The sequence below is a fragment of the Lolium rigidum genome, chromosome 5 (genome assembly GCF_022539505.1).
Source record: "Lolium rigidum isolate FL_2022 chromosome 5, APGP_CSIRO_Lrig_0.1, whole genome shotgun sequence".
Classification (NCBI taxonomy): domain Eukaryota; kingdom Viridiplantae; phylum Streptophyta; class Magnoliopsida; order Poales; family Poaceae; genus Lolium; species Lolium rigidum.
The window spans coordinates 186116356-186224199 of record NC_061512.1 but is presented as its reverse complement, the minus strand read 5'-3'; the positions used below and the strand labels follow the sequence as shown (position 1 = coordinate 186224199).

General features: G+C 43.8%; 4 protein-coding genes across 6 annotated transcripts; 2 read left to right on the top strand and 2 right to left on the bottom strand.

Annotated features, from left to right (window-relative positions):
• Nucleotides 1–34211: 34211 nt before the first annotated feature.
• On the bottom strand, nt 34212–39151 carry LOC124651711 (annexin D5-like). Its single transcript, XM_047190753.1, has 7 exons — nt 38992–39151; nt 36801–36946; nt 36369–36587; nt 35844–36059; nt 35678–35767; nt 34671–34871; nt 34212–34566 (listed from the first exon to the last, which is right to left on the bottom strand). Exons 1-6 carry the CDS (start codon nt 39065–39067, stop codon nt 34671–34673), a joined length of 948 nt encoding a protein of 315 aa, XP_047046709.1. The 5' UTR covers nt 39068–39151; the 3' UTR covers nt 34212–34566.
• A 4353-nt stretch (nt 39152–43504) lies between these two features.
• On the top strand, nt 43505–48966 carry LOC124652901 (monoacylglycerol lipase-like). The gene is made up of 7 exons (XM_047191947.1): nt 43505–44043; nt 45582–45620; nt 45694–45764; nt 46339–46403; nt 46499–46591; nt 47493–47585; nt 48318–48966. The coding sequence occupies exons 1-7, from the start codon at nt 43631–43633 to the stop codon at nt 48735–48737; spliced, it is 1194 nt and encodes a 397-aa protein (XP_047047903.1). The 5' UTR covers nt 43505–43630; the 3' UTR covers nt 48738–48966.
• A 2528-nt stretch (nt 48967–51494) lies between these two features.
• LOC124653433 (type IV inositol polyphosphate 5-phosphatase 9-like) lies at nt 51495–55443 on the top strand. 2 transcript variants are annotated; one of them, XM_047192500.1, is made up of 8 exons: nt 51495–51932; nt 53187–53365; nt 53442–53549; nt 53642–53960; nt 54048–54232; nt 54594–54702; nt 54788–54939; nt 55038–55443. In XM_047192500.1, exons 2-8 carry the CDS (start codon nt 53238–53240, stop codon nt 55207–55209), a joined length of 1173 nt encoding a protein of 390 aa, XP_047048456.1. In that variant the 5' UTR covers nt 51495–51932; nt 53187–53237; the 3' UTR covers nt 55210–55443. The 2 variants fall into 2 exon arrangements, with proteins under 2 accessions (XP_047048456.1, XP_047048455.1); XM_047192499.1 differs by having other exon boundaries at nt 51495–53140; nt 53223–53365.
• A 3140-nt stretch (nt 55444–58583) lies between these two features.
• LOC124652468 (probable plastidic glucose transporter 1) lies at nt 58584–63374 on the bottom strand. 2 transcript variants are annotated; one of them, XM_047191484.1, is made up of 12 exons: nt 63290–63374; nt 63067–63184; nt 62340–62540; nt 62076–62175; nt 61839–61951; nt 61239–61332; nt 61014–61164; nt 59952–60098; nt 59802–59875; nt 59493–59581; nt 59147–59261; nt 58584–59059 (listed from the first exon to the last, which is right to left on the bottom strand). In XM_047191484.1, exons 2-12 carry the CDS (start codon nt 63096–63098, stop codon nt 58862–58864), a joined length of 1314 nt encoding a protein of 437 aa, XP_047047440.1. In that variant the 5' UTR covers nt 63099–63184; nt 63290–63374; the 3' UTR covers nt 58584–58861. The 2 variants fall into 2 exon arrangements, with proteins under 2 accessions (XP_047047440.1, XP_047047438.1); XM_047191482.1 differs by lacking the exons at nt 63067–63184; nt 63290–63374 and having other exon boundaries at nt 62076–62168; nt 62340–62456.
• Nucleotides 63375–107844: the final 44470 nt, after the last annotated feature.

Here is a 107844-nt window from a genome sequence, read left to right as displayed (position 1 = left end):
ATAGGTTAGTTCCGGAAAACGCATAAAATCATTATAAAGTGCGAGCAAAACATGTAGGTATTGTCATAAAACAAGCATGGAACATCAGAAATTATAGATACGTTGGAGACGTATCAAACCCCAAGAGGAAGGTGTGATGAGCACATCAGCAAGTTTTCCCTCAGTACGAAACCAAGGTTTAATCAACCAGTAGGAGAAAGGTGTGACTTCTGAAGGTGTTGCTGGCTGACTAGTGGAAAGGCGCACTACCGATGTTAGCAACAACGTGGAACCTGCACACAACACAACCAAAGTACTTTGCCCCAACTTACAGTGAGGTTGTCAATCTCACCAGTTTGCTGGACACAAAGGATTAGACGTATCGAATGGAAGGAGATGTTTGCAGAAAGTAAACAGAACAGGATTGCAGTTGAATTTATCATTAAAGGAAATAGGACCGGGGTCTGATGTCTACGGGTGCTTCTATTCTTGTAGACAGTGTTGGGCCTCCAAGAGCAGAGGTTTGTAGAACAGCAGCAAGTTTCCCTTAAGTGGATCACCCAAGGTTTATCGAACTCAGGGAGGAAGAGGTCAAAGATATCCCTCTCATGCAACCCTGCAACCACAAAGCAAGAAGTCTCTTGTGTCCCCAACACACCTAATAGGTGCACTAGTTCGGCGAAGAGATAGTGAAATACAGGTGGTATAAATAAGTATGAGCGAGTGGCAACGGCACCGGAAAAGTGCTTTGCCCGGGACGAGTAAACAAGCGATGAGTAACGCTAGCAGTAGTAACGCTAGATAAAACGAGTAAACAAGCAGCGATAGCGATATTTAGGAACAAGGACTAGGGATTAGACTTTCACTAGTGGACACTCTCAACATTGATCACATAACAGAATAGATAAATGCATACTCTACACTCTTGTTGGATGATGAACACATTGCGTAGGATTACACGAACCCTCAATGCCGGAGTTAACAAGCTCCACAATAATGCTCATATTTTAGTAACCTTTAGTGTAAGATAGATCAAAAGACTAAACCAAGTACTAGCATAGCATGCACACTTGTCACCTTCATGCATATGTAGGAGGAATAGATCACATCAATATTATCATAGCAATAGTTAACTTCGCAATCTACAAGAGATCATGATCATAGCATAAACCAAGTACTAACACGGTGCACACACTTGTCACCTTTGCACACATGTAGGAGGAATAAAACTACTTTAATAACATTGCTAGAGTAGCACATAGATAAATTGTGATACAAACACATTGCAATCATAAAGAGATATAAATAAGCACCTCACTATGCCATTCAACGGTGAATAAGTATTACGTGAAATATAGCCTAAGAGACCCACACGGTGCACACACTCGTCACCTTTACACACGTGGGACAAGGAGTCTCCGGAGATCACATAAGTAAAACTCACTTGACTAGCATAGTGACATCTAGATTACAAGCATCATCATATGAATCTCAATCATGTAAGGCAGCTCATGAGATTATTGTATTGAAGCACATAGGAGAGAGATGAACCACATAGCTACCGGTACAGCCCAGAGCCTCGATGGAGAACTACTCCCTCCTCATGGGAGCAGCATCGATGATGAAGATGGCGGTGGAGATGGCAGCGGTGTCGATGGAGAAGCCTTCCGGGGGCACTTCCCCGCTCCGGCAGGGGTGCCGGAACAGAGACTCCTGTCCCCCAGATCTTGGCTTCGCGATGGCGGCGGCTCTGGAAGGTTTTCCGTATCGTGGTTTTTCGCATCAGGGGTTTCGTGACGGAGGCTTTATATAGGCGAAGAGGCGGCGCAGGAGGGTCGAAGGGGTGGCCACACCATAGGGCGGCGCGGCCAGGGCCCAGGCCGCGCCACCCTATCATCTGGGGGCCCAGTGCCCCCGTCTGGTCCTTCCCGGGTGTTCTGGATGCTTCCGGTGAAAATAGGAACCTGGGTCTTGATTTCGTCCAATTCCGAGAATATTTCGTTACTAGGATTTCTGAAACCAAAAACAGCAGAAAACAGGAACTGGCACTTCGACATCTTGTTAATAGGTTAGTTCCAGAAAATGCACGAATATGACATAAAGTGTGCATAAAACATGTAGGTATCATCAATAATATGGCATAGAACATAAGAAATTATCGATACGTCGGAGACGTATCAAGCATCCCCAAGCTTAGTTACTGCTCGTCCCGAGCGAGTAAAACGATAACAAAGATAATTTCTGAAGTGATATGCCATCATAACCTTGATCATACTATTTGTAAACATATGTAATGAATGCAGCGATCAAAACAATGGTAATGACATGAGTAGACAAGTGAATCATAAAGCAAAGACTTTTCATGAATAGTACTTCAAGACAAGTATTAATAAGTCTTGCATAAGAGTTAACTCATAAAGCAATAAATCAAAGTAAAGGTATTGAAGCAACACAAAGGAAGATTAAGTTTCAGTGGTTGCTTTCAACTTGTAACATGTATATCTCATGGATAATTGTCAACATAGAGTAATATAACAAGTACAATATGCAAGTATGTAGGAATCAATGCACAGTTCACACAAGTGTTTGCTTCTTGAGGTGGAGAGAGATAGGTGAACTGACTCAACATAAAAGTAAAAAGAATGGTCCTTCAAAGAGGAAAGCATCGATTGCTATATTTGTGCTAGAGCTTTTATTTTGAAAACATGAAACAATTTTGTCAACGGTAGTAATAAAGCATATGAGTTATGTACATTATATCTTACAAGTTGCAAGTCTCATGCATAGTATACTAATAGTGCCCGCACCTTGTCCTAATTAACTTGGACTACCGGATCTTTGCAATGCACATGTTTTGACCAAGTGTCACAATGGGGTACCTCCATGCCGCCTGTACAAAGGTCTAAGGAGAAAGCTCGCATTTTGGATTTCTCGCTTTTGATTATTCTCAACTTAGACATCCATACCGGGACAACATGGACAACAGATAATGGACTCCTCTTTAATGCATAATCATGTGGCAACAATTATTATTCTCATATGAGATTGAGGATATATGTCCAAACTGAAACTTCCACCATGAATCATGGCTTTAGTTAGCGGCCCAAAGTTCTTCTCTAACAATATGCATGCTCCAACCATGAAGGTGGTAGATCTCTCTTACTTCAGACAAGACGGACATGCATAGAAACTCACATGATATCCAACAAAGAATAGTTGATGGCGTCCCCAGAAAACATGGTTATCGCACAACAAGCAACTTAATAAAAGATAAAGTGCATAAGTACATATTCAATACCACAATAGTTTTTAAGCTATTTGTCCCATGAGCTATATATTGCAAAGGTGAATGATGGAATTTTAAAGGTAGCACTCAAGCAATTTACTTTGGAATGGCGGAGAAATACCATGTAGTAGGTAGGTATGGTGGACACAAATGGCATAGTGGTTGGCTCAAGTATTTTGGATGCATGAGAAGTATTCCCTCTCGATACAAGGTTTAGGCTAGCAAGGTTATTTGAAACAAACACAAGGATGAACGGTACAGCAAAACTCACATAAAAGTCATATTGTAAACATTATAAGACTCTACACCGTCTTCCTTGTTGTTCAAAACTCAATACTAGATGTTATCTAAACTCTAGAGAAACCAAATATGCAAACCAAATTAGCAAGCTCTAAGTATTTCTTCATTAATGGGTGCAAAGTATATGATGCAAGAGCTTAAACATGAGCACAACAATTGCCAAGTATCAAATTATCCAAGACATTTTAGAGTTACTACATGTAGCATTTTCCAATTCCAACCATATAACAATTTAACGAAGAAGAAACTTCGCCATGAATACTAAAAGATAAAGCGAAGAACACATGTGTTCATATGAACCAGCGGAGCGTGTCTCTCTCCCACACAAGCATTTATTCAAACAAAAACAAAAACAAAAGCACACAGACGCTCCAAGTAAAGTACATAAGATGTGGCCGAATAAAAATATAGTTTCAAGAGAAAGAACCTGATAATTTGTCGATGAAGAAGGGGATGCCTTGGGCATCCCCAAGCTTAGACGCTTGAGTCTTCTTAGAATATGCAGGGGTGAACCACGGGGCATCCCCAAGCTTAGAGCTTTCACTCTCCTTGATCATAGTATATCATCCTCCTCTCTTGACCCTTGAAAACTTCCTCCACACCAAACTCGAAACAAACTCATTAGAGGGTTAGTGCATAATCAAAAACTCACATGTTCAGAGGTGACACAATCATTCTTAACACTTCTGGACATTGCTCAAAGCTACTGGAAGGTAATGGAACAAAGAAATCCACCCAACACAGCGAAAGAAGCAATGCGAAATAAAAGGCAGAATCTATCAAAACAGAACGAGTCCGTAAAGACGAATTTTAAAAGGGCACCAGACTTGCTCAAATGAAAATGCCCAAATTGAATGAAAGTTGCGTACATATCTGAGGATCACTCACGTAAATTGGCATAATTTTCTGAGTTACCTACAGAGAATTAGACCCAGATTCGTGACAGCAAAGAAATCGCAAGCTGCGCAGATAATCCAAATCTAGTATTTACTTTACTATCAAAGACTTTACTTGGCACAACAAAACATAAAACTAAGATAAGGAGATGTTGCTACAGTAGTAAACAACTTCCAAGACACAAATATAAAACAAAGTACTGTAGCAAAATAAACACATGGGTTATCTCCCAAGAAGTTCTTTCTTTATAGCCATTAAGATGGGCTCAGTAGTTTTAATGATGCGCTCGCAAGAAATAGTAGTTGAAGCAAAAGAGAGCATCAAGAGGCAAATTCAAAACACATTTAAGTCTAACATGCTTCCTATGCATAGGAATCTTGTAAATAAACAAGTTCATGAAGAGCAAAGTAACAAGCATAGGAAGATAAAACAAGTGTAGCATCAAAAATTTCAGCACATAGAGAGGTGTTTTAGTAACATGAAAATTTCTACAACCATATTTTCCTCTCTCATAATAACTTTCAGTAGCATCATGAGTAAACTCAACAATATAACTATCACATAAAGCATTCTTATCATGAGTCTCATGCATAAAATTATTACTCTCCACATAGGCATAGTCAATTTTATTAGTAATAGCGGGAGCAAATTCAACAAAGTAGCTATCATTATTATTCTCATCAAGTGTAGGAGGCATAGTATAATCACAACAAAATTTACTCTCCATAGTAGGTGGCACCAAAAGACCACTATCATTATAATCATCGAAATAGGAGGCAAAGTATCATCAAAGAAAATTTTCTCCTCAATGCTTGGGGGACTAAAAAGATCATGAAAACCAGCTTCCCCAAGCTTAGAACTTTCTATATTATTATCAACAATGGTGTTCAAAGCGTTCATACTAATATTACTACCAGACATGCAAATAAGATTTCATAGGTTTTTTAATTTTCGCATCAAACAATCCATGTTTTAAATCAGGAAATAGAATAAGAAGCTCATTGTTGTCCATTATGCCAAACTAGTGTAAACAAGAAACAAAAAGATGCAATTGCAGGATCTAAAGGAAATAGCTTCGAGCACACACACAACGGTAACAGGAAAGTACTTTACCTGAGACCGGAGTATGAGAGCCTTTTACCTTTCCTCCCCGACAACGGCGCCAGAAAAGTGCTTGATGTCTACGGGAGCTTCTATTCTTGTAGACGAGTGTTGGGCCTCCAAGAGCGAGAGGTTTGTAGAACGGCGAGCAAGTTTCCCTTAAGTGGATCACCCAAGGTTTATCGAACTCGGGGAGGAAGAGGTCAAAGATATCCCTCTCATGCAACCCTGCAACCACAAAGCAAGAAGTCTCTTGTGTCCCCAACACACCTAATAGGTGCACTAGTTCGGCGAAGAGATAGTGAAATACAGGTGGTATAAATAAGTATGAGCAGTGGCAACGGCACCGGAAAAGTGCTTTGCCCGGGACGAGTAAACAAGCGAGTAGTAACGCAGCGAGTAGTAACGCAGTAAAACGAGTAAACAAGCAGCGATAGCGATATTTAGGAACAAGGACTAGGGATTAGACTTTCACTAGTGGACACTCTCAACATTGATCACATAACAGAATAGATAAATGCATACTCCACACTCTTGTTGGATGATGAACACATTGCGTAGGATTACACGAACCCTCAATGCCGGAGTTAACAAGCTCCACAATAATGCTCATATTTTAGTAACCTTTAGTGTAAGATAGATCAAAAGACTAAACCAAGTACTAGCATAGCATGCACACTCGTCACCTTCATGCATATGTAGGAGGAATAGATCACATCAATATTATCATAGCAATAGTTAACTTCGCAATCTACAAGAGATCATGATCATAGCATAAACCAAGTACTAACACGGTGCACACACTCGTCACCTTTGCACACATGTAGGAGGAATAAAACTACTTTAATAACATTGCTAGAGTAGCACATAGATAAATTGTGATACAAACACATTGCAATCATAAAGAGATATAAATAAGCACCTCACTATGCCATTCAACGGTGAATAAGTATTACGTGAAATATAGCCTAAGAGACCCACACGGTGCACACACTTGTCACCTTTACACACGTGGGACAAGGAGTCTCCGGAGATCACATAAGTAAAACTCACTTGACTAGCATAGTGACATCTAGATTACAAGCATCATCATATGAATCTCAATCATGTAAGGCAGCTCATGAGATTATTGTATTGAAGCACATAGGAGAGAGATGAACCACATAGCTACCGGTACAGCCCCGAGCCTCGATGGAGAACTACTCCCTCCTCATGGGAGCAGCATCGATGATGAAGATGGCGGTGGAGATGGCAGCGGTGTCGATGGAGAAGCCTTCCGGGGGCACTTCCCCGCTCCGGCAGGGTGCCGGAACAGAGACTCCTGTCCCCCAGATCTTGGCTTCGCGATGGCGGCGGCTTTGGAAGGTTTTCCGTATCGTGGTTTTTCGCATCAGGGGTTTCGTGACGGAGGCTTTATATAGGCGAAGAGGCGGCGCAGGAGGGTCGAAGGGGTGGCCACACCATAGGCCGGCGCGGCCGGGGCCCGAGCCGCGCCACCCTATCATCCGGGGGCCCGGTGCCCCCTCCGGTCCTTCCCGGGTGTTCCGGATGCTTCCGGTGAAAATAGGAACCCGGGTCTTGATTTCGTCCAATTCCGAGAATATTTCGTTACTAGGATTTACGAAACCAAAAACAGCGAGAAAACGAGAACCGGCACTTCGGCATCTTGTTAATAGGTTAGTTCCAGAAAATGCACGAATATGACATAAAGTGTGCATAAAACATGTAGGTATCATCAATAATATGGCATAGACCATAAGAAATTATCGATACGTCGGAGACGTATCAGGGTCCACAAGTCACAAGAGGTGTCTCTCCATAAAGAAAATAGCATGTTGGGTGAACAAATTACAGCTGGGCAATTGATAGAATATCGATCGATACATGACAAGATGATTACAACATAATACATAGACCATAATCCAACTGCATCTATGACTAATAATCCACCTGCAGGTTAGCGTCCGCACCCCTTCCAGTATAAAGTAGCAAGCAACAGACTATCGCATTAAGCAATGTGTGTAAAGTAAACAATAGAATTACCCTCGGATAAAACATTGTTGTTTTCTCCCTAGTAGCACCAGCACATCTACAACCTTAGAAGTTATAAAGTCACTCTCCCAGGAAACTAGAGGCATGAACCTACTATCGAGCATAAATACCCCCTCTTGGAGTCACAAGTGTCCACTTGGCCAGAGTTTCTACTAGCAACGGAGAGCATGCAAGATCACAAAAAACATATGACATGAATATATAATCAACCTCAACATAGTATTCAACATTCATCGGATCACAACAAACCAAGGATTACATAAAGATGATCTTGATCATGTAGGGTAGCTCACAAGATCGATACATGAAGCACAGAGTGGAGAACACAGGCATCTAGCTACTGCTATGGACCCATAGTCCAGGGATGAACTACTCACGCATCACTTCGGAGGCGGGCATGGCGATGTAGATGCCTCCGGCGATGATTTCCCCCTCCGGCAAGGTGCCGGGAAGAGCTTCAGAACCCCCAAGATGGGTTCGGTGATGGCGGCCGCAACGGAACTTTTCGTGGATGGAGGCTCGGGTATCCAGGGTTTTCCCAAGAAGATGTATTAATAGGTGGAGGGTTCAGGTCGCTGGGGCACCTGTGGGCCCCACACCTACCCTAGGCGCGGGGCAAGCCTAGGCCGAGCCTAGTGGTTGTGTGGGCGCCCTGGTGTGCCTCTCCGTCCCCCCTTTGGACTCCGTCTTTATTTCGGTAAAATATTGACTTCGGCTTTTGTTTCGTCCAATTCTGAGAATATTTTCGGTACAACTTTTCTGAAATACAAAACAGAAGAAAACAGGGAACTAGCACTGTGGCATCTTGTTAATAGGTTAGTGCCGGAAATCATGTAAAAGTGCAACGAAATGTAAACAAAACATATATGAATTGGTGTAAAACAAGCATGGAGCATCGAAAATTATAGATACATTTGGGACGTATCAGCATCCCTAAGCTCAACTCCTGCTCGTCCTCGAGTAGGTAAATGATAACAAAATAATTTTTGAGGTGACATGAAGCGAACACAATCTTGGTCAAGGATGTAAAGCATTGTGAGTTGGGATCTAAGTACTCTAACATAAGCATGATAGATATAATTCAGTTAAACTTAGCAACTATGTTATAACACGAAGAGTAACTCAAACAAAGGATCATGAATAATAGTGCATTGAAAGCAACTGTGTGTTTATGATCATAGTGTAAACATAATAAAGTAGTACTCAACATGTCCTTATGGAATAGCAAAACATAAATGCAAGGACACCTTCAAAGTTCAAAGGGTGACTAGATACAAGTAATTTCAGAGCAAGCAATAGCACAATCATGAATCAATCAATAATAATTTTGGGACTATATATGCACATTGCACTAAGAATGACAACTATGCTCTCTTAATTGGTGCATAAAGTAGAAGGTGAAGACTCAACATGAAAGTAAAAGAAGATCCTTTGCAGAGGAAAGCATGGATTACCCATGTGCTAGAACTTTTTATTTTGAAAGCAATAGGATTGTTGAAAATATTTATTTTGAGAGGTGCTACTTATGTCAACGGTAGTGATAAATAGTATGGCTTATGCATAATTACTTCCTATAAGTTTGCTTGCCTCATGCATAATATACTAATAGTGCTCACACCTTGTCCTAATTAGCTTGGACTTCCAACGATTTTCATCACATACATATGTTTTAACCAAGTGTCACAAAGGGATACCTCCTTGCCTCATGTACAAAGGTCCTTGGGAGATGGATCTCATTTGATTTCTCAATTTTGATGAATCTCAACTTTTTTGGACATCCATACCGGGAAAGCAAGGACAACAGATATTTGGAATTTTTCCTAGCTGAAACTTCCACCATGTGAACATGGATTTAGTTGGCGGCCCAATGTTCCTCTCTAACAATATGCATACTCAAATCTTTGCAACTCATGGTAAATCTCCCTTACTTCAAGCAAGATGAGCATGCATAGTATTTCACATGATATTCAACAAAGGCATATTGATGGTGTTCCCCATGATAGCATGGTTATCACACAACAAGCAACTTATAAGAATAAAAAATGCATAGGACATAATACTTGCCACAATAGTTTTTAGACTACTTTCCCATGAGCTATAATTTACACAAAACATGTGATTATTTTTGAAGGTTTAAAGGTAGCACACAAGCAATTTACTTTGGAGTGGCGGTGGAATACCACATATAGGTAGATATGGTGGACACAATTGGCAACTTTGGTTTTTGGTGGTTGGATGCACGAGTAGAGCTCATACTCACTACAGATGAAGGCTAGCACAAAAAGACTGGAAGCGATCAACTAAGAGAGCAATAATGGCCATAATCATGCATAGAGACAAAACATTATCAATCAAATCACAAAGTGATATTACAAATAAAAAACTAAATGATCATAGAAGCTTTAGTTGACTGTTTATACTCATAACATGGTATAAGCATGCGCCAAGTTAACCCAATAAAGCATCAAAGGAGAACTATGCTTTTATGATAGAAACAACAGATGATTCTTTTAATGACACATTATGCACTCTCACCCATTTGAAACAAGGCATGCTAAAACAATAAATACTAAGCATATGACAAGAATAACATCCAACATGACATGCCAAAGTCTATGCCACAGTCTAGACAAGCTTCCATTTGCATCACTATAGTCATGAAATATTTTACTCGTATCCAACACCAATCAACTTATTCGAAATAACTCTCATAGATGAAATTCAATATGTACCAGAGAGATAATCATACATAAATAAATAATACTAACGTGCTCTGAACAAAATTCAAGTGAAAGAACAAGAGCTAAACGCAGTACCAGAAAACTAGAACACTCGCAGAACAATAACAGTGAAAACTAGAGTGTTCTATGCAATTAAAAAGGAGCGGGTCTTTCTCCAAAAAAATGTGCCGGGATCCAACATATGCTACAGAAAACAAAACTAAACTAAACTAAACTAAAAACAAAAATAAAGACGCTCCAAGAAAAACACATAGCGTATGAAGCAATAAAAATATAGCGTATAGAGAGATGACATGTTGCTTTGTTGATGAAGAGGAGATGCCTTGGGAATCCCCAAACTTTGACGCTTGTACCTCTTGAATATGCCTTGGGATGCAGGGGCATCCCCAAGCTTGATCTTTTGTCCATTCTACATCCCATCACATCATTCTTCTCTCCCTACACTTAAAAACTTCCTTCATACAAAAACTTCGCACAATTCTTCATTAGCAGCATTAGTACAATCAAAATAAACAAATCCACTTATGTTCAGTACTAACATATATAAAACATCTATTAAAGTATAAGATACTTTAGCAACCTTTCAAATAGTTCTCTAATCAAAAGAACTCAAAAACAAAGAGATTTAAGAGGCGAATGCAAATAATGCTGAAATCTGTCAAAACAGAACAACGGGAAAAAATCGAATTTTTGTAAAATCCTCTGTTGATTATATCGAAAAGTGGTCAACTAACGAAAGTTAGATAATAACCTGGGTCATATGCATAATAAATTACAGCTCAAAATTTTGCTCTGGCTATTTTTTAGAATGTTTATGGTAACATCACTGTTTTCATGACAACAACTTCCCCAAACATTACTTTCTTCCTATTAGAGGCTATTCTTGGCACAAAAATGAAATAAAAATGATAAGTAGAGTTCATTACAATAGTAATAACTTCCAAGACTCAACAAAAAGAAAATTATTATAAATAAACATGGGTTATCTCCCAAGAGTGCTTTTCTTTAATGCCTTTCAGCTAGCCGTAGTAGTTTGAGAAGATGCTCACATAAGAAATATGAATTGAAGTAAAAGAGATCATCAAGAAGAAAATATGAAACACATTTAAGTCTAAGCCACTGCCTATGCATATGAATCTTGTACACAAATAAATTCACAAAGAATAAAGTGACAAGCATAGGAAGATAAAACAAGAGCAACTTCAAAACTTTCAGCATATAGAGAGGTGTTTTAGTAACATGAAAACTTCTACAACCACATTTTCCTATCTCATAATAACTTTCAGTAGCATCATGAATAAACTCAACAATATAACTATCACATAAAACAATCTTATATTGAGCCACATGAATAAAATAATTATTACTCTCCACATAACCATAGTCATCCTCATTATTTGTAGTGGGAGCAAATTCAACAAAATAGCTATCTTTATTATTCTCATCACTATAATCATCAGATATAGGAGACATATTATAATCATAATTAATTTTCTCGACATTAGTAGGTGGACTGAAAATATCATATTCATCATTGTAATCATCATAGCAAATTTTCTCCTCTAAAGTGGGGAAAGTAAAAAGATCATAAAAACTAGCTTCCCCAAGCTTAGACTTTTCCATAGCATTAGCAATAATGGTATTCAAAGAATTCATACTAATCACATTTCCATCGGCATGCAAATAAAGTTCCATAGATTTTTAAATTTTCTCTTTGAACACTTCATGTCCTAACTCGAGATAAATACTATACAGCTCTCTAATTTTGTTGTTCTTTTCCATTAAGCCTAACTAGTGAAAATAAAAATAAAACAAGAAACATCGACATGGAAAGTGCGCATGGAATAAACAGAGCAATAGAAATAACAGCTATAATAGAAACTAATTTTTTGTGTTTTAGATATAAAGACAACTATAAAAGTAAACTAATTTTTTGTGTTTTTGATATAATAAATCAAATAAGAACAAAGTAAAGTAAACTAAGCAAACTATAACAAGATGAGAGACTCCCATTGCAGAAATACTCTTTCTCCCCGGCAACGGCCCCAGAAAAAGTGCTTGATGGTGTGTGCTCGTCGTATGCGAAGACGCTGCTGGGGAACCCCAAGAGGAAGGTGTGATGAGCACAGCAGCAAGTTTTCCCTCCGTAAAAAACCAAGGTTTAATCAACCAGTAGGAGAAAGGCGTGACTTCTGAAGGTATTGTTGGCTGACTAGTGGCAGGGTGCACTACCGGCATCAGCAACAACGTGGAACCTGTACATAACACAACCAAAGTACTTTGCCCCAACTTACAGTGAGGTTGTCAATCTTAGAGAAAGAGATGTTCGCCCCCACAACCAAAGGATTAGACATAATGAATAGAAGGAGATGTTTGCAGAAAGTAAACAGAACATGATTTGAGTTGAATTTATCAAGAAGGAAATAGGACTGGGGTCCACAGGTCACTAGAGGTGTCTCACCATAAAGAAAATAGCATGTTGGGTGAACAAATTATAGCTGAGTAATTGACAGAATATCGATCGATACATGACAAGATGATTACTATGATAATTTGATATTGGGCATTACAATATAATATATAGACCGTAATCCAACTGCGTCTATGACTAATAATCCACGTTCAGGTTAGCGTCCGCACCCCTTCCAGTATAAAGTTGCAAACAACAGACTATCGCATTAAGCAATGTGAGTAAAGTAAACAATAGAATTACCCTCGGATAAAACATTGTTATTTTCTCTCTAGTATCAACAGCACATCTACAACCTTAGAAGTTATAAAGTCACTCTCCCAGGAAACTAGAGGCATGAACCTACTTTCGAGCATAAATACGCCCTCTTGGAGTCACAAGTGTCCACTTGGCCAGAGTTTCTACTAGCAACAGAGAGCATGCAAGATCACAAATAATATATGACATGAATATATAATCAATCTCAACATATTATTCAACATTTATCGGATCCCAGCAAACTAAACATATAGGATTACATAAAGATGATCTTGATCATGTAGGGCAGCTCACAAGATCTATACATGAAGTACAGACTGGAGAAGACAACCATCTAGCTACTGGTATGGACCCATAGTCCAGGGATGAACTACTCACACATCACTTCGGAGGCGGGCATGGCGATGTAGATGCCTCTGGCGATGATTTCCGCTCCGGCAGGGTGCCGGGAAGAGCTTCAGAACCCCCCGAGATGGGTTCGGCGATGGCGGCCGCGATGGAACTTTTCATGGATGGAGGCTCGGGTATCCAGGGTTATCTCGAGAAGATGTATAAATAGGCTTAGGATTCTAGTCTGTGGGATGCCTGTGGTCCCCACACCTACCCTAGGCGCGGGCCAGGCCTAGGCCGCGCCTAGGGGTGATATCGTAGCCCGGGTGCGCCTCTCCATCCCCCCTCTGGACGTCGTCTTCGTTTTGGTAAAATATTGATTTCAGGTTTTGTTTCTTCCAATTCCGAGAATATTTCCTGTACAACTTTTCTGAAATACAAAAACAGCAAAAAACAGGAAACTGGCACTGTGGCATATTGTTAATAGTTTAGTGCCGGAAATCATGTAAAAGTTCAACGAAGTGTAAACAAAACATATGTGAATTGGTGTAAAAGAAGCATGGAGCATCAAAAAATTTAAATATGTTTGAGACGTATCAGTTGGCAAGTGGTATCGGGCTGTGATTGATCTCGTGTCGGCACGCATGGACCTCAATGAGGCCCTCGAAACCTTGCATGAGTCCAACACAGAAGTAATATACGCCTTGGGTTATATCAATGTGCTGCTAATGAGGATCAAGGACCTGCGCGGCCAGCTACCCGTAGAGGAGGATGTTGATGGTACTGTCGAGTAGATGAATTGCTTTTCTTATCAAGACTTCGGTTAGCCACCCCTTTTCTGGAACCTAATGTTCCCTTCTTTATACGTGATGGAAGGGCTCATTGAAGGTCTCATTTTAGTTGCCATGTGTCTTTTCTCGATAGTTATAGACGAATGTGTTGGCCAGTAGTTCCATAATTTAAACATTTACTATGCGCAATGTTTGTTATGTTGAGGTAGAAAGTTTTAAAAAATTATGTGCATTGTTGGAGTAAAGTTTGAAACACAGGATCTGCAGCATATATATAAAAGAACACCCAGTTCATTCGGATACCAAGTAATAGGTGATAGGCCTTTATCGGCCATTGAACACAAAAGTACATTCACTTTCTTCAGACAACAATCCCAACCCTGCCCAAGCAAAAGGTGACCCGTATTTCGCCGTAGTTCATTTGGGTCCAAGAATGAGGTGCCCGAGGCTAGAGGTGCCTAAATCAGCCATACTAATTTAGCAAAATAGGCCTTTGTTGTCTTCTATCCTGAAATTTGGAAACCAGATTTTTTTGTAGGTTCGGGCCACCAAGATGGGATATTTATTTCATCCCAGTCTGTTTGACATGTGTAAACTGACATATGGGATCCACCTTGGCGACAAGACGGGTGGTCTAGCTCTGAAATGCGGGGCCACGCGTTCAGAATTGACACATCTCCATGTGGGCCCGATGGGAATGGCACTTGGGACCCATGTAGGCCCGACAAATTATGTAGGCCCAGCAAGCTTTGACATGCAGTCCCACCAAGCTCTTACATACCAGGCCCACCAACCTCTAACATGCGGGCCCAACGAGTCTAACATGTCGGGCCTACCAAAGCTCTAACATGTGGGGCCATGCCACATCTCCATGTGGGCCCGGCGGGGATGGCTCCTGGGACTCACGTAGGCCCAACATATTATGTAGGCCCACCAAGCTCTGACCTGCGGGGCCATGCGTCCAGAATTGACGGCAGGCAGACAATTATGATTGCACGTGCAGAAAACAAATTGGCCTTGGGCCTTTAGTTAGCCAATCTGGCCCAAGGAAACCTCGACTTGTAGCTGACATGTGGGACACCTAGTGAATCCTGTAGGTCCCACTGCTACATGTGGGCCCGACGGGAACGAATCATGGGACCCCCCAAGCTCTGACATGCGGGCCCCACAAGGTCTGACACGTTGGGTCCATACTCTGACAGGTTGGCCCCACCAAACTCTAGCGTGCGGGACCCACCAGGTTCTGACACGCGGGTCCCATAGATCTCTGGCATGCCGGACCCACCAAAACTCTCACGCAAGGGTCCCACCAGGCTCTGACCTACGGGGCTTTGCGTCCAGAATTGACGGCAGGTGGACACTTCTGATCGCACGTGCGCCAAACAAATTGGCATGGGAACTGACATGTGGAGCTCTCATGTTGGTCGTACTGACAGGTCTGGTCCACTTCGCATGCCTGGAGGCTGTCGGAACGGGCGGGCCCACGCAGGAGGGTCGTGTCGGTACCTAACATGGAGCCCGAGTGCTGTAGGCCAGGTACATGTGTGCAGACAGTGGATGTCTCCCCTTACAAATATGGGTCCCAGTGATGCAGGCCTTGGACTGTTGTGCGGGCAGACAGAAAAGTACGTGAGCAGAAGCGTGCAGAGTGTGGGTCAGGTGTGTCCACCGGCCCAAAGCCCAGTTCTTGTGATGACCCCCCTGCCGACTCCGCAGTTCGGGCCGCCCACCTCCCGCGGCGCTCATTTCTGCACAATCGTTGACGTTTAGAGCTCGCCCGTCACTATATTTTGGGGCCGAGCGGCCCAAAACGCCACCTGCGACCCGAAAATGTCGTACCGTCATAGAAAAAGACAATCGCTGACGGATTTCTCAAACGTCAGCCCCATACCGTCATCGAAGCCCCAATTGTTTGGAGTGGCACTGACAGGAACTGGTGCAGCATCCACAAGACCAACAACATCACCGCCGCCACCAACCGAACTAATAGGGGAACGCACGCTTATTCCCCAACAATATAACTAACATCTACCACTATAGATCTAAAAATACATCTATGCATGTGGATCAACAACGAGATCGATGGGTACCATGATGGTGAGCGGGTAGGTGTACATTGCCGACCCGAATATGACGCAGAGGATGTCGTAGAACACCTAGAGCATGCAGTTGACCAGTGTCGCTAGGTACGGGTCCGACTTGAACTCCTCCACGTCCTTGTTCTTTATGATCCGCCAGAACGTCGGCATGCACATTTACAAACAAAAAAGCAAGCGCCCCCTCATCATAATCAAACCCTAATTACCAACCACCTTCCATAGAGAGTAGACTAGACTAGCGGACGAGGGGGATGGCGGCGGCGGCTTACACAGGGGAGAGGAAGAGGCCGAAGGAGATGACATTGCCGACGACGTTGCGGGCCGCGTCCGGGGAAATCATCTTGCTCGCCGCGAGCGGGTGGGGAACACACGAGTTGGGACTTGGGATTGGTTTGGATTGGACGGCGCACGCGGCGAAAGGGAGGGAGAGAGAGCCAAAGCAATTGAGATTTGGGAGTCGGTTGAGGTCGAGGGATTAGCTTATATAGATAGACGCGGCGGGGGCGCGGTGTTTATCCGGTCTCGTGTTAGATCCTATGATTTGGTTAGTTAGCCTACGAGAACAAGTAACAAGTTTTGTACTATGCATCCAGTTCGTTGCTATCTCTATCTTTATCTACATGGATATTAACACGCACTATTCTTGAGAGTCAAGACACCGTTTTGCTTTAAAGAGCAAAAGATAATTACTAATGCACCGTTGAGTACACAGATTCTTTTCCTGTTCGTACTGGAGTATAGTAAGGAAAAACTGCTTGACCGAATCAAGGTCAAGATAACTAGTGTGATTCCTACACTGGGAGAATCGTGGATATGTAGGGAATAGAGAAATTCCACCCGCCTAAGTAAAGAACTGTTACAAATAAAGAGGAAACTAATAAGGATAAGTAAGAAACAAGAAAAAAGAAACCATATTTGATACCGGAATATTCGGTTTGATAACCTGCAACTAATTCCCCCTCTGGGTAATCTTTCACATTCGGCCAAAGAAGAAATTCGAAAAACTAGAAAGCCTATAGGCTGACGCCAAAGATTCCATCCAAAAAAACCATATTTTGGCTGTGCTTCAACTATATCAACTGTACTTGAACTGTTAGATAATCATAGTCGATAATAACATCACAGCTCCCACCGCTATTGCAAAACTGTGTATAAAACGTTAGCTCCATACGGTTCCTCTATAATAAGAAAAAAAGGATTGTTTCAGTATTATCCCCCTGGGCGTAGATTGAATTACGTAAGATAAAGAAATAGATTGGAAAGTCCTAAATTAGACCAATTCAATTCAGTCTGCTAGAATAAGAAAAAAGTTCTTCCGAATTGATCTTATCCTTTACAATGATAATTTATCTTTGTTCAGTAATAACTTAATCTTGCAATAAAACACTCTTGCTTGGAAGGTATGGTAAAGGTAAACAGTTTCTATTTTTTGAGATAAAAAAGAGAGTGCTAAAGGAGTCATTCAGAAGTGAGTGAAGGGGCAAAAAAGCTCATTTCTTTCATTCAGGAATGGACACTGGACCAGAATGAAATGTGGTAATATCGGGATTGGCAGATTTGTTATATTGAAATAAGCCTCAACTCAACACGACTAGTGAATTCAAATTAGAGTCACTTGCGGATTTCTTCAAATTGTTGTAGTAAAGACCCCGACCTATAAATATTCACAACCCGGCTCATACGGGCGGACAATATTCACCCATAGCCCCGTTGCGGTCCATATTAGTGACTTCAAAAAAGTAGAAGCTTATAGAAAATAAAATAAAATATTGAGAATTGATTTTGTACACACACGCATGGGTGTCAGTGATTTCTTCATCGCTGGTTTATTCCTCGAGATTCCCGCTCGTAGTGGTAGATGGAAAAATAGATCTCTCTATCTCTCTCCTCCTTTTATCATAATTTCAATGCAGCATTTTTTTTTGTTGCAAAAATGGACATCTTCAGTAACTTTTCTAGAAGACTTTTTGTTTTGTAATATTTGACTCTCGCATTTGTTGGGTTATCATGCGTTTAAATCCACCACCAGATGTTATCTTCCCAGCAACTTGTCATTGTGCATGAGAAAAAATCAAGAAGTTTTTTACATTTGAGGAGCCAAGATTAATTTAGGCTTTGGGGTCGATTGGACAAAACTTACCCTTCCATAAAAAAAAATTCTAGGGGGGGGGGGGCAAGACAGGAAACAAAATGCCAGCATATATATTATATATGTCTTGGTGAGCCTTTTCTTTTGGATGTTTTTTATCTTTACCTAGGCGTTAATACTTCATTACTAAATGTGTTGTCCTTCCCTTGGACGGAGGCAAAGTTTCCGAAACATATATACAGCATGTAGACTTAGCTAAAAGGGCCAGGTAGGCAAGTCACAGACAAAACAGACTAGAGTAATTCCGATCACACAAGTACCCCCGACGCAGCATGCAAGCCCTGATGAGCATCGAGGACGACCATTCACCTCTGCAACAGTGCATGCAACTGATAAGTAATTAAGCTCCCGACATGATATGGCTAGCGAGATGAAGATGAGACATGCATCGACGATGCACAGAGGATCCACGCACACACGTACACTTGCATATACTACTGTGCAGCGGCCGGGGGCCAGGCCGGCCCTGTTCACAGATCAGTGACGGTGGACTATGCCAGTAAAGGGGCAGCAAGAACAGATGGGAAGGTTGGAAGAATTTAACTCCCCGCGGCCATGGTCTTTTCAGCAGCTCCATGGCCTCTCTCTTTCCGATGGAGGAAGGAGGGCCGAGGGCGTAGGGTAGGAGGAGGAAGCCAACAAGCAAAGAATGTCATCGTCTCATTCCCATCCCCTACTCCTTCTAGCGCGCCCGCCAATCCGCACCCTCCGCGTGGCTTGGCAGGACACGACCGGGCTTTCCGACGTATCTGAAGAAGACCAAGCCCTCGACGCCATAGTAGCTACTGCTAGGCGTAGCTAGCTAGATAGGGCTAAGCTTGGACACTTTGTGGCACATGCGCGAGGTATTGCGCTTTGGCCTTTCCTCCCTGATGGTGTGCAGCAGAAGATCACCGGCATTATTTGATACTACGATACTGCAGTGGTACTGCTAGTGTGTCAACAAAAATTGACGTAAAGTGAGACCAAAGCTAGGTTGCTAAGTTATTCCTCAAACGACACCTTTTCCCTTTTCGTAAAGAACAAAAGATTCGTCCCGTCGATCGATTGACGATAACATCACACGGGGAAAGTCAACAGTGAAGACCAATTGAACTCTAGCATATGCTCTCCTCCTACTAATGGCCAATTGACAGCTGATGAAAACTCCAGCCGCAAACCCTAGCATAGGCGGCTGGCGGTCGGCAACGGTGTTCGCCGGCGATCAGATGGGTGGCTGGCTGTGACCTTTGTGCGTGGGCTATGGTTTGGGGTCGTCAAGAGGGAAATAAGAGCATCTCCAGTCACGTTCCCGAAACAGCGCCGGATCGAGCGTTTGGGGGACGTGTTTTGTTCGTGCCGCGTTTGGGGGACATCGCTCCCCAGCCGCATCCCCAAAACAAAATTTCAGAAATTTCAAACTTGAGCGAGATTCGATTAAATTCATCCAAACTTGCTATATATTACATAGATTCGAACGAGATTCGATTAAATTAAACTAAACCCTAATCTAGAAGTACTTGCGGCGACCGGAGGCGTCGTAGTACTGGTGGAAGTTGTACATGTCGTCGGTGACGACGTCCTGCTTGACGCGCTCGCCGGGCTCGTCGACGGGCTCGTCCTTCACCGGGCCGCTTGGTCCTGCCTTGCCGTCGTCGGTGAGGTCCACGAGCGGCTTGCCGGTGTCGCAGATGGACATGATGATCGCCGTGTCGAGGTCGCCCCTCCAGGCGTCCTTGTCGTTTAGCGAAGCCAAGCACGCCGCTCACAGCCCTGGGCAGTACTCCGCCAGCAGCGCCGCCTTCACCGCTTCCTCGTCGTCCCGCTCCTCCTTCGTCGTGCCTTTGCTACTGCCGGCTCCCGCTGCCGCCGCGCCTCGGATTTACGGGTGTCGCTGGCTCCTCCTTCACCACGCGCTTGGGGATGGTGTACGGCGCGGAGCGGTGCGACGATGACGGCGTCGATCGGGCCGGCCCTAACGAGGAAGAGTTGGAGGAGGAGTATGTCCTACTCGGCTGCCAGCGTGCCGCGGGAGACGGTGGCGGTGAGGACGGCGCCTCCAACCTTGGAGCGCCGTTGTGGATGCCGTCGATGACGTTCTCCAGGGTGCGCCCCGGAGCGCCCCAGAACAGGAGGCGTCCGTCCCTGTTCCAGTTGTTCGACCCGCTGACAAGGCCGATGGTGTTGTGCATCTCCATGTCGTATTGCGCCTGGAAGTAGGCGATCCACCAGGCGTCATTGCCAGTCGGATCGGCCCGCTCTTCTGCGTCGAGTGCAGACCGTCGGGCCCTAATGGCGTCCCTCCAGCGCTCCGTACCCGGCGACAGCGGCAGCGGGCCGCCTATGCCGTTCACGGCCATCTTCCAGCCGCCGCTGCTTGGCAGGCGCATGTCCGGCGGGACAGAATATCCCGCGCGGTACAGCGCCCACGCCTCCTTCACGGTGAGGCTATCGCGGCCGAAGCCGTTCGCCGTGGCGATCTTGCGGGAGGACGACGACATTGGTTGGAGCGGCGAGGAGAAGATTTGGGGGCGGCGAGAGATTGGGATGAACCGCAGGGCCTCTTAATATACAGCGGCGGTAGGCGAAGCGGCAGCGGGTCGTTGGATGCAATAACGCCGGCGCGGACGGCCACGCGGCCATGCACGACGAGACGCGTCCCTGCGTCGCCTGGGAAAACTTGGACACCATTAACGTCGCTTGACCAAAGGTAGGCGACGGGGTTTTAGGCTTCCGAGCCGCTAACGCGTCGGTCCCGCCACGCCTCGCCTCGTTTTTCGTTGGGTCAGCGTGTCCGGAGCGTCCCCTGTGGGGCGGGGACGGGTTCGGGGCGCCGGACACCGTATCGGGCCGTGCCGGATAAAAAGCGGCTTTGGGGAACACGGCTGAAAACGTTTTTTTTGTCCGGCGCGCCTCAAATCCATTTCGGGACGGTTTTGGAGCGACTGGAGATGCTCTAAAGGACGAAAAGCTTGGGCTTGGGCTGGAACAGTAACAGCTGCATCCATCCACAGTAAAATAACGTTGCCCAAGGTCTGAAGGAAGCCACAGAGTTTTAGAGAGAGAGATAAACGGGAGGGAGGGAGGAGGAACGAGAGGGCATTGAAGCCGCTGTCAGCCACCCGCACAGAGTATTCTACTGCTTTCCTCGACTACGACTCCTCTTTGTCAGAGAGATTGCGAGGGGAGATTGATGAGAGCGGACAGAGACATTGTGCTAGAGAGAGAGAGAGGAGCGACCGACTGACTGACGGGCGAGAGGCAGCAGCAGGGGAGTAAAAGAGCAACATCCATCCCTGATATAAATACAGAGCGTGGGCGGTCAGAGAGTGAGCGCAGGTCATGATTTTGTAATCGATTGCTTTATGATTGAGAGCCCTGCCCCTGACTGCCACCGCTAGCCCAGCCAGCCTAGCTACCGCCAGCCTCCTTCCTTCTCTCTCTTTTGTTTTGACGCTGACACAAAAAGGGGTCATGATGGCCTTATGATGGAGCTGCATGCGCTATGACCACCTCTTTTCTCTTCCTGCGCCATGGCCATGGCTTTCTCTCTCTACTACTACTCGCGCTACTCGACCTTGTTTACTTTTCTTCTTATCGTATCATCACACGCACCGTTCTTGTTGGTCTTTTAGAAAGGACGGATCACGGCTGTGGGGCCCGTTTGCCAGTCCGATGTTTGTGAAACCCCTGCTGGTTTTTCTAGGGCAGGATGGGCCGCATGCTAGTGCTGCTTGCTCCCTTTCGTGATAACCCAGCCCGAGATCTGCAGGTTTTGGCCCATGGAGGTAGAACCGATCAAAACCATACAATTTACTTCCTCCGTTCAAAATTAAGTGTCTTTAATTTTTCTAGATACGGATGTATCGACAACTAAAATCAGATACATTCGTATCTAAGCAAAACTAAGACACTCATTTTAGAACGGAGAGAGTAGTTCCATCCAGCATAATAGATGCCCTTTTAAGCACTGGCGGAGCTCCTTTAGGGCCAAACTGGGCCATGGCCCGCCCATGTTTTTTGCACAAAAAAAGTTAACCCGTATGCATCTAATGATCTAAGCCTAAGACCCAGCCCACCAGCACAAGCACGCATTGTTTCCGTCAGCTCGCTGTACACTGCCTTTTCCTGTCACTCTTTTCGTTCCTCTCTCTCTCAGATAGGAGAGAAGCAATGGCGTGCGTCGCTACTCGCTAGGTCTAGCGATTAGGATTTGGGGTCAAGCAGAGGAGGCACATCAGCGACGCGCCGTCGCCAGTAGCCGGGGGATCGGCCAGCCGGCCAGGGAGTCGTCGCATCCCGCAGGCACGGCTGCACCGCATGGGCACGGGTCCGGCAGCCGACGGTGCGACCCAGTGGCTACTGTCCCCTTCTCTCATGTAGTTCCCCAGCCAAGATAATGTTCTCTCTTTCCCCAAATTCTTATTTCGTAATTTATAGCATATACTTCATTGAATTGAGAATTTGTTATTCAATTTTGCAAATTGCAACAGCCAATAGCAATGAGAAAGGCCCCTCAGAGAAAAAAAAATGATTGTCTTGAAAAGAAAAAGAGATGAGACAAGTAAAATTGAAAATCCTTTAGCAGCGACAAATGATTCTTTGCCCTTGCTTCAATTGGAACAGCAGCAACATAACCATGACGAAGGATTTCAGACAAATGAACCGGTCACTTTGTAGCCAATGGGAACAGAAGGATTTGATCAATGCTAATTTCTAGTGAAGTGGTGTGTTTGAGAACAATTATTTTAAGTTTCTTTTCGCTTGGCCCGCCCAAGAATTTTTTTCAAGCTCCGCCACTGCTTTTAAGGTAAAAAAAATGTCACATGCATGGAATCAGCCAGCTATGGCTACAACCGGTTTGACTTTTAAATGTATGGGTGCTCTCTAGGTCACTGTTGGAAAAAAAAACCCGACTATAACAAGTTTTTTCTATATATGTAGCATTTTTAGGAATGCCGCGTCGTTTTCCAACATTTCTCTAAGAATCTGTAGAAACTTGCGGCGTGTAGCAAAAAAAACTTTTGCGACAATTCTAGCATGCCCATGTAGCAAAAGAAAATACCATATGTACCAAATCCGCATTTGTTTGGAGCAAAATGAAAGGATCGTGTGACAGTATGCAACCTAAAAACCCAATACATTCAACATATTTTTCTAACTCATGGAACATATACTCAACATTGCATCAAAATCACTCTACCACACACATAAATCTTTCTAGCATTTTACCCGTGCTTAAACAACAAAAAGTGATGCACACATGTAGCAAATCGCGACACCGTATGTAGTATTTAAAAATTCCACATCAATTTGACCTTCAGAGTCGGCAGTGTAGGCATGGCCATGGCTGATTCAAGCTCGCTCGCAATGAATCTGCCACATCGAAGGTCGCCACGAAGAGCTATCGGACTCCCACCTACTTCTGGAGGTCGGGAAAACTGGTTGAGGGTGCGGGGAAAGGGGGGTACGTGAGACCAGAGCGGGCACCACCACCACCGGTGTGGCAGGCGGTGGTGGATGGTGGGCGCTTGTCGCTCACGGTGGTGAGCGGTGGGCAGTGGGCGTCTACCGCAGACGTGGTCTGACTGCTTCAACGCGAATAGGAAGCGCAAACGCCTACATGGAGACATGGACGCATCTTGCCTAGCATCGGAAACCGACTCTATGATATCTTAGCGGCGGGTTGCTTGTGATCAGATGGGCGAGAAAGTTGGATATCATGGAGGCTAACGTGGTGGTGGCCGGAGCTGGGTGGATGCAAAGGCTACGTTCCGCATCGCTTGGTGGGAGGAGGAGAAGGCACGAAGAAGGGAAAGAGACGCGTAGGTCAAGGGACGTAGCGAACGAGGAGTGCATGTGGTCGAACCGGCTGATGGATCACAAATAGAGTTTTGCTTGTTTTGTTCGTAACATGTGTTGTTTTCTCGATTCCGGTAAAGTCTTGTCGATCTGTGGTGCAAACTCACAAATAATTTTTTAAAATAATGATCTAAATTAGTTGCCACTGATTCAGTGAAGCTAGACATATTTAGGCAACATTTTTACTTAAATTTGCATCAATTAATTTGGCCCGGACGGAGTACTGCAAATATTTGACCAAATATTTGACCATTCTCAGTTTCCATGTGAACTGTCGAGGCTAAATATTAAATCTCCCTAGTGGTAGAATTTCTGTTAACATCCAGTCATCCACACCCAAGAATGGGCCGTCCAGCGTATTACATATGCGTAGATCTAAAGTGTCAAGTTGTGCCATGTAACTGAGAACTGAAAATTATAACTGTTAGTAATTACCGGGTGAGTAATCAAAGCAAAGTCAGAGACCTAGCAAGCACGCTGGTCACAAGATCTAGCCTCAACAACCACTAAAAACTGTACTTACTATATACTGCAGATGGTGCCATTTGACCGCTAGTGCGTACGTACAACGGCTTCCTCTTGGAGAGGGGAGGGGCCAGCGCACAGTCACACACTGTGCCCACACGTAAGTAACACCCAGCGCCCCTCATGCATGTAGATGTAGAGTACTACACCAGATGGCACTATGCATATCCCGGCAACTGAGATATAACGTCACCCCATTTCAGAAATCAAAATTATCTGAATCGGTCCGTTTTGCGGTGGGTCGTGAATAGATCAATGGCATGTCCATTTATGTGTGGCAGTGCACTCAACGACAGCCATCGCAAGAACACATAGGAGTCAAAAACATAATTTACATTACTAGGCCCCAAAAGTCCACATTACAAGTTTAAAAATAAAAATAAAAAGATGGATAACGGTCGCGGAGGTGGTGCTGCTGGCAGGTCCTAGTTCTCCTCGTCGATAACAATGAGAACCTGCGGCGGCGGCCAGACATTGGCTGCCGGAGGAGGAGGCGACGGCTCCTCTCGAGCTAGCGGCCACAGGCATTGGAGCCACCCGCCTAGTGGTCATTGCAGCCGGGGCAAAACCAGGGGTCTCCCTCCGCCATTGGAACTAGCGACAAGCTTCGGAGGTTTTGGACTAGCGTTTGGAGAAGCTTCGGAGGCAGTGGATTGGCGAGAGTGAAGGATGGGGCATCAAAAACAACAGGTCCCCATTAGAAGGACACATCGATGGATGAGACAAGTGAACCCGCGTCTATTCCCATCACACGGTCACTGACACACGGGACCGGGAAGACTAAGGGGGCACGCACGCGGGCGCGCGATGTCCGCGGCCACCGCAAAGCCATCCCAAATTTAGACTGAAAATAGGGGTCAAACAGATAAAATCGATCACGCGTTCCATTTCCGGATCTCTGCAGTTAGACCTCGCCATTAGATCCCGTGAACAAAAACGGGCAAAATATACCCGTTTACAGACCTCCGTTAAAGATGGCCTAAACAATGAGAAATCTCAGCGCGCGCACATGTACACCAGACGATTGATGGGGTTTTGGCCGGTGGCGCAACTACGCTGCTAGACAGTGGTCACTACGTAGCAGCGTCTTTCTGTCCGTCTGTCAAGCTACACGCACCTGCACGAACAGTTTGAGGCATAAATGTCACGTATAATTGGGTGTTGATTGGTTTATTCGGCCCATCACCGTATGCATAATGCCATCGCGTTCTTGTCTTTTCTTTTTGCCCGCTCGGGTATGCTGGGGAAGAAGTGAGATCGAAGCTAGGGGACCACCCGTACGTGACTCGCGAGCTGCAGAAGACTGATGAGGCGCGTTTCAGGAGAGGGATGGCCAGCAAATCGTCGATTGCATATGCTACGAGTTGTTTGAGAACGTACTACTGAATTTAAAAAGAACGTCGATACGATACACCATCAAATCATACACTACTCAGTGCACCGTGCACGCCTTGATCTGGTGTGAGGAGAGCGGGAGGTGAAATATATTGGCCTTGGTTTTCCATTGCCATACTGCTGGAAACAACTGAAAACAGCCCACGAGCGCATCCTGTAGGCCGGCCACGAGATAAGACAGACCGGCTTTAACAGTCTCTCACAACGGCCCATCAATCAGGCTACCACTACCAGGACCTTCGCTCGGTGAGGCTGGGCTGACACGGGCCGATTTGTCTACTCACTGAGAAATTAAGGGGGCATTTTACTAGAAAATATCACATGGTTAAATGGACATCTATTTGTAGGGCTAAAGAGAAAGGGGGATGGGCATTGAAAATCTAGACAAAATGAGTTACAAGTTTATTGTGTAAATGGTGGTGGAAATTAGAAAATGGTGAGGATTGGTGGCAAAAGTTAATTCAGGCTAAGTATGTTCATCATAGGCCCATTGCTTTTGTTTGAACATAGACATTTTGACTCTTCATGCTGGTATAATCTTTTGCAAGTTCAAAAAAATATTTGGACAATAGAAGTATGAGGATTTGATCAGGTGAAGAAACAAGTTTCTGGGATGATGCTTGGTGCATTACATATCCCATGAAAATTGCTTTTCAAGATTTATCTGAAATTTGCAATGAACTAAGAATTTATGTAAGAGAGCCTGCGAGAAGAAACTAGATTTCTCATATAGGAGGTGGCTAGATGCTGATGAACAGGAGCACCAGAGGAGAATGAGAGTTTCATTTTAATCGGTCCTCTGGATGAGGGCAGAATTTAAAAATCCATTGTCTTTTTATGAATAGAAGCTTAAAATATCTATGGAAAGCAAAAAATGGCTCCAAAAATAAAATAAAAATGGATGTGGATCATTTGGCACAATGTGCCACTGAAGATAATATACTGAAAAGATGGTGGCAAGGTGATTTTGAACGTAGATTTTCTGATGATTTGGAGAGTATCCCCCTTCTTTTTTCTCTCTTGCTCTGCTGCCATAGTATGTGGAGGTTATTAGTTTGGCTATAGGGGCAAGTGATAGGCCTAGGAATTTTATTCAATATTTTTGTTAGATTGCTAAAAAAATCCTAGGGGAACAAATCTGCATGTGGTTTATCTTGCAACATTTTGTTGGGAAATATAGAAACAAAGGAATAGAGATTGCTTTGAACTCAAATGGATTAGTTCCCCCGGAGATATTGTTTTCTATGCCTACGTCTTTTTAAGGTATTTGGCGGGACTTAAATTTGGTAATATTAAAATTGACATTTTCGCAGATGTTGATTGATACTTTACAAAATGTGGCTTTATCTCTTCAAGCTTCGGCGTCTAGAAAGAGGTCCCTGCAGGCTGCACATCAAGGATGACCCGGAAGCTTCAAAAGATGAAGAGACGTGACTAGGGAATTTTTTGAGGAAAAATAAAAAAATGGATGTTTCTGGCTCTCTTTGTCTAGAAAGTTTATTGTTAATTTGTAAATTTCTCCTTTAACATTACAATGTTGGTTTTATCTGTGGACCTGCAGTAGGCCTGTTATAGTGCTATAAACTTGATATATTTTAGTGGTTCTCCTGTTCTTTGTATCCGGAGGACTGGTAGCAAGGACGAAGATAGTAGGGGGCACGCTGGGGCCATGGCCTCCTATGGTAAAAAAAAATCCTAAAACATCCTTTAAAATTTGCATATTTTGGCCCCAAACTCGGTAAAAATTTAGCTATATGGCCCCTAAACTCGCTCCATCCCTCGACTGGTAGATGACTACTTCTTTTATTTCATTTTTGTTTCTGGTTTGTTGGAATCTTGGATCTCTCTCGTTTCGGTTATCTCAGGATAGTGGATTCCGGAGCCATGTGGCTCCATACGGAAAAAAAAAATCAGCGTACCGAGGGAATTTGGAGTACATTTGTTTCTTATGTTTGCGCTTGTAGATTCATTCAGATCTAGGAGGACGAAAACATGTTTCGAGGATTCTTTCAGATCCAGGAGGGCCCGTATCCGTTGTTTGTCTTTGATCGTGGTGGTGGCGTCTCACTTGTCTGATGGAGGTGACTGTCATCTTTGTCATGTTCGGCCTTTCTCCTGATCCTCTTCTCCGGCCGACTATCTGATTTTCGGATGGTGGCCACCGTTGTCTTCTTTTTTAAACATAAGGCCTTAGCCCTGCGTTAAATTAATAACGCCACAACGGCAGATACAACGTGCATATTACAAACAGCTTACAGCAGGTAGCACAAGAAAGCTAAGGATACACAAAAACACACAGCTTGAGCCACCTAGCACTATCCGACGCTGAGAGAGACCTTAGGGCTGCGTGGTCAAGAGAGAAGCAACCGGGGACGAGTCGTCGGCTACACCAACAAGCAACAGGCTCAAAGCTTCATCGACTTCACCTCCGGAAAGGACCCCTGTCCCTCGCCCTGGATCGAAAGGACGCCGTACCGTCGGGAGGCAAAGAAGTTCCCCCAAGAACACAATGAAGCAGGGAGCAAAGCAACCTAGGGCAGCCATCTGAGATGCCAGGGGGCTACGCCGAGAACACCACAACCAAAGGCACCACCGAAGCACCAGACGAAGCTGTCGGACGAAGACGCACCAACGAGAAGCGACCGGAGTCGCCAAGGCCACCTCCTAGTGTCACTGTTCGACCAACACCGCTGCAGGACCCCAGACGACGCCTTCAGGAAGGAGAGCGACATCGCAACGCCGCCCCAGTCATAACGGGGAACCAGGGGATTTCGCCCCATCAGAGGCGTGGTGGTGCGGAGAAGCAGGTACCTCAACCAGGCCTTCAGGAAGGGAAACGGCGCTGGCAGCATCTTCCTCGTCGTGGCCAGCAACGACCAAGGGTTTCCCCCGATACCATGTCCCCAACACCAACCCGCCTGCCCATCCACAGGATCCGGCGAGCAAGGCTGCCAAGCCCGAGATCGAGCAGGGGGTGAACAGATCAAGCAAGGAGAAGACTTCACCTTGGGATCTGGAGCCGGGGCCGGCGAGCAGCCCCCGCGCCGCCGCGACCTTCAACCGCCGCCTCCGCGCCGCCCGCACGGCCGGGAGGAGGAAGATACCACGCCACGGCTGCCGCCCGCCGCAGGGCCGACACCGTCCATGCCACCCGGGGCCGCCGCCCCGGAGAGCCTGGTCCCAACCAGGGCAGCCACCCACAGCGCCCCACCGCCTCCCACCACCACCCAACGCCGGCGAGGCCGAGCTGGAAAGGGGCACGGCGAGCGGAGAGCCGCCGGACAGCACCGGAGAGGACCAACCCCCCGCGGCCGCCTGCCTCAATACAACCACGGAGAGGTTCCGCGCGCGGATCCCCGCCGCCCCCATCCTAGGCGCTGCTGCTCTTCGCCAGCAGCCGCCTCAGGGGATGGCGAGGGAGGGGGGAGCAAGGCGGGGAGGCGGCGGTGGCGGGAGGTTAGGGTTTCGCCCCTCCTGTCGCCTTAGAGGAGACGACGCGAGGGGGGAGTTTTTTCGCCACCGTTGTCTTCTGGCATAGCCCAATGACTTCTCCGACGAGGATTCAAAGTTTTACTGTCTGCCGTGGTATTGCTGACTTCCAGTCGTGGCAATGAGCATAGCTCACAACGTGCACCTGTTTGTTATTTCTGTTTTCTTCTGGAACTGCATTGTGTGTTCAAGATTTCTAATCACTTATGTCCGACGTGCGGGCCAGACAACACTGATCCGTTGGATCGGTCTTGGTGCCAACAGGTTTTGCGCGCCAGCGTTTGACTCTCGCTCCCGATCACTCGACCACCGCCCGAGAGATCGATGGTACTCGACGCCCCGGACGGCGCCGCGCACACCAACGGCGAGGCCTCCTCTTCCTCCTCCCACTCGACATCCGGCGAGGAGCATCCTCTCCCGGCCGTGCTCGGCGGATTCGTCAACGGCGATCAGCCGCTGCCGCGGCGCCTCCTGGACTATGCCACGCGCGGCGGTGCGACGACATGGTGTCCGCGCCAGACGACCGAGAACGCCGCGCGCCGCCTGGTGGCCTGGACAAAGGAAGGCGGCGCCGTCCACGCGCTCCTCGTCGTATCGGTGAGCCTCCGATTTCCCTCTGGGCTTTGGCTCCGACTCGAATTCATCAGCCTAACGGACTCTTGATTTGGATCATGATCCCAACAACTAAAACATCATTCGCCCCTTGCAGGTTGGATCCGTGACGTCCTTAGCGCTGGCTGTGCTTCTCTTCTTCACGTTCTTCCTGGTGGCGGCGGCGACGGCGGGCATCGTCATTTCGATCCTCATGTCCCTGGGTGCAGCCGGAGGGTTCCTGGCCGTCATGTTCACTTTCGTGGCAGCGATGTACGTCGGGCTACTGTCGGTTGCCGTCGTTGTTATTTCAGCAACTACCGTGGCGACTGTCATTGGCATCACCCTTGCCACTGGTACGTCGTCTCATCTTCTTCCCACAAACAAATCCCACTCTTGCTTGCCATACTTTCTGAACGTGATGGTGTTTGAATGAAACCACACCATTCCCTTTGGAAGTATCACTTCCTGCATCATGTTAATCAAGCTTATTTCAACAATTAACTGGTCTGACTATGCCTCGTTGCAGGTTGGGCTGCGTTCTTCTGGATTCTTTGCTTTTCTGCTAAGAAATGCATGGACCTTTCTAAGCTCTGAGAGATCAACTGGCACCACAAGATGTGCGATCGATCTGGTCGAGCAAATTTCGTTTGCTTTCTAGGTACATGATCTACGGCTATCAGTATAGATAAATCATTGCAAGGATGTGCGCCATGTGAATCCAGTCTTGTAGCTAGCTCTGTGAACAATATCATACTCTTTTCTACAACAGCAGAAAATCAGGTAAAGTTCACCATAGCTAGTCTGGAACCGATCGAGGCCGGGGCTGCTTCTAAACCGGATTAAATTTCAGTTGTGCTACCAGGTTCTCTCATCGCAGAACTGCAAGCCTGCCTATATCTGTTTGTTACATTGTAATGGACAATCATTTACTTCCATGGACAACAGCGAGGAAGTAAAACCTATATGTGTCATTGCATTTTTTGCACAATTGCACGGCTATAGATGTGATTTATATAGGAAAGCGTTTTATACATCTCAAATGCCAAATAACAGGTGCGTCTCTTGCACAGAAAAAAGTCGGTACACAATTTGATGCTCAGCACCTACTTGATCACTACGTAAAGGTCAGTTCATCCTGTGGCATAATGTTTGCTACACTTCTCACACTAACACCAGACACCAGTCGATGGTATTACGCTCTAGACAAGGTACACCTTCCGGCAATTTACAGGCAGTGGCGGAGCTAGACCAAACTTATTCGGGGTGCACAACCTAGTAATATGAGCTGATTTGGCTCAATAGGGTGCACTAATCATGTATCAAGGTAAAATATTTTTTTACCCTGGAGCACGTGTATCCCCTTGGATACATGTAGCTCCGCCTCTGTTTACAGGCGCATCTTGCTGGTAAAAAATGGAGAACTGTGTAAAGCAATGCGTTTTGCTTAGGTGCTCAATAATTTCGGCTACTTTGGCCTTGCATTCCATGGAATCCATGCAGGGTGGAAGGCTTCCCCCCCACATACCTCAATCTGCCTTTGTCCTGCGAGAAGCTGAAAATGGTGCACTTCGTTCCGCTCATCGCAAAGATTGATAAGTTAGATAGAATCATCGTGGGACTAACATGATAACTAAGCTTAATCATCGGCCATTACAAAAAAAAATTGGGCCTCATTCTAAAATTAGACACACAAATCACAGGGACAAAGTGAGTGAACCTAGTTCATTGCTAACCATTACTATTAGTACTATGCACACGATTCACTTACTCTGTCCCTTGATTTGGATTACATTTGAATCATTGGCCTAAGAGAACTCAAAATTGCAGCCTCATATAGTATGAAGGTGAGTGGAGCTAGCGAAACAAGATAAATGCACAGTACTTACATGTCCACACACTTTGATTCGCTGCTACCATGCACCTTAGAGTCTAATCATTGCCTAATGAGATCGCAATGAACATCATAAGCATGGATAACAGTTAGCATCAACATAGCACAGACGGAGGGAGGAGATGATCCTACTGAACCGAGGACGTGATCAAATATGGTAAGCAAAGATGGCCACGCCACCTCCCACATCGCATCAGCTCTCCGTCCTAGCCTGGGCGTCTACCATGCCAGTGGCTACCTACCGGGAAAGTCTGGCAACTGCGAGAGAAGCAACGACCCAAACTGTTGCGAGGATGGTAAGACATCGAGCACCAAAGCCATCTTGACACTCAACAACTTTGAGAAGGGCAAGGATAGTGGTGGTCCCCCGGAATGTGACAACGCTTTCCACAACGATGAGGAGATGGTCGTTGCTCTCTCCACCGGCTGGTTCAAGAACATGGCCCGTTGTGGACACCACAACAAGATCACTGCCAACGGCAACTCCGTGTATGCAAAGGTGGTGGACGAGTGTGATTCCGTGTATGGTTGTGACGATGAACACAACTACGAGCCGCCCTGCCAAAACAACATCGTGGACGCCTCACCAACTGTTTGGAATGCATTGGGGCTTGATCAAAACGTTGGTGAACTGGCCATCACCTGGTCCGACAGCGATAACTAGTCAACATTGACATACAATCTTATATTACCATTCCTGCGCGATTTCACATCAACTATTGTCTTTGTACGAACCATTTGTAGGTATATAGTAATTACATGCTCATTCGGATGCTACATATGTCTGTTCCTACAATGGTTGTTATATGGTTTCAACAACATTTTTCCGTAACATTTGTCTTAAGTGAAGAATGTTCTAGTAGCTCAGTTGCATGCGTCTTACCTATCCAACAATGAAACCACTACTACTTCTCTCCTAGCATTCATTGTCATCGCTATTTTTGACGGTTAAATCTATAGTGGTTTGTGGCTTGGGGGTACAACCTTAGCCTTTTGAAAATTTACTATTGGCAACACATATGATTTGCCACTTTCTTAGCCATACGTTGTGCATGCCATAGGATCAATTGAAATTCTTGCAAAATCTGCCACACTCGTCATTTTGTTTGCAGGACATTTCGTGGCACCCACAATTCATCAAAGGTTAATTGTGCAAAATAGTCATAAACCAAATAAAAAGTCGCAATCCAAATATGCCATGTGTGCATACAAAGTACTCCACCTCAAAGAAAAAAAGAAGGTTAACTGAACAAAGTTAATCGTGACCCAAATATGCCATGTGTGCATTCATTGTACTCCACTTCAAAGAAAAAGAAAGCTAATTGTGCAGTTATTACCAAATATGCCATGTGTGCATGCAAAGTAATCCACCAAAATATGATTGCCTGTTACTTTGAACTGTCGGAGAGAACCAAAATATGATTGCCTGTGACTTTGAACTGTCGGAGAGAAGGCTATATAGGCAGCAGTCTAGGCGCAGAGAAGAGGTGGCGCCACTTGGCAACAAGCCGTCAACATTCCCGGCAAAAGGTTGGACCTCATCCTGTTCGAATCTAGCTAAGACTGCTCATAGTGGGAGTAACATAGCTAGTAACATCACATATCTCAAGGCATTTTGGTGACATGGCATGCTAATAAATGAAGAAAGAGAGTGAGGTGGTAACTAGCTATGTTACCATAACATCACACACCTCAAGGCAAGATGAGTCTACAACATAATAAATGATACATGCATGACACCACATATAAGTTACTACCCACTATGAAGGTAGTAACCTAGACTAGTAACATGGCATATGTTACTAGTAGTCTAAGTTACTCCCCACTATGAGCAGCCTAAGGGGTAGCAAAAGCAGTCGCTGTAGTTTTGCCAGCACCGCCCACCTGTGTGATTTCAACCCCGTAGAAGATGGTGTTTACAAGTAAACACCTTGCTTTTGCATCTGGACCTCGCGCACCTTATGGAGGGTGCAACTATTATAGCTTGAGCCCGGGTGTTAACTACTTTATATAATAACGTAAATAACACTACGAACTCCATCTTCACTCTTTTTTCAATGAAGAAAAATACAGTGCTCACTACAGTTAATAATAGCACAACCGAATACAATCACCAAACCAAGTAACAGTGAACCACCAACACCAGCAAGCAGCAACCGCACAAGGGTCCCCAGATACGAATCATATATACACACACTTTAGGCAAAGATAATAAATGAGAGCAAGCATAAATAGTTGTCAGCAAGAATAAACGAGAGCAAGCATAAATAGTTGTCAGCAAGACTCAGTACACCGTGAATCCATGATGATTGTCCGGGTAGAGTCGCTGCATTTAGGTAAAGTAATGCAAAGCAGCATGTCTGGCCGTAGAACATAGCCTGAGAAGTTCAATGAGCAGAAGATAAAACAAGAGGTCAGTATGAGCACTACCATCTTTATCTCTAACCTGGTGAAGGAAAGATAGTAGCATCACACAACATACCTAGTGGCTACCAACAAGCGAGAGCAGGAACGTCCGATAACTCCCTGATGTTTCAGAATGGATAGCATCACTTAACGGCTTTTTGTATTTCTTGTAGTATTCTGCCTTGATATACTGCATATCAATCTCAGTCCTCGTCACCACAATCCTTATAAGTGTCCTGTCGTCAGTACCTAGACCTTTCATGGACTTCCTTAATGCCTGTATTAACATTATTCACACAAAATACAAGATAAATACCAAAGCAAGAGAACAGAGATCAACACGCCCAAAAAAAGATGTCCTGAGAAGAGAATAATAAATATGACACAACTTTTAGGTATATCAGTCAGTTCTGGAGCACAACCACTGCATGGAAGATAATAGCATTCATGGAGGCAGTCTGTAGCATATTCCCGTATCAATCATACTGGTGGTGTTCAGCCTAGATAAATAATGCAGCTAGCGCAGTTACAGACAGTGGCGGATCTAGAACAAGCTATGTGAGTGCACAGGACCCTTGGTGGAAAAACAATTTTTTGTAAAATGCCATTTTCGCACCACATATGTACCCCTAAAAATGTTTTTTATTTGTTGATGCACCCTCTAGGCACCCTGGTTCCAAAAGTTGTAGCTCCACTACTGGTTATAGTAGAGTACAATGGGACGTTGGGCACCAAACATACCGAATCAATCTAGCCATGTGCCTACTTGAAAGTATTTGCACAACATATCTCATTGGGATTAACTAGATATTAACTGAAAGTAGGAAACACAGAAGAAGTAAAGAAAGAATACTCCAGAGTTGAACCCTGCAGGCTTCATACACAGTATATTACGGAACAAGTGATATTGATTCTCCAGATCTTGAAAAGTAATTTTGTAACATGAAAAGGTTGAATTATAATTCATGCAGCGTAAAAATCTTGACTTTATCAAACACAAGAACTAAAGAGTATGACTTGCCTCTGGCAATCAAACAAATTATATTTACATATTTTAATCTGAGGACAGCATGATTGAGATACCTTAGCAAAATACTTCGCTGGATTCTCAGCACATCTGAGGATAGTTATCAGTGCAACTTCAAAATTTCCAGATGTTTCATTCTTGACAACCTACCATCAGTAAAGGAAATTCGTTATTACACACCAGGAGAACACCAAAATGTAAATGGAAAGGCAGAAGTCTTACCTTCTCTAACGATCGATCATACATGTGGTGGTAAGCAGAAGCAACAGCTGCCATGTGTGCCCAGCTGCGTTCAGTGAAGATACGAATGAAGGTTTTCTCATCTGTGCCAAGCTTTTTCTCACCAGCTTTGTACAGGTCCTTTGCGTCATGTGTCACTATAGTGGGATCAACCTCAGGGCCTTCATAGCGTGGAATGCCCAAATAGGCTAGTAAGATCTGAAATATACATTACATCACTAATTAGCACAAAAGGTACAATTTGGACAGGTATACTTAATAAATATACCTGTCCAAATTGTAAGAAAGCCAGTGCACAGATCACATTGATATCAACATGTAAAGAGGAATTACAAAATGATATCAAGATAGCATTTAGTAACTGCAATATTCTCAAGAACGCATTAAATTCTGTGTTTCAAGAAATGATATGTATGAATACAAATATGAATAGGGAAGTAAACAATCTAAATGTCTTTCAACTTGTTTGCATCAGACGAAGAAGTTAAACAAGTTGAGAAATAAAACCTTCTGATGATCACCAGAAGTTTGCTGACCAATGTCATGCTCAAGATAGGTACCAAACTTGGCATAATATGTCTGTTTCATTATTTGCAGCTGTGATGGTGTCCTGGAACATATTATATCAGTAGCTGCTCTCAGATCAGGAGCTTCAACACTCAGAGCATCTCTCAAAACAGTTGCATCACGTCCAGCAGGATCAAGAATCCAGAGCAACATTGCTTTCTGAAATCATAACCACAAGGTTAGCCATATCGGAGTAAGTCAACCATACACACAACTGAAGAAACACAGCTTTGGCTAATACACCACGCAAATCAGTACTTCTACTAAGTGAATACGTAGTAATATCTAATTAAGCATACCACTTCAGCTAGTGTAATTGTGCAATGATTTGATTTATCATTCAATAATGATTAATTTTGTAGTTTCCAATACCTTGTGGTTTCCACTGAGTTCAGATGATATACGACGCGAAAGTTCCTCAGAATACATAGTCTTGAATTCATGTTGAATGTATCCACGTTGCATTGAGTCACGGTGAGCAAGTATATTTGAAACTGCTGTACTATCACACCCAAACCCTGTAAGACAGCAACCAAGTGAAAAATAAATCATAATCAGCATGACAGCACCTAAAGGATTACTTACTAATAAAGAAAACAGATAATGAAGATTGAATGAACTTTATCATTTTAAGTTAGAATGTTTAGTTTCTGCAGACCAGTAAATCGCTGAAGCAACTTTCTTCACTTCTGATTCTCACTTGATTACAGCAACCAGGCATTACTACAGCATATTTATTAACTCCTGACCTACCTGAAGAATAACGTAGTTTACAGACACAGTAACATTCATACAGGTGCCGTATAAAACAAACTTATGTTGTATTGATACCATAATAAACCATAATGGTCACTAACTGAAAATGGTACCTTTGGCCTCTCAAGTGGAAGTACTATCTTGCCATCTTAAATGGAACATTAACATGCACATGTTTTACACTAAATTGCAGATTACTACAGAGTTGCTGCTCAAGTATTGTTATATGTAATGTACCAGGGTTCACAACTCAAATACCATGGTCGTAATGAGTGCAAGTCGACTAGTCATGGTACTAACAGAGTAAGGGGCTACTTGAATGGTTACAACTACACTGCTCCGTAAACAACTATAGCACCATTATGTCATAGGTAGTAGGTGTCATCCATAACAAATAAATTCTTGAAAGCACCTTCATCGGATGCTGAGCCTTCTATGGGGGCCCTTAGCAGTTGAGAATTTTAATTCTGAGTTATTCTGAACACACGGGAACGGCTGGGATGATTAAGGGGAGGGGACACACAAATGGAAGGGACAAGAAGGAATTTGATAATAAAAGAAATGAAAATTCAAGAGGCAACAATATATATCAACTTGTGAACCAGAATATCAGTGATCACCAATATTTTACAGGACATCATTCCACAAATATTGCCCACAATCTAATTTTTATTTCTTCTAACCTTGATTAAAAAAAAATCCTAGCAATCCGGAAATATGAATTACTCGAGTTTTTTTTTTCGAGGAAACGCAAAGGACAATTTCATTGAAAAGGTAGAGTTTTGTTTACATCCTCCTAGGAGGCAAGATTACATGTTATTAAACCTATACATCAGTGCACATCCAAAGTGGATGGCAGAACCAGCCTTAACCCCTGGGCTCCTGCCTGAGCCCATAATCTGATCTCTTCCTTGATGTTATCTATCAGCAGCGGCATTGAAGGCTGAATTACTCCAGTAACCAGCAATTACTACATGGCTTTGCACTTTTGCAGGAAGAATGGTCTGCCTGAGACGGGACTCGTCCTTATTATCAGGCCACTTGACTCCAAATTCGAGCAGGTCAAGCTACATGTTCCCAGCGGGCACAGTACTGCAGTTACCATCACCGCACCCCTGAAAAATGTCCCAATCTCCGACTCACGGTCCATCCTAACATCTAGATATTTCAACCTCCGGCGCTCTAGCTCTTAACAACAAATCCACATCCAACAAGAACACTTCAATAGTACTAAGTCCATTCCAATGAATAAAGGCTTGTATTATTTTTGAAAAGTCAAACCATGTACAAGTTTGACCAAGTTTTAACAAAAAAATATCATTAACATGCAAAATATAAAATCAACATCATTAGATACATCATTAAATATATTTTCATATGATATCTACAGAATACCATATTTGTTGATAGAATTTCCTAAAAGTTTGGCCAAACTTTATTTGGCTTGACTTTTAGAAAAAAATTAAGCCTTATTCATTGGAACATACATTTTTACACGACAAAAATAAATCTAAGAGACCAACGTTCCTTTTGACCACTGAATTCAATCCACGCAGCCCCTGGTCTGGAACAGCAATTTCCACCTGGAACAAGTGCTCAACTCATGTGAAGACTATCCAGCACAACAAACTCATCCGAAGATGGGCAACTATTATTCGATATCGAACAAATCGCTTCGAACGAAACGGCAATCGTTGAAAACCCATATGGCATGACGCAAGCCTCCCGTGGCCGCGTTGACCCGAAATCGATCCTTATCCAAAAGCGCGATTGCGGCGGGGAAATCGGAGAGGGGGAAGGCACGGACCTTTGAAGGCCTTGTGGAGGTCGATGGCGTCCTGGCGGGGGTTGGGAGGCGCCGGCGGCAAGGTGAGGCTCGCCATTGCCGGCGGAGTTGGATGCGCTCTCCCGCTCCCGGCGATTCGATTCGATTTGCTTGGTCAAGGGAGCTGAGGGAGAATGATTTGCGGACGGATGGTTACGCGATTTCGGTTACCTTCTTCTTCTTTTTAGGTCTTCTTTGTAAGTGGGGAACGATGGACCAGGTCTAGCCATTCTTGGTGCCGGGTCACGGTCGACCTCCACGTCGCGTACGTGCTCGGACGGCCGATGGACAGGGAACCCGGCAGACCTCCACGCCTGAGAAATGCCAAATACGCGACGACAAAATGAACAACGAACCATTAAAAATATCAAAAAAATTAACTAAATTTTAATGTATTTATGCATTAAACAAAGTCTAAATATAGTATTTAAATTTAAATAAACTTGCAACCTTTTATGAAGAGAGGTAGTACAAACGGCTAGCAGGACGGCTCTGGCCCTAGACAACCATGGGCAATGCCCAAGGGCCCGGCACCGCATATTCTCTTCTACTTGTTACGCTAAACGAAATTCTTGAAAAGGCCCACCCGACGAGGGACGTAGCCATCAGGAAACGAAAGAAAGGCACCCAGGCTTCATAGGGGGGTGGGGGGACGCAGTCGACTCCATCTCCCTTCTCTTCTTCAAACGATTGAATCCCCGGTCCAATCGCCTCGCCTGTACTCCCACTCCCAATCGGCATAGAAGTGCGTAAGTGGAGATCGGCTCCGACCTCCCAGTACCACTTTTTCTTTAGTATGTAGATTCTTGTTAATTCTTAATTGTTTAGTGATCGGAATTGCATATGTATATGTATTGCTAAAACATCCGGAAACACACTCTCACCACTAGATAACCATGGTAAATTATACCACGGGGTAGACAATGGTGAAGTTTCTGTGTGTGTGTGTGTGTGAGAGAGGGGGGTGTTAATTGTTTAGCGATCGATTTTTTTGTTTCTATGTAAACATTGTGAGAGATGCATCTTATGTGATGCCAGTTAGCTAATTTCTTCATATTTATAGGTGTCACAGTGCTGAATTATAAGTCCGAGCTAAGAAAAGGAATGAAAGAAACGAGTAAATCAACTTATTGAATCATAAAGAGGTTCTTTAAATAGCTATTTTCCAGCAACAAGTAGAAGAGAAGATGCGGTTTTGTGACTTTGCATCCAGAAATGCTCAAAGGTTTTTTTTGTGAAGCACTGAAGCATTATTGTTGATGGAGTCATTGGAATTTAGTTTTATTTGAGGTAATAAAATTAGCACGGAATGCTACTTGTTTTATTTTGCTACTACATTTGTCTTTCTATTGTTATTTGACATTGCTTAAGTGCTTAACAGTTAGTTTATAGACATCTCAAACTACGAATGTATGGTTGAATATTAGTTTTTAATTAATATTTTCCAAGTAAAACAAGACATGAATTTTATTTTTAATACTTTCCAAGTAAAAAGACACATATATATCTATATTTATCTTGATACCGTACATGTATATTAGTCTTATGGGACCCTATCGTCACCTTGCCCTAGGGCCCAACAAAACATATAGCCGGCCCTGAAGACTAGGGGTGCATACAGATCGAATTGAAGAGGGGGAGAGGGAGAGGGAGGGAGAGGGAGAGGGAGAGGGAGAGAGAGGGAGAGGGAGAGGGAGAGGGGGAGAGAGAGAAAGAGAGAGAGAGATATTGGACTTTGCAATGGGAAAATACAATGAATTTATGTTCATGCAGAGAATTCTAAAAAAATTACACTCCATACCAAACGGAAGTCTTGCATTCCAAACTTTCCCTATATAAGAGCATATCCAATCATGTTTATATAGTGATAACATGTTTCAAGCAAGTTTTCATGAAGAATAAGAGCGAGTAAGTTTGTGTGAGTATGGATCAACTGACAACTGCCATATGCAGAAGCTCCAAGGATACACATACTAAAAGTACATGATAGTATACTATTGGTGAATGATATGGACAATCTATACGTGCAAGTAACCAACAAATTGTTAGATTTCTCTAAATGAACATTAAGAAGATTGTTGATGTGAAAAAGGTACTTTTTGCATGGTGCATATTTTCTTCGAAAAAACATGGGTGCCCCCATTTCAACACTTGAATGGGGCAAGTCGAAGATAAGTACCAAACAAAATGTAATGGTGCTGCCAAAATGCCGATGTTTTTTTGTGTAGGAAATACAAAATTAAGAAATTGCAAAAGATGATACTAGTAAGGGTAAACAACATTGATCAATCTCCTCTTATTCGGAAATATCATTTTTCTTTAGGCACAATCTTTCTTTGTTGCAACATACATCGATACGTTCTCAAATGCAAGTAATGCTATTATTTACTTAGATCCAACGAGTATAAGATAATTAAGATTTTTGCATGATGGAGAAATCTTAAGTTTGTTGACTAGCATGTGCTTCTCTTTGTGCGACTCTTGTCATTGTTTTGCTCCGTCACAACTCTTCTCTCCCCATCCTTCATTTAAAAAATGTTGGTAATGTGGAAGTAGGGACCTGACAAATATGACACCGATGAACATACGAGAAATGGCATATGAAAACTTTGACATGACAAAGAAAAGATAATTATGGGGTTGAACATGTAGATACATATGCTAGAGACACGTAGGCATATCTCTACATCCTACATCTTGTAACGGAGGAGGAAAAGTCGGTCACAATGAAGTAGAAGGGAGGTGATGAGAAAAGGAGGAACATAGACATGTGAAAGGCCAACATCATGAAGATAAGGAAGAGTGAATGCACATGGAGAGACCATAATGACAAAAATGTGTTTTAGGCATGTTTTTTTATTTATTTTGGTGGAGAAAAAGGTTCCAAGGAGAAAGGGGAAATGGAGAACAAAATGAGGCACCGACTACTAATGTGCTTCACCTCCAAAATTTTGTTTGTCTTAGGTGGCCTTAATTCCTCACTTCATTATTATCTTCATGAAAACCATAGTTTTATAAGATCAATTTATTTTTAGTGATATATCAACACCGTGATTAAAATGAATTGAATTATTAAACACTGCATAAGGGTCCAACCCATTATCAATCAGCAAAATATTGGTGGACACATGCAATCAATCAAAACTGATTGTTATTCATCAACGGAGAGTCAACCATGACGGATCAAAACTCAAATCAACCACGACCAAATCCTTTTGTGGTGGAACTCTTGGTTGGAAAGGGAGCACAAGAGAGGTGTCATGACATTGGGTCGGTGCATGCGCTGTGGAGTCTTCCTCGAGGAGCTTCGAGGGCAAGCGGACGGGAGGCTACATGAGATGGTTGGGATCAACGTTCGATGACTGGGTGCCAACTTGGAGGAGCTGCAGCGGTGGCGCCAAGTGGAGGGTGTGGAGCGGAGGAGCCGAAGAAGAGGCGGTGACAGAGCCTGCATGGAGGAGTAGGGGCGGGCTAGCAGCATAGACGGAGGAGCTCCCTTGGCGACACTAGCGAAGCGCCTTGGAGGCGAACCTGGGCTACTGCCCCCCTTGAAAAAGTTGTGCAAGTATTTTTCTATCCATATTCTTCATCGGCGTCTTCTTTTTCCTACATGTAATCAAGCAGAACGGAGCAAGGAGAAATAGACCGTGATGGTTCTCATCCCCCATTTGCTTCCACAACTCAGCGCATTGATTGATTGTTGTATACAGTGTTGGGTGTACAAATCGATCAAGTGTTGGCATGCAGGATGGGTCCTGCTGGGTAGTACAACACCTAGCAGTAGATTACAATTTGTTTTACTTGGGGCTTGGGCCATCAACTTATTCACTTGGGTCAGATTTCTTTTGTTATAAATAGAACTAGAAGTCTCTTACCGTACCAATTCCTACATGAATCAAGAAATTATCACTAGACCTTGGCCAAAAAAATTCCCTCACTTACTGCTAGGTCTATTCGTCGTAAATCAACAAATTAAGTGCATTTCAAGCTTGAAAATCATCTATAATTATATTAAATAGAACTTGAAATTACAGGATAATTTGGGTGCATAGTTAAAAAAAGTTCCCAAAAGGTACAATCTGCCCATGCTTTCTTTTTGTTCACGCTCCGCCACTGCTCGGCGGGTCAACGGAAAAGCGACGACACCGCCCAGCGAGAAAAATGTGTAGGACGCGTGTAAAAAAACCAGAAAGGAGAGATGCATAAGTTCTAGCCGGCCGCTGAATAAAGTTTTCCTTTAAACTCATTTTTTGTTTGCAAATTGGAGGAGACTTTTAACTCATTTTCATTGCTCCTGCACCCGGTCCAAGCCAGCTCGCCGTGCACCGCATACGTGCGGGTGCGCCTCCACGCGCTTCCACTGCCAGCGTGCATACCGTACGCTTCCAGCGCAGCACTCTCTGCGTTAGACCAAGTGCCACGATGAACGTAAAACTTCGCCTACCTTCGTACTCGCTAAATATAAAAATCGGGACGAAGAAGAGACCGAGAAAAAGATTTGACGACGGGATTTCTCCAGAAGCGACCGCGTCCATTGCCAGATCCCTCTCGCCCCGTCGTTCCATTCAAACCGACCGTTTCCGCCACCGGGTTCTCCTCCTCGGAGCGGCGCTCGGCCGACATGTGGCCCCCCGCGGCCTCGCCGGCGGGCAGGGCGCTCCCCTCCCTCCGTCCGCCGCCGCCGCCGCCGCCGCCGCGGTTGTCGGCAGCGGTGCGGTTCGTCGTCGCTCTGCCTGTCGCGGCGAGGGCGCGGGGCCAGCCGCCGCCGCCGCCGAGGCGGCTCTGCCTCGCTGCGCCGCGCGCGTCGGAGATGGCGGCCGCGGCCGAGAAGGGGGAGGAGGAGAGGAGGTGGTGGAGGGGCGCGGAGGAGATGGACGCCGCGGTGAGGCGGGAGATTGCGATCCGGAGGCTGCAGGAGGAGGCGGAGGAGGCGGGGACGGGGCGGAGCAGGAGGGAGTTCGCCGTGTTCGAGACGGCCAGGGGGGACACGCTCTTCACGCAGTCGTGGACTCCCGCCGCCGCCGACCCCCTCAGGTATCCGCGCGCCTCCTTAATATTCGTTATCTATCGTAAGATCGATTTTATTTGCCTAGCCGCGGCGCGCGCTTGCTGTTCGCTGCTTTGACGCTCTCGTGGCAATATGCGTGCATGTTTTTCCGTCGCTGGAGATGATTCGATCTGTGCCGCGCGCGCCCATGTTAATTTTGGCGCGATTTGATTTGATTTGATCTGTGTTGGTACCATCGAGTGATGCGTAATACCGGAGCATATTTTTGTCTTGGGGTTCCATCCGTTGTCTTATACTAGTAGGGAAGCATGTGAGAATCTCAGAATATTCTACTGAGAGTGTAAGCTTGTCTGTTCCTTGCACGCGTGTGGGATTGGACAGCGGGGAGATGGTGGATTGCATGGCAAATACTACTAGTATGTCGTTTACCAACCATAAGAGTAGCTAATGTTCAGGGATGGCCGGCTTGCTATACTAAACCAGGGCGTTGCTTGTGGTTGGACATTTTTATTGCTTTGGACAGCAATGTTTAGCATTGTTGGTGGTGCATCACTATTAGACCAGTACGACCTGTATTGCTCGATTCACGGAACTGGAACTGCAGATATTGACGAAAGCACTAGCTGATGATCTTTTTGAGTTTTAAATTTCTCAGAAGTATTGCTCACCAAGTTGCAAGGTGTAACTAACATTTTGTTGTTGCCTCAGATAAAAGTTTACATATATCTCCAAAAAAAACGAAGAAAAACTTCTATGGGAACTTAAAAAGTGAAAGTAGCAACCTGAACATAGCTATAACAACTGCTGTCCTAACTCCTGAATTTTGCCTTTTGGCCTTTTTCGGCCATTATCTCCCAGAGTAGAAGCATATTGTATCAGGGAAGAGACTACTTCATGATTGGTGACAACTTGCCCACTAATGCTACAATTTTTGTTCAGTGTTGGGGGTACTTGGACCTAGAACTCGTGATATATTAATGCAAATGTAAATTACTTGACAACAAAAATTCATTTGTAGCTCATAAAAACAGGAGAGCGCATATATCATATTTAGACAGTCAATACTGGTACTGCATGCTTTATATTTTTAACTACAATTTGCCGGTGGTGGCTAGCTAGTCAAGGCCTAAAGCAAGCATGCAGAACAAAGCTACCTCGTTTTGTAAACAAAAAGCCACATGCACGCGACATGCAAGGAAGCACGGCCTGGCCATAGGCTCTTTTCGTGCCCAGGCGATGAACAAAAACAAAACTGCCTGGCTAGACCAGTCCCAAAAAACCGGGCCTTAAGCAAAGTTTGAATCAGTTCAACCTGGAACTGTTTGGACCCATAACCAGCCAAACCCAACTGTTTACCTCACGAACCCAAACTGAACCCAACTGCCGACAGACTAGGCCCATTCCCACCGTAGTTAATCAAACCCATTATTAAAAACTAAACCATCCAACCCGGTTACACTGGAACCATTCTCAGGTTTAACTACTTGATCCACTGAATAATTTTCCATATAGTTTTCTTTAGACAATAATCTGGACTTTTTTTTTTGCTTTTCATATCTTGCAGGGGCGTAGTTGTTCTGCTACATGGTCTGAATGAGCATAGGTATCTACATACATCGATATGCCAAGATGGATTTCCCTAGTAAGTTTTGCTGACAGCAGTGAGTGTCCCGCAGTGGAAGATACAACCATTTTGCAAAGTTGTTGAATGATCAAGGGCTTAAAGTTTATGCAATGGACTGGATTGGTGAGTTTTGTTACTGTCATATGCTGGGGCTCAGATTTGACCTGCTTACTGCTTTTGGTGATTTGATAACGATTCCACAAATCATTCTTGTAATCTCTACAACTAGTACTAACTACAAAGTTCACTGTGGTTTAAGATTGCAAGATCTTCAAACTAGTACTCCCTCCGGCCATAAAAGGATTTGTGTAAAATGGGATAGTGTTGTAAGATCTTCAAACTAGATCAACAACACAATAGAAAGTGGAGCTCGTAATCTAGATGGCTATTGTATTGCTCAATTTTATCTACCGATGAACTTAGTAGTCGCAGGATACTTGCTGCCATGCCAGTTTTGTATGCGATTATCCAATATAAGTAAACCTAATTAATTTCATAAATGCATGCCACAGGATGGACCAATATGCAAAATGTTTCTTCTGTTTGATTTATGATTTTAATGAAATTTTCCTCCTATTGCTATTTTACTTTCATCTTGTAAATGAGCGAACTGGTTGTCATTCTCAGCCCTTTTCCTTCTCTGCATGCGTTCGGAGTCGATCTGATTTTGAAGTTGTATTTTTTCTGTTCTCCCAAGGACATGGCGGAAGTGATGGGGCGCACGGTTATGTTTCATCGCTTGATCATGCTGTTGGTGACTTGGTACTGTTTCTTGAAGCCCGTAGCTATAGACTTCAACTCATAGTTTCTTTTATATCTGGGCTTCCTTGAACTAATGAAAGTTTCTTTGTGCGCAGAAAGAATTCTTGGAGGATGTTGTGTTGGAAGAAAACCATGGTTTGCCATGCTTCTTATTTGGCCATTCCACAGGTGGAGCTATTGTTTTGAAGGTATGCAGTTAGAGCTTATTTGGTTGGCATCCTGGCTACTCCGTGCCTGGCCTGGGGCCTCCCTGAGATCTGCCTGAAGGTTGTTTGGTTGGTAACATGAAGAAATAGCTGGTGGCCTGGCCTGGATGACCTGGCAGCTTAGATAGCCTGGACCAGGCAATTGATTTGGAGTTCCTGGGTCCTGCACGGCATTCTGGGATTACAAATCCCACCCCATTAGGCAAGAGTAGCAACCCCATTCTTTCTTTCAGTAACACCCAGACTCCAGCTGCTGCCTTATTCTCGTTGCCCTGCCCTCTCCCTGTACTCAGGCCAATGTGAGGAGACTTTTCTGCCTGATGGCCGTTGACTGTTCTGTCCGCCATCGCGGCTGATCGTGGCTCTGTCCGCCATGGACTTGTGCAGCCCCAGGCCGCTGTGGGCTGTGGCTTTCAGCACCGGACAAGCCCTACCTCCCCACGGTCAATACAAGCCCCAATCTCTTCGTCCATCTACTTTTCTTCTCCATGGAGCTATCAGTTGGACTACCTGCTAGTTTTCTATATTTTTTTTTGTCTTTTCTCGTGAGTGTTTACGGTCGGTCTGTTAGTAATGGATATTGGGTTACTTTATGGAAAACGAAAGTGTACTACGGATTATACGTTTCTCAGGTAGAATACACTCCTTTCTCTTCTACACATTTACCCAGATCCAGGACTCGAGCCAAACACTATACTCACCTGGCCAGGCAAGGATCACTTGATTTCCAGGCAGCTTTCAGGCACCACTTTTTGCCAGGCAGGGATACCAGGGTACCAACCAAACAAGCCCCTAGATAAAATTGTTTGATTCTTATCATAACCGTAATACTAAGTTACTAACTCTGAATCTCTGATTCCTTTTGTTCACTGGTCATTCAAAGGCAGCACTAGATCCTTCTGTCGAAGTAAATATAGAAGGTTTGATCTTGACATCGCCAGCCATTCACGTACAGCCATCTCATCCGATTATCAAAGTAAGCACATGAATGTTTGCATTTCTTTATAGTGATTGCTGTGGGGTGTTGGGATCTTTGTTTTATGAGCAACATCTCTACATCCTGTAACCTTCGAACTCCCGGAATACTATCCTCGTATGTTTGACGTTAAATGAAATCAGTAGGGTGGTATGCAACACCGGGTAGATTTAGGTCTATATTTCAAATGATCTTATCATGTCAATGCATAGTGATATGCTTACATTGTGCTAAAACCCATTATTCATGTTAATTGCCGCCATTGTCTGCTTTAATATATGTTTCTTGAACATATTACTATGTAACAATGAACTGTAACAGTGACAACAATTGATGGAAGGTTCATTTTGTTATTCTTCTTTTATATATGGACAAATCCAGTGTAACAGGTTCTGCTATTATATCTTTTGTGTGGACCAGTGTGAATGCACATAATATTATTTTAATTCGTCAGACTGGCTACATAACTTTCGTGAAGTTTAAGCGGCAGTATTCTAACAAGAGTGTACCTTATTGAATTCCTGGAGGATTGAGTATCGCATTTCTATTTTGAAACAATCGCTGTATTCCTCTCCTATATTTACTCAGTAATTTTAATGTGTTATATATTTGTATGATTGGTAATTTCAGTGCAGGATACAACCATACCATTTTCTTATTAGTGGTCACAATATGAACTAAAAATGGATGTTGTTTCGAAATGCTTATATTTTTTGTTATTCTCAATGGCAGGTTGTTGCACCGATCTTCTCTGTGTTGGCTCCAAAATACCGAGTCAGTGCTTTGCATAGGAGAGGACCTCCTGTTTCCCGTGATCCAGAGGCTCTGAAGATCAAGTACACTGACCCACTTGTGTATACTGGACCAATTAGAGTTAGAACCGGCAATGAAATTCTCCGGATATCATCGTACTTGCAGAGAAACTTAAGCAGAGTTACTGTCCCCTTTCTAGTTCTTCACGGGACGGCTGACACGATAACTGACCCAAGAGCATCTCAACGACTCTACCAAGCATCAATGTCAACTCATAAATCTATAAAGCTATATGACGGATATTTACATGATCTTCTCTTTGAGCCTGAAAGGGATGATATAGCAAATGATATCATCAATTGGTTGAGCTCAAGACTTAATGCTCTCCACGGATGGTAAGATGAATCAGCTACGAGGTGCTTTCACTTGTAACATGCTATAGAAGAAGATAATTGTAATACGTGAGGTTTTTTGCTTGCTGCCTTTTCGTAGTTGTATTTGTGTAGTTACTTAATAAAGGGTATGACAGATGAGATGTAAGTATGCAAGAAATGATGTATTTATATTCTACGCAATTAGTTAATATTATTTTAAAAGAAAAGGAATGAATTCGTCGTTGGTTACTCAATTGCAGTCAGGTATTCTTGATTGTTTCTGGTTCATCTTGACCATCCATCTGATAGCACAGCTTATTAATTTAGACAGTAATGGTGTGGACCAAGAACCAGGAGATAATGCTGGTGTGTGCATTGTCGGATAATGTCTTGCAGGGTCTTCTATGTAATGACAATTATCTGTTCTTCGATGGGTTGCCACTTGCCAGTAATAGTCCAATCCCTATGACAGGTGAAAGCTACAATTGTGTAGCTCTGTCTCCATATATTACGAATCCAGTTCGTGGGTATACACTTTATTAGTCTCAAACTCACAACACCATGATCTTACTGTTGAGTATATTGCTAATATTGGTGAGGATTTTTTAAGTTATCCTTCTCTTTGTTTGCATTTTTTTCTATAGTGAGTAATTTTCATAATAGTACACTACAACATGCTTCATTATGCGGCATCCTTAGTTGAATTAACTTATTTCAGTTCTGTACTAGGTAAACTAATGCTACAGAATTTTTCACTTCTAACAAAGATTGTACTCTAACTCGCAACATGTGATGTACATAACATACTTGCAAATGCCATTTGTTCCTGTGTAAGATTCTAGAGTATGATGGATGCTTCTGAAACGAAAAGGTGACGTAGAATAGATAATGACACCGAAAGATGATACTATTTTCGCAATACCATGACTAATTATATGTGTACCATACTACTATCACTATTTGTCTGTACAACTTGTTTTATGATTATCTTTTTGTTCATCAGCATATGCTAAGCACTTGGCGACTGCTTAACTCGTGCTTGTGCACATATTCAGTATGACATGTGTTTATCTTTCTGTTTTTATATGTATTTGTGCTGTTGGAGACAAAGATGATATATTGCATTTTTTTTCCTGTTTGGCGTGTCAATTACGCCTGTGGTAATGTCCCAATTATTTTTTCAAGTCCCTCCTTTGTTACTTACTATGCTAGCATAGCTAAATCTTATATGATTTCTGCGAATTGGTGAAGATCCACATTTTTTTTATTGGTTGCAAATATGGCCTTCTCATGTATCGGTGTATGTGCTGTGACCATCGCTCATATCATGAATTCAGCCTTATTTCTTTGTGCATTTTGCAGGTAGTGTTGGACACAGTTTGTACTTAAAATCATTATCAGATGTCTGTACTAATTTTGAGGTACTCCCTCTATTCGACAACCGTATGTATTGTTTCATTGAAATTTTTGATTTTATACATCGTTTAACAGGTACTGTGAAATAGATGCAGTGCATGTTTGATGCCATTCAACTCTTCAATTTAACAATGATTTTGGCAAAATAATATACAAATTGCAACTTGAGAAAAAAAAGAACGGCTCAGTGTCCATGTCTTCGGCAATTATGCTTAACGAGTAAGAAGGCATATGAATTACAAATATCTGAACTGACCATTGCCAGTTGTGTTGATTGTCACACACTAACTTATGTGAAGTGGATATTGATGGTTGCATAATGCTGGGAAAACTTAGTATCCGAGGAAGTAAAGCATTATGCACATTTATTTTTTTGCATCTCATGGTATTAGTTTTCCGCTATCTCTCCATGCTGAGGTTTGTTGATATGATTGAGTGACAAGAGCGGATATTAGGCCCATGCAGTGAATCAACATTGCAGAAAATGCAACAATTATGAAGTCCTATTCGCTATCAACAGGAGGCAGCCATTCTTATTTGACACTGACCACAGAATCCCTGATCACTTTTGCATATATGTATGTAGAAAAACATATTGAGTTTCCTATCCTTTTTATGAAAGGTGTTCTAGTGCAGTAGAACAAGTTGTCATAGGAGTGAGAATGCCATGTATCCAGCAACACTCAGATGAGCGCTCATACTTCATCAGTTGAATAATATAAGTTATTATGGGATTATGAGATACCGTAATCACATAGATGCGAAAATTAAATGTTACTGGAGGTGTGCTAGGCAAATCATGTCTGTGAGCTGCACTGTAGCTAACCTCTGACTCGTGTGCATGTGTCCCTTCCATATTTATCATAACAGTCGTGTGCATATGTGACCGATATCAGACGATCATCATTGTCAAGCTCACGATGCAACTCAAGTGAGCTGGTACCAGTTTGTTCTTGTTAAGATCTCAGCATGGTTGTAGCTTGCACTATTGTTTACAGTACTACTGTTTCACTGGCTTATAGTATTGATATTGATATTTGATAAAAGTATAAGTAGTTTGTTTTTATCGGATATGTCTCCGAAGGAACAAAGTACTTCCTCCGTCTAAAAATATGCTAATGTGTTATGCCGCTATTCCACTGATAATATGGATATTAAAAAACTGACATTGCAAATGTTTATGCTGTTATATGCAAATTGAGTGATGTTTATTTCAGTTGAACTATTGATAGTGATGGTGGTTAACTCTTTTGTAATCATATTATTATTTACTTAACAGTACTCAACTATGTTTCTTATCACTATCAATAATGAAAGACTTCCAGGTTGTGTTTCGTAAGGGTAAGCATGACTTAGTATTATTATTATTATTATTACTATTTGTTCTTGTTATGCTATGCATACAATATTTTTCTAGAAACACAAGGGTTAGCTGTTTATACACTGTCTGCAATGTGCATCTAGGCATCTAGCCTTCTAGTATACTGAAGGTATGCAACTGGGGACCAACTAGAAGCCACCACCGTCCATTTACCAGGATCAGATGATGATACATGTAGGCATGTGGCTACAGACCTCATTTTAGATTCTCACAGCTGTGTGTGAACACATTCCATTGTGTAGTCAGGTCTATCACACAAATGAACGAACACAATTTTTCCTCTTTTGATTTGGGACCATCCTACTCCTGCCTTGGTTTCTCACGGTTCAAAAAGAACGTCGATGGTTTCAAGAGTGCCTTGTCAAATGAAGAAACATGGGACAAGCTAGAAGCCACCAAATTGGTTGTTCAGGAAAATGAACGGTGAGCACTACTCCTGCCTAGATGTGCTTAACTTTTTACACCCCTTCTTTTTATCCTTTAAATATTATTATTCTTGGATTGCTCTTTTGTCAAATCACCAACTTGTAGTGTCTTCATGACCCCTAAACAAAAACATAAAACAATATGAGTTTTTGTTCATTTTATCTCTAGTACCTTGCCAATGAATTCACCATTAGTAATATCTTTTCTCCTCTGAAAAGGAGCTCAACCTGATACCTATCAAGCTTAATATCCTTCATTTGGCATTCAGGCAGAGGTAAAGCCTAATATGACATTTATGTTAGAAGAAGCACATGATTGAGCGCATTAACACTCTACTATAATAAACTTTTGGTCTATGGGCCATATGGTACCTGCAGGATCTATCCATGCAGTTAACCATGGCACAAAACTGGTACAACCATGGGATCTTTTTTCTCCCTTCCCTTTTTTTCCTAGAGAAAAACAGAGTCTGGAGATCTTTTCAGATGGTACACATGCAAATAGGTATAAATGTCCAAATTCTAGCAAGATTCAAACAAGTTGCAGGGCTTTCTTGCCAAAACCCAAGGTAGCATCACAAGCAGATAATAATAACAATACATATTAGGTAAACAAGTTGCACAAGTGGGCCTTTGTATATTCCCAGCCAGCCATTCAAGAGAGAAGGGTTTCTTTCCCAGCCAATCAAGTATGACAGTGTAGCTCGCCTATCAGAGCACTTTGGACTGCACATTTACTTTATTTATTGCACCACTTGATTATTTATTTATTCTCCTGATGTTAATCGTAATATCTTTGTACTTTTTATTTTAGCATAGAGCCATCGACACAAGTGACGCCAAAAGTATAAACTAAAGCTGTTGTCTTTTGTTAAGATCAGAAGTTCAGAACCAGCAGTCAACCCATTGGTCTGCAGAAAGCTTAACATGTCTTAGGTCCAATATGTAGTGTACATATAAACGTTTTGAAGTTGGCGGAAATAATGAGAAGCTTCTTGACTTGCAACTCTGTCAACATCTTAGCTAAGCTTTCTCCCTTTCTGTTCCTGCCCATTTGCTCAGCTATATATTCTGAAACATTTGCAAGGTCTGTGATTACTTGCTCATGCATGTAAGCTTCTGCATGCCACTATTAGACAGCGAGACAGTCTCTTCCCTGTCATAGTTGGCTACCACGACATGGGAGAGAACCGGAAGTTTGGACAAGTGAGCAGACATGCATTTGTAACTATTCCTTTCTTCTCTGTTGCAGAATTGAAGCATATAACATCTGATGTTCTTCTTCTAGATCATCCTGCCAAGGATGGTGACAAGTAAGATACTGCACCACCAGGAGCTGTGTGCCCATCGATCCATGTCTGAGGTTTCAGGCATAGTGAATGAAACATTAGGAAAGAGGCCATTGGGTGGGCAGGATACTCTGAAATACAGGTGAATTTTTGTCATCCTTCGCATAGCAATTAAGTTCGTAATGTCTTGTTTCTGATAATTTCCTGTGCACATGAAGGGTGTTTGCTAGTACATGGAATGTTGGTGGCATAATACCATCAGATGATCTAAACTTAGAAGATTGGTTGGATACAAGGGCTAACTCCTACGATATATATGTCCTAGGGTGCGTATCAACCTGCTAAGTGCCAACTCATTTGTTGTTAAATAGTGCTGTTTAGTTCTAGCTGAATAATATTTGTGCTAATGGTGCTTTAGGTTCCAAGAAATAGTGCCACTCAATGCAATAAATGTCCTTGGTCCTAGCAAGAGATGCATATCTACAAAGTGGAACTCACTAATTGGGAAGGCACTGAACAAAAATAAGACGCAAGATGGGGAACAGTTGCATCATACAACTACAAATAACAGTGCAATAGAGAGTTTCACACAACAGGGATGCTTTAGATGCATCAGGAGCAAGCAGATGGTGGGCATATTTGCCTCAGTCTGGGTGAGAAGCAATCTTAGGCCATACATTCGCCATTTGAATGTGTCATGTGTTGGATCGGGTATCATGGGCTACCTAGGGAACAAGGTACACTTTACATCCATGTGTGCAATAAGACGTGCATATGTGCAATCTCAAGAGTGTTAACCGTGTACTTTGATATTTGGATTTCAGGGTTCAGTGTCAGTTCGATTCTTGTTGCACGAGATGAGCTTTTGCATTGTTTGTTGTCACCTGGCTTCAGGTGGCAAACAAGGGGATGTACTGCTGAGGAATTTTGATGCAGCGGACATACTTGCAAGGACGAAATTCCATGGCGATGGAAATAAAAATCTGCCAAAGAAGATCCTTGATCACGAGTAGGTTTACAGCATCCCAGCTCACTGACCTTATGTGTTTCTAAGTTTTTTGCTTTTGGTATTCCTCTTAGATCTCGTGAACAGGCAATCCCAAGGCATCTTTAAATTTTGTGTTCAGTATAAAACAACCTTAGATACTTATCCCTACAGATAGGATTAGCTTCTACTCTGTTACTCAAATGATTGTGTTCTTTAGTTCATAGTTGATGTGACATGAGGGTATCCCAGCTGAGAACTCAGAATTCAGCAAGATGCTAGATTGTATTATACATACATCACTCTGCACCACTTTTTTTCGTCTAATTTGTAGCAGTGGTTTGTTTATGACATTTATTTTGTGTTCTCTTTATCATCTGTGCAGTCAGGTACTTTTGCTTGGTGACTTGAATTATAGGATATCACTGGAAGAGACCGAGACAAGGTTGCTGGTGAAAGCTAAGAACTGGTCCACCTTGTTAGAGAACGATCAGGTATTCTTCGACGAGCTAACCTTAGACCTGAGTACCTGACCTACCATTCTAACAATGTTTTCTTTTCCTCCTGGTGCTATTGCAGCTAGTGTCTGAGTTCTCGACTGGTCGACTTTTCGAAGGCTTTCAAGAAGGGTCAGTCACCTTCTCTCCCACCTACAAGTACCAGCCAAACTCTGATCAGTACTACTGGTGCTTTGAGGCGGCGCGGGGCGAGAAGAAACGTGCTCCCGCATGGTGAGCTAGTTTGATGCCCAACTCAGAACGCTGTAGATGAGGTGAACCTTTTCAGGAACAAAATAATTGACGCTAGATTTGTAACTTTCTGTGTGCAGGTGCGATCGCATTCTTTGGCGTGGTAAGGACTTGAAACAAATCCAATACGAGACTTGCGACTACAAGTTATCGGACCACCGGCCCGTGAGAGCGGGTTTCTTTGTGGAATGCAAGATCAAGGGAGATGTGGGCTCTGTTGGTGGCTTCATGCCGAGTATGCCAGATGCCTGACAATTCTAGATGGAAATTTTGCACCGTTTAGCCCAAGTCACAGACCTTGAATGTAAAATATTAAACAATCACAGCCATAGCAAGCAAGAATATAGGATGAATTTTATGAGATCTCCAATGTTCAATGTCGACTGGAGCAGGTCTTAAGTTATTATTAGGTATATAAATGTTTGTTTTATGATCTACTTCTGTGTCAGCTTAGTTCTTCCATAAGTTGCCATTTTATTGAATGAACAAGTATTCTGTAAACATTATGGCTGAAGAAATCAGGTGTTCCTCAGTTTTTTTTTATGCCTATAGGTGGTACAGCTGTAGTATCTGAACTTGTGTACCAACTCGCACCACACTCACGCACACCCCTAGTACACATGCTAGACCTTACAACTACACACACAGAGCACGTGAGCTTTGAGATCTAAATATAGTGGTTCAATGTTTCCGCTTCTGATTCCTAATTGTCAAAGCATTGGCTTGAACAATTACACGAGCAACATTTCATACACCGGAAACTGCCACATAACCTGTTTCGAGATCATGGAGATTCTAATACTCCTTTCATATTCCTTGATGCTAAAATAAATATATCACATCTAACATAAAAGTATGATATCTATGATCTCCCTCCGTGTCGATTAAATCCGACCGGAGGGAGTAGGTGTCAAGTGGGATCCCACTTATAATACATTTTACTCTTTTTAGTGTAAATTTTAAACAAGAAAAAGCAAAATATATACATTGAAAGTGAAATGTCCATGCCCACTCTGGCCGTTGCAAAAGGTAGACACCACCATGGGTCCAACGCTGTCGTCCGTCATGAATGGGGAGGACAATCAAAAGGCTACTTGCCATTGCATGGACAAATGGAAAGCGTGACTTCCACTAGGTGGATACCTAGATTAGCATGAGTCAACCTAGAACGTTAGCTAGCGTCAATGTGTTGCAATAGGTAGCATCGAGTCGTGGACTGCCTCCGTTCCGTAAAACTAGTTTGGTCCAATTTATAGCCCAAATAATAAACATCTACAGTATTTAGCAAAACTAGTTTGGTCCAATTTATAGCCCAAATAATAAACATCTACAGTATTTAGCAAATACACCATGAAACGACATTCTATGGTGAATCTATTGATGTTTCTTTTGCGAAATTCCACCAACATATTGAAAATCATCAACGGAGAAGCTCAAAAGCAATAGAAATTACAAATAGATCTTTGGACCACCTCGACGAATACAATCACTAGCGCAAGCCAACATAATCCGCAAGCCGAATGGGCGCCACCGTCCTCGCTCCTCCATTACCTAAATCGGGCAAAACTTGTAGTGGTAGAGCTTGTTGTAACAGACAAACACGAAATCGTCAAGCTAAGGCCACAAAGGACAAACGCACCAGAGCAACAACCATCGCCATGAATGATAGCCGTATATTGAAAGAGACTGATATGAAAACACACCAACGAACACAAAAATCAGCTAGATCCTGCGAGATCTGCCGGACATATGACTCCAACATCCTCCGGTGACGCTAGATGCACCACCGGAGCGTGGATAGAGCGGGAAAGATCTTATTCTAACTTTAGGACAGACGTAGCCGCCGCCTCAACACCCCAAGAAGACATTGAAAAATGGACTAAAAGAAGAACGGAAAACCTCCCACCAGCGAGAGGCCATAGTTCGCCACACCTCCAAGCCTCAAGGCCACCAGAGGCGGAGCGGACCGTCGACGTCTTCGGCGAGAGGGACGGAATCCTAGATGGGTTTTGGCTGTCGCCTCCCGATCACCTACTCCTTGTTTGCTTCAGTGCCAGTTAAATAAGAAATTGACTTTTGACTAAACATATGCATACCTTGTTTTATGAAATGGAGGTAGTATCTATCTACGAGATGAGCATCGAAATATCTCCACTCTTCTGAACTTTCAACTCTGATGACTAGCACCTCATCGAAATATCTCCACACTACGTATGTTGTCGACCAGCTATCTTGAAGATGGAACACAGAAGTATCTCCACTCTTTTGAAATTTCAACGCTCACAATATCTCACCACGTCGTCCCCAATAAACAACGATGATTACGAATGGCTGGGACCCATTCCGCCATAGCTTTCGACGCATGGTTTTACCACCAGTATCCAATCGGAACGCCGGGGCTGATTAAATCAAGCGAAAGAAACCAAACGGTGTGAAAAATGGTGAAGTCATGCTTCATCACAGTCACAGCGACATAACCCCAAGAATGTTATCTTGAGGTGGGTGGGGGTGGGGTGGGCGGGGTTTGTCATCCATACGAGATACGGTACTACCATAGCTAAGCAATGGAGATACGGAGATAATATCAGCTCTGCAAACTTTTCTATGTGCAACCTTTCGAGTTAACTAAGGTAGTAGTGACTAGGAGTGGGTGGAAGCGTCTGTGTGCCCAGCTCTTAACAAATTCTAAACCTAGTAGGGGGCGGGGAGTGGGTTAAGCAACCTTGTTCATAGACTCGTAGTAAAAGAAAACAAACAAATCCGTGTCCTTTACAACTCTAAACGATTTCATTTGACCTGGGAGGTTTGGATGCTTTAGTTGGAGACCACAGGAACGCCGACGCCGGCCATAATATCTGGAGTTCTGGACGGCGCTCGGTTGCACACAGCGACAAAACGGTCAGACACTACGTAAGCACAATGTGTTTCTTTGCGTGTCTCTGTTGATAACACAGCACGAGCTCTCAGAAAGAGATGTGACCTTACAAAAAGTTCTCTGCAGATGTGTTCTGTTTGTGATGGGATGGTAAACCACAGAGCTACCAAAAGTTGTGTAATACTACTACTATAGAGTCCACTATCGTTCTTGAAAAGTTCGAACAAGTAGGAATTCAATGTACTTTGCAGAATACAGAAAAGACAGACGGCTGTGAACATTATATTTGTTAACACTACTCACATCAGAATTCTATTCTTTTTTTATCCCGATAAATACTTTGAATGTGGAGTTGAAATTTGCATGGATTTGAGAATGACCGGAGCGTCAGATGGTTAGCTCGAGTTGGTGGCTACCCCCCAACCCAGGTTTGAATTTCATCGGACGTGGGTTTGCGGCTCATTTAGCTTCTCCTATAAGAATATGTCCTGGGTGCTAGTGCCCATGGGTCTCGTTTTTTTAAAAAAATTTGCATGAATTTACAAGATATATCCTGCCGCAGCATACTTATTCCTTTATATTCTTTAAACTTTTTGACATTCATGAACTTGTAGAGTCTAGGAAACTGTCCATCTGCACAGGATATGTCCCCCTCAAGCCACGGCTACGTTATGACTACACAACTTCAGGAGTATGCAGGTAAGATTCATGTACAGAAAACAGAAAAATGCATATACACGAATGGTATTTCCTCACCAATAGCTAGCACTATTAACAACTGAGGAGTGTTTACTTCTTAACAATTCGATCTATTATATTCCCTGCAAAAAAGTGATCTATCATATACATAGGCGTAATCATAAAGTTAGGTGAAGCTATTTACGATCGTTGCTGCTAATGGCTACTGCTTATACATGACCCACAGGCAGGTTAGATCATTACTAGAGTGTGCGTACTTCCCGGTTCAAAAATTCCTCCAGGCTGTTGAAACTTTTGTTCATTCTGCAGAACTTAACATAGCAGTCTGTCTTACTTTGGTTCCCCAGGGGCAGCAGGGCTCAGAGACATCTCGATTTCCTCAAGAGAACGTCCTTTCGTCTCGACTATGAAATTGTAAGCGAAAAGTGCTGTCAACAAGGAGACCCCACCGAAGCCTGCATAGACTGCTCCAACGCCGAATAACTTCACAAGCTCCAGGAAATATAGTCCCACCACAAAATTACATATCTGACAAACAATCAACTCCATAAGCATAGAGGTAGACTGGACAGTACTGATAAACTACATCTCTTTGATCCGAAGTAGAGAGCATACCCAATGTACAGTGAAGCTGAACCCCATAACTTTTGAGCGTGTCCGAGCACTGCTAAGCTCAGGGATGATGATTCCAGTAACTGGCCCAGCACCAATAGCGAAAGTAAAAATGTACCTGAACATGAAAACTTAAGCTTTCTGTAAATATGGACAAGTGAGTGAGATACCTGACCAATTTCAACACAAATAGGATGCGTGAGGTCTCTAACCAAGATTCTGATAATTTGTCACAACTATCAATTGTCAGGTCATTGCAGTGTAATAAGGGTTTAGTCATCGCATTTTAAATTTCTGTGCAACATGGAATGCAGAATATCCTAGAGATAAAGAAGGTAAAAGTGCGTACAAAAGAGTTCCGGTAATTGACAGGGTGTGTCCAACGTCTTCATCAAGTGGAAAGCTGATGGAAAACACTATAAGAAACATAGCAAATGCCTGAAACAAGGCATATAGTGGCATTAGATTTTGTTAAGAACAGAGCAGTATTTGCATAAGAACCACACAAACATTGCAACTCTGAATGTCAGGATAATGATATTGGCATAAATGGTATATACTTGCCATAAACTCTCCAACAAAAGAAGAGATGCAGATAATTTTTCCCAACAATTGTGTAGAACTTCCTGAAAAGTTGAACACTAGAAATACTGCATACCATTCCAAGATAGCTCCCTATCAAAAGATTCTTCCGTCCTTGCTTGTCCATCAAATTTGAAGCAACAAGTGCTCCTGAAAACCCCAATACGTTCATGAGTTTATGAAAAAGGTACCACACAGAGAACATGAATAACCGAGTCTAACTAACCTCCAAAGTTGGTTATTCCAACATATAAGCTCGCCAAAATACCACTGGTAATACCAACATCACGGAATGTTAATGATGAAAAATATAGAACACCATTTATTCCAGCAAACTGTTGCAGAAAGAAAAGTGACCCTCCAATCAATGCAACTGCATATACATTACAAAATAATTTATTGATAGCATGAAGAAAAACACAATAATATAAAGTAACAAATATCTCCAGATAAGGACACATAACCACTCCTTTAGAAACGGAGGACGATGGATGTTTGTGTTCAAAGCTGTGCAAAGATGAGATGTAGAACCTTAAGACAACTTTTGTTGTTACATTAATATGTTAATAACCTCTACGCCAAAACACATGAATGGATGAGCAGTAATGGTAGAACCAGCGTGTCTACCCGGTCTAGGGCGGAGGTTGTAGGGGAAGGAAGGGGCGGTGTGCGTGCGGAGGCGAGGGCGCCGGCGGCAGGGCGCCGGCGCGCGGCTGAGGAGAGGCGGCGGCGCGAGGCGGAGACGGCGGCTAGGGTTTGGGGACTCCGACTCCTTGAGGAGTCGGCAACAAATATGTTTATTGCTTGATTGTTCTGTATCGATTACAACTCGTATATATAAGAGAAATCTGCTGATGGGCTAAGCCCCTAATCTGCTAATTGGGCTAAGCCCCTAACTAAGCCTGGCCGGTGGGCCCCCTCCGGTGGTAGACCAACCCGGTCATAACAAGTAATGACCATTGCAGAACTGTAGACATATTTAATGAAAACTTACAACAGGAAAAATTGCAAAGCATGAAATGGCAGTGAGAAAAATGGACGGCATACTTTTCCAGCCTTGGTCAATATAAAAGGGAAACCTCCAACTGGTGACTAGAAAAATTCATCGGGTATCAAAAACTGTTAAATGGATGCTAACGGTCGAAATGTGACAGCAGTGGGATAATAAGTATAAAAAACTTGACGGAATTTTCATAATAAGAAAAGCAACGGAAAAATTAGAATTCCAGGAGAAGCTAGTGGCATTGACATAATTTTCCCAAGAAAATATCATGGTAAGGGAAACAACCTCTATTGTGGGGTTCCGACAGAAGTTCTGACCAGCTAGCCTGTGAATCGTCGTTTACAACGACAGATTTCATTTCTTCCATGGCCTTCTCAGCTTCGGAAGCTCCCCAAATATCTTCTACCACTTTTCTGGCATCATCTAATCTCCCAACCTACACGATGGAGTATAAAGATAGAGAGAAGGGTCTTGATCAACTAAATGAAACTGTCAGCTAAGCCTAGGCACCTTGGCAAGCCACCGAGGGCTTTCGACGGCGAATTGCATTCCAGCAACAATGAGAAAACCAGGTACACATGCAGCATAAAGCATTGTTCGCCACCTATGCAAAGGAACCCCAAATTTTAGGCAACATTTTAAGAATCTATCAAATATTACAAGCATCTGGTTAAAAATTACTCCCTCCATCCCATAATATAATATGTTATGACAACCAATATACTCCTATATTCGTTGTAATAACCTCTTCTATTATGGGACGGAGGGAGTAGTTCACAAAGCTAAACAAAAAATGTGAAGTGTTTAAAATCGAAGTGCTCATTTTTAATGTGTCGAATCTCGAGGCTTGGTAGTTAAGATTAGACAACTGAGCTCCAGCAAGGCTGTAACAGACCAATATCCTTCACATGCTATGATTTATTTAAAAGAAATAATTGCGCCTTGGTTCTGTTCTTCTATACAATCAAGATATGTCAGACAAAGGTTAAGCATCTGCTTCATTAATATGTGTAATGAATCTGTTCGGTGATCATAAGCACTATAATAAATTTAAGCAAATGATGACTTACATCATTAACATAGCAGAAAAGCCAACAGAAGGTGCCTCACCAATGTGGATCACTTTCAGAAGGTATACCCAAGGAAAGTGCAGCAATTATTCCTAAACATGTTCCAATCTGACATAGAGTACCCAGAGAGCCTCTGTATTTTGTTGGAGCAACCTAGTATGTAGTAGCATGTACAAAGAGTTAATATTGATACATAGATAATGGAAATATTCAAAACATGAGAACTAAAGGTAGCATTACAACAGTGATGTTCAATTCACATATTTCTTAAGTGTACCTCAGAGATATATATTGGAACAAGCACGGTATTTACGCCAATTCCAATGCCAACAAGGAACCTTCCAAGGAGCATCTCATCCAATGAATGTGCCTGTGCACTGTTTAATTGTTTTAGAAGTAACAAAAGATAATTTATGAAATGGGCATGTTGTTTAGAGGAAATACTGGATTTGATGTTAACTTCTATACAACTATGTTATTACAGGGGGCAGAAGAAGAAACTCCATATACTTACGAACATAGAAACAGTGAAATTAAATACCTGATAAAAGCCCCAAGAATCAATGGAATACTATCGATCTGAAGAGTCCTTTTACAACCTAAATAATCAACTAGTGCAGACGAGCCTAGGCTCCCAAAAAATGCGCCCACAATGAATATGCTGACCACAAGACCTTGGAGAAACGGATTTCCTTGAAAACCAAGCTCTCGTGCAATATCCTCTATTGGGCCATTCATAACCCTGCAACCACAACATGTACTGAGACCTGTATAGAATGTTTTAATCTCTAACAGAGATATCAGTACAAGAAAACTGAAAATTACATTTCACGATGTAGCCCATTAAACAGTCAAATAAACATACTTCAGGGTACATTCCAAATTGAATGTTTCACATTTCAGTTGGCATTGATCAGGTAGTACTGCACTATAACTAGTATAGGACAGTTAACAATGTCATTTGAATTTTTGTTGAAGCCAGATGGATTTTGACGACTGCTCGCCATTTTCTGCTCCAAAGTTATGCAGTAATGATATTAGCACCATGCTACTTCACAAAAATTGATCTAGATTTCGAATCAAAGATGTTCATAAACAAGTTAGGATCTGTGTGTCTTCTCTACATTTTAAGCTTTAAACCCGGTTCATACAACAACACATGCATGTCACATCAGTTCAACACTCCTAAAAAAAGGATATCTAAACCCTGAAGTGGCCACCCCGGTCAGTGCACAGTAGACGACTAGAGAGGGGCAGGCTTTACGCACCCAATGTGGTAGCCAAAGAGAAAATTGGCCATGGACGCTGTGAGCACGTGCGGGAAAACCCGCACCCAGCCGAGATCAGCATCACCGCCTCCATCTCCACCACCGCCGCCTCCGAACCCTGCATACAATCCGATTAAGAACAAGGAACGCTCGCATCATTACTTACATCGACACCTGCACGAGGCACGAGAAACAAAGAGACAATACGAGAACGAAGCCAAACCTGAGGACTCCACACCAGGCTGAGGCGGCGACGCGGACGGCTGGCTGGAGGGAGGCCCGCTCTCGACGGCGGCGAGGCGTGGGGGCCAGAGCTCGAGGCGCCGCGGCAGGGCACGGAGCGCGGCCGCCCTGACGACCACGGTCCCGGACGGCGGGAGGCAGAGCCGCGGTCGCGGGGCTGGCGTCGCGGGAAGGACGAGCAGCGCGGCTAGGGGCGTCGGCGGCATCATCGCTCCGGTAACGGGACAGGCGATTCGTCGAGCAGCTGGCGGGCGCGGCGCAGAGGAGGAAACGGGTGAATGGGAAGGCGCGAGGCGGAACGACTGATCAGTCATGACAGACGTGACTAGTAATGACATAATCAGTCATGTGTGGCTTCGCCCACACGCTGCCAGTATACTTGGACCATGGGGGCCTGACCGAGACCCAGAATACTAGGAACGCATACTAGTTGGGCACGAGGCTAGTAAGCTGTGAGATTCATTTTATCTCCCCCTCCCTCACTAACCTAAGACAACTCACTATTTACATTCTTCACTCTGGCCGACCGCCACCCGACACAGATCTGTCCCTCGCGGCTCCGCCTCTCGCCCAACGCTACCACCGAAAAAACGCTACCGGCGACGGGCCTCGCTCCGCTAGTCAGAAGTTGGTCGCTTATGAATTTGAATCACAATATAACACACTAAAGCATGGCTCTTGGAACTTATTGGAACTATCATTCATACATAGCACAATAAACATATTCCATTACAAAAGAGTGAGGCCTCTCATGATTCAAGCATGTGTGTGCAACAGATTTACACATATTTAGAATGATCAAGTTTTAGTGTGTGGTAAACATGACAATAGGATGAACCCATAAGTAGGCGTGGGGGGCTGGCGCAATTTTTACATGAATGGAAGTTAACATCTTATTTATGTGCTTGCTCCTTCTATATAATCCCACACATGATTTTACTTTGGTTCCTGCCATATGAATGACTAATGAGATGAAACTCCCAATGAAAAAGTCTAGCGTTACTGTTGAGACGTTGGAGCAAACCAAAGCGAGCACTACACCGTATCTTGGGTACCCTGGTTCACACACGGAATGCAATAGATTATGGCTTGCAATCCATATATTTTCCCTTCTTGGGACCGACTGTAAGATCAATCAATATTGAACAGTTAGTCGAAGGCTCGTTGCGGGCGGCGGCAATGTGTACTTCGAGGGGTGCCCCGGTTGTCCAGTCGATCGGATGAAGGTGGAGAATCCTGGCGTCCCCTACATCAGCTACATCTTAGTCTGTGTTTCAGCCATCTAATCTGCACATGTTCGTATGTTAACACCACTCTACTCAGAGGAACCTATTACTCATGAACTGGGATTGCAAGTCATAGATTTAGGTCTTAGCCATTACAGACGAGGAGGAGAGGAACGAAGGAGGAAGACGAAGACGGAAAGCAGGATGCCGAAGCCGTCCAATTCCTAGCGAGTTGTCCGTAGTGCCTTTCCCTTGTATATGTAGTCGCTTCCTTCGTGTCTTCTATGCAGCCCAAGCCCAACAGGCATAACCCACGGTCCGGCCCATGTCAACGGTAGGAGGGTCGCTAACATTCCTCCCTCCTTAATTTTCGGCTTGACCCCAAGCCGATGACATGTGGAACCTCCTGGATCCCATTGTACTTGATGACGCAGGACTTTGCCAAGGTCGCCGTGGGTGTTGTAGTCAAGACAGACCTTGACAATGTTGAGGTAGCAAATGGCGCAAACAAGGGAGTGCTCGTGGCTGATGTGCCCTTCGTCACTGAAGATATTGATGTAGAAGGCTTGGTCAGCACAAACTTTGTCGAAGTAGTAAGCATGGTCGAGGAAGTGGATGCAACAATAGTCTGGAGCTGCAACATTCCTCCTTCGCGGGGCTTCAGCTTGTGTGAAGCATCTGAAGAAATAAAGAAGTGGCCAGATGCCAGGATCCCAGGGAGACAACAAGACAGGGTATGCCAGTGTTATGGTAAAAACTCGTTGCTTCAACTGGTCGATGACAACAAAGTACTTCAAGTTAAGGGACCATGCAATCTTCTATTGAATAGTCTCCAAACAACACGGAATAATATGCCTAGTTTTCAGCATCATCTCGTCCACAGCCCACACTTGGATATCTCCAAAAGCTCAAACATATGGAATGCAACGGACGGAGCACGCTTAGTTTGAAGTGTGGCCAAAACGTGATAGTAACAATCTCGCAGCATACACAAACTGATCTAGCTCCAGATGACCCCATTGCTGCACCAATAGAATGATAGAATATCGAGTCTGAAGTCTAGATGGAAAGAATTGAGAACTGAGATACCATGCAATTGTCCATTGAAAATTGTTGCAATTGTTCAAAGACATCCGTCCATCACTGTAATATTGGAGCCAGGACTTCACTGGTACCATGCTAACTATCCAGGGAATTTCCCGTTGCTCCAACACATAACAACAGAAGAGAATACTTCCCAGAATGCAAAACCCACATTTAGGCAGCAAATAAGACCATTCAATCAGCTCGGCATATATACAATTGATATGCCAAATGTGATGAGTAATCCATTTGCTGTGATCCGCATCAGTTAAGTTCCTTGGACAAGATAAAAGAAGATAAGAAACATGGCAGTACTGAGCGCAAATATGAAAGAGCCTTGCAATTCCTGGATCCCATTGCTGCATTGCTCCCTTCAATGTTGCGTTTTCACAAGCAAGCAGAAGTAATGTCGCATCTTCTGACCACAAGATGCATGAATGAAGCTCACATGTGCTCTGCTAGACCAAGACATTTCCCACGGCAGAGAAACTGAACCATAAGGAGAAACCATTCCAGCAGGTAGAAGTGCATAATAGTAAGGAATTGAACTTGTAGCCAGTGACAAGTATCCGGACTGTGCAGATACTGTGGATGAAGATTCTTCTGAACAGCACGAAAATATCCCAGCAGGAATTTCTCAAAATGCACTTGTTCTGGACATGTAGTAGCACAAGTAGTCAAACATTCCAAGTATTACTTACTGAATGGGCCAGCACAAACAAGCTGCTGGAGCAATTCCACATAGATGCCCTTAAAGGAACAATTGCCTATTGCATTCTGAATTTCTGACCGGAGCAGAACACGTGAATCGACCCATGAAAATATTTCCGAGTTTTTGCATACACAGACTTTGTTTTCTCTCCAGGGTCCCATGGCAACAAGGAAAAGGAATGAGACGTGGCATAACAATGATCAGAACATATACCACTGTATTTTGCATGAAGCTGATTCAGAGATTCTCCCATGCGACCATGGCTTGAGTGAATTGAGGTATGTAGTTTAGGTGACATGTTCTGCTCTTTGGTCTTGCACTGTGTAATCTCCATCAATTTGAGCGTCAAAATAACCTTGCTCTCGCTGGTGATTCTGCGATCATAGACACCGAGTGTAGCCTGCGTGAGTGGCACTGCAGATGGGTTGGTGACCAAGCTGTAATCATCCACACTCCTTGCAACAACAAACTTGAGTGGATGCTCCACACGCGAACAAGCCAGCAGCTCCTTGTCCTCAAGGTTATTGAGGTACCCCGCGGAGCTGGTCGTTGACAGCGCCATGAAGAGGTCGGGTTCAAGCGCGGCTGATGCCACCGGTTTGGTAGTTGCTGGTGACGGCGCTCCAGAACTCCGCTTCTGCGCGAGCCGCCGAGATTCCCAGTCCCCAGTGTGGATGTCGGAGTCGAGATTATGGTCGCTGGCTCGAGGTCAAGGACGCAGCGCTCGGGGGTGACGGCAACAGTTACCATGGATGGAGTTGATACTATGGCGGGGTGATCGTAGATACTGCTGATTTGGCAACGCGGCCTGGGCAATTCGTCAAACACATTGTGGGCGAGCGAGCGGCGAGGTTGTCATCGCGTGAGGCACATGCAGTGACAACGCAGGCGGCCACAAGAGAAGTGGAGGTTGTAATCGAGGCCGCGGCTGCTGGCTTGGGGTCGAAGTAGCAGTGCTCGGGGATGGAGTTGATGTTGATGCTGCCGTCCATGGTAGTGGAAACGCAGCATGATGCCTAGCCATCTTCTCTGCGTACATAGGGTCACGCCTCATCCTGTCCTCTGGACGCTCTCGATGCGACGCCTGCTCGCCTCACCGAATCAGATTGTGCGACGCCTTGCCGTCTCCTCCGCCGAGTCCTGAACAGAGCCATACCCCGATCTCTAGAGGGCTGCCTCGACGCCCGCCTTCACGGCCGCCTCAATTGAGGTGGCGAGCTCAGATTTCCAATCCATGAAACTCGGAGGAGATGGGTGGTGGAGATGGAAATTTTTAGGTGGAATTTTGGGGATTTTTCGAGGAGGAATCGAGTGGCTCTGAATAACAAATGTTAACACCACTCTAGTCAGAGGAATCTATTACTCATGAACTCGGATTGCAAGCCATATATTTTTTTTTTTTTGATCTGGAAGCTCACTTTCATTCAACCAGATAGCACAGCAAGATCGCTGGCTACAAACGAACGAACGAAGCCTGGAGCATCACCCGGCCATACGGCTTGGGGCAGATGGACCAACTTCGAACCATACGACGCTAAAGCGTTCGCAACAGAATTACAAGCCCTGGGGCAGTACTTAAAAACACAGGAATTAAAGTTTGCTAAAGCAAATGATTTAATCTCCCTAAATAAAACACCATTTGGAGCACGGTCGAACTCAGTTCCTGAGACTGCTTGAATCAGCACCAAAGCATCAGACTCCACCTCCACACGTTGCACGCCCAAATCTAAGCCAATTTGCAGGGCTTTCAAACATGCCATGGCCTCAGTCTGGAGTGCGCTGCTTGCATAATCCACTCTGCCGGCAGCAGAGTACACTGTACCTCCGTTACAGTCCCTTATCACAAATCCCCAGCCACCAGTCTGGGATGAAGAAAGAAAACTCCCATCAGTATTGATTTTTAGACAGCCGTTTTCAGGTTTTTGCCAAGAAGCTGTAGCAGTCACCTGCAGCTTAAGAGCAGGAGTACAAAACTGTACATAATCAGCAACACATCTAGAAGCAAGAATGGTCACTTCATCAGGGTCCAGCTTCCCTCTCCAGCATTAATTTTGTTTCGATGCTTCCACCACGTCCAGAGCAAAGCAACACACCTAATTTGTTTTTCCTGCGGCAGATGAAGATCGTGTTCCAGCATATCTTTAGGACCAACACATAGCAGGAGCTCATTTCTCACCTCTTCTAGGTTCATCCTAGCCCAGACTTGCCTGACACCTTTGCAGCGAAGAAAGACATGTGCTCCATCCTCGTTCAACCTGTTGCACACACGGCAGAGAGTATTGATCTCAATGCCTCTTCTCTCAATATTACATCTATGTGGGAGGCTATCATGTGCCGGGCGCCACGAGAACCGCTTCACGTTTGGCGGACAAGGGCAGGACCAAATTATATTCCAGGAAAATTGCTTTTCATTTGCATTAGAGGAAAGGCCTGAAGCGCTACCTCCAGGCTCCACCAGGGTTCTATGCAGTTTATAGGCTGATTTAACACTGAAGTTCCCCTTTGGGTCTAGGCGCCAAGCCCAGGAATCCTCCATCTCCATGCAAACTGGAATTTTTTTCACATGGATTGCGTCAGCAGGCCAAAGACAATCGTCCACGAGATCATAATCCCACAATCCAGAAACCGGATCCAGGAACTCACTAACTCGATCAATCATAGTGTTTCCTCTTCGAGTGATCAAGAAAGGGCACCCCTCTCTAGGAATCCATGGGTCTTGCCAGACATTGATCGAAGATCCGTCCCCCACCCGTTTGATCACCCCTTCCTTGAGAAGTTGGACTCCTTTGAGGATGCTTCTCCAAGTGTATGACATCCCCTCTATTGGTTCCGCCTGCAGAACTTCAGTATGCGGAAAATACTTGGCCTTTAGAACTCTTGCACATAACGAAGATGGGTCCGAAAGAAGCCTCCAAGCTTGCTTCGCAAGCATCGCCAAGTTGAAGGAATGCAGATCCTTATACCCCAGGCCACCCCATTTTTTTGGCAAAGAGAGTTTGTCCCAACTCATCCAATGGACCTTATTTTCTTTGTCTTGTTGGGCCCACCAGAACCGGCACACCATCGCACTCATTTGGTCGCAGAGCTCTTTTGTGATGTCAAAACATGACATTGCAAAGATGGGAATAGCTTGAGCGCAGGCCTTAATCAACACCTCCTTCCCCATTTTTGAGAGCCATTTTTCCATCCATCCCGTGATCTTACTCCACATTCTATCTTTCAGATAACCAAAAATTTTGGTTTTTGATCTCCCCACATATACTGGTAGCCCAAGGTATTTTTCATTCTCTGATTCTCCTCTAATACCCAACATGTCCATGATCTTCCTCTTATCCCGCTCTTTCGTGTTTTTGCTGAACACAATAGCGCTCTTATCAATATTGACAGTCTGTCCTGAGCATTCTTCATAGAGAGAAAGGATATGTTGCAGCTGGTTAACACTTTCCTCCGTAACAGTCATTAGTATCAAAGAGTCATCTGCGAATAGCAAGTGATTAAACCTTGGAGCATTAGGCGCAACACACACCCCTTCAAGACGTCCATCCTCCTCTGCAGAATTGAGGAGACAAGAGAAAGCTTCACTTCAAATTAAGAACAAGTATGGAGAAATAGGATCTCCTTGTCGAAGGCCACGACAAGGAATCACCTCATCCGTTAACGAACCATTGATCTTAAACCGGTACTTGACTGAATTGCAGCATTTCATAACCAGAGCAATCCATTTCTCATCAAATCCCAACTTCCTCATCATTTGCTCCAAAAAATCCCATTCCACCCGATCGTATGCCTTGCTCATATCAAGTTTCAATGCCGCCAAACCAACTGCCCCTGATCTCTTGTTTTTCATATGATGAGTGACTTCATATGCTAGCAGTATATTGTCTGTAATCAACCTTCCGGGAACAAAGGCGCTTTGATTAGGGGCAATGATTTCATTTAAGATCCCTTTCAGCCGAAGGGCTAACACCTTGGAAATCAGCTTGTAGACGACATTGCAAAGACTAATGGGCCGAACCTCCTTCATAGATTCTGGATTTTTTACTTTGGGGATAAGTGTCACCCATGTATCATTCCAATCATCTGGAATAGGACCACCATTTAGCACTCCCAGTACCTCCTTCACCACATGTGGGCCGACCACTTCCCAATTCTTTTTGTAAAAGATAGCTGGCATACCATCTGGACCCGGGGCTTTCAGGTCACCAATCCCCTCCAACGCCTTCCAGACTTCAGCTTCAGTAAAAGCTTTTAGCAAACAATCATTCATTTCTGCTGTAACTTTCGGGGTCACATGAGCAAGTAATTCCTGGGTCCGAGTACCTGCATGGGAAGTAAAGAGTTGTTGGAAGTAATTAGTAATCACCGCCGCCATCTCCCCTCACTCTCCACCATCTCCCCATTATCATTTTTCAGCTTTTTTATTCGGTTTTGTCTCCTCCTTTGTGTGGCATAAGCATGAAAATATTTGGAGTTCCGGTCACCCTTTTGCAGCCAGTTTACATGGGCACGCTGCTTCCAGAAGGTATCCCGCTGAGATTCAAGCCGGTCCAATCTGAACCGTAACAGATGCTCCTTACGGACAGCTTCAGGAGTTATCGCTCCACGCCTACAAACTTCCAGGTCCTTTTTAACGCGAGCTATACCTTTTTCTATCTGTCCAAGAGAGCTTTTATTCCAATCGGTTAGATCTGAAGCAACACCTTTGAGAGCCTCCCTAACATTGCCGCCCCTTCCATGCACCTCCCTCTCCCACGCATTCCTTACCACCTCTTTACAATTTTCCTCTTCTAACCAGTGGGCTTCAAATCGAAATGGTTGAGGCCCTCTTCGCTCACTGTTGTATCTACTATTTCCCTCAAGCTCGATAATTATGGGTCTGTGATCAGAGTGGTAAGGGTCTCCATTGATCACCCTAAACCCTGGGAACCGGTCACACCACCCATCCGTCGCCACCGCCCGGTCTAATCTCTCCTTTATGTATCTTCCTGGCTCATAGCTATTATTTCTCCACGTGTAGGCATCGCCTTCAAAGCCAATATCATGCAAATTGCAACCCTCCAACGCCTCCCTGAAACGATCCATGCATCCTTGGGGCCGAGCCGCCCCGCCCACCTTCTCCCATTCAAACAAAATCTCGTTAAAGTCCCCTGCACACAGCCAAGGGTGGTCACTATGATGCTTGATTGTCCTCATCAACTTCCACGTCGCCTCCTTTTCACTAGCTTTTGATTCGCCATATATTCCAGTAAACCTCCATTTGAAACCATCCTCCTCGGTTATCACCGCATCAATGTGGTATTTTGATTTCAGGCCCGCACTCAGGTTCACCGAGCTACGCCAGAACAGAGCGAGCCCGCCGCTCTGGCCATCACTATCCTTTGTCACCATGTTTGTTAGCCCCATCTTCCACCTCAACCACTCTAGCCTTTTCCCACACAACTTTGTTTCAGAGAGAAAAATCACATCAGGGTCCACCTTCTTCTGGAACTCCAGAAGTCCACGAATGGCCGGGCCGTTCCCCATCCCCCGGCCATTCCAAGCAGCTATCCTCATTGATCCTTGCAGGGCTGTTCCGACAGCCCCGCATCAACATTTTGTTTTGCCGCGACCACTCCCTTTGACTTCTTTCCATTTTTCCTCAAGTCATCCTCCTCAATCTCCATTGGTTCAGCACCCCTCTTCTCGCCCACTTTCAGGACAACCTTGACTTGCTCCCCTCCTTCCTTCGTTTTCCCTGCATTCCTATGCCTCTTGTATTTATGTTTAATCTTATCCTCTTTTTTATCTTCCTTTTTACCACTTGGAATAGCACTTAAGCACTCCACGTTACCACTCCCATGCTTGTCCTTCTGATTGGATGCTACCAAAGCTTCTCTTTTGTCCTCCTGCACTTGCATGTCCACCGCCATATTGTTCTCCAATTGTTGTGCCTCAAGTTTCTGGCCTTTCCCCGTCTCCTCTGCTATGTTTTTACCCAAATCACTCTGGAACTCCAGCCTTTTCTGTGTACCAGCAGGGATGTGCTCCAGTAGTGTCTTCATCGGGCTGGTCACCTCATCATTTTTATCTGATATTTTAGAGCCATCTTCTCCACCAGAACTTGTCTCCTTTCGCCACGAACGACTATCACTTCCTGACCCCCCACTTCTGTTCCCAAAACCGAACCCTCTTGGGTTCCTCAGGTTCCTGCTCTCCTCCCACTGTTTCCTCTCTCCCTGGGTGTCTTTCTTTGGAATAAAAGCACGCAGCCATCTTCCATATTGTTGTTTTTCTGCCCTACTCAGTTTGATAGAGCAGTCAGTATCCTCATGCCCAATGACCCCACAAGTATAGCAGAATTCTGGGAGGTACTCGTATTCAAACGGACACCATTTATCCATACACTCCCCCACCTGTACCATCATCCCTCTCATCAGAGGAGCTGTGATATTCAGTCTAACCTTGACACGCAGATATTCGCCTACAGCCGTATCATCTTCTCCCACATCTACTCCCAAGAACTCCCCCACTATATCTCCAACCACTTCTCCTGTAGCTCTGTTCATCCTGCCCAGCGGCAGCTTCAGCACCCTCACCCAAATCGGGATAGAATCGAAGGCGTAATCGTCCCGAGCTTTATTCGGGTCAAACTCCTCCATAACTATCAAATCATTATTGAATTTCCATGGACCGCTGTCGAGGGCCTTCCTCTTCCCTGAAGCTTGAAGAAACTTGAACAGAAAGATGTTTGAGCCTAAATCCTTGCACTTCAACCCCTTAAGGGGACACCAGAGCCTGCCCAGCGAGGTCTGTAGTCCTTCCATGTTTGCAGGCCTCTCCGACAACACTTTGCCCACAGCCTTGGCATCATCTCCTTGCTGCTTCCCCAAATCGTCCCCTAGCTTCACACCCCTTTTTTCAGCCTCTGACAGCTTGAGATTTTTCAGCAGTCCCTCAACCTTCTCCATCGCCAATCACAAATCGACCAAGAAGACGCAGCTAGCTTTGGGGGATTTTACGATCGCAAGGCATGTGCACTCGCGGAAGGCTTATGGTGGAAAAGGAAGGCAGGTCGCGAGCTCTCAAGAAACCCAGAAAGCGGAGAGAAAGGAGAAAACCTCCATCGTAGCGGGGAGCCCGACCGGGTGGAGGCGCGAGCCACGAAGGCGAAGCCGGTCGGAGACCCGGGAGCTGGGCCGGGACCAGGGCCGGTCGGGGACACGGAGACGAGGGGCGGTCGGAGACGCGGAGGCGGGGTCGCCACCAAAATCGCCGATCCGGAAAAACAGGGGCCGTCACCTCAGGACGGAAAAAAACTTGTCGCCGCAAGCCATATATTTAGGTCTTAGCCATTACACTTGCCGCCCAAGCCCAATAGGTATAACCCACGATCCGGCCCATATCAACGGTAGGAAGGTCGCTAACGTTGTATTCCGATTTCCGCTTCCTGCATCCACTTGGATCATGCATTAAGCGTCCCTTCGTCACGAATTCCCTTTCTGGCGGTCGGTTAGTTTCTGCCGCGAAAACCGCCCACGTCTATTAGCTTTTGTCGTACTCGACCCGCCTCGTCTCGCGCCCGCGCCGGAAAAATTTAGGACGGATCTAGCGAGCAAACGTTTGCTCGTTGGTTCCAGCCAGCCAACGCGCCAAAAAAGGAAAGTGGACCCGCCCCGCCGACCAACCCGCTCCAGAAAAGGAAGGCGGACCCCCACGATCGGATCGACCAATTAAATCACCCAAATCCCGACAGAATCAAAAGTCGGCCCACCGTCCCACCGTCCCACCGTCCCCTTCCCTTTCCTTCGCATACGACACGCTCCCTTCCCGAGGTCCCTCCTTTTTCTCTCTTCTTCCTCCGGATCTTCTTCCTCCCAGCCTGCAATTCCTCCGGATCTCCATTGCAGCCTCCGGATCTCCATTGTAGCTTCTTCTTCTCCATAAAAGCGAGCAAGTTCTTCCTCCCCGAGCCAGTCGGCAACTTCTTCCTCCCCAGCCTGCAACTTCTTCTACCTTTCCCATCGGATCTCCATTACGATCAACACAAAGACATCAACTACCGAGCAAGAAGACAGACAACTACCAGCTGAAAATCAAAGTTTCGGAGGTTGGACAAACAAGGTTAGATTTGCACGGATGCTTACCTCCCCTCCAATCTCCTCCTTTGCTATAATTTGTTGAACCTTTTGAACCCGACAACCAGATCTACAAGTTTTCTACCCGGACAAAGGAAACAATTTGAGCAAAAACACAAACAAAAACCAGATCTACATGGTCGAACCATTTTTATCCGAACCAAGTAGTGCCCGATGCATAAAAGACAACTATTGACTCACGGAATTGCTTCCCGATGCATAAGTATGTTCCTCATGCATACAAATGCATGGAAAAATTCAAAACAGGCTTGTATACCATAGAAAAAGCAGCATAAACTTGTAACAAGACACATGTAGATAAAAAAACTCAACTTTGAGGGCACAAACCTGTTATAATTTGGTGGGATCCTCAAGGTAGTTGCTTTTCGGTTCAGATTGTACTCAAGACAACACCTTGCAAGCAACTAATTTAGATGATCCGATGCATACTAACCATAGAATAAGCCACAAAAAATGGGAAGGAGTAGCAATGCATTTATATGGTCACATAGTACTGGAAAAGGTTCTATAGTAGCATTAGGTACCATTAGTTTGTCGAAACCATCGAGACAACCAGTTCACTGACGAACAAACTATGTTTCAACAAGAACTAGTATTGTCACATGACAAAACTAGGCAGTAAAATGATCGACTTAGCTACCGTTTGAGATGCTCGAGCAAAAGTTTCTTCCGTCATAGTGCTAATTACATAGTGGCTGATTGATGAAGCAAAATTTGACACTTGATCTTGTCCATGCTAGCCTCCGATACTCGAAAAAGCAAGTTTGTGAGAAGGTGTGAATGGTGGTGACAACCATAAACTTTGGTAGCTTATGTCATGCAGATAGTAGCCAAAAAATGCATTGTGGGAAAACAACTTGGATGGCATTAGTGTACCAACTTAGATGAATCAGAGAAGCAACTTTAGATGCATCCATAAAACGAAGTTTTCAAGTTTACTTACAAACAAAATGAAATTACTTTTTGTTTTGCAGATGAGTGGTTTGGACCTGAACCTAGAACCGGACGATGTCGACATGGAAGATGGAGGAATAAATGGCAGGTGACCCCTTTTTCTGCACTCAAGCTGCCCAGACGGAGGTTGTCGATGAGTCTCAGGACCCACTACTTGCTGAGCATGGTGGACAAGGTGGCGACTCTGATGTGCACAGTGGCGGAGGGCAGCAATTCAATGCAGCACCACCTCCGAGCAAATCATAGCACCGAAAACATAAACACAACGACTATGCCTACTACAACCCTTTACGGTTCTTCTAACCCTGAGTTGGCGGATCATGGTGCCGATGGAGTTGCTCCTAATGAAGAAGTAGCATCTAGTCCTCAAGAACCCTTCCTTGGTATGCGATTTGACACAATCGAAGATGCCGAGAGAGCACTACAATGCTTACTCAAAAAGACTGGGGTTTTCTATCAAATCAAACACATCACTGAGGCAACCTTTCGGTAAGGTGGTGCGGAAGCAACAATTTGTGTGCAACAAGTATCGGGCACCGAAAACGGAAGAGCAAATTCAAGAGGAGAGAGTCAAAATTGTAGAAGAGGTTAGCCCTGTCCAGCCTAGATGATGAAGACGGGGATGGAGAAGAAGCTGGACCGTCCAAGAAACCAAAATCTGCAGTAGTTAAGCGGCAAAGGGAAAAATAAAGCAAACCAAGTGTCCAGCAAAAATGTGTGTGAAGTTGATTAACAACAAATATGAAGTGACATATTTTATTGCAGAACACAATCACCCCATGCTTGTGAAACCTTCACTGACAAAGTACCTGAGATCACACAAAGGCATACCTAGAGATGAAAGGGAGTTCCGAAATGCCTACATGACCGCAACTTGGAAACTCGGGCGTATGATGACGGTGATGTCTTCTTTTTATGGAGAAGAATGTTTCGTCCCCTATGATCCAAAAGCTATAACAAATCTACGAACAAGTTTGAGGAAGGAGGAGAAGGAATGGGACATTGCTGAGACAGGTGGCTTATTTTGCGAGTTGAAGGACAAGGACCCGGGTTTCTACTCTCGAATTTCTTTTGATGAAGAGCACAGGGTTGAAAACATTTTACGGGTTGACAAGTGCTTGCAAGGAAGGCTTACACGAAGCATATCATGATTGTGTGTCATTTGATACAACTTTCTTGACTAATCGGTTCGATATGCCATTTGCTCCATTTATTGGGATCAACGAGACATGGACAGTCCTTCATGCTTGGTCTGTGGTTTCCTAAGGGATGAGAAAGAGGAGAGTTTTACATGGCTTTTCACCCAGTTCCTTGATGCTATGCATGGTTTGCAGCCAACAAATATTATAACAGACCAGGACCAGGCTATGAGGAATGCAATCAGAGAAGTTTTCTTTGACACTTGTCACCGCAACTGTCGCTGGCACGTTATGAAGAAAGCAAATGAGAAGCTCGGGCCATTCCTAGGTAGGCACCCTGGTTTGGTGAAGACTTCAATGAATGCATCAATGAAAGTATGAGTGAGGATGAATTTGAAGCAAGATGGGCAGAGATGATTGCAAAGTGGGAGTTAGCCGAGCATGAAACATTTTTATGGTTGAAGAAGTATGCAAAATTCTGGGTTCCATGCTACTACAGACATCGATTCTTCCCATTTTTGCAATCAACTCAGAGGAGTGAGGGGTTTAACGCTGTTCTAAAACGTTACATCAACCCTCACAACTCAATCAAGCATTTTGTTAAACAATATGAGAAGCTACGAGCAACGGATATTGGGTAAGGAGGGCCACAATGATTTCCGCACGGATGAGCTTGAGCCGGATCCATGGTCGCCGTTCCCTATTGAGAAGCAAGCTTTGGCCGTGTACACACGTCCCATCTACCATCGGTTCGGGAAGGAGTTCGCACTCATTGGCTGTTATAATGTCCAACCACGGGGCAATAATTTGTACCAGCTAGTCCCTAACAATGAGAAGTGCTATCCTTATGGTGGAAGGTACTACATGGTTAATGCTAATGGTGGGCAATTCAACTGCGAGTGCTGCAAGTTTGAGCGTGACGGTTTGCTATGTTGTCATGTTTTAAAAGTGTTTACGCATATTGGTGTTGATGCTATACCAGAGCAATACATACTGCGAAGGTGGACTCCAGGTGCATTGGAAACTGTGATTCAGCCTAACTCGTCCAAGCACAAGATGATGTTATGCCCGAAGAATCAAGGCAGAAATTGCGGTTTGCAAACTTGTCAACTAAGTTTGTTGCTTTGGCTAAGCTAGCAAGTGCCTCAGACCAACATGACGCCATTGCTCGTAGACACATCAGGGAAATGACAACTGAGTTTGCACAACTAAACAAGGTGAAGAGGAAGAGGAAACCAACTACTTCAGCACCTGAACAGACAGCAAATCCTAATTCTAATAGGACATCTACTTCAGCACCTACTACGCATCAGAAAACATCTTCAGGGCCTACCCGAACACGACCAGTACCTCCACCTACAACATCAAACAGCCAGCAGGCACCTCGGTCAGCTCCAGGGCATGTGCCAACAGCACATACTACGGGTGATGTGCCACCAAGCAACTAAACCCGCACCGAGCAACTTCCCGGCAAGGACACTCCGCACCATCTGCCCCTACTCGCCAAGGTCGTCCAAACAAGAAGAAGAAAAGCACGAGAGGCCGACTTTCCATATGTGCAACGGGCAAGTGACATGGTTGGGGCAAGTGAAGAAGCTATGGTTATTCTTGATCCTCCTAGGTCGAATACAAAAGGAAGAAAGAAGAATCGATACCCCGGTGGGATTGAGTTGCAAGCAAAAAGAACAATTCTGTGTACGTTGTGCGGTTTGCCTGGACATAATTCAGCAACGTGCGAAAATTCTCTGAAAGGATGAATTAAAATTATGTCTGCTCAAGGTCCTTTTTTTCTGTGTGTGTAAGATCGGATAGTATTGCAAGACACAACAACTTATGTCACAGTCTACAATTATAATATGTAATTGTGCTTGAAATGTTGAATTTTCAATACTGCAATGTAATTTGTGCTTCCCAAATTGAATTTCAGTAATGCAAGTAGTTAGAGGGAGAGAATATACATCATTTTCCTTTCTTCTTGAGAGCTTTCCTCCAGTCGATGGTGTTGTGGATGGAAGTAACCCATGTGTGAGTCATGATTTTCCTAATGTTTGATATGTCCTTGCCTCCATAGTTTGGGAGAGACCTTCCTGTCCGAGTGCTCGGCATTCATAAGTGCATGGACACCACAATCCTTGCTGCGAGAAAAAAGTGGGTATATAAGTTATGTATTCGAGCAAGTAATTTATATGAGTTACAGAAGAACAAGTGAATCAAACGTTAGCACAAAACGAGGTAAGCAACTTAGCTATTATGTTTGGAACAACTAGATTTATTTGGAAAAAGAATTGGAAATGAAATTGTATGAAGCTAGTAAGAAACAACATATCTATAGCAAAAGAAAATAACTTAGCCTACTTCGAGTACAAGTACTTCCCCCGAAACTATTTTGAGCATGTCTGGTTAAGCAACTTAGATGCTACTTGGAGAGCAAATAAAACATGGTACTGGAGAGCAAAAAACACATGTGAGAGGAAGCAAAAAACGGGTTGTGCGAAGCAACTAAGGTAAGGAGAAGTTGTACACATTTTTTAGAAGAACTTGTGTAGGCAACTATGGTATAAATTGAAAAGCAAATTAGTACTCATGTTGAACTATGACAACCTTTTTTAGCAAGCAACTAAGTTGTTTTTAGTGAAACAAATAAATGTACTTGATGTAAGCACCTTGGGTGTCCACAATTAGGTGAAGCAAGAACATCTAGGCTACTATTGAAAATCAACTTAGATATGCAGTAGGAGCAAACTTAGATGCTAAGAAAGTAAGGTAATAACTTAACTTTGGACAGCAAAAAGAAACTAAACAAAAGCTGCAAAAAGCAGGCAACTGCAGTATACAGTAAGCAAGTTATCTGAATGAGTGTTTTTATAGAAGTGCCTGATGCATAAAATACAACTACTGAATCACAGAATTGCTTCCTGATGCATATCATCTGTTCAGAAGCAACTAATGTAAGGAGAAGTTGCACATAAGCAAACTTAGCTCAAAAAAGGTAGGCAACTATGGTATAAGTTGAAAAGCAAATTAGTGTTAAATTTGAACTATGTATACCTTCTTATAGAAGCAACTAAGTTGTTTGCTAGTGAAACAACAAAAGTACTTGCTGGAAGCAACTAGGGTGTCCACAGTAAGGTGAAGCAGAAAAAAGAACATATTTGGCTACTATTGGAAAGCAACTTAGATGTGCAGTAGGAGCAAAACTTAGATGCTAATAAAAGCAAGTTATCTGAATGAGTGTTTTTATGTGCTTACTTAGTTTTCTGCTTTGGAGCAAAAATGTCGCTGAGGTCAAACTTCTCAAGCTTGATGCGTGATTTTGGGTACTCTTCATTCCATAGAGATGTTATTGCTTCCTGAAGATTCTTCACAAGCAGGCCCAATTTTTTATCATTTATTGTCCTCATAGAGTCAAGAACTTCGAATCTTCTATCTTTGATGTTGAGAACAAGCAACCAGTAGTGGTTCACTTTCACACTTTGGTCTTCGCTCATGTTTTCCAACACTGGAAGCAACACCTGTTCGTGTGGTTGGCAGATAACAAAGAAATCAGGTGCAAAACACAACTAGAATGACCGTGGTCCATAAATATGAATGAACACAAAAAAGGAAAAAAAAAGGGGGAAAGATTACCAAGTCTTTCTTGTCAAGATGCGCATCCTTCTTCGCAAAGTACTTCTTGACATGCTTGTGATTCCAACCATATTCCTGAAGTAATGTCTACAGAAAAGATTTGAGGAATCCCCAGGTGGTGCAGTTAGTTTTGCTTCGAATAACTGTGCTTGGCAAGTAAAAAGAAACAGAACACAAAACAGACACAAAAAAAGGTGTTGGGGTGCTAACCATAAATCTCAAAGGCATCACAACTTTCTTGTCATTCTTATCTTTCCTCAGCATAATTGATTCGAGACCTAGTTCGAATATCGTGTTATCTAGCTCAGCACAAGGCATCATTGAGTTTGCCGGTTCTCGATGGGACACAAAAACTTCTCGAAGTTGACAATGATTGGGGTGTTGTCCTTGTGCCGACCCCTTCCATTTCGTTTACCACCCGAGATAACTAGATCATAAACTTCCTTCACATCAGCGAGCATGCATATGAATTTTTGCTTGAAAAGTCTATGTACGGTGACTTATAACATGCAAGCTGGTCGGATGATCCGGCCAGGAGCTGCATTGGAGTTGCTTCCGTAACCATCCATGGAAGGAGTGACCTTGTTGCCAACAGGAGTTGGTGTTTGGAGTTCAGCTTCACTTTGATGTCCCGCACCGATAGTATCCGCTTCGTCCGTCGGGTAGCCTTTCTCCCTTTCAACCCCGGTACATAAAGCAATGGCTTCTTCCTCCATCTCTTGGACTCCAAACATCTTCGTAGTCATCGAAAATTGGAGACCCAAAGGACCTAAAAGATTGTGGTGTTGTCCCATCAGATGCTGCAACTACAGGAGTTTGTTGTTGGCTTTTCTGTGGACTATCAAACCCAAGGCTGAAAGATGGCGGGTCACAACCCTTCTCCCATCTAGGATCCTTAGCTCGCGGAGGTGGACAAGTTTGACGAGTTGGAACCGTTGATTTCTTGGCGGCATTGTTGGTCCGCGATCCTTGACAAGTAGAAGGCGTAGCAGGAGATGTTGGAGTATTCTTGTTCCGGCGTGGAGAAGTACGAATGAAAAGAGCTTGTGCTGGAATTTTTGTTAGTGAAACTGCATGACTTGCGTCTGGAGGAGGTTGCGGTGCTGCACCCGTGTTGTGAGTTGCGGCTTGGTTGCGTGACCGTACTCGTGACCCGATCCCGAACTATTTCAGACTCGCACATTTGTATCCAAAGGTCCGGTACGATGCGCAACCATTTTTTGTTTCATCCGGACTCCTTTATCACCCCCGATTGCTAACTTATCAAATGCAATGCACTCTGTCCGAACTTTCGTACAACGGTGTCCCCGCTGAACTCGGTCCAGTGGTGGTGTTGTTGTAGGAGAACCCCTTTGAGACCTAGCTATCTCCTCCATGAATATGGAATTGGGGTATATCTTCTCCGTTATATCAAAGAATTTTGGGCCCCGGTTGTTTGTCATGTCAATGTCTTTGCCTCTCGGATGCCGCAAACCCTCTGATATCTGAGAACGGGCCCAGTCCAGGCAATGGAGTGTTTGCTGCCCCAACTGATTGAGTGTTAACATTTCCCAACCTAGCAGACCTCCTTGGTGTATTGTCGAAACGAGGAGATCTCCTTGGTGTATTATCGAAACGAGCATCACGGTCTTGGAAATCATCATCCTCAATGTGCTGTCCATTTGAAGGTTGTTGTTTGCCGGCACCATCTTCATTGTCACTCGTCGTCATCGCCTTCATCATCCTCGTCATCGGCGTCTTCATCTTCTTCGTCATCGTCATTACCATCCGCATTGTAATCCTCATCATCCGCATCCTCGGCATCCTCTTCATCAACAACAATAGAAGGTTCAGGCCTTTGCCTCTTCCTAGCTCTTCCACAAACACCTTTTGCACTCTCTTCTCGCTTGTTCAAAGTCCCCTACTTGTTCTATGAAAGTGCCCAACCTGTTGGAGATATCGGTGCATAGCTCCCCAATCATCACAGACAAGTTTCCTCTTTTTCGGTCAGCAAATACAAAAGCAAAAAACTAGTGAGAATTATTTAGTTTTGTATGAAATCACCGTGTACATTTTGAGAAAACAGAAAAATAAAAAGTGGGAAAAAGGAAAAATGAAATTACCTGACATGGGTAATTCCTAGGCAACCTTGATGATACGAACTCTTCTAATCTCGTCATCCCGACGAAAAGACCGTCTCTAATAGTCACCCCCACCCCATCTTTCAACTCGTAAAAAATTAGGAAATGTCATAATTTGTTAGCATGAGTGTGCATTTTGAACTGAACTATGAGCGGTTTATATGAATCACCGGAACAACTTACACCTCGAAACTAAAGCAACTTAGTTGTGCCTAGTAAGCAATCTAAGAACACAAAAAACATATGTACTAATATGAAGCAATTTGGACCAGTGCAGTAAAACAACTTAGTTATTTTGGCAAGTAATTTAGATGACACATAGAAAAAACTTGGATATACGAAAAACAGAAGAATGAAGAAGTAAGTTACATTTTGTATGAGCGATTTAGATGTACTAATATGTAACAACTTAGATGTGGCTAGTAAGCAGCTTAGGGGACACAACATATGTATTGAGTATGAAGCCATTTTGGATCAGGGTAATAAAAAGCAACTTAGTTACAAATGGCAAATAACTTAGATGACATAGAGAAAACAACTTAGATATATGAAAACAGGAAAAGCAAGAACTAAGATACATGTTTTGGAAAAAGCAAATTAGAAGCGCTAATGTGACAACTTAGATAATGAAGTAAGAGTGCTTTGGAAAAATGATCCGGCCACATCACAAATGATCTACTTAAAAACAACTTAGATCAATCCAGTAAAGCAAAACTTAAGTAGTTAAAAAATACCTTCATCTTTCCAAACTCTCCATTTGACTTCATATCTTTGCGCATGACAGCTTGAATTAATTTGTCATCCCATGCGGCAGCACGTATGGGACATTCCTCAACAGATGGCACAGGCTCATCAACATCAAGAGAGTCAAGATATAGTATCTACAAAAAAAAGGTAAAGGGAAAGAAACAGTGAGTAAGATCTCCTGAAAAAAAGCAACACATGTTGCAACATTTATTACGACATAAAAAACAAGGCCGAAAACACGAAAAGGGTAAAAAAGATCAAGTACCACGAGGTGATGTAAACAAGCAACACACAGATTTCTTTTTGACTCCCATCTTTTTCACTTCTTGAACAATTTGATCAACTGCGAACCGGCACCAATTAGACTTCTTCATGACATTGAGATCCACTAGACTTGGATATGACCTTGGACTGATATTGGCACTTGTTGATGGTGAAATAAAGCAGCTCACAACAGCAGACACGGTATGCCCGTAGGAACTTCATATCGACTGCCCCTCCCATTTCCTGAATCATCTTGCGCCACTGCTTGAAACCTGGTGCAGACCCACCCTGAATGTTGTACTCTTCGTTCATGAAGGCTATAGGTTCAGTTTCCATTTCATACCGTACAGGAAAACCTTCATTGGGTAGCCCAAAGACTTTGTTGTAACTTGCTGCATCGACGGGAATGGTCCCCCTCCCTGGTATAGCTAGCTCACTTCTAATTGGGTCAAAACATGCCAAGACCCACATGCTTAGATCAACAGGCATCTCAGTAGCTTTAACCATCAACATTCCTCCCCACCCCCACTCCGTGATCAACTTCTTCGATCACCCGATAAAATTTCATTCAGCTTCACAAGTCTAGCAGAGACGCTTTATTCCTACCAAGCCGCACACCACGATAAAGGAGAAAAAAAGGTCAAGTAGTAATTCAGGACAATTTCACACACAACATAAGAAAACTAATACACACAAGCGAGGAAGTATGAATTGGACATACCGACGAGAATGCACGGCTTTTCTTAGGTTCAACCACAGTTGCAGAAGGTCCACCCACATTTTCTCGCATGATTACCACCACCTGAAGTAGCACCACGGGATCGTAAATTAGTAGCGGGTACGGGATTCGGACCATTCATGTTCATAGGATTATCCGCAACCGCAGCCTGAAAAAAAGAACAACATATTCAACATAAGTAAGGACAAAGTAATGTCGAACAACTCAATTTACTTCCAAAAAAAACTAAGGCATGCTATCAAAAGACAACTCAAAATAATTTCAGAATAGCGAACTTAAGTATGCTATGAAAAACAAAAAAAGGTCGGATGCTATACATGCCGGCGAGGCTGCACGCCCGTTATCGCAGGTCTGCCCGTTGCTCCATCTCGGTAGTTGTAGACGCGGAAACCTCTTAGTCATCTCCCTACACCCGTTGATGAATAGTAAATCAAAAATCTCTCGTAACATGCTTACATAGCTCTTATGCTTACATGCTTACATGCTTACATAGCTCTTATGGCAATCAAAAACCTCTTAGTCATCTCCCTAACATGCTTACATACGCACACAAAAATGTACAATGCAACTCCGCATCACCACTTATGCAAGTTAGTCTACATGGTCATACAAAAACATACAAAATCTCCGTTCCGCTAAAACTTAAGCAAAACATGACTCGAAAGCGGACATCAACTTTGCTTTACTTGGAACAACTATATGTATTTGGAAAAGTTACACAACTAGATGTATTTCCAAGAACAACTTGTTTAAGACATATAATGGGCAAACTCAAAGGGATCGTTCATGTCATGTAAAAAAACACAAAATCAACTTAATTAAGAACCACCAGCCAACTTGATTACTTATAGTGGACAACTTGATCATAATGACAAAACAAGTTGAAACATGGACAACGGAAAACTCATGGCATCGTTTATGGCATGAAAAATTCTGAAAAGCAACTTAAGTAACAACGACGAGCCAACTTAATGACTCCTAGTTGACAACTTAATTATAATGACGTAACAACTTATTTCAAACAAGAATAATCGCCAACTTGTGCCATCTCATGGCATGGCAAATCAACTTCAATAAGAACAACCATCAAACTTCAATAAGCAGCCTCATATGAATTAGAATGTTCCAAAGAGCAAAAATAACCACTAATAAGCAGCATCATAAGCTAGTACTGGTATCATCTAAAATTGGTAGCCTATATCGAGCAGGTGCACTAGCATGGCAAAAACAACTTAGGCTAGAATGACTATCAAACACAAACAGCAAAAAGTTACTCTACATACAAGGTCTAATAAACAACCGAGAACATAAAAGCTGTACTAGCATCATCTAATTTCGGGTGTACAAATTACTCCAACCATGATCAACAGGGAAACAATGGGAACCATAACAACAAGTACAAAATTACTCCAAAAACATGCTCTACAGGGGACCATAAGAACCATGGAACAAGGACAAAAAGTGGATATACAGGGGAGAGTCCATGCACCGCCATCCATCTACTTCCAAAAATCCCGCACCATCAAAATGGGGACAAAATTGAACAAGGAAATCAAGTCCTACTGGGGGATTGGGGGATCCGAGCACATATCGATTACCCGAGTAGGCTGGATCTGCAACCGATCTCCGTCGCCGCTCACGGGACGATCGATCTAGGCGAAAAACACCACGCGCCGAGTGTACGGCCACCGATACGGCGGCGATGAAGCTCTTGGACGGTGAATCGACTGCACCCGCCTGAGAAAAGGTAGATCTCCGTCGCGGAGATCGAAGCAGAACCTCGCGCCTCGCCCCCACCGCCGTCGACCTCCCGCTCCTTACGCCTACTGAGCTCACGAGGACCTCCCCCCGGAAGCGAATCGAGCGCCAGCGAGCAACCTACCCCTCACCCCCTGGACCCCTAGCGAATCGCGGCGCCGACGAGCACGCCGTCGCTCATCCAAACCCTAGAGAAATCGCCGGCCGGAGCTCACGACGTAAATGGGGATCGAGCGAATGGAGCCGTTTCTCGACCGTCTTCCTCGCACGCGCGCGACGGGGATGTCCCTTCGGGCGTGGTGCGGTCGCGGTGGATGGTGGGGCCCTCAGGTGGGGACGGTCGGAACAGAGCAGATACATCAGGTTCTCCATCCAAGATCCGACGGCCAGCAATCGTTGGCTCGCCACGACAAAACGGCCACCGTGCACTTTTTAGCGTTTGGGAAAATTTAAATGCGCGCCGTGGAGAATCGAATCTGCAACCTCTACCCCCACGCGCGCCTAATAGGCTAACCATATGAGCCAATGGTATTTCTTGTCAGAAGCAGAGACAAACGTTTTTTTTACTATAGAATGTACATGTTATAAACGTCAAAATATGAACTTTTTTTTTCGTGAATTCCCTTTTGTGACTTTTTCATTTGTATCAGTTATTTTTTGATTGCGTAAATATATTCCAAATTTAACATAGCTATGCAATTTTTTCAATTTCCTTTGTACAATTCCCTTTTAGAAATTATGTATCATTTTTTCTTTTTTTCCATATTGTTGTTACTTTTGTATAAAAAATCATGTTATTTGGACTATTTTTTTAATTCCCTTTTTTGGGCTAGTGGTTTTTAAGAGGAAAAAAATAACGGGTGGGAGAACTACTTGCAACTCAAATGAACTACCACTTGCAACTCAAATAAGTACACTTGCAACTCAAATAAATATCACTTTCAACTTAATTAGATTTTAGGGTAGGTAATTTTTCACATTTAGCGTTGATAAGTAATGGGCAGAGGAGTTGATAAATTGTGAGCTAAAATGTTTCTAAAATATTCTAAATAAAATTAACATTTCGGGTTGATAACTCTTCACATTTGCCATTGTTAAATAACGAATAGAGAGGTTGATAGATTATAAGATAAAAATGTTCCCAAAAATATTCTAAATATATGTTTTATAAGTTTTCACATTTACCTTTGATAAATAATAGGCATAGCAGTTGATAAATTGTGAGCCAAAAATGTTCCCAACATATTCTAAATTACATTAACTTTTTGGATCGATAACTTTTTCATATTTACCGTTGATGAATAACGGGCAGAGGGGTTGATTAATTTGAGAGCTAAAAATGTTTCTAAAATATTATAAATAAAATTAGTTTTTCGGGTTGATAACTCTTCATATTTACCATTGTTAATTATTGAACATAGGGGTTGATAAATTATGAGCTAAAAATATCCTCAAAAGTATGCTAAATAAAATTAGTTTTTTGGGTCGATAACTTTTTATATTTACCGTTGATAAATAATAGGCATAGTGGTTGATAATTTGTGAGCTAAAAATGTCATCATAATATTCTAAGTTAAATTAATTTTTCGGGTCGATAATTTTTCATATTTACCGTTGATAAATAACGGGCAGAGGGGTTGATAAATTTTAAGCTAATAAAAAGTTGTCAAGATATGTCAACATGGATGCTACGTTCATGGTTTAGTATCTGTTTTTTTTTGTTTAGACCGTGTTTTTTTTTTTTTTTTTTATCTCAGCCATGTTAAAGTTTAGTATAACTACAGATACGTCTATGTTGTTGACACAAATAACTGGTAACTTAGTTGGTCGTCACGTCTTCGTTGCCCGCCTGGCCTCGGCGGAACGTCTTGGGATCGAATCCCCTTTTCTGCGCAAATTTTTTTTTTTTGAGAACCCGCAACGGATATGCGCGTTTTTATATTAAGCTGACAAGAACGCCAAAGAATGGCTACAAAACCACACTCGCCTTTCGGCTTACAACACACTCCGACATCAATAACGACAAGCATGCCTAACCCAACCTCTATCCAAAAATGGCGAAGAGGCGAGGCAACAAGCCTCAAAACCGCGTCACAGCCAACACCAAACACAACTGCGCAAATTAATTTTGCCCCACCTCACGGTGCAGCCCCGGATTTCCATTTTCAGAAACGACAAAATCTATCGCTCGGATCAAAGCTAGCGCTCGACCACTAGCTAGGGTCACCCCCTTCGTCATACCTTGGTTAATTGCTTTAAATACTTGTATCAAGATAGTCTAGGGCGGTAGGGCCCCGGTAATGTCAGTGTTAGACTGTATATACGTAGCGTTGTATATGTCTTGTATTGTACCTCTTGGTACCCATATATATATGAGATAGCCACACCCATATTGGGTGTCGAGCAGTTCCCAAAACCCTTTGTCTTACATGGTATCAGATTAGGTTACGATGGCTTCCGCTGCCTCCACCGCCGCCGTGCCGCCGATCGCATCGGCTCCCGCCGCCGCCGCCGCTGCGCCAGCTCCCGTCGTCGCCTTGGCCGCCCCGGCTGCCGCTCCTGCCTCGCCCTTCCTCGCCTCCCGGCCGCTCGCCATGTGGTGGCCAACTCCCGGCGTCGCACCTCCGGTGCCCTAGCCGGGTCGGCTTCCTCATCCGCCGCCGCCGGCCCGGTGCTCGAGGGTGATCCGTCGCCGCCGATCGCTCACGGTGGCCTGCCTTCCTCGACCACCGCGCCTTTGCCGCCGTATGGTGGCCCTCTCGCCGCCGCCGGCCTACGGCGCCCGCTGCGCGCCGATCTACGGCGCCTCTTCGTCGCACTATGGGGCTCCGTCACCACCGTCGGGTTGGCCGGCGCCACCTCACGGTGCGCTGCCCTCGCAGCAATACGCTGCGCCGCCCCTGCCGAACTACGCGGCGCATCAGCAGCCACCCTATGGGGCCGCCTCAACAACGCCCTACGGGGCCCCTGCCCCGATCGTCCCCTACGGCGCCTATCCTGGGGCGATCACCGGCCCTGTGTCATCCATGGAGGTGGCACCGCCGGCGCCGTTCTATGCGCCGCCATCACCGGCTCAGATGGATCCTGCGGCGCCGTCGCCGTTTTACTTCTCGCACCTTCTCCCGCTGAAGCTAACGCCGGATAATTATTTGTCGTGGCGCGCGCAGGTGCTCCCGCTCCTTCGGAGTCGCTACTTGGAGGGGTACGTCGATGGCTCGCTTCCATGTCCACCGCAGTATCACCCGGCGCATCATACATGGGTGGCCCAAGATCAGGCCATCCTTTCTTCCATCCAGTCGTCGCTCACGCCGAGCGTCTCGTCACTGGTTCTTTTCGCCTCTACGTTGCGGGATGCATGGACGGCACTTCACAGCAGCTTCGCCTCCCAGTCACAGGCGCGTGCTCATGCTATTCGCACCGAGCTGGGTGAGACCAAGCTCCATGACAGTAGCATCACGGACTACTTCAACAAGATGGCCGGCCTCGCCGGCACACTCGCCTCCATTGGACAGCCGCTTCGCTCCGAGGACTTCACCACCTATGTTCTGAATGGACTTGATGATGACTATGATAATCTCATTGAGAACATCAGTGGCCGCGATGACCCATTGCCGCGCCGTGAGCTTTACTCGCGCCTCCTCGGTCGTGAACAGCGCGTCAAGGTGAAACACGCCTCTCCGAGCTTCTCCGCCGCCAATGCCGCTGCTCGCGGCAAGCCGCAGAAGCCGCCAACTGCCGGGGGCAAGCCGGCGCCCGGGCCCCTGCAGCCTCAGCGGTCCGCCGCACCGCCTGTCACGGGTGGTAATCGCCCGCGGGCCTGCTGCTCCTCATGTGGCGCCCAACAGGCGTGTCAGCTATGTGGCCTCGACAACCACATCGCCTCTCGCTGTCACCGGCGCTTCAAGCAAGACTTCCTCGGCATCGGCAACAATGGCAAGGGCAACGACAAGCAGGCTGCTGCTGCTGTGACGGGTCAGGAGCATGGATATACTCCTTCCTATCCCATTGACTCGTCCCGGTACATGGACACAGGAGCTACAAATCACCCGACGAGTGAGATGGGCAAGCTCTCCACCCAGGAGCCATATCGCGGTCATGATCAGTGTTCGCACCGCCAATGGAGCAGGTATGCGCATCTCACATGTTGGTCAGGCTTCCTTCTTGCACATAATTCACGTCACTTGCATCTTCGTAATGTCCTCCGTGTTCCTTCCGCCACACGTAGTCCGTTATCTATTCCTCAACTTACTCGTGATAATAATGTCCTTGCTGAATTTCATCGTTTTCATTTTTTCATCAAGGACCGGGACACGAGAGCCGTTCGCTTAGAGGTCGTCTTCGCCATGGCCTATATGCGCTTGATGCGCCCCTACGCCGCATGCCCCCCGGGTGTTCGAGTGGTGTGCGTGTGTCCTCTACACACCGGCATGCACGCCTCGGTCACCCCTGCTGCTCCCATAGTTCGCCATGTTCTGCATCGTCATGAACTTCCGGTTGTGTCCAATAAAAGTGTAGAAACAATCTGTGATGCCCGTCGCCAAGGCAAGAGTCATCGGCTTTCGTTTTCGCAGTCGAGTCGTGTGGTTAAACATCCTCTTGAGCTTGTGTTTTCCGATGTATGGGGCCATGCCCGGACATCCGTTAGTGGCCATAATTACTATGTCAGCTTTATTGATGCCTACGATCGATTCACTCCGGCTTTATCTTATTAAGCGTAAATCTGATGTGTTTGATGTGTTTATTCAGTTCCAAGCACATGTTGAGCGTCTCCTTAAGCATAAAATTCTTCATGTTCAGTCCGACCGGGGGTGAATATCACAACCTCAACTCGTTCTTTAATAAGCTTGGAATCTCGCACCGTGTGTCTTGTCCTCATACACATCAACGAATGGCACCGCTGAACGGAAACATCGCCATCTTGTAGAAACTGGCCTTACTTTACTAGCTCATGCCTCTCGTTCCGTTTCGGTTTTGGAGTGACGCTTTTTCCACCGCTCGTTTCTTAATAAATAGGCTTCCAACACGACTCTTACACATGAAAACTCCCCTTGAACTCTTGCTCAATGAACTCCCGCATTATACGTTTCTCAAAGTTTTTGGGTGTGCATGCTGGCCTCATCTCCGTCCCTATAACAAGCGCAAGCTAGAGTTTCGGTCAAAAAGTGCGTCTTTCTTGGGTATAGTTCCCTTCACAAAGGGTACAAGTGCCTACATGTTCCCACCAATCGTGTTTACATATCTCGTGATGTAGTGTTTGATGAGAACGTGTTTCCCTTTTCCGCACTCCCGACCAACTCTTCTACACCCACCCCGCCCGTGCATTCCAAGTATACCATTGCTCGATCAATTTGTAGATGCTGCATATACTCCTGCGTTGCTTCCTAACCATGCCTGCAGGTATCGGACGCGGCGTTCGCCTTGAACTGTTGGACGATCAGGCACCGGACGTGGATCAAGCCCAGGACGTCGATCCCCTGCATGCCCCATGCATGCCGGGTCGCGCCCGTCTGCCCGCTGCTGCGGCGGCTCCCTCTGTGACGCCGCCCGCGTCGCCCGCCTCGCCCGGCCCAGCTGCTGCTGCGGCAGCTCCCCCCGTGACGCCGCCTGCGGCGCCAGCTTCCCCCGTGACGCCACATGTGTCGCCTGCCTCGCCCGGCCCAACACCGGCGCCGCTGGACGTCCCCGCCTCGGCCCCGCTTGGGCCGCCTCTCCTTGGCCCATCATCGCCTGGCTCCCCGTCGCTGCTGGGGACTCCTGCGTCGAGCTCGTCATCACCAGTACCGCCAGCTCCTGTAGCTCGTGGACCTCGCACGCGCAGTCAGACTGGGGTCTTTCGGCCTAAGGAACGCACGGATGGGACTATTGCATGGATTGCTGCTTGTGTTGCTGATGCTACCGCTGATCCCACTGCTGAGCCTCGTCATTTTCAGGCTGCTCTAGGTATTCCTCACTGGCGCGCTGCGATGGAACAGGAATTTCAGGCTCTACTTTTTTTTTCGATACGGGGAGAAAACCCCAGCCTCTGCATCAATAGATGCACACAGCTATTTTTATTACGAAGTTATCAGGTTTAGAGTTTACAGCTCAAGGATCACAAAGTGTGGATACATAAATCAGCCAGCCGGAATAAAAAGAAAACAAGTCGCCTATGCATCTTGTATTCGTCTAGTAAGCCGCCAGCCAACCTGGTTGAAGATATCCCGTGCAACCGTCTCCGGACGGGTGCATCCGGAATCCATATGTGCCCGTTGCGCCTCCGGCAACAGGAAAGACCACTCGTGGATCCAATGAGTAGCCATACGGATAACCCGTAAAAAATTAGCAGTTCCTTTCTTGTTAAAGATTATATCATTTCGCAATTCCATAAAGACCATACAATAGCACAAGTTCCAACTCGAATTCGTGCCTTTGTATCTTTGTCAATCCCATTCAACCAATTACCAAACATATTTGTACAATTAGTTGGTGGGACAATATTAAAAGTAAAATGAACTACTCTCCAAACAAGACGAGCAAAGGGACAATCAAAAAATAAATGGTTAATGGATTCCTCATGATCACAAAAAGCGCATTTTTTACAACCATGCCAATTCCGTTTTGACAAATTATCTTTTGTAAGAATCACTTTTTGTTGAAGGAACCACAAAAAAATTCTAATCTTTAGTGGTACCTTAAGCTTCCATATATACTTCTTCAAATAGACCGTATGTCCATTCATAATATCCGTATACATAGACTTGACAGAGAAAGAGCCGGAATCAGAAAGCTTCCAAACAAACTTATCCTCTACTGAAGAATGATACTTGGCGTCTTGTTCCTCCTGTGTCTGGAGTTAATGTTATTGATTCCAAGTGGGTCTTCAAAGTAAAGAAGCATGCTGACGGTTCTATTGAACGCTACAAGGCACGTTTGGTTGCTAAGGGATTCAGACAGAGGTATGGTCTTGATTATGAGGATACGTTCAGTCCAGTTGTCAAGCCCACTACCATTCGCCTGCTGCTTTCTTTGGCTGTTACTCGAGGTTGGTTCCTTCGTCAGCTTGATGTGCAGAATGCGTTTCTGCATGGCATTCTTGAGGAGGAGGTGTATATGCGTCAGCCTCCAGGCTTTGTTGATCCTGCCCGTCCTCAGCATCTCTGTCGCCTTGTTAAGGCCTTGTATGGACTCAAGCAGGCTCCTCGTGCGTGGCATGCACGACTTGGCTCAGTTCTTCGAGCTCATGGGTTTGTTCCGTCCACTGCTGACACCTCATTGTTCCTTCTTCAGCGTCCTGAGGTTACGATGTATCTGCTGGTTTATGTTGATGATATCATACTTATCAGCTCTTCGATGCTCGTTGCCGATCGCCTTGTGTCCGCTCTCGGTGGTGATTTTGCTGTTAAGGACTTGGGTGCTCGCACTATTTTCTTGGTCTGGAGGTCTCGCGGTCTTCTGCTGGGCTGACTCTTACACAGCAGAAGTATGCTCTGGACTTGCTGCGCCGTGCTGGTATGTTGAAGTGTAAACATGCTACCACTCCTATGTCTGCCACTGATCGCATGTCTGCTCTTGATGGAGACACTCTTTCGCCTGATGATGCCACTGAGTACCGCAGTCTCGTTGGAGGTCTGCAATATCTTACTATCACCAGACCAGATGTTTCCTATGCAGTCAACCGTGTGTGTCAGTATCTTCATGCACCCAGGACGTCTCATTGGTCAGCTGTGAAGCGCATCTTGCGCTATATCTGTTTCACTGCCTCGTATGGTTTGCTTCTCCAGCCGGCTCCATCTTGTGCGCTTTCAGCCTTCTCGGATGCGGATTGGGCTGGTAATCCGGATGACGAGGCGATCCACGGGGGCTATGCAGTATTCTTTGGTCCTAACTTGATCGCCCGGAATGCTCGCAAGCAGGCTACAGTATCTCGCAGCGATGCATCGAAGCTGAATACAAGGCAGTTGCCAATGCTACAGCTGAGCTCATATGGCTACAGTCCTTATTGAGAGAGTTGAGAGTCTCTCAACTTCAGTCTCCAGTCCTTTGGTGTGATAACATCGGTGCTACATACCTCTCATCTAATCCGGTATTTCATGCCCGAACGAAACACATTGAAGTGGATTATCATTTTGTCAGGGAACGCGTTGCAAAGAAGCTACTTCGTATCAAGTTCATCTCCTCCAAGGATCAACTTGCTGACATCTTCACGAAGCCTCTTCCACAGCCACAGTTTGTAGGTTGTAGGCGCAATCTTAACTTGATTTGTACTTCAGGCCACAGTTAAGATTGAGGGAGTGTGTTAGACTGTATATACGTAGCGTTGTATATGTCTTGTATTGTACCTCTTGGTACCCATATATATATGAGATAGCCCCATATTGGGTGTCGAGCAGTTCCCAAAACCCTTTGTCTTACAGTCAGGTGGCGCTTGCTGTTTTATTTTCTCTTCTATTTTTTATTTTTTAGAGATGCTGAACAACGCATGGCCGTCTTCTTTTTTTTTTTTTTGGCGAAACCATACATTCCGGAAGAGCCCACATTGTAAAAGCTCTGTATCCAGTGCGGTTCATAGCAGTCTCTGTATCAATAAAAAACTTTTGTTTGAGTAGCCCTGCTTCGATACACCCCCTAAACTCAACTCAATATAGGTTTTGTTCCTAATTAGTCGATTAAAAGGATTTAATTATTTTAGCCTGTCTAAGTCCAAGCTTGTACCCAAACCTTGCATACCCACGTCTTGGCATACGATATTCCCGCTTCGTCGTCGGCTGCCCAAGCTTCTGCTTCCTTGTCCGCCACTGCCCATCTAGCCATCTACTCTGTCCGATGCTCCGACCAGCGTGAGATCGAACCTTATTGAGGCGCGTCCATGGCGAACCAACGGGAGGCGCGCCCCAGCGCGAGAGGAGTCGTCCTAGCCGTGGCGAGGACGTGCCAGCTCTCCTCGTCCTGGCAGTGGCGGTGGTCAGGCGCGGGGGCGCGGGCCAACCTTCTTCTGTATCCGTTTCTGCTCTGCGAAGATAACTGGGATAGCAAGCAAGGTCTCCACCCACGAATGGCGAACGGAAGCTGAATATGGACGTTGTCTTCTGCCCTTACTCGGGGATTCCACGGCAGGGATAGCTGAGCGAAACCTTGCGGCGTCATGCTCACGCGTCATAGCCTCATAGGAGAAAGGTGCAAAGATGCAGAAGCGGAAGAACTCTGAATCTTGATCTACACCACAACCTGAACCCGCCAGTGTTGGAATGTGACAACGCAGTGGCAGAACTAAAATATACGCGTAACGAGCAATGGCCAAATGTGTGTGTCGAAAACGGCTTCAAAACAACATATATTTACAGATAGATTGAGCACGTACACAATTGACATAAACAACTGCTATGAATCCCAATAACAAAGATCTTCGAATAAGCTGAAAAATTGCTTGAATGTTCCTAAAAAACATCTCTTGACGATCCTCATTTGTCACCAATGATGAAACCGTTGATGATCAAACTTACAAGAGTTTTACTAAGCTCTTTGCTTTTTAAAATCCACTAGATTCGCGATTTGCAAGGAGCGGTACCCTATGATCGTTAACCTCACTTCGGACTCAGACAGATGAAGTTTGCTACTGCTCTATCACCGAACTACAAAACAAAATGAAAGCACAAAAAGGAAAGTGCTGTGAACCGTTGAGTCCATATGATAGACTATCACATCCACACTAGGATAGTGGCAATCACAAAACATACTTCATACAAAAAAACTTCCTGACCACTATGCCCATCAGAAGAATATGCAAATCAAGCAAATAAGATGTCTAGATTCTAAAGGTTTAATTCTTGATACCTTATATTAGATACTGAATGTGAGGGAAACAATAGGAAAAAGATGAAATTCAAATTAATATTTGTTAAAATGTTTTTGAAAGCTAATTTGTAAAACATAACCATGAGCCTACATGCACTTCCTCTTATTCCTTTTACTATAACGGTGTGCCTTTGCTGCTAAAATGAAAGTATGATACACTCATCTCTCAGTTGTCAATGCATGTATCCAAAAAAATATATCATAGAATCAAACTTTGGTTACTTTGACCGTGCGCATTGCTAAAATAAAGATGATCCTTTTTTATTTGCTATGATAAAATATTTCAATACTACAATTTTCTAATATTTTCTAGTCACATATACATATAGAAAGCAATGGCAAAAATGTGTTTGTTAGAGGCATCGTCGATTCCCAAAATGATATGTATTTACGGATAGAGTGATTGCACACTTGGCAGAAGTGACTGTTATGAATCCCAATAACAAAGGGGAACCCAAAATTGAATATTGGTTGACTATCGACTTGATTTTCATGATGACAAATATGTTTGGAAATTCCACAAAGATACCTTCAAAAGAAAACTCAGGTTATCTGCTATCCTAGATTAGGCTCTAGCCCATATGGTCACTACACGTTGCACAATTGTTTCCTAAGCAAAAAAAGAGCTAAAACATTTAATGTTCATAAATAGCATGGAAGATCTTAGGCTTATAAATACATTTTTACCAAAATATGGAAAATAAGGGAAATAAACTAGCAAACTTGAACAAATCTTAAAATTCTGAACTATTAATTTGTTTTACCACACTATTAGTGATTTTTCAAACTACAATTATAAGGACCAATATATCACCATAATTGTACCATACTAGATTATGAAAGGTAACATATTTTAGAAGCATAGCACTTACAGTGGCTATAAATCCATATTATTATATATCACATAATGTGAATATATTTATGAAAAATATTTATATGTCACTTTGGTACTTAAAAATGATACCCTCGCATTTGTGAGGGCACTGCGCTAGTTGCATTAAGTATTTCTTTAGGAGATGCAGAGGTCAGAGGAGGTTCGAAGATGTCCTCCTGAAAGGCAACAATGAAACTATACGGCTTCTCCCCAAGCATTTCAAGGCAGGTATATGAGCACATACATCGATAATATCTCATTTGGTCAGTAGTTGCTATATCGAAGATTTTTTACTCTAAACAAAAACGTTGACCAACGGGGGAAGATTCCCTCCCCCCGAAAGTTTTTTTACTATGAAGTATTAACACATATGTGGTATGAGTTACTCTAGCACGAGTAAGGAGAGCCCCAAGAATCTATGATGAACTTAATGCACATTTTTCGCCCATCGGTGTCATGCGGGGGTGGGGAGTAAGAGAGGAGGCGGTGGAGGGTCAACCCCACACCACACTCTACATTTATATTCACTTGTTACTTAGAGCAAGTAGGCTTAGTCAGCAGGCTATAAGAATTTAAATATAATATATGTGCTTAGTTGGAGGAGAGAGAAGAAGAGAGAGAAGCTGGGTGGGCTCTAATGCAATAACCAGCTCTAGCACGTGCTCCTAGACACTTTGTGAGACTAAATAGTGGGCCATGTATTGATAAAGTAGTGCATTTTTAGAGCCAACTATTGTACATGCTAGCTACATATTGGCTATAAATGACGTGGCATATTGCTTATAGCCATCAGCTGGCTATACTATTGAACATGCTCATAGATAGCTCACAGTGAAAGTAACTAAGATAATAGTACATGAAACTACTTGATATATCACTAAATGAAGATAAATGGTTGTGATAACTAGCTATGTTTGGGCAAGTTGAAAACTGCAAATGGAGGCCGCGCTACATGTTTTTAATTTGGAAATCATAGTTTTAAGTTTCAAAAAATTCTGAAAAAAAATCCTGGATATAGACAATGATGAAATCTACAAACATGCAAAATCTTAACGTAAAATAAGATTTCTGATTTTTTTCCAAAACTTTTTGAAACTTAAAAATAAGATTTCCGATTTTTGAAAATAAAGAGCTAGCATGAACTTAAAAATAACGTAGCCTGATCTCCATTTGTCCAATCTCCAAGTTGATGTCATATCATCTATAGCTAATCTATAGGTAGCATGTACAATAAGAGCAAGTACAACAAGTTCTAGTCAGCTGGCTACAAGAATTAAAATAACATATTTGTATCTAGTTGGAGGAGAGAGAAGAGGTGGACTCTTATGCAAGAGTTAGCTCTAACACGTGCTCCTAAGCAAGTTGTGTGGATGAAAGGTGGATCATTCATTGAGAAAGTAGTACATTTTTATAGGCAACTATTGTACTTATTAGCCACTCCCTCCGTACTAGAGCTTAAGGCATAAAAAAATTAGAGTATGAATTAAGGTAAGGTGGACGCGCATGCAGATTTTCTTCCATGTTTGCTCCTCATAACTCGCTACACCAACTCCCCTTTTATTTCTCTCTCTTTCCAATACACGGGTCAGACTTCTCGTTATCTTCCACCACCGTGCATAACCAATCTAGTATACCAGTTTTAAAGGAGATTGACTGGAAGAGCAATTAACTCATCATGAATAGAGGAGTTAATACCAATCGTCTTCTTTTTTAGCAAATTGGAAACTGAGGCTAGGGGCCCCTTCGATAGAAACAGGCTAAACATTAGTATGCGTCTTATGCTACGAGGAAAAAACGGATTTTTTTACGCCTTAAGTTGTAGTACGGAGGGAGTACATGTTAGCTATAGATGACATGGCATCTTGCTTATAGCTAACAACCGGCTATACTATTGGAGTCACTCTAATAAGCTATAGAAATGTACACCTTTATCAATATATGACCCACCTTTTACTATTGCAATTAGTGCCTAGGAGCACGTGCTAGATTTGACTCTTGCATGAGAACCCACTTACATTCACTCTAATTTTCTCTTTTCTCCAACTAAGCATAAATATAAAATTGAAATCCTTATAGCCAGTTGATTATAACTTATTGTACTTGCTATTATCATAACATCAGACTTCTTAAGATAAAATATGTCTATAAGATAGTTAATGCATCAATGCATGATGTACTATATTTATGTTATTATGCATTATAAAGGTAGTAACATAGATTAATATCGTACAAATGATACTATTCTACCACTATGACCAGTCACTAATAATCTGACCCCCTTTATGATATGTATCACCCTCGTGCATTCAAGAGACTCTAGGATGTTTTAAGATACTATTGATACGATGCAAACATACTGGTACATCTATGTTGTGGGATTTAATTCATATATGATTGTGATTTGGTTCTCTTTTAATTTCGTATATTAAAATAGAAGCAAAAAAATGATAATTTAATATAATCTCCTTAACTGAATAAGAATATATTTTACCAATGGCATATCAATGAACTATTGAGGTGACAACATACTTTGATACTTCATATTACGAATAAATATATGTATTACTATGTTTTAAATATAATAGGAAAACAATGAGATTGCATGGTAAAACTTGTATTACACAAGTTGGATTCTATAATATGGTGATTCATATTAAATAAAAATGTTTAGTATAAGTTAGTTAGAATAATAAAAATTTAAATCTAGGCTGGATCGCCATCGTTTTAGCGTCGCCCTTGAAGACGTCCATGTCGTGAGCCGGACGCTGGCAGCACATGGCTGGTTATCTTGGTTATCTGCTAGTTATCTATTGGTGAACCGATGAAATAATTTCAAGGATATATGTAGTACCTCTCATCGGGGAGGACGGCGATGGTGTTCTTCATGAGACTATTGATCTCATGCTGATTACCGGTGATACCCCAAATGTTATGTTCCTTGTCCAGCGTGTTGTGCTCCACCACGGCTAAGTGCTTGACATTGGGAGGGCTGAGTATGACATGTCATGTGAGACTCCAATTTCCGGGACTAGGTTGGGTGGGAGCCGCCTAACTTGGTGGAGATAGGCGGTGGTGTGCTCATGGCATGTAGGGCATTCCTTCTTTCCTGGATGAGGAGGCGATGAAGTAGTGGTTGCACAGTGAAGGATTATACTTTCCATTTATGTTACATAATATGCTAGGAGCATAAAGCATATTTTGATATCTAGTTAATCCTCTTAATTGAGTCAATCCATGTAATCATGTGTTACCAAATATGCCTACTTGATTGACTATAAACACGTAACGAGTGCGAGACAAAGCATCGTTTCTACCACACAAGAAAACTCACTTGGTATCATAGCGGTTTGACTCACGTCGCCGATTCTAGGTTTCTCGCATTTCCACATTGCACATCGTCCTCGGGTAGATGAATCTCTTCTCCTCAGGGCACGACATCCGGTCTCCATCAAAGATCGGATCGGTTTATTAGTTCTTAAATATGTTTTTGAAATTCCAGTTTTCCTAGATAAGATCTATATATCAGCCAATTAAATCAATGATAAAAATCAGGTGAAACCATTGAAAAATTCCAGCGGTGGATGACGGTCTTCGTGTGATCGCTCCGTCGCTCGTGGGTGCGGATAGAAAATATGCGACGCGCTCCTTTGCCACCTCCTGCGGACCGCACCTCGATCCGCAACAGTGAGCAAGCGAAATATCGAACGAGGGAAGACACACATCAGTAATCAACTTCATCACCAATTTCATGCAGTGAACACCATCGCTGACGATAATGAAACATTGTCTGCTAGATCTTCACCGAGGTGGCTCACAGCTGACAACAGCACATGACACTGATACGTCTCCGACGTATCGATAATTTCTTATGTTCTATGCCATATTATTGATGATACCTACATGTTTTATGCACACTTTATGTCATATTCGTGCATTTTCTGGAACTAACCTATTAACAAGATGCCGAAGTGCCAGCTCTCGTTTTCTCGCTGTTTTTGGTTTCAGAAATCCTAGTAACGAAATATTCTCGGAATTGGACGAAACGAAGACCCAGGTGCCTATTTTTCCACGGAGCTTCCGGAAGACCGAAGAACACACGAAGTGGGGCCACGAGGTGGCCGCACCATAGGGCGGCGCGGCCCAGGTCTTGGCCGCGCCGACCCGTGGTGTGGGCCCCTCGTCCGGCCCCCGACTCGCCCTTCCGCCTACTTAAAGCCTCCGTCGCGAAACCCCGATGCGAAAAACCACGATACGGAAAACCTTACCGAGACGCCGCCGCCGCCGATCCCATCTCGGGGGATTCGGAGATCTCCTCCGGCACCCCGCCGGAGAGGGGATTCATCTCCCGGAGGACTCTACACCGCCATGGTCGCCTCCGGAGTGATGAGTGAGTAGTTCACCCCCGGACTATGGGTCCATAGCGGTAGCTAGATGGTTGTCTTCTCCTCATTGTGCTTCATTGTTGGATCTTGTGAGCTGCCTAACATGATCAAGATCATCTATCTCGTAATTCTATATGTTGTGTTTGTCGGGATCCGATGGATAGAGAATACCATGTCATGTTAATTATCAAGTTATTATACATGTGTTGTTTATGATCTTGCATGCTCTCCGTTTCTAGTAGAGGCTCTGGCCAAGTTTTTACTTTTAACTCCAAGAGGGAGTACTTATGCTCGATAGTGGGTTCATGCCCGCATTGACACTCGGGACGATGTGACAGAAAGTTCTAAGGTTGTGTTGTGCTGTTGCCACTAGGGATAAAACATTGGCGCTATGTCCGAGGATGTAGTTGCTGATTACATTACGCACCATACTTAATGCAATTGTCTGTTGCTTTGCAACTTAATACTGGAGGGGGTTCGGATGATAACCTCGAAGGTGGACTTTTTAGGCATAGATGCAGTTGGATGGCGGTCTATGTACTTTGTCGTAATGCCCAATTAAATCTCACTATACTTATCATGTCATGTATGTGCATTGTTATGCCCTCTCTATTTGTCAATTGCCCGACCGTAATTTGTTCACCCAACATGCTTTTATCTTATGGGAGAGACACCTCTAGTGAACTCGTGGACCCCGGTCCATTCTTTAATACTGAAATACAAATCTGCTGCAATACTTGTTTTACTATTTTCTCTCGCAAACAATCATCTTCCACACAATACGGTTAATCCTTTGTTACAGACAAGCCGGTGAGATTGACAACCTCACTCGTTTCGTTGGGGCAAAGTACTTTGGTTGTGTTGTGCAGGTTCCACGTTGGCGCCGGAATCTCCGGTGTTGCGCCGCACTACATCCCGCCGCCATCAACCTTCAACGTGCTTCTTGGCTCCTCCCGGTTCGATAAACCTTGGTTTCTTTCCGAGGGAAAACTTGCCGCCGTGCGCATCATACCTTCCTCTTGGGGTTGCCCAACGAATGTGTGAAATACACGCCATCAAGCATATTTTCCGGCGCCGTTGTCGGGGAGATCAAGACACGCCGCAAGGGGAGTCTCCACTTCTCAATCTCTTTACTTTGTTTTTGTCTTGCTTTATTTTATTTACTACTTTGTTTGCTGCACTTTATATCAAAACACAAAAAAAATTAGTTGCTAGCTTTACTTTATTTACTGTCTTGCACTCTATATCAAAAACACAAAAAAATTAGTTTACTTGCATTTACTTTATCTAGTTTGCTTTATTTACTATTGCTAAAATGGCCAACCCCGAAAATACTAAGTTGTGTGACTTCACTAGCACAAATAATAATGATTTCCTATGCACACCTATTGCTCCACCTCGCTACTACAGCAGAATTCTTTGAAATTAAACCTGCTTTACTTAATCTTGTCATGAGAGAGCAATTTTCCGGTGTTAGTTCTGATGATGCTCGCTGCCCATCTCAATAATTTTGTTGAACTATGTGAAATGCAAAAATATAAAGATGTAGATGGTGACATTATAAAATTAAAATTGTTCCCTTTCTCATTAAGAGGAAGAGCTAAAGATTGGTTGCTATCTCTACCTAAGAATAGTATTGATTCCTGGACTAAATGCAAGGATGCTTTTATTGGTAGATATTATCCCCCTGCTAAAATTATATCTTTGAGGAGTAGCATAATGAATTTTAAACAATTAGATAATGAACATGTTTCTCAAGCTTGGGAAAGAATGAAATCTCTGGTTAAAAATTGCCCAACCCATGGACTAACTACTTGGATGATCATCCAAACCTTCTATGCAGGACTAAATTTTTCTTCGCGGAATTTATTGGATTCAGCTGCTGGAGGTACCTTTATGTCCATCACTCTTGGTGAAGCAACAAAGCTTCTTGATAATATGATGGTTAATTACTCTGAATGGCACACCGGAAAGAGCTCCACAAGGTAAGAAGGTAAATTCTGTTGAAGAATCCTCTTCCTTGAATGATAAGGTTGATGCTATTATGTCTATGCTTGTGAATGATAGGACTAATGTTGATCCTAATAATGTTCCATTAGCTTCATTGGTTGCCCAAGAAGAACATGTTGATGTAAACTTCATTAAAAATAACAATTTCAACAACAATGCTTATCTGAACAATTCTAGTAATAACTATAGGCCATATCCTTATAATAATGGTAACGGTTATGCTAATTCTTATGGGAATTCTTACAACAATAATAGGAATACACCCCCTGGACTTGAAGCCATGCTTAAAGAATTTATTAGTACACAAACCGCCTTTAACAAATCTGTTGAGGAAAAGCTCAATAAAATTGATATTCTTGTTTCTAGAGTTGATAGTCTTGCCGTCGATGTTGATCTTTTGAAATCGAAAGTTATGCCTAATAGGGATATTGAAAATAAAATTGTTACTACAGCAAATGCCATCCAAGTTAGAATTAATGAGAATATAAGATTAATGGCTGAACTGCGAGCTAGGTGGGATAGAGAAGAAAATGAAAAACTAGCTAGAAAAGAAAATGTAGCTAAAGTTTGGACTATTACCACCACTAGCAATGCTAATGATTCATATGTTGCTGCACCTCCTACTATCAATGGTAAAATAATTTGTGTTGGCAATGCTTCTACTCCTAGTGCAAAGCGCGCAAAATTACCTGAAACTGCTAAAACTGCTGAAACTGCTTGTGATAAAACTGCTGAAATTTTTTCCAACCTTGGGGATGATAATTCCATTGCTTTAGATTGTAATGATTTAGATTTTGATGATTGCCACATCTCTGAAGTTATAAAGTTCTTGCAAAAACTTGCTAAAAGTCCCAATGCTAGTGCTATAAATTTGGCTTTCACAAAACATATTACAAATGCTCTCATAAAAGCTAGAGAAGAGAAACTAAAACTTGAAACTTCTATTCCTAGAAAGCTAGAGGATGGCTGGGAGCCCATCATTAAAATGAGAGTCAAAGATTTTGATTGTAATGCTTTATGTGATCTTGGTGCAAGTATTTCTGTTATGCCTAAAAAAGTCTATGATATGCTTGACTTGCCACCATTGAAAAATTGTTATCTGGATGTTAATCTCGCTGATAATGCTAAAAAGAAACCTTTGGGGAAAGTTGATAATGTTCATATTATGGTTAACAATAACCTTGTCCCCGTTGATTTTGTTGTCTTGGATATTGAATGCAATGCATCTTGCCCCATTATATTGGGAAGACCTTTTCTTCGAACCGTTGGTGCTACTATTGATATGAAGGAAGGTAATATTAAATATCAATTTCCTCTCAAGAAAGGTATGGAACACTTCCCTAGAAAGAGAATGAAGGTACCTTATGATTCTATCATTAGAACAAATTATGATGTTGATGCTTCATCTTTCGATGTTACTTGAATTACACTTTCTGCGCCTAGCTGAAAGGCGTTAAAGAAAAGCGCTTATGGGAGACAACCCATGTTTTTACTACAGTATTTTTGTTTTATATTTGTGTCTTGGAAGTTGTTTACTACTGTAGCAACCTCTCCTTATCTTATTTTTATGATTTGTTGTGCCAAGTAAAGTCTTTGATAGAAAAGTAAGTACTAGATTTGGATTACTGCGCAGTTTCAGAATTCTTTGCTGTCACGAATCTGGGTCTATCTCCCTGTAGGTAGCTCAGAAAATTACGCCAATTTACGAGCATGATCCTCAGATACGTACGCAACTTTCATTCAATTTGAGCATTTTCGTTTGAGCAAGTCTGGTGGCCTAATAAAATCCATCTTTACGGACTGTTCTGTTTTGACAGATTCTGTCTTTTATTTCGCATTGCCTCTTTTGCTATGTTGGATGAATTTCTTCGATCCACTAATGTCCAAGTAGCTTTATGCAATGTCCAGAAGTGTTAAGAATGATTGTGTCACCTCTGAACATGTGAATTTTTATTATGCACTAACCCTCTAATGAGTTGTTTCGAGTTTGGTGTGGAGGAAGTTTTCAAGGGTCAAGAGAGGAGTATGATGCAATATGATCAAGGAGAGTGAAAGCTCTAAGCTTGGGGATGCCCCGGTGGTTCACCCCTGCATATATTAAGAAGACTCAAGCGTCTAAGCTTGGGGATGCCCAAGGCATCCCCTTCTTCATCGACAACATTATCAGGTTCCTCCCCCGAAACTATATTTTTATTCGGCCACATCTTATGTACTTTGCTTGGAGCGTCGGTTTGTTTTTGTTTTTTGTTTTGTTTGAATAAAATGGATCCTAGCATTCACTTTATGGGAGAGAGACACGCTCCGCTGTTGCATATGGACAAATATGTCCTTAGGCTCTACTCATAGTATTCAAGGCGAAGTTTCATCTTCGTTAAATTGTTATATGGTTGGAATTGGAAAATGATACATGTAGTAAATTGCTATAATGTCTTGGATAATTTGATATTTGGCAATTGTTGTGCTCATGTTTAAGCTCTTGCATCATATACTTTGCACCCATTAATGAAGAAATACTTAGAGCTTGCTAATTTGGTTTGCATATTTGGTTTCTCTAGAGTCTAGATAACATCTAGTATTGAGTTTTGAACAACAAGGAAGACGGTATGGAGTCTTATAATGTTTACCATATGTCTTTTATGTGAGTTTTGCTGTACCGTTCATCCTTGTGTTTGTTTCAAATAACCTTGCTAGCCTAAACCTTGTATCGAGAGGGAATACTTCTCATGCATCCAAAATACTTGAGCCAACCACTATGCCATTTGTGTCCACCATACCTACCTACTACATGGTATTTATCCGCCATTCCAAAGTAAATTGCTTGAGTGCTACCTTTAAAATTCCATCATTCACCTTTGCAATATATAGCTCATGGGACAAATAGCTTAAAAAACTATTGTGGTATTGAATATGTACTTATGCACTTTATCTCTTATTAAGTTGCTTGTTGTGCGATAACCATGCTTCTGGGGACGCCATCAACTATTCTTTGTTGAATATCATGTGAGTTGCTATGCATGTCCGTCTTGTCTGAAGTAAGAGAGATCTACCACCTTCATGGTTGGAGCATGCATATTGTTAGAGAAGAACTTTGGGCCGCTAACTAAAGCCATGATTCATGGTGGAAGTTTCAGTTTTGGACACATATCCTCAATCTCATATGAGAATAATAATTGTTGCCACATGCTTATGCATTAAAGAGGAGTCCATTATCTGTTGTCCATGTTGTCCCGGTATGGATGTCTAAGTTGAGAATAATCAAAAGCGAGAAATCCAAAATGCAAGCTTTCTCCTTAGACCTTTGTACAGGCGGCATGGAGGTACCCCATTGTGACACTTGGTCAAAACATGTGCATTGCAAAGATCCGGTAGTCCAAGTTAATTAGGACAAGGTGCGGGCACTATTAGTATACTATGCATGAGACTTGCAACTTGTAAGATATAATGTACATAACTCATATGCTTTATTACTACCGTTGACAAAATTGTTTCATGTTTTCAAAATAAAAAGCTCTAGCACAAATATAGCAATCGATGCTTTCCTCTTTGAAGGACCATTCTCTTTACTTTTATGTTGAGTCAGTTCACCTATTTCTCTCCACCTCAAGAAGCAAACACTTGTGTGAACTGTGCATTGATTCCTACATACTTGCATATTGTACTTGTTATATTACTCTATGTTGACAATTATCCATGAGATATACATGTTACAAGTTGAAAGCAACCGCTGAAACTTAAACTTCCTTTGTGTTGCTTCAATACCTTTACTTTGATTTATTGCTTTATGAGTTAACTCTTATGCAAGACTTATTAATACTTGTCTTGAAGTACTATTCATGAAAAGTCTTTGCTTTATGATTCACTTGTTTACTCATGTCATTACCATTGTTTTGATCGCTGCATTCACTACATATGATCAAGGTTATGATGGCATATCACTTCAGAAATTATCTTTGTTATCGTTTTACCTGCTCGGGACGAGCAGAACTAAGCTTGGGGATGCTTGATACGTCTCCGACGTATCGATAATTTCTTATGTTCTATGCCATATTATTGATGATACCTACATGTTTTATGCACACTTTATGTCATATTCGTGCATTTTCCGGAACTAACCTATTAACAAGATGCCGAAGTGCCGCTTCTCGTTTTCTGCTGTTTTTGGTTTCAGTAAATCCTAGTAACGAAATATTCTCGGAATTGGACGAAACGAAGACCCAGGTGCCTATTTTTCCACGGAGCTTCCAGAAGACCGAAGAACACACGAAGTGCGGCCACGAGGTGGCCAGACCATAGGGCGGCGCGGCCCAGGTCTTGGCCGCGCCGACCTGTGGTGTGGGCCCCTCGTCTGGCCCCGACTCGCCCTTCCGCCTACTTAAAGCCTCCGTCGCGAAACCCCTGATGCGAAAAACCACGATACGGAAAGCCTTACTGAGACGCCGCCGCCGCGATCCCATCTCGGGGGATTCCGGAGATCTCCTCCGGCACCCCGCCGGAGAGGGGATTCATCTCCCGGAGGACTCTACACCGCCATGGTCGCCTCCGGAGTGATGAGTGAGTAGTTCACCCCTGGACTATGGGTCCATAGCAGTAGCTAGATGGTTGTCTTCTCCTCATTGTGCTTCATTGTTGGATCTTGTGAGCTGCCTAACATGATCAAGATCATCTATCCGTAATTCTATATGTTGTGTTTGTCGGGATCCGATGGATAGAGAATACCATGTCATGTTAATTATCAAGTTATTATACATGTGTTGTTTATGATCTTGCATGCTCTCCGTTTCTAGTAGAGGCTCGGCCAAGTTTTTACTTTTAACTCCAAGAGGGAGTACTTATGCTCGATAGTGGGTTCATGCTCGCATTGACACCGGGACAATGGATGGAAAGTTCTAAGGTTGTGTTGTGCTCGTTGCCACTAGGGATAAAACATTGGCGCT

What these genes read in the sequence shown, in the direction of transcription:
- LOC124652901 (XM_047191947.1), top strand. Translation starts at nt 43,631, where the DNA reads ATGTGGCCCCCCGCGGCCTCGCCGGCGGGCAGGGCGCTCCCCTCCCTC. An exon ending in GCCGCCGCCGACCCCCTCAG is followed by an intron (nt 44,044 to 45,581) that starts GTATCCGCGCGC and finishes CATATCTTGCAG; the next exon opens with GGGCGTAGTTGTTCTGCTAC. An exon ending in GTGGAGCTATTGTTTTGAAG is followed by an intron (nt 46,592 to 47,492) that starts GTATGCAGTTAG and finishes GGTCATTCAAAG; the next exon opens with GCAGCACTAGATCCTTCTGT.
- LOC124651711 (XM_047190753.1), bottom strand. Translation starts at nt 39,067, where the DNA reads ATGGCGAGCCTCACCTTGCCGCCGGCGCCTCCCAACCCCCGCCAGGAC. An exon ending in CCTCCACAAGGCCTTCAAAG is followed by an intron (nt 36,947 to 38,991) that starts GTCCGTGCCTTC and finishes GCTGTCTTACAG; the next exon opens with GGTTTGGGTGTGATAGTACA. An exon ending in CAGCGAAGTATTTTGCTAAG is followed by an intron (nt 34,872 to 35,677) that starts GTATCTCAATCA and finishes ATGTTAATACAG; the next exon opens with GCATTAAGGAAGTCCATGAA.
- LOC124653433 (XM_047192499.1), top strand. Translation starts at nt 53,114, where the DNA reads ATGGGAGAGAACCGGAAGTTTGGACAA. An exon ending in CAGGATACTCTGAAATACAG is followed by an intron (nt 53,366 to 53,441) that starts GTGAATTTTTGT and finishes GTGCACATGAAG; the next exon opens with GGTGTTTGCTAGTACATGGA. An exon ending in CCTTGTTAGAGAACGATCAG is followed by an intron (nt 54,703 to 54,787) that starts GTATTCTTCGAC and finishes GTGCTATTGCAG; the next exon opens with CTAGTGTCTGAGTTCTCGAC.
- LOC124652468 (XM_047191484.1), bottom strand. Translation starts at nt 63,098, where the DNA reads ATGGCCAATTTTCTCTTTGGCTACCACATTGG. An exon ending in CTCTTTGGCTACCACATTGG is followed by an intron (nt 62,541 to 63,066) that starts GTGCGTAAAGCC and finishes TTGTGGTTGCAG; the next exon opens with GGTTATGAATGGCCCAATAG. An exon ending in TCAGCTTCACTGTACATTGG is followed by an intron (nt 59,060 to 59,146) that starts GTATGCTCTCTA and finishes ATTGTTTGTCAG; the next exon opens with ATATGTAATTTTGTGGTGGG.